Source organism: Camellia sinensis, chromosome 6 (genome assembly GCF_055761805.1).
Source record: "Camellia sinensis isolate YWXY chromosome 6, ASM5576180v1, whole genome shotgun sequence".
NCBI classification, from domain to species: Eukaryota; Viridiplantae; Streptophyta; class Magnoliopsida; order Ericales; family Theaceae; genus Camellia; species Camellia sinensis.
Window position 1 is genome coordinate 42,653,114 of NC_138966.1, and position 144,179 is coordinate 42,797,292.

Here is a 144,179-nt window from a genome sequence, read left to right on the forward strand (position 1 = left end):
GAAAAGAAAGCTCAAACTTTATCTTTTTTACTAAGGATTTTGGGAAAAACACATTCTTGTTTCTATCATTGGGTAATCAAAAGAAAACATTAAAATCTTAGTACTGGTCAAAATAGGGTGTCTATACATGGATTAAGTGATTATTTATTGGTGACATTGGAATTATATGTATATGGTTTATAGCACAAGAGATTTTATTTATTTGTATAAAGTACTATTTTTTGAAAAAAATAAATTATTTAAAGTAGAAAAAAACTAGAGAATTTTATATATTTATTGTTGTGTTTTGTGAGAAGGTAGTGAGTCTTTATGGGGTATAATTAATTGCTTGCTAGTGATTTCAAGGTTAGCTGACATCTTACTAGGATAATTTTATTTGTTTGTAAAAGTTATACCCTCAAAATCCAATTTTTTTACTTTATATTTTTATAATTTCTTTATTATCCTCATCCCTAACCGTCCTCCTTCTCTTTACACTCACAACCTAAAAACCCCTAAATCTAACCCTAACAGATCTGAATTGGCTTGAGCTTCAAAGAAGTGAACACCCTCGTCGTTGCAGTGAATGGAGAGAAGATCGTCTTTGAAATGTTCGGCAAATGGGTAGAACTCAACCAATGTCTCTGCAAGTGATTTTTTTAGCAGATTAAGTCTTTCTACTAATGGGTTCTTCTTGTTGTTGGTTTTTGAATTCGATGACAATGATGAGTAGAAATAGATTGATGAAATAAAAATTGGAGGGTTTATTTGATCGAGAAAAGAGAGTCGAACATGGTGGAGGTGGGAAGAAGTTAGGCAAGATGGTTTGGTTGTCTGTCTTCTCACCACTGCAACTTCCATTGTCTCTCGTCTTCTCTTGTTTTTCTCTCTAATAAACTAATAATGTTGTTCAGGTCTGGAGTGGGTAAAGGGGTGAGGTGGAGAAGGGGCTAGGTAGAGGGAAATGGTGGTGGAGTAGTGGCGGAGTGGCGGCGTTGGTAGTAGGACGGTGGAGGTGGTGGTGATGGGAGAGAATTAGGGTTAAGGGGTTTTAGGTTTTGGGTGCAAGGAGAAGGAGAAGGTTAGGAATGAGGGTAATAAAAAATTTATAAAAATATAAAATTAAAAAATTAAATTTTGAGGGTGTTAGGAGATTAATTGGTGGTGTAAGTAGTATTTCTCAAAAATAAAAGTGTAAGATATGAATAAAATACACTTTGCACCTTGGAGCATGTTTGATTAGTAGGATTATAGTATGAGATTGGGTGCCTTTGTTTGGGAAGTGGGTTAGTTTTTTGACTTTTTTGACTTTTTTGACTTTATGAGAAAAAAATTAAAATAATTATGGTTTGAATGTGACATTTTGTCTTATTATTTTTTTAGTATATTTTATCTTTTTGTGACTAAAATAGCGCCAACCTCACATGCCAAACAGAGCCCGTTCATAAAGTCACAATCCCATGCTGGATTGCAAATTTTATTAACCAGATTATATATACAGGGGACATTCAATCCGACAAAATTAACAAATTTTTAATATTAAGAGGGATTAGAAATCATAATTTCAAGTATGAAATAATAAAAACAAAATGAATACATAATAAATGGTTATCTTACTAATTTAATTGAACAACTAATCATACACTAATTCATTGGATTATTACTTCTTCTGTTAATCAAACAAGGCCTTGAAGTATTACCAAACTATCACTTTGTCCCTTAACTTTAAAATTCCTCAATTTACTCCCTCAACTATTAGAATTTTGTCAAAGTGGTCCAGATAGTAGCCGACTAATTGTTTTCCAATCTCCTAAAACTCCAGATAGTATTGAAAGTTTTTTCAATTTGGTCCTTAAAATATTGCACATCCTACTTTGACCCTTCAAGTATTATAATTTGAGTAATGCTAGAAACCCCAAAAATTTTATCAAAGTTTCTATCAAATCTCTCACATGGGTGTGGGACTCACACAATGTGGGTCCCACACTCATATAAGACAATTGATAAAACTTTTAGTAGAATTTTTGGAGTCTCTAGCATACATAGGTATAAGACCCACACAATGTGGATCCCATCCGTATGAGACATTTAATAGAATTTTTGACAGAATTTTTGAAGTCTCTAATATTTTTGTTACAATTTTCCTACTTTGACTTCATACAATGCCACGCGGCGTCAAAATTTGACGGTACCAACTTACTCGACCACATTAACAAAAATTCAATAGTTTTAAGGATCAAATTGAAAAAATCAACAGCTTAAGGAGTCAAGGAAAGAATTGAGTAATGCTTTAAGGATGCAAAGTGTAAATTTTTTATCATGTCGTGAATCTTTGCCGGGTTTATCTAATTACTTGCCCTAGTAATTTTAGAGGTTAACTTTTTGAGTTAATGAGAACCATGGGGTAGACCATAGTAGAAATAACTAATTGATTAGAGTAGTTCCACTAACAAAGACGACGAACATAAAATTATTTACAAAAGTTGATGTGGTTTCCTTTTACAGGTAGGTGAAAATAAAAAATAAAAAAATCAAAAAGTAACAACACTGTCCGTGCCAGAGTTAAGAAATTAAATTAAGGGACACTTATTAATTATAATATTAAAAATTTTTACAAAAATATTTCACATAAATTTTTACAATTGACTTCAAGAAACATAATATATATATATATATATATATATATTATTTGTAACTAGCATATCATGAACAATAAAAAAAAAAAAAAAGAGTCATGGATATAAGTTTTAAAATAAATTATCTAATGATAAAGTAATTTTTTATACAAAATTTTAGCAAAAATCCAATATAATAGTAATACCACGTCATCATTGACATATGATATCATCAACCAATAGTAAAGAAACATATAGAGGATGAACCCAAATATCAAATGTTACTAACAATTCAATAAATTTCATATTTTTATTGAGATTAATAATAATTGTATATCAATAATGATAGACATCACCATCGTATTGAAATTTTCACAAATAATAATATTAACTTATCGTAATATCTTTATTTTTAATAAAAAAACAACCATTATTATTCTCATAATTTTAAAAATGTCATTGATATTTCACTCTAAATAATATTTTATAATTTTTTTATTTAAAATATTTTCTTTATGTGTGCAAAAAAAAAAAAAAAAAAAAAATTCAAAACCCAGGGGGGCACGTGACCCCCTGGCTCCACTGTGGCTCCGCCACTGAACACAGCAACATGCCTCTGTGAACAATTTTGTGTTCCATATTCCATGTTAATAGAATTACTCAATTGATTAAGAGTCTAACTGGTCATAATCTTTTGTAAATTGTACCTCACTAGGATAACCTACCCTCCGTATGCATGTAGGTCTTAATCCTGCAGTCAAAATGTTCGGAGATTAGTGATTACATTTCACATTTTATATTTAAATTGTTTTCCAACAAGAATAATCAATAGTGCTGTGGAGAATAGTGCAAAATTTTCCTAAATATAATGATGTGCTTTGACACACCCAAACATTGCGGATTACACTTGATTTTAATGTATGCAGACACGTTCTTTTTTTGATTTGTTTTGGTCATGGTACTCCATTAGCTACTTTTTTATATTTCAAGTTTTATTTATTTATTTGCATAAATTACATATTCCATTTTTAATGAAAGTTCTATTTCTTTTCTTTTTTTTAAATATATATGGAAGTTCTATTTCTACACCCCCTTATTTCAGAATAAAAAATGTTTAAGAACACTAAAAGTAGAACTCTAATGAGAGTTCTATATATGTGACAGTGGGCCCCCACTCATGAATGATTTGATGTATTTTTTTTTTTTTTTTGCTTCATGCCACGTCATTAGAGTCATTATTGGAGTTCCAAATTTAGAATTATGAATTATTACTCTTTCACAATTCACGCATTTAGTTATTTCTATTTATTAAAATTTTGTCTTAAAATCAAACTACCAGAATACCCTTATCTTTTCCATCCCAAATCATTATCCTCAAACCATCAGTCTCACCCATCACCCTCAATGCTCTCCAACCCCAGGCCCCCTTCCCTCCTGTCCCTACCCCTCTTATCTTCTCCCTTCCTTATCCACCCCACATCAATGTGACCTCCTCTTTGATGATTGATATCCAAATAAATCCTATTGGTTCAATGATTAATATTTGAACAAATATGCTATTGATCGGTTGTTGATATTTGAATGTCGATGATAGTAGTCAGAATGGTAAGAAATAGAGTGGTTAGGGCTTGAGGAGAGGGGGGGAGGGAGGGGGAGGTGTGCATAATCTAGGGTTTCAAGGTGGGAAGAGAGATTGGAGAGGGAGTTGCCATGTGTTTAGGTTAGGGTTTGGAGGTGGTGGCCCGTGTTAGGATTATGATTTGAACAAGGTTATTAAAATCAGGATTTTAGGTAGAATCACTAGGAAGGACTTGTGAATCAAATTGTAGAATTGGATCGGGGATAATAAAATTTTACTTTCAATGTAAAAGAAAATAAAAAATTATTGATAATGATAATGTATGTTAGATAATTTTAAAATCATTAAGAAAAATGATAAATCTAATACAATACGTTTTTTATGTTAACATAATTTAGATGAGATACATAAGTATAAAAAAAATAATAATAAAAAAAAATAACAAGAAAAAAATTTAGGTAGGATCGAGATCGTAGTAAACTTGGGATTGTAATGTGATTTTATATGATTTTATGACTACGATCGTAATCACTTTAAAATTTAAGATTCTAGTGCAATTTAAATCGTTTGGTCCAACTGAGATCTTAAAATTGTTGGATCCTATGATCCTTAGGCCAAGTTTGGGAAGACTAAATAAGTGCACTTTTTAACTTTTTTTGTATTATGTGTAGAAAAAGTAGAGAGGAGATGTTGATTGATGTGACCCAAAAAAGATAAAAAGATGAAATAAGTGTACTTTTTTAAGTTAGCCAAACTTGGCAAATTTTGATAACCATGGATTTGGAAGGTTAAAGAAGGTGGGAGTATTTTTTGACTTAAAAAAGGCCTAACTACATAGGGGTGACATCTAAGGCTAGAACCACCCTAAGGTGATGCTATACAGTAGAGCCACTTTACTATGTAGCAGTAAGACGCGGACTCGCATGCAGGCGGGGATTCAAACCCACACTCCTAATATTAGGTCCGATTCGCTCAGATTTGAAAAGTTCGTCCTGCTAACTATTTGTATTGTCGCTCAGTTAAGACATCGAGGTGAGTCGAACTTGGGACCTCAAAGTTTATACTCTAAGACCTTACCAAGTCGGCTACACCCCTTGGGTTTTGACTTGATGAGCAAAATATTAAGTTTTAAAATCGTCTAATATGTGCGTTGGGAGAAGATGTAATCTGAGAATAATTGACATGTTAAAAGCTCCCATTCCATTCCCAGTGGTAATTCACATCATAGTTCAAATTTCATGATTGGCTGGTCAGAGTATGCTTGAATAGCTCGAATGTAAAAGAGCTGTGATTCCCAAATTGAGAGAATTGGAATTGTTGATACAGTTTATCCCCGGTGAATGGAGCGAACTGGTCCAAGCTCCTCAAGCCCAAGCCCAAAATGATCGAGCCCACCGAATACCCTACAAACAAGTTCAACGGGGAACGGGATAGTCCCCCAGTGAACCCTCCGACGATCAAGTTAGAAAGAAAAGTAGAGTATATGGGAGAAAATTAGAGATAGAAAGCTTAACTTTTTTCTTGTCTACAACGTTCGCTTATATCCTTTGGCAATCATTTCGCTGTCCCTTCCGACCTGCTCTCCTTGCCGAAAGCCTATGCTGTAGCTTACCTTGCTCAGGGTAAGGGGGTCCTGTTCCGGCGGAGAGGTGTTGTCGTAATAAATGTTGTGATGGACTGCATTAATGGTGATGTGCAGTGGCAATAACTTTGCAGATTTTTGTCTGCTGATGTGGTTCGTCCTTCTCTTGCCGTGTGTCTGAATGTCATTGGCTCTTTATGCCATGTCGGACTCCAGCTGTCTTGGACCTCGTCAGCTGGGTTATGCACTGGGCTGCAAGTGATGGGTCATAGGTGATTTATGGCCTTTATGGGCTTATACATGTCAGGAATAATAGAATCAAGAAAGATTGGCTTGGAAAAGGAGAGAAAATATCAAGAGAGTGTCAGGTTGTTTCTGTTGTTTAAAGAAATTGGAGTGGGGCATTTCAACTCAGTAGGAGTAAGCATCATTCGATTTAGTTCAATTTTGGAGTACATCAAGATCAAATTATCACCTTCGGTTCTAAAAAATTTGAAATTAAATCAAATCAAACTATAAAAATCTTATAATCAAATCGAACCGAACCAATAAAATAGGATTCAGTTCGGATTGAAACCACGATTTTTAAAAATCTTGTCATCATTTATATTATGACCACAAAATATTATTCACAACCTACTCAAATATCAAAATATATAATATTATTTTATAAAATAATAATAATTTAGATAATTGTTTAGAATTAATTCTACTACAAGAACAAGTATGCAAAAATAAAGGATTGACATTTTATGTATAAATATAGGATATTAATTAGTAATTTGAGTGTTTACAAGAAGTATAAATTATATATATATATATACATATTTAAAAAATTCGATTGGATTTTATATGATTTTGTAACTATAAAACCACGGACTAAATGGTGGCACCTATGGATGACTTCCAAGTTGTCATAAGCATGGACTTCTTGGGCAAAGTACCAATACCATTCCTACACCCCATGGCAATCTTGGAGGAAAACACACCTTGTGTGATACAATTAGTGCCAGGAAAAGGGTTCAAGACCCTGCTTCTCTAGCTATGCAAGTAAGTTAGGTTTACCTATTTGAACAACCAAGGCCAAATTATTCTGTTTCAACATTTACCTATTTGAACAACCAAGTAAGTCAGATCGATTTGCGTTTTTTTGTTTTTTTGGCTCAATCCTATAACTCGGGCTTATTTTTCAAAGGCGGCAGGTGCAAATGTTGAAACAGAATACACGACCATGATTTTTTTATTTTTGTTGAGGATTAGAGATGAGAAGTTCTAGCGATGAAACTTTTTTTTATCCGACTTTTGTTGGTATGCTACAATATCTCAGTACAGCCCTATGAAATACAGACAATAATTGTTCCAATTACAGCCCTGTAAAATACAGATAATTGAACCTAGCAAAGTGTTATTAAACTGTATATATTAACACTAGATTGGGATTACTTAGCAATATATATATATATATATATATTTGCTTAGAAGTTCATTTTTTTTAATTTAAAGAACTGATGTGAATTTACACAAGTTATTGCTGATCATACAAAGAAACAGATGAAATGAGTAAATATTAATTAATACAGAGAAAATATGTGCACTTAATTTCTGGCACTCTTTCCTGCTATTGCCCTCCTAGTCTCCCATCTTTAGTCACCATCCTCCTCCAGTCTTCCTCAACTTGCTTGGACATGTTTCTTCTTTTTCTGGTTTTCTGGGCAGCAAATGTAAAACACCCACAACACCGTTAAAAATACATTCTTACTTTGCATTTCAGAAACAAAACATAGCAAATAGCCATATGCTTAGAAAGCAAAGAGAAATTTCTGTAAAATATACTGTATCTATTTATTTGACAAATAATTAAACTTACTGATTTAGTATTTCAAATGTTCATTCATGTGCAGACTTTCTCGACTGTACCTACATCTAGGGGATTGTCGTGTATACAAGAAGGGTAATCAAAACATGATCACTTGGTTGACTAAACATCAAGATTCTCAAATCCCAGCCTTAATGGTTGTTGCCATCTCCTTTATACAGAAAGTAAGTTCATTATCCATTATACAGAAAGTAACACAACAGTATTTGAGAAACTCAAGCACGGCTCGAGTCAACTCAATTACATAAATGAGACAAGCTCAAGCTTGAAAAAAAAAAAAAAAGTTATAAGCAAAATATAAAGAATGTTTATATTAATAACAAATTTCATTAATCAAATATATAAATTTACACAAACCCGAAACATATATACAAAAATTAAATAAATTAATAAAAACATATGTGATATGTTATTGCCAATAATCTAAAACATTCTCATATGCCATAGCCTAGGTAATCCTGATTTGAAGCCAAAAATGGATTTTGAATTGTAAACACAAGACTTGGATTTTTTAATAAATGCCACAAGAACATAAAAAAATATGGGGAAAAAGAGGAAGAAAGCATAATTTTTTTCACAAGTAAATTAATTTTATAAGAAAATAAAAGAAGTTATATCAAATATGTACAAAGACACCAAAACAAAAATCGGTCATGTGTTAACAAAGCAAACAAGACAAAAGAACATTAACACTAAATGCTGCAATGAAAAACTAACTAGTACAAAAACCAGTCAGACCAGTAGACTGAAACAGAACAGAAGCAATCTTAGCACCCACAGCCAATAAATCAAATCATTTTGAAAAGCTTTGGTTACAAAGAATGATAGTAGAGAAATTCCATTCTGAGGTAGGTCTTCCAATTGGTATGTGTCGTAAGCCTTTCACCAAGCAGAGGCTCAACTATCATCAAATTCGTCCTGGATCATAATTGAAGGGGATTCCATCCAAATATAACATACAAAGGCAGCAAGTACAAGTTTGCTGAGGGTATTGTTAAAATTCTGTGTGTTAAGGTTCTGAACAACCAAATTGAGTTCCATTCCCATCCTTGAGGTAATCAATTATATACTATTTCTATTTAAGACGGCTTACCAAATACTAGTAGAGTATTACATAAGGGGTAATTTTGTGATTCTGCAAATCATTACACAGAAGGCATTTTGGCTGAATTCATATCCCACTCTGTTAGATTTCCCCTGTAGACAATTTCATCTGCATAACTACCATAATATCAAAGCAAATTTGGGGATGGTTTGTGTAAACCATTCAATATTGCACCACAATACTTGGAGAGAAGTCTTCCTTGATGGCATTCCAGGCAGATTGAGTAGTCCAGTCATTATTTTATTTTGTAGAAATCCATACTAATGTATCATGTTGTTCAGATTTAAGTTGGAAAGAGAGATGATTAATCTAAAAATCTCCTGTATTACAATAGGTCTGGATCTCAGCTAGCTACATACAGCCCCCCCCCCCCCCCCCCCCCCCCCATTATGGATAATATCATATACTCTTTCTTGTAAATTCCGTCCCAAACTATACTCTATTTCGGTGATCCTAAGTAAGAAATTTGTAAAAAAACTCCCTCTTGTTGAGGAAGAAACCCACTTCCAATTGAGATAGAACCTCTCAAACATATAAAAATAAACAAAAGAAATACAACTCATTTTCATGCTTTTTCTATTTATATAATATTTATTTATACTTAATAAAAACAATTTGTGATTGACATCAATCATTAATATTTATTCATATTTCAACAGATCTATTACAACTAGGCAAAAAAAATACTAATTTTTAGAATATACTTACAACTTAATATATAAAAATATATACACATTCCCATAGGCGCTCCTAACCTTAGAAATCTCTATTTGTCCCCGCTCCCGCTTCCGTCCCCACTCCTGCTTTGTGCAACTAAGCTCTGTTTTGTCCCCATATCTCTAAAGTCTTTATGGAACCCCACAGGTGCTAATTATCAATCCACAAAAAAATAGTCTTCCCATCACCAATGATGTATTTTTGTTTTCGATAAATGCCAATGATACAAACAGGAGGCCACTGGTTCAACGGTTAAAACTTGACCTACTAACCTTGAGGTTTATGGATTTGAACATGAGGACAGCCACTTTGTGTAAATTAGGTCAACAGTCAGATTTGTACCCAATCTAGCTCTCCCAGATCTCCGTCAAATGGGGACTAAACTGGTTAGGTTATAGTTTTTAACATACCAATAACATACTTTATTAATGGTTGACAAGTTCCATGTAGATTCAATAATGTTTTCCTAAAAGTCGAACATTACTTTATTAATGCTAGTACATGTTTCCCTATAAAGAAATCCTTATTTTCCCCTCTCTCTACCCCCTTTGGGAGAGAGCAAGGATCCTCTAGAGTTTTTTTTTTCCTAAAGTTTCCTAGAGTGGTGCATTGTGTGGTTGAGATTTAATGACAAGTCACATCAATTTTTCAACATTAAATCTCAAACACACAATACACCACTTTAGAAAACTTTAGGAAAAAAACACTCTAGAGGATCCTTGGTGTTCGGGAGAAAGGGGTGGACGCGGCTGTTCAGCAATAAATGTTGAATCAAGTCCCAACCACCATTCCACATGCCAACTTGACACTCTGGTTTTGGCTGATTGTAAATCTACAAAATCTGAATCTAAACTTCACAAACCCAAATTCAATAAATCAGAAAAGAATTGGAAATGGGATTCTAACCCTAATAAATAAAATCACCCATATCATAAACTAATCACACAACATGCTTAGCTCAAATCAACACACCTTGAAAGCTCATTCTATCAAAAACCCACAATTAGTTACTCAAAAATAAGCAAAATACTTAAACAAATCAAACAATATATACAACCAAAAGAAGTGATAATGAAGAACAGAGAGGTGAGTGGGACTAACCATTGATTTTTGATTGAAGTGGAGGCGATTGGACAGTGATGGCGGCGGAGCTGAAGCTCATCTTGGCAATCTCAGAAAAGGCGGCGTTTCGGACGGAGGGGACATCAGTGGTCAAGTCCTCGTAGGCAACCTGAAAAGCCTCGAGCCAAAACCTAGGCAATCGAATGCTACTACTGTGCGTATACACATCCCACATGTGTCTCACCAGCTTCTCTCTCTCCTCCAATTCCTAAAACCCCCAAAATCAAAACCATACAACTTTTAGTATATATATATATATATATATGGAGAGAGAGAGAGAGAGAGAACCAGGGTGTCGAGATCGTCGGGGATTGGGGAGTCGAAGTCGTTGGAGAGAGGGTTGAGGTTGCCGGAGGAGGACCATTTGAGAGTGACAGAGCCGGTGAGCATGGACCAGAAAGCAAGCAACAGAATGGCGGCTAAGGCCCACAATTTGTAGCGATGCTTCCCCATTTGAGACTGAACTGTGTACACCTTCTTCCAAGTGGTCTTCGTTGTTGTGGTCTGTGCTTCTTCGTCCTTCATTTTCTCCACTGCTACGCTATTTTCTCTCAAATCTCAATTGTGATGTTAAAAGAGAGAGAGAGATAGAGAAACAGAGAGTAGGGAGTAGAGTAGTAGGGGAGTAGAATTAGAGAGACGACGCTAGACAGAATTTGATCCAATACTTACCTACTTTAATTAATATAATAATTAATATGTTAATTAATGATGTGAAATTATTTAAGAAACTTTTAATATTTATAATTTATTAAATAATTTTTAATATTTATAATTTATATGAACAGAATTAATAATAATATTATAATTAATATTAAGGGGAATTGACTAGTAAATTTCATTTTGTGAACTTGTAATCCATAAGATCCTGAATGTTTTTTTGGTGACTGGATGATCCCTTAATTTGTTTGTTGACAATTTTGCCACTGCTAGTATTATTGATTGACATTTGGTGTGGGTTTGTATAGGAGAAGGTGAATGAGTGTTTGTGTGTCACGTTGATCAAAAAAGCACACTAATACTTTTTTTAATTTAATAAATGTATAACACTCACAACATGAGACGTGGGTTGTGACGTGAACACAAGTAATTTGACACAGTTTTTTTTTTTTTTTTTTTTTTTTTTGTCCCTGGGCATTCCATTCGAGTACTTGTTCGTCAAATGGCTCCCCAGAGCTTCCATCACAGCCCGGTACACAAAATTCTCTGAAGCTATCAATTCAATCCCTTTGAATTGCCTCTGCTTTTCTTTCTCCATAATCCAAAAAGCATCCGGGTCTGCAACGCAGAGCGGCTGATTCCCCCAAGCCCGCACTGCACTCCGTCGCAATTCGAGACCGTGAGGCTCGAACCGCTCGATCGAAACCCGTTTCGAAGACGAAGAACACGATGCAACCGATTCTCCATCCCTCCTCCTCTTCAGAAACATTGAATGCCCCAGAATTCGAAACTCTTCATCATCCCCACTCTCTCCCTCCTCAATCTCGTTCTCATGCTTTTGATGCTGATCCATCAACTGCAGCGGAATCGACGGCACATAATGAGAGGGGTCGCAGACGTGAACCTTACCATTTGTTGGGTTCACGCAGAATCTGATCACCTGTTCCGGTGGATTCACACAGTCCGCCATTGTTGCTTCTAGCGTGAACATCGTCAAGTCGGTGTACCACGTCGGCAAAGTCGATCTGCCGGATTCCTGCCCACCTACCAACATCACAATCGTAATCGTCACCTACATCACCTAAATAAAAAAACACCAAATCTCACAGATTCACACAGTCCGCCATTGTTGTGACAGTCCGCCATTGTTGCTTCTAGCGTGAACATCGTCAAGTCGGTGTACTACGTCAGCGAAGTCGATCTGCCGGATTCCTTCCAAACATTGTTCACGTCGATCTGTTAATTGATTTTGCTTGAATCATCGTGTTGGGAGTGTTAAATGGTGGGTCTTTAACGGTTAGGGGGGTTGATTGTGTGCGTGTGCCATGTGATTGTCATTTGGGATGGTTTGTTTGTTACACTGTGTGTAAAATTGATTATGGTTTGTGTATGGGTATGGTTATTGGGTTGTGTCCTGATGAATGTCCATGTCCATGTCCATGTCCATGTCCATTGTTGTGTGGCTCTTATGTGTGTTGTGTGACTGTGTGTGAACACAACAGTGTGTGTGTTAGTGTAACGGGATGGGATAAGAATGTGATCCTTGAAATTGTGTGACCCATATAAAGGAAAGGGTACAAACGTCCACAACAATATAATTCAAATCAAACCAGGACCTAGCAGTTATCACGTTATCACTGATGGGATCTACCAGTGCAAATGTAAATTGGTGGGACTAAATGGTGTTACTGATTCAATTATGAAATTTTTTGATAATTTTTTCTAATATTAATACATAAATTAATACGTTAATTAATACATTTAACACCACTAAATTTGATAAGGGTCCGCTGCTATGTGGGTTGGGGTAGCGTGCGTTAATGTTAATTTATTTGGCTTAAAATAAGTAAGTGGGGTGGGGTGGGGTGGCGAGCATTAATATTAATTTCTTTGGTTTAAAATAAATAAGTCAACCTAAGTTCGTATGACAATTTTTAGGAATTGTTTGGAATAATCTACATAAGTATATTTTTTGACTTTTTATGTTATATGGATTAGGTTTGAAGTGATGTGATAGAAAAGTGATATGACTTAAATAAGATGATGTAACTTAAATAGGATAGTGACTTTTGACTTTTTAACTTTTTTAGGTTATGTCAAACTTAGCCTTAATTTTAGTTATAAAATTTAAAAGTCATTATAAATTATCATGTTATTTTTTTGTTATGTTATGGAGTGCTTTGGAAAGTTAGTAAAAAATTAATTTTGTGATTTTTTTAATCTATTTTATCTTTTTATGAGTAAGAAATATAAGAGATAATATGATCCAAAATGAGTAAAAAAAACTAAAAGTTGACTTTTTATTTTCTTTTCAAAAGATTTCTATATATTATTTTATAAAAAATTAAAAAAATATTAAGATAATTTATTCCTAAATAAGCCTTAATGGGAGTAGCAATTGGAATTTGGGGAGCATTCAATACATCATAGCTATCTTATTGACTACCGACGTATTATGGTCCATGCAATGCAACTTGCAATTCTTTTTTAACTTCTTTGAGTTTTGAAAAATAATTTTAAGCTTTAATTTCTATTTATCTTTTTGTTGTTGTTTCTTTTTAAGCCACTAGGTTCTATTTCCGAAACTTTTAAACTTAAATATTTTTGTGTCAAAAAAATATTATTTGTCTAAAAAAATATTTATGTGTTTAAAGTTTATTTATTTTTCTATTTATTCAAACGTTACTTATCTGTCTAAACATCTTGTTTTCTCTACATGTGTCATATATATGTATAATTATTTATTCAAACATTTAATTATCTGCTTAAATATTTCACTATTTGTACATTTACTACGTCTTTGTTCAATATCACATAACAAATGAGTTCACCACATTACCTGTAGTGACCCTTTTTCCCCACCTTAGCCTCGGGCATGAGCATTTGTATAATCTTGTTTTGCTAAGTTGCAGTCGTGAATTTTCTTGACTTGTCTTAACTAGAATGAGATTTTTTGTCTTGGTATGTACTTATGTGAAATTTACTTGTTGAGTCTTGTTCTTTCTGGTGAGTCTAGCCGAGGTCACCTTAAAGCCAGAGCCACCTTGAAACCACTTTGGTTGACCTCTACCTTCGTCCTGGCATATTGGCCGAAATGTCATTTTCTAGGCCGAGGTGTATCATCAAGGCCGAGGGGTGTATCATCTAGGTCGAGATGTTATCCTTGAACCCAAATGATCTTGTTCCGGATTGGTGCAACCTAGACCGAGGTGTGGCACAGCTAGGCCAAGTGTTGTCCGTCCTAGCCGGGATCATAGGTACCTCACCTACCGGAGCCGATGTTTTCACCCGACGTCAGTACCTTGTCAGAATGCCATGCCGCCTTACTTGTTAAACACTCTTTCGCCATACTTTGTCTGGTCTGTCAGCCTCCTCTTCGGGGAGAACCAACCAGCCGTTGCCACGTGTCCGAGCTGAATGTTAAATCAGCTGGCAGTAAGTAGAACCTATCATTTTGTATCATATCTTTGCCTTAAGAGAGAGAAGCTCTAGTAGGAAGAATGAGTTTTAGAGTGGAGAAGTGGATCTTCGAGCTTGATTCCTAGATATTTAACCGTTAGATTCGTGTACTAAGGTTAGATTCTTGACCTACTCTTGTAGTCCTTGTTAATCATCTAGCTGCATTGCATGATTGAACCTGATTTGCAAGCCATGCATTGATTGAAAGTTTGGTTTTAGAAAGAGAAAGTAGTATTCATGAGTTCTTGAATAAAAGCCCTGTTTGATCCGAAAGTTTACATTAAGATTCATGCTTTTGTGTTTGTTTTCATAGGATCTTCGAGTATGGGTACCCAGGTCCATGTTTTTGAATTCGTAGCATGAAATCTCAGCTTTTGTAATAGCAAGTTTTGATCTTTGCATTCATCTTCCTTATGTCCATGTTCTTCATATTCGTCATGTTCTTCAAGAGAGGGAAACCCAGATTTTCCCGACCTCATTTCCTTGAATGTGGCCATCAAGGCAACACCTCGGCAAGGAGGCGTGGTACCTCGGCCTAGACCTGGTTATCGCCCAGCATGTGTTTCCCGAGATGAGAAACAGTGTTTTGTTTTGACTTGGCTTAGTTTTGAAGGATGCCGAGATCATCTGTATGCATATGAGCTTGTTTGAAAGTGCATTCAATAGACCTTGCCATGTGTTTGTAGGACTTGGACTCTCCCTTGACCCCGACATTGAAGAACTAGGTGAGTGGTATTTTTGATAAAGCTATGTTATAAAGTTTTGCTTTGTTTTGAAAAGTATTTGCTAAGCATGAATGACTATCCCTATTTGTGTATCAAGTATTAGCTTTGATCTTGGAAATCTTGAAAGTCCGTACGTGCTAGGGGACTATAAGCATTTGTAGCACAATCTTGAAAGTCCGTACGTGCTAGGGGACTATAAGCATTTGTAGCACAATCTTGAAAGTCCGTACGTGCTAGGGGACTATAAGCATTTGTAGCACAATCCTTGAAAGTCCGTACGTGCTAGGGGACTATAAGCATTTGTAGCACAATCTTTGTTAGTGTCACCCATGAAATTTGAAAGACCTTAATTGATGAAGCTCGATAGATTTGTTAGATGAACACGATTTATCCCACGTTTGTCCTAAGCTATGATTATGCATTGTTTTGTTAAAGATCACGGATGTCATACATGCAAACCCTTTATTACTTGTACCATTCACTGAGTATCCAAGCTCACCCTCTCTCTATATATATATGTAGGTGATGAGCAGGAAGGCAGTGACGCCTAGGTGTGACTCGCAAGCTTGTTTTGGGTTTTTGTTATGTCGGCCTAACTTGTATTCATGTCGGCAGTCTTGAAAATTATGCTTCTCGGCTCATAATGCTTGTAATTTACACATGTCAGGTGGAGAAGCCTTTTGATCAAGATGTAATATGTATTTTGTACTTCATTATATTTGTATTCAAGTTGTAATATTATGTAAAGTTGTATGCCATTCCATGTAACTTACGCACTGCTCTTCTGGACCACTTGTATTTTTAAATTATTGTTTCCGTATTTGTGAGCCCCATATATATTTATACTCTGATTGTGGTTGGGTTTTGGAGGTTAGCCTTCGGTAATCCCGGATTACTGGCCATCACGGCACCATTCTACTAGGGGCGGAATGGGGTCGTGACATTACCACTAGTCGTCATTGCTGGCCACCACTAACTTGTCATAGACTTTTTGGGTCAATTTTTTAACGACTTTTTTGACGCATGTTATTATCACAAAAAAATATTAAACCTTGAATTAACAAATCCCCATAGAAGTGAACTTTTCAATAATTAACCGTTCTTTTTAATATTATAATTAATTTTTTATATTTTTTTTATATATACCTAATTTAGATATACTTAACAAGTAAATATTTGTAAAGATTTTTTAAAAATTCAGTAAATATACAAAATATAAAAATGTACTCTCTTTTTTTCAATATTTAATGATTTTTTGAAGAATTTTTTCATAAATATATATATTTTTTAAGTGTATTTGAATCTTAAAAAAATACTAAAATATTTTTAAAAAGTTCACTAAAAAATAAAATGAATTTACTAACAATTAAAAACCAAACAGAGTATTTTTTTTTCCCTTGACTAAGAGCATCAATATTAACCTGGCTATAATGGTTTTTGTGTTATATTAGCAAGACAAGCATCAAAATCACTCCTCTACCAACTTGGTTAAAGAAAAATTAAATTTGGCATTGCTACCGTATATCACTATATGTAGCGATATACTGTTAACAAGTTATGTAGTTTTTTATCATTTATTCTTAAAAGTGACCAAGCATTCTGCAGATCATCTAACCTGACATCCTATCGAACGACTGACTACTATTCCATATATATATAATTTTTAGAATATGAAATGTGGACATTGTTAGCCCCAAGGTTATTCAACTTTAGATTTCTATTGATTTTGATTAGTGACAAATATTTTGAATTTATTTTGTTTCAAAATAATAGCATAAAAATTGTGCTTCATGTTTCTAAAAGTTATGTGGCTCTAGAATGTTGTTTTTCAATGGTTTTTAGCCTCTCAAAACATGAGATTAGCACTTGGTTGCAAAACTCTATCCATGCTTAAAACAGGTCTAAGGGTCGACACCAAAATAGCAAGGGTTGACAACAGAGTGAATCTCAAAATGTCTAAGTGTTCCAGTAGCAAGGGTCGACACCAAGACAATAAGGGTCGATACTAAATTTCAGAATGCAATCCAGCAGTAAGGGTCAATACCAAGATAGTAAAGGTCGACACTAAATTTCATAATACAATCTAGCGGCAAGGGTCGACACCAAGAACCACAAGGATCGACACTAAATTTCATAATGCAATTCAGTAACAAGGGTCGACACCAAGAATGATAAGAGTCGACACCAGGAACATTCGAAACTCAACGCAGAGAAGAGAGAAAAGCAAAGGGTCGACACCTAAGTTACAGGGGTTGACACCTGTAAAATCTGGGTTTAAAAAGTCCAGCTGCCAAATCAGATCTAGACTGACACAACCTCTTTCTCAGTCACTTTTTCAGATTTATGTGCAGAGTATGTCATCTTTTCTGACCCCTGAGCAAATTTTTTAGCACCATATCTTCTCCAAGAAGTTGACCTATGAAAGAAAGCATTAAATGAAAAGCTTGTACATTAAATGATCATTCTCTTCCCCAAGACCTGTATACAGTCTATCCTCTCCATATTCTGATCAAACATAGCTGGAAGATCTCCTCCTTGATTTGCTCCAATGGCTAGGAGATTCAAATTTCCTCTCTTCAACAACTAGAAGCCATTAATGCTATAAAGATGAAGCTCTCATGTTCATTCAATACACTTCTTCAAGATACAACATACCCAAAGCATTCAAGAGCAATCAAGGGCATTTAATATACTTCATTTATACTTCAACTTTCATATCTGAGTGAGTTATTTGTGAGCTTACACTTTCATATTCATCTTTTAAAAGAGAATATTTGTAAAAGAGGACAGTTGTACCTCTTACTCTTATTCCTTATTTTCTGAGTGAAATACTTGTAAAGTGAAGCATTTAGTTGAGAAGTCCTCAACAGATTAAAGTAAGTCCTATGTAAACACAAGCTAGGAGGAGCCTAGTGGTGCATTGATTCTTAGTGAAGAAATTCTCAAGGGGGTCTGTTAAGGAATGGATGTAGGCTGGTGAGCCGAACCACTATAAATCCTTTTGTCAAGCTCTTCTTTCCTTTCCATTATTTTCTGTGTACTTATTATTATCTACTGTATTTAATTTCTTAGGTTTTGAAATCTATTTTCTAGCTAAATTTTTTATTACCCAAGTCACCCCTCCTCTTGGGTTGCTTTCCTGTATAACAGACATCATGCCGGTCATACAAGATGACCGGCAGCTACACCATCATTATTATTTATTTATTTTTTATTTTTGGAATATGAAATTGCATAGATATAATAACAATATAGGAGCTTTGGATGTCTGGTCGGACAACTTGAGCACACTTTTTTTTAGGGAATATGAAGCCACACACATATATATATATATATATATTAACAATATAAAATTAGCAACTTCTTGCTACTTTTTGACAATACAAAATGAATATTTTATAAAATTAAATTTTAGAATAGAGAGGCTGATGAAGTGTGTATATAAAAAAAAAATGCGAGTTAAAATATAAAAGTAATTTTTTTGTTATAATTTAACTCAAAATTTACTGATACTAATACGGATGCTCTAGTAATAGATTATTGGATGTTAGTTAAAAATTAAATAACGTTAAAAGCAATTTAATACGCATTCATATATTTGTTATTTATTTGAACACATTTCTGTCATAAATACGAATATTATCCATTGTTTAATGGACAATAATTAAGATTTTATTTTTTGTAAATTACTATAATAGTACATAGTAGCAGCACAACAACAACCCCCCCAAAAAAAAAACCACCTCTTTTTTTGATTTTTTTTTAGTGATTTTTTTTTTCAAAATTATGTGAAAATATTTTACTTTTCCAGTCTCCTTTGTCAACACAAATCTAAAAAGTATATTTTAAAAAAAAATTCAAAAAAAATTACTAAAGACGAAAATAAGCTAAAACAGAATGCTTAATTTTTTTCAAAATTATGTCAAAATTTAGCTTATTTTTGTCTTTTCTGAAATTTTTTTTAAAAGTTTTTTAAAAAAAATTATAATTTTCTGGTTTGTCTTGGTGAGATGAATTTGGAAATCTAAAACTTTTTGAAAATTTTTAAAAGAAGTTAACTAAAGCTGAAAATAAGCACCCAAAAAAAAAAAAAAAAAAGCCAAAAAATGTCATTTCCGAAACACCCTTATTGTAACGTTCTAAAATAATAACAATGACTCACATCATAATATTCCATAGAAATTATCGTTAGCATTATATTTAACATTTTCCATTTATACTCCTTGATCATACAAAATATGGCATATGCATGTATACATTCATAAATTCTAAATCCTAAATCTATAGTATATGACATATATACATGAATTGAAATAAAATGAGAATCAAGTAATTTTGTGTCCTAATGGTGACGTCTTTCCAAGCTAATGCTTGGGTATAACAAAATGAGTTCAACTTAATACAGTTAAAACTCAAGGCTTGTCTAGAAATAATTACATCAAAAGAAAACAATAGAAGCTCTTGGCTTCAAGTCCTCCCAAGCTATATCATTGATGGAGGCATATCATCAATACCTAAAAATTATTTTTCGCATAGGGTGAGTTAAAACTCAGTAGAGATACTTTAACACAATGTATAAATCTTAATGAAGTCATAAGATGAATGCACATACATGCCATTTATCAAACGTTTTACATTTTCATCTCAAAACAATGCAATGCCCGAATTATATATATCAATTCATAAAAATAAAAAAAAATATAAAAAAAATACTTTTATATCAGAAAACAAGGGACTATATAGAAAGCACTAGGAATCTCTAGGTACGTGTCTGCTAATAAGCTATATAAACACTACCAAAGTCATTTTACCGGTACTAACCAGAATGATCGGTACCCAACTGCACGGGTTTCTGGATTCCACCACGGACACACAAGCCAACATCATAACCACAACCACACCCCCTGACCAGATTCACCAAGGTATTCACAATTTTTTTCTCAAAACTATACATTTTCAATGCATAAGTATGAAACAATGCTCGATACAAGATGTATGAATAATTAGTTTCAATTCACCCAATCTTCATGTAATTTATATAACAATCAAAGCTATTCTCCACCGATAGCCCAAAGTAGATATTTCTATTCAACAGATAATTTTCAACCAAAGATATAATCTCATCATTTTCAAAATAGGAGCGATATTACATATCCAACTCCACCATCATCATCAATAGATATATTCATTTCATCCTTTCAAAACCCAACATCTTTTCCCTTTTCTTTCATAAACTAAATATCAATGATTTTTTAACAAAATTTCATTTACTTTCAAAATCACATTAAGTAAAGTAATTCCAACATTTCAACATATCTCAACCATAAACACATCTCGACAACCTTTGTTAAGAACCCACTTGAAAACCCCTCTTTTACATTTCAAAACAAAACTTTAGATTTAACCCAAAACTCCCAAATCACTAAATCTTTTCAAAGAGCAAATAACTAGGCTAAGAATCATACTAAAGGTTGAATAAATCCCTACATCAAGATTAGAAGAGGAAAAGAGTAAGGGTAAAAATTTGACGAAACTAAAAATAAGATCCTCTCCGATTAGAATGAAACTTTCAATGAGCTTTACCTTTTTCTCCAAAGAGATATGGTGGAGAAATCAAGGGATGAGGGTGTATTTAAGGTTTTAAGGCGAGAACTAGAAAGAGAGAGTAAAGAAATTAGGGTTTGGAATATTTTAAAGAGAGAGAGAGGGGAAGTGAAAAAGTGATAAAATTTTTCTTTTCCCAATTTGATATACGTATAGACCGCTCGAGTCACCAAAACATTGCTTGAGCTTCAGACACAATAACTGACACTGCTTGAGTGACCAAGAACATTGCTCGAGCGCATAATGACCCCCTCCCAGAAGTTTTACAGATTGCAGAAGACCAGACCGCTCGAGCGAATAACATCCTACTTCTAGAAGTTTTGCAGACCTGCAAAAATATTGGGAGATCTCAAAAACCGCTCTAGAGAATAAGCAGAAAACTGGACAATAACTCTTTTAAAAAACTAATTCTCAACATGTTTCAAACACAACAACAACTCTCAAACAACTACACTCACCTAGCAATAAGAGTAAGAGGTTATAAACAACAGTTAAAGATATAGAATTCTAGATCTAAAATCATGAAAAGGGTCGGGTCTAAACCGAAACCATTATACTTATATTACTACTTCATTTCTTAATTTTGACATAATTATGTAATTATATAATTTATTTTATATTTAAAATAATATAGTATTATTTATTTGTTAATAATTTCTGTATTTAATTGAATAAAATTGTAATTTTTTCCATATACTAAATAAATTTTCAAAGGTAAATTACACTCACACTCATCTTCATTGAGATTTGAAAAAAAAAATATAATTAGCCTCATATTTTTAACATAATTATATTAATCTCCTTCAAATTTTTAATTCACATAACACTTAATTTTTTTTATCAGTAATTCATTACTGATATAAATAAAAATAATAATATTATCATCTTTTTTCCTACTAAAATATATATTTATATTTGTTTATTTCAATGTCTACTTACAATTAGTATTAGTTTCGGTAGCTTTAATCATAATAAAAAGGAAGTTAGTGTAATTATGCCAAAAATGTAAAATTGACTCTATTTTCTCTAAATCTTAAAAGATATGAGTGTAATAGTCATAAGACAAAATTGATTATAAGTCATAACTTTGTACTTAGTGTAATGATCATAAGTCATAACTTTGTACTCTGTATGATGATTTTTTTTTTTATTTCATTTAGTGTTTCGAGATTTATCCATTCAAAATTGCTGAAGCGGTTTTGAGCACTTACTTTCTAAAAAAATATTATTTCGATATTTTGATTAGCTGAAAAATCAATCTATTAATTTTTTTTTTTTAAAAAAAAATTCATAATCAATATTGATCTTATCAAAAATAAAAATTCATAGATATCAATTTTGTTAAAAATGAATTTGCAGAACTCAAGTTATGAGATCTTAAATTTTTTTAGCACAAAATACACACAAGGGTAAATTTGTCTCACAAAAACATGTCCTTATGGCCTTAAAGCCATGTTTGTTTGGCTTCATAGATGAGGATCTTGGACTAACAATCCTATGAATTCTACATAACTCATGTTTGGTTGACAAAAATGCAATGGAACTAGTGGGATTATAAATCTCTCCACATGGTGGTATTAGCTTTCCCATGGGAAGGGTGGGATGGCTAAACCAATCCCATGGGATTGAGGATGAAAAGACAAATTTACCTCCACATTACAAAAATAACAAAGTTAAAATGAATACTTTTGTAATTTCATAAATTTAATTCCAAATAACTAATACCACCACACTAGTACACAAACAAACATATTTTATCTTACATCTTTAATCTAAAAGTACCACACTAATAATATCCTCACTCAATCTTACTGTATTTATAATCTCATCCAATCTAATATGCCAAACGAATGAAGCCTAAGAGTTTAACACCTACAGGTTTTGCCAAATAGGTTTGAGAATTGGATTTAGGAGAATGATATGATGTGTGAGTGCACATTATATGCACCTTATGTAAAAAGTGTAACTTTCCTCAGTAAATGTATAACTTTTGTAACAAAAAATATGACCTTTTGCTTCTTACAAAATTTATAACTTCTCTCACAAGAAGTAATACTTTAGTTATACATGACTTTTAAGTGCACATCACAACCTCAAAATTATAGCTTTCATAAACAAAACAAAAAATAAATAATAAAAAAATACACCGCAACATAAATTTCATCTCACAAAATGTATAACTTCTTTCATACAAAATATTTCTTCTACAATGTACACTCTACCTTGGATTATGGCATGTGTCTCCTATTTTTTAATGTGATAAAATAACACCAAGGCGTGGAAATTCTTTTCGAGAGGTTAAATTTTAGGGTTAAATTTATTTTGTCCCTTTGTAGTTTGAGTCTGAGCACTTTACCTTTGATCGTTCAAATATAGTCAAAAAGTCTTTAAGTGATTTTGGACTAAAGCGTTACTGTTAGTTTTTCCATCCAAACAGAATGTGTATTATACACATTACTTTTTAGAGTGAATTTTGTTTTTTTTGAAAAATTAGAATGAAATTAATAGAACAAAAGGAAAATTTTACTCCCATTTTCCTCAAACATAAAATTAGATTAGTATGTTAATTAAAATAAAATAAAATATAATTAAGAATTGATCTAAAATATAAAACATAATCAAGAATTGATTTAAAATATAATTAAATAAAATATAAAATACACAATAATTAAGAATTGATCTAAAATGTTATTAAATTAAAATTAGATTAACATGTTAGAAATTATAATAAATAATTAGGAATTTAGGATTAATTGTGATCTAAATTAGATTAATATCTTAGTAATTACAATAAATAATTAAGAATTTAGGATTAATTGTGATCTAAAATATAATGAAATTAGAATTAGAATAAAATTTTAAGAATTACAATAAATAATTAAGAATTTATAATTAATTGTGATTTAATTGAATTAATACCAGACATTATAAATTATGTGTATGAAAGATGAGAGAGAAAGAAAATAACAAATATATATATATATATAGGGTTTGAAGGTATTATAGTCATTTCACATCTATAGTTAATAGTGTTAACGGTTACATTTTAGTCTAAAATCACATGGGGGACATATGGCTATTTTTCAAAGATAGATGAGATAAAGTGCTATCAAGACATATTACAATGAGGTAAAATAGATTTTGTCCAATATTTTACAAAAATGACAAATATCCTTTTTGGGCATAGCTTGTCTTGGACGAGACCATGCTGTTTGGGCATGTGGGATTTATCATGAATTTTGTCTCAATGATTCAAATTGTTCATTTTTTAGACCACAAGTAGATTATTCATGAAAAAAAATCACGTCAATTCGATAACCGTAAACAGGTTTGCAAAAAAATGAACGACAAATATTATTTGAAAAGTAAACCATCTATTTTTTGAGAAACAAAACTATCGTGATTCCAGTTATCTAATTAACCTAATTTTTTTAATGAATGATTTGTATGCTGTGGTCTAAAAAATAAACGGATCGATTGACCCATTAGTTGTTTAAGTAAAAATATTAAATATCATTATATACAAGTAATCTCATTATATATTCGTTGTTTGTTTTTTTCAAGAACAATTGACTTTTTTGGAGACAAACTGTGGCCTTTTTTTTTTAGGGTATTCAATTTGGATATGGATTTTTTTCCAATCCATAATGTAGATTGGATGGTTTTATTTGGGTCCTTAAGGCTTACTACAGGTGCCATTTCACGATAACCTAAACTGTTCGTTTTATAAAGTCTTTTTTGTGTATATCCTCCATAAAAAAAAAAAATGATAAATTACGCTCACCTCTCTTGATGTTTGAAAAAATACAATTAATCCCAAACTTTTGGTGTAAATACACTAACATCGCTTAATATTTTACATAACTATTAGTCCATTTTTTATTGATAATTTGTTAGTCATATGTAAGGGTAGGCGTCGTGTGTCATTTCATTTTCTTCTTAGAGTTATCTCCATATTAACTTCATATTATTGTGTCGTGCCATTTTTTGTCCGTGTCATGTTAAAAAAGTTTACCATTAACTAAAAATATCAAGGTGTGTGCATTTTTTTTAAAAAAATAAAATCATAAATTAAATTTAATGAAACTAATCTCTATTGAATAAAAGTACTCATAAGAATATTTGATTTTAATTTAATTTATAAAAACTATTATGTATATATCTATGTAATAAGACAGAACAGTTTTTGAAAATGTATCAAAATATATCAGAGATACATTTCATTTGAATGGCTCAGATGATTCCTAATCAATATCTAACGGTTGAGATCAATTTTATTTTTTTCCGTCCAAACACTCTCTCTCTCTTTCTCTCTCTCTCTCACGTCTGCCCGAACATGTCTCTTCAACTCCCTCTCTATACGTTCTCTCTTCAAAACCAAAAGAACTTGATCTTTGCGATCATCCGCGGAGCGAACGACGGTGCTAGCATTAGTAGATACAGTCTTGAGACAAGATGATATAATCCTATTCTTACCTTTCCCCTTCTTCATTCTTCACCACCCACCACCACCGATCTGGCACCAGTGCCCACGACCATCGCCGATCACCTATGATCATCCGATACTTCTCCGATCGTAAAAAAACTGTATAATCCTCTCTCTCTCAACCAATAGAGAAAGAGTAGATGATGCCGCTCACCACCACCGTCGTTGCTCATCATCACCGTCGCCATTGATCCAACTCTGCAACTGTCCTAAACCTCTTTGCTATTGATGCTGCTCTTGAACTCGGCTCCTTTCGAACTCGCACTCGCAAGGTAAGATTAAGAATTGTTTTAGTATTTTTTTATGTTGTGTTTCACTCAATTTCTGCCTCTCTCCTTCTCTCTCTGTTTTTGTTTTTGTGGTTGTGTCTGTTTTTGTGTTTCCTTTGCTGTAATTCAAACCCCAAAACACCTTTGATTCTATCAGGGAATGGGTCGTCGATCACAAGCTTCGCACTTTTGATTTTGATTTGATTGTTTTGGTTTCATTTTTTTTTTTTTGAAGGATGTTTGTGGCTAAGCAGCATAACGAGTTCAATCGCCTACAATTGGTCCCAATCCGACATGAAAACTAGTGTTCAAATCATTCACGCTAGGTACAATTTTGCATAACCTATTTAGAAATCCGAGAAAATATAGGCGAAAAAGGAAAATAAAAGTGAAAAGTTTCTGTTTTTGTTTGGGATTTGTTAAAACATTAATTCGATCGATTTAGGGTTTAATGAAAGGGCCCAACAGATTTTGTGAAATTTCTATTTTTGTGCTTTTCGGGTTGATGATGATCTTCTAAGGCTCCTTCAATAGCAGCACAGAAATGCCCACTTGGTTTTTTTGGGATATTTGAGGTTTATGTTAATTTTTAATTTTAACTTTCTGTTGTTTGGATGTGTCTAACATTAACTTTGAATAAAAAAAAATTGCGTATGGATCAAGAATTAATTGAACTTGAGAACGAAAGTATCATTAGCCAAATTACCATGATTCATGAAAGCTTCATTTGTCTTTTTATACACTCGTATGCAAATCTTAGATCATTCATATTTCATTTTTGTTCCACCAAAATCAGGCATACAATTCCAAAGTTGTATATACTAAAAAGGTATGTCTGTATGTGTGTGTATAGGTACTCTAGAATCAATCTTGCTTGAGGTATTTGCATATTTAAATGCTCCTTTCTTTTCAACCCAAACTCTCCGGTCAATCAGGATATGAACTCCCTGAGCCACTAGGTTAATGCTTGATTTTATTTTCCTTTTTGCTTCCCTTGCTATATCCAAATTGTTGCCCTGGTAGGTTTCTATTCTTGCAGATGAAATCTTGAAAAATGTGGAGTATGATGCATTGAGGATTGTTTTCAACAAATTTGGTCCAGTGTCTCATTTATGCCGACAACAGCAACTATATTATATTCTGAGGTGATTAGAGTGCTTTGAATTTATTAAAATAAAAAAACCACAACTTGATTTGTGTTTTATTTTGTGGATATGAATTTGACGGTGTGTTAATATAGATTGTGGAGAATGAAGCTGAAGCAGGGGGAAAGATTGGTGATCTGGATTCCTACGAAATTGAAGATGGCGAGACGATGTCAGAAATACTTTAGAATCTTACAGAATTCCAGTTTTCTTGTGTAGGTCCTACCATATTTGATGTTTTTAACAATTCTTGAATTTGGGTTGTACTAATGCTTGCTAAAAGGGCATTTGTAGTTCTCTAACTCGAAGAGGGTTTTCCGGAATAAAGTATCCCATTATGTAGATTATCCAAGTCTAAGATTGTTTGATTGGAAACAAATTCTGATGATTTTTGCAGGTGATGTTCAATGCGGTTTTGGAGAATGCTTGCAATGAGCAAGGAGCAAGGATGTCTGCTATGGACAGCTCTAGCAGAAATGCTGGTGACATGCTTGATCGCCTCACACTTATAACAGATCTCTTCAAATTTTTTTTGAAGGATGTTTGTGGCTAAGCGGCATAGCGGGTTCAATCACCTACAGTTGGACCCAACCCAACATGCAAACCAGTGTTCAAATCATTCACGCTAGGTACGATTTTGCATAACCCATTTAGAAATCTGAGAAAATATAGGGGAAAAAGGAAAATAAAAGTGAAAAGTTTCTATTTTTGTTTGGAATTTGTTAAAACATTAATTCAATCAATTTAAGGTTTTATGAAAGGGCCTAGCAGATTTTGTGAAATTTCTGTTTTTGTGCTTTTTGTGTTGATGATGATCTTCTAAGGCTTCTTCAACGGCAGTACAGAAATACCCACTTGGTTTTTTTTTTTTTTTTTTTTTTGGGGGGGGGTATTTGAGGTTTTATTACACATGAAGTGTTTGCTTGAAAAAGAATCCCTTTTTTTGACATGAAATGTTTTTCTTTTTGGTCTATTGATACCATTATTGGTGGGTGACATTAATCTGCTATTAGCTTCAAAGAAGAATTGGCCTAGACAAGCAAATCAAGTTGTACATGAGCTGGGTGCTTGGACTTCTGGGATCAATTTTTCAGGGTCCCTTTCTGGTGCAGAGGCTTCCATTGCGGTCAGAAGGTTGTGAAGTTGAATGTTGCTGATGCAGTCCTCTAGCTTAGTTTGTTTTTGTTTTTATGGTTTCCATTTTGTCTTGCTTTGTTTCTTTTTTGGTGATCTGTTGTTGTCCCCTTGCCCCTTAGCATGTTATTCACTTAGCCAAAAAAAAAAAAAAAAAAACAAAGAAAGAGAACATAAATATTTTTCTTTCTTTTATTATCAAGAAAGATTACATTCAGCACATATCCTATCTAAACTATAGAGCTTCTAAAGCTGAAGACTCTGAATTTCCATGGAGGCTGTTTGGTGGAGATTTTCTCTCAATTTCTGGGAAATTTGTTGAATTCGTGGTCAAGTTCTGAAGACGGGTAGTAGAGATTGAACAGGTATGAAGTAATTTCTTTTTATATTTTATTTTTTGATATTCCTTAATTTTATGTTAATTTTGGGCTTCGGTTTTGGAGTTCTATTGATTTAGTTATTTTCATAGTTTTTTTAGTGTATGACAGTATAATGTTTATTTTTCTTATATAGTTATAATTTGATTGGCAGCAATAACATTAACATGTGTGTATTTTAGTTTTAATTTTTTTTAGATTGCAGAGCACTGGCTTGTGTGCATTATTTGATATTTAATTTTTTATATTTGATTTTTTTTTTTTGGAATCATAGAGTACAGACTGGTATGTTTGATGTTTAATATTGTAGAGCCCTTACTGATGTGCTTTATGTGGTATTTGGTAGTTTTTTTTTTTCTTTTTATTACAGAATGTTAACAAGTATACAATATTTTTGATTTCTGTATTTTGTTCAGTGTTTACAAATTTTTTTACTTGCTCTATATTTTCATTTGCGATATTGGTGAACATTATAAATCTTATATGTTTGTTTTTTAATTTGCATTAAGACTAGGAGGAGTTGTTATTTTATTTGAGTTTTGTAAAACATGTAATACAAGCGAAATTGTTACAAGTTCTCTAAGAAGAAAAATATTTCAATATCTTTTTTTTTTTTTTTCAATATCTTTATCAAAAAATGAAACAAACTTCACAAATTTCAACAACATACGTATAAATTACAATTATATTTTGATCTTAACATTATTTATACCGTGCGTTTAGGCACTGGCATACACTAGTATATATATATATATATATAACTAGATTAACTCAAATAGTAACAAAAAAGACACTATCTTGAAATTAAAAAAAAAAAAAATCTTATATTAGCCTTGAAATTCTATTTTACATACATTTTAAAAACAAAAAGAACCCTAACTAGTGTTAAATAACACATAACTTCTTGTTCAAATAATACGTTTCATTCATATAACACAAACTCACAAAAGAAAAACGCAGTTTATAATCACAACATATACATTCATTTACGTACACAAGTGATTTGGTGTTAACATTACATGTATCTTGAAATGCTGCTCTAAATATTGTCTTCCAAAAATGTACAGAAAAATGTAAGCATTCAACTTCTATTGATGATCTAACATCACAAAAGAGGGCTTTGACAATAAGGCAACTCTACAAGTTCAATTTCTTCATCCATTTCTAACTCTGATTCAACAGTCCCTCCCTTTCATACTTCGATTCAACAATCTAGTTAAAAATAAATAAAAACTTTGATTCAACAATCCATTTGAAAATAAATCCTAAAACAAAGTACACTCTTCAAATGGTGAATGCTGCACCTTACTAAACATACAACATCCCTGAAACCATATTTTTTAGGGTTAATTATACCGACTGCCCCTTGAGTTCTTTTTTTTTTTTATTGGCAAAAATTGATTATTAGTTGTTAAATTAAATTAACATTTATGAAAGTTAGCCTCCCCTTTGCAAAGCATTAAGTGTTTGCTTCCTAATTTAATTTTTCCTTCGAAAGAGTTGAACCGATTAGGGCTGAGCAAGGAATCCGTGAAATCCGTAATCCGATCCAGTCCAGTCCAATCCGATAGGTTTGGATTGGTTTTTTGAATCCGTGGTTCGGTTCCAGATTGAATAATTAAAAATCCGTAGTTCACGGATTGGTTCCGGATTGAATCCCACGGTTCCGGATTGGAACCGATCCGGACCGTATACAAATAGTCTATATTTTTATTATACATCCTCCCCCATAGTATCTTTTCTTATTCTATGTAAAATCTAAACTCAAACCTAAAATCGTATAATATCTTCTTTTATTACTTTTGTTTGTTAGTTTTAAGTTTTAATTTGCAATGGTCTAAATACTTATGGTGAAACCAGTTTTCTTATAGTTGTTTAAATTCTAGAACAGTATGTCGTTATTATAGAAAAACATGTTGCTATTATGGAACTAATATAGCGCTATGTTTATATTTTTATGAAATTCAAGTGTTATATATATATTTTTGTTATTTAATTATGTGAATCCGTGGTCCTAAACCGATCCAATCCGTATTTAAATGGATTGGTTCGGATTGGTTCCATGATTTAAACGGATTGGATTGGTTCCAATTTTTTAGGAACCGTAAATAACGGATTGGTCCTGGTTTTATCCCAATCCGGTCCAATCCGGACCATGCTCACCCCTAGAACCGATAACCTCCCATTGAGACTAAACCTTTAACAAATATCACTTTAACTCATTCATCTATAAACTTGTACATTTTAACCCTTTCAATTTAACTATCAAAATGTATCATTTTTACCTCTCTAGACCGCTCTTAAAAAGGATGTATTTATTTGTACATTTATATACAAGGTTTATAAATGTAAAGGTCAATATGGACAGTACAAGTTTAGTGATAAGGTGAAGTGATAGGGTCTTGGTGTAATTAACCCAATTTTAAAATATATTCATAGTAAATTGCAGGCCCATAATCAAGCATACTCAAAAATCAGAGAGAACACAGCACAAGCATTACCTGAAATCAATGTTCACAAACAAAACACAACACAAACCTACTCAATAATCGGTGTACTCTTTAATGATGACTAAACACCTGAGATCAGACGTGCAATCATATATATATATATATATAACAAAAGAACTTTAAAATAAGATTAGAAGGGCAATATAAAAAGGGTAAATTATATTGACACTCTTTGAGGTTTATGTTTATTATAATTCTTTCCTCACCTTTTGGAAATTACATCTCCCTCCTTGAGCTTTAAAATTTCATTACAAATTGCTCCCTCCAGCAATTTAAATTTTTTAAATACCAATTTTGCCCTCATTGAGTAAATTACATTGACACCTCTCACATTTTAAAAATTACAATTCCCTCTCCAAGGTTTAAAGTAGCATTATCAATTACTCCCTCGGTTAGTATTAGTTGAAAAAAAAAATTAATTGAAAAAATAAAATTAATTGGAAAAAAAATTAATTGAAAAAAATATTTGTTAGTCAAATTTTTAAATTTCTGTTTAAAAACCAACGTGGGTTCTGAATAATATATAATAAAAAAAAATTAAATACAAAAAATTCGAACATAATTAGATATAACTTTTTTAGATGAGATATGAGCTACATGTATAGATTCCATTTCATATAATAAATTGTGTTTAATTCTATAATTAAATTATACAAAAATATTATATGGTAAATTTTAAATATAACAATGTCTTGCCTTGTTTGCAGTCATTAATTGATGGGAATAGAATTGCCAACGTGTAACAACAGGATCACCTTAGTTGCAGCCAGTGATGCATTGGCCATGTAATTAAAAGTTGAATAATACCATAATGATCATAATTTTTTGGGTTAATTGCACTTTAACCCCACCAATTAATTCTGAATATTATCTTATCTGATCAACTTCAAAACATTATATTTTGCCCCCTCAATTATCTAAATTACTTTACTTTCATCCTATATAGGATGAGAATTTGTATAAATTTTAATAGTTGAAGGTCTTTATGTATGATTTTAAAATATAAAAAGTTACAATAATATTTAAATGATACTAAACAAATAAACTCCAAAACTTCTAAATTAAACTAAACATACCATAAAAGAAAACACACCTAATTGGTTTCAAAGGAAACATCCAAAACTAAATGAAGCAACATTTTCTAAAATAGAATTTTTGAATAATTTTTCCAAATAAGAATATATAAAAAATAAAAAATTAATTTAAAAAAAATTAAATTCCACTATTTATTGGAAGTACGACGCATAACCATGTATGCATTCTATCATCGTTCACAGAGACTTTGTCTAATTATTGCGTGTCTTACAAGCCAGTCAAACTTGTTTCAATCCCTAAGCCCACCCCAACTCTCTCTCTCTCAAACGGAAAAACTCCACCACTCCAATATATTCGAATTTGTGAACTTTTTACTTTTTATTTTTTTTCCCCTCCTACCACTCCATGTGTTTGTGAGAATTGTGGTTGCTATTGAACTCATTTATCATTGTTACGATTTGAAAAGAGTAATATTGGTGTGAGTTCGAGGGCAGAAATGATAAATGATCCCCACAACCATAATCCCCACAAACACATGTGGTAGAAGGAAAAAAAAAACAAAAAATAAAAAGTAAAAAGTTGACAAATTCCAATACATTGAGGTGGTGGAATTTTTCCGTTTGAGAAAGAGAGAGTTGGGGTGGGCTTAGGGACTGAAACAAATTTGACTGGCTTGTAAAACACGCAATAATTAAACAGAGTGCTCTGTGAACGAAGATGCATTGTGCTTCCAATAAATAGTGGAATTCAATTTTTTTAAAATTTATTTTTTATTTTTTATATATTCTTTTTTAGAAAAATTATTCAAAAATTCCATTTTAGAAAATGTTGACCAATTAGATATGTTTTCTTTTATGGTATGCTATTTTAGTTTAATTTAGAAATTTTGAAGTTTACTTATTTACAATCATTTGAATATTATTATAACTTCTTATATTTTAAAATCATACATTTAGAACCTCAACTATTAAAATTTGTACAAAAACTCTCATCTTATATAGGATAAAAGTGAAGTAATTTTGATAATTGAGAGGCAAAATATAATGTTTTGAAATTGATCAGATAAGATAATATTCAGAATTAAGTTTTCATTCCTTACTCCATACCCTACTACCACCCACCACGCATCACCGCCATCAGCCACCACTGCTGGCAACTGCCTCAGACAACCACCACAGGCCACCACTTTGATTGGTCGCTTAGACATTGGAGAATAGATTACAGACATAATAAAATCACATATTTAATTTGGCGTGGTTTCTAAAACAGGAAAAACAATTAGCATAGTTATGCATCATCCAAATCATAGAATCAAAATAATTAAGTCCAATTCCAGTTTTGCAATACTTCATTTCCTAATCTAGTTTCTAAACAGGAAACAAATCTATATTACATTTTAAAGCAAGATGAGAAATTCAATTATACATAATAATGATAACACATAAGTCATGATTTTACTTTGGTTTTCGAAGTCATTTTGCTCGGAAGAAAGCATAGTAGTAATCACAGACAACTCATATGTCCAGACATAATTTTAGCAACTTCATCATAGCAGCAAGTATATTAAGAAGCTTCTAAAAAAAAAACTTAAGCTTAAAGTCAAACAATGCACGGATACTATAATAGCAATATGGTATATCACAAAATCAATATCAAACACAAACAAAAAGTGTTCAAAACTGTTAAAATTCCACCTACTACTACCACTACCACCTACTACCACCTACTCCACCTACTACACACCTTGTCTTTTTATTTTCCTGTTTGTTACTCTCTCCAAACTCAAGTTGGTTTCTGTTTATCCTCCTTGAGTTTGAGAGGGGCTGTTAAAACTTCACCTACTCATATTTTATGTACATGATTGATCTCCTTTATATAGGAGATGTGGGTGGAGAGTAGGTGGAGTGGAGTAGGTAAAGTTTTAACACTTTCTGCAACTGTTTATATCTCCTTGTGCATTCTAAATTGCAACACAAGGAGAGTGTAAACAAATGCAAACAATAAAAATATATTGTAGTAGGTAGGTGTGTAGTAGGTGGAGTAGGTGATGGTAGGTGGAGTAAGATGTAGTGATTTTTACATTCAACAAAAACAATGTGGAAGGTTAAACCTACGAACTTGCACCTAAAATACAGCATAGTCCAGGATCTCAGAGGCATTCCAAAAGTGGAAATTTGCGGACATTCAACACGGCATCAGGTTCTGACCGCCCGTCTACTTTTTCTCATCATTAAATAAATTAAAGAAAAAAATTATTTTAAAAATATAATTTTTTTTCATCTTTTAATTAATACGTAATATTTTATTATATTTATAAGAATAACACTACAGATTATTAAAAATATATATATATGTATATATATCATCAAATATTTTATAATTTTTTTTTATCTTTTGATTAGTTTGTAGTGTTTTATTGTATTTGTAATCCAAAGGTGGATAATCTTTCATGATCATTTTCATGATATTTTTTCTCATGATCTTAGCATTACTCTTATAGAAACAATAAATACTAGAGATCATGAAAAAATATCATGAAATATTTCATAAAAAAATTTCATCCATTGATTAGTAGGATGTTTTATTGTATTTGTGATCCAAGAGTAGAGAATCTTTCAAGATTATCTTCATAATATTTTTTCCATGATCCTAACATTACTCTTACAAAAAGAATAATAGGATCATAAAAAAAATATCATAAAATGTTTTATGAAAATTTTAAATTTGATTAATGTGTAGTGTTTTATTGTATTTGTAATTCAAGGGCGGAGAACCTTTTATGATATTTTTCTCATGATCCTAACATTACTCTTACAAGAAAGAATAATATCAGGAATCATGAAAAAAATATCATGAAATGTTTCATACAAATTTTTGATCCTTTGATTAGTGTATGGTGTTTTATTGTACTTGTATCAAATGGTGAAAAATCTTTCATTATCATTTTCTATGATATGTTTTCCATAATTCCTAACATTACTCTTCCAGAAAACTTTGATACATTAAACTCATAAATTTTTACATCAAATTGATATTTATTTTTTTATCCTAACTAATTTGTTATTTTCCCAATAAATAATGTAAAAACTATTCCTCCATTATAATTCTTTAAAATAGAGAAATCAACACCCAAAAAGATTAAGAAAAACAACCCATTCAACCTAAAAAACACATTATATAGGAGAAGGGATGACATCAGATAATAAGCAGAGTTTGTAGTCTACATAGATTACAATAATGATACAGACCCCCACTACTCCTCACCGCTACTACTCCACACACACGTGGGGGTTAGTGATTGGAGAAAAAAAAAAAAAAAAAAATTTAGACAATGACTATCTACTGGGAATCCGGGAGTCTCCTCAATAGCATTATGCATAGGATTATATGCATAATGCTTGGGACCTCCATTGGAGAGACCCCAAGACTCCTAGTGAGCGGTCATTGGCCAAATTTTTTTTTTTTTCTTTCTCTTCAATCACTAAACTCCACGTATATGTGGAGGATAGTGGAGGTGAGGGATAACAGAGTTTTGTATCATGGTTGGGTAAGATTAATTACATCACATGCCTGCCCACCCTACAACTGGCGGTGAGCATGGTTTTGGTTTATTTGGTTTAGGTGTAAACCAAAGACCAAACAACTATTTGAAACACGCTTACAGGTGTAGAATGTGAACAACTTATGTTAACCATTGTTAATAGCATTTAAAAGAATACATCATTCATCAAAAGTTTATAAAATAATGCAAACTTTTCATTTTTCATATTAGAGCATCTCTAACCCCTGACTACCACTTTTATCTAATTTGATTACATATTGGAGTAAACGATTTGATTTGATATGTATTAATCTTTCATCAAATTTTCATAAAAATCATTTTAAAAATTCCCTTCTTAACACAGATTTTTTTGTTCATGAAATTTGATAAATAAATAAAATTCATCTTCAATGCTATATCTTTTTAAATTTTCGTCAAATTTGGATTTAATGCATCTCAAATTCCATGAAAAATTCTCTTAATTTGATAAACATTTGATGAAAAGATTAGAGATGATTTTTTAACACTATATTTCATCAAATTTTAAATTTTATGAAGAAAAAAAATAAGCATGGGTGCCCTTAGAGCATTTCCAAAATATGCTCCAACCATTTTGTCAAATATGGGCAATTTTTCACCAATCAAAGATGAACCAAACTATTCACCAAATTCTCAAAAATTATATTTTTACTAAAATTTGATGAAATTTTAAAAAGAGCAAAGATTGAAGATATTTTCTTTCATAAAAAATGATTAAAACATGATTTTAGGATATATTTAGAAATTTTCAAGAAAAAACAAATTAGAGTATTCCACATCAAATCAAGCTTTTAACCAAATTTTATTCCTACAAATTTGATGAAAAAGAAGGAGCTAAGAACACTACTATTCTTGAGCCCACATGAAAACCAGAAGTAATTAAAAGACAAATAAAAAAAGAAAATAAAAAGCACTCCAACATAAGACCACCCAATTACCCATTTGAACACAAACATCAAACACCCAAAATAGCATCAACCAAAAAAAAAATCAAGATTTAATAAGAGATATACCGTAAACAAAAATCAAAATCAGAAAAATAAAATTTAAGTAAACAATTACTAAATATATATATATATATATATTTAATTCAAGTAGTGGCAAATCAACACGATTAATCAGTGTGTAGGATAAGACAACAATCATCATTTGCCATTTTTCTCAAACAAATTATGACTATATGATTCTACTGAGCAAATAAATGCTTACAAAACAAGCAAATACACAAACAATCATTTAAAAAAAAAAAAAAAAACAGAAGGGAGATTTGAATATCGGTAGGTCCATTTGACGCCAAGGCAATAAAAGAAAGATATGCAATGGGCTGGTAAGCCAACCTTCTCTCTTTCTGCATCTGTTTATATCTCCTTGTGCATTCTAAATTGCAACACAAGGAGAGTGTAAACAAATGCAAACAATCAAAAATATATTGTACATTTAAAAGCTAATTGTGAGTGTCATAATCTAATCGAATCGTCAAAAAAGATCAGATTATGAATATAATCGAACATATTAAGCAGTAGGCGAATATAAAAACTGAAATCAAGAGATCTACAAACCTATGAATCGAGAAGGTGACAGGAAATCATCGCTTTCAGGAAGATCCAGATTGGCAAAGCATTGAGCAGCAAACAACGTTTAAATAAAGGGTTTTAGCGATTAGGGTTTCCCATCCTGATAAGGGCTGATGGAGTCCGGCCCATAGGCCCACATTTTTAGACCTTTTAAGTTCAGCCCATGGATAGGTCTCGCCTGTGTGGCTCAACAATTTAATTTGAAAATTTTTAGGGCTTGGATAATGTAATTTTAAAGGGTAAATTACAAATAATTTTTTTGAGATTTGTTTAAAATATTAGATTGTCTCTCGTAGTTTAAAGAATTACAAATATCCCCTTATTAGAATTTTTTATTTAACAGAATTAACTAAAAAAATGAAATTTATAATTGCATATACAATAATAAAATTAGTTAAATTATTAGTTGAAATATATTTTTAATATTATTAAAAACTGTTAATTGAATTTATGATTTATTAATAAAATGGGCAATTTGTTATGAAATTAAAAACCTCAGTGAATGAAATGTAATTTTCAAAATCATATGGAGCGATTTGTATTTTAATCAAATCTCAAATGTGTATTTGTAATTTATCCAATTTTAAATTTGGTTTAGGCTTGGGTGGAGAAAATTAGCAAATCATTTTCTATATAGTTTGGGTAATAGGAAATGTCCAAGATATTGAATGTAGTATCATTGTTGTGCATGAAGTACAACGGTGATTCTTGTGCGACCCATGTGATTCATTTTGAATTCTATTTGATAATCTGAACAGTTAAATTTTAGAAAATATTGACAGCAATATATCTGTAAAAAAGAAAATTAATCGGATATCAATAACCTATTTATCAAATCACATATTTATATAAAAAAAATTGAATATATATGTATCAAACTGAATACAAATGTTATTTGATGAAAATATTATTGATATCCGATCAATTTGATTTCTTACAACAATATTGTTCTCAATATTTTCTAAATTTGAACAGTTCAGATCATTAAAATAGGACCCGAAATGAGCCCCACGGACTGCACAACAACGACACCAGATCCAAGATAATTTTTCTTCTAATTAAAATCCCCCAGTATTATTATTTTAGTAGCTTAGATTTCTTTATCTCACTTTTTACATTATTTAAGTGATTTTAAAAATTTAAAATTTAATAACTTTTTTTTTATTACATCTCCATTTTTTGTAAAATTTATATTTTAAAAATTTTATAAACAAATCTTTCAAACCAGATCTATAAAAATTTCACTAACCTATCTTAGGTCAATGAAATTTCGTCAACTCAAAAAAAAATAAAATAAAAAAAAATTGTGTTCATCATGGATCTTGTTTTATAGATCTTGATGAAAAGATTTCAAAAATAAAATTTTTATAAATAATAGAAATCTAGATCAAAAGTTATTAAATTTTGAAATTTTTGACTAAAAAAAGTTACAAAATTTTGTCACAATGTGTTTTGGAGAACCTAAATAATATTAAATAATAATAATAATTGTGTTGTCCTTCTAAAAAATTATTACTAGGGCCAAAAACCCTTAAAATGAAAAAATTAGCAAGACATCGGCCATAGAGTTTGGATAGTAAGAGACGTTCAAGATAATTTCATTTTCTAATAAAGATCCATTTCTATTCTCAAGTTGTTTTTAGTTGATGTAATTGATGATTTTCACATTAATTTCACAGTCCACATGAGTGGTAGGAATTTTTTTTTTTTTTTTTTTGTACGAAATTAAATTTCACCATTTAATGGATTTTTTTGTGGTTTAAAAAAAATATGAGTGTCTTTAGGCACGAATAATTCACTAGTGTGTATATATATATATATATTCGCTCATCGCATTCTCATGATACATTGATATTCTTCGCCTATTTATGTGTGGTGATTTTTTACTTAAAATTTTTTTTATCAACGAAAATTAATGATTAATCATTAAATTGACACCTTCACGCACACCCTTTGTAAAGACCTAAGTCTTGCCTCCTATTCCACTATTAAAAATTGAACCGAAATCTCCCCTTGAAAAAATACTGGTAAACCCCCTTGAATTTGCGTGTGGTTATTGTTCGTTAGTGGTCTGTTGTTTTTGTGACTTGGGCTGTTTTATAGTGTTGCTCTACTATCTTGCTTGGCTGGTTGTTTTATTGTTGTGTTAGTGTCGGTGGTTTGGATTTGTTGGGTTTGGGTGTTTTTTATTCTTTTGCTTCTGCTTGGGGTTTTAAGTTGGCACCTTGCTTAATATTTATTTTTGGGGCTGATTTCTTTGCTTATTTTAGTGTTTTCTCACGATTGACTTATTTTATAAAATGGTGTTATATCTCTTTAATTTTGTTTATCTAATTTGCCTTCGATGATGTGGCACACAATTATATGAAACAGTTCCACACTCCTCTCCCTCTCATCTTTATCTTCCCTAGTTTCACATCATTAAAGGTGGAATTAAAAGAATAAATTAGGAGATAAATTATTATTCTATTTTGTATGTGCCAATCTAATTGAGATTAATAGACAATGATGTGTTTTTTCACCTTAACTTTTTCATGTGTAGGTGTTGATTTCCGAACACACAACCAAACAAAGAACTTAGCTAGAGAGCACAAGGCAAAATAGATTAAGCCAACCACCTGCCAATAAGAAAATGAGAATACCGCGGTGGTTCGTCCGCCCAGGGGCACTCTGACGATCAAGTCAGTCAAACAATCTCTCAAAGATCTCACACAAGTACTCAATGCACAAGTTAAAGCATACCTTAGACCCATAAGGATGCCTCATTTTTATAGCCAGCAATGACCTAATTCCCTAGAAGTCTCACTTCGTAAAACTTAAGCTCAATGCTCATCTCGGACTCTCAGCTAGATAGGGATAAACTCCTCAGGAGCCTTATCCTTATCCAGACTAAGAGCCTCCTCTTAGCTAGGACTCTTGTCCCTTATCCAAATATCTCGGGATTCCGGCATTATTGCACCAAACCTCGGCAATATCGTAACCACCTCGGCAACGTGACCTGCCCACCTGGCACCTTGGCTGACATCTCGGAAACACCTGAGCCACGTGGCGTCATTAGCAAAATACCTCTCTATAGCTACCCCATAGGTTCTATTACCTCGACAACTGAGGTGATGGAACCTATAAATGTACTTTTCCGACCGAGATCATTATTCGTCGACTTTGGGTAACGAGGACTCAAATGTCCCTTTTATCAAGAATCAAGAATCAAGAACCAAGTTTTTTAACATCTCAATCGAGATCGCTTCCTGTCAAGGTCATTACCCCACTAGTTCAAGAATTTCAAGAATCTCTATTGCTCATGAGCTGTCACGCTCCATTGCCCCAACTGTTTCTTCCACGTGTTCCCTTCTTATTGGTTCGTACCTGTCACGCGCCATCAAGTCACATTGAAGCTGCTACGCTACCTGACAAGCACCTTGTCCAAGGTAATTTCATCACGCTTGCTGCCTTTTCATTTTTTAACAAAACTTCTTCATTCTCTCTCCGTTTTTTCACTTTTGCAAATACAATCTCTCTCTTGCTCAGATTTTCTCTCTACAATCCTCTTCTCGAACTGCCGTTGTTGTGCCTTGAAGCTTTCTGTAACTAGTCCGTTTATCACCTCTTACTAACCTGGTTTTAGCCATGCTCACCGTCTGACTTCGGTGAACTCCATTCTGGCATCTATTTCTTCAGCTCCATTATGTAAGTTCCTCATTCTCTTTCTATTTCATTTCGAATGATTTACTATTCATGAATGAATTTATCTTTAACCCACTGTACATACTGTAATTGTTCATGTTTATCCCTTGATTTGTCTATTGTTCCTCATGTTGCTTGGCTCTGCTTTCTTATGCTCTGTTTGGTTCACATTTCTTGCACACTATTTTGCACTCAATCACTTAGATGTTAATAACTTCGTTAATGCCTCTAATTATGTTTCTGTGTCTTCAAATCACTTATCCATATTTTGAACATTTTCTTGGTTACTTCACCCATGGTTTCTTCACTCTGATTGTGCTCTTAAATACTTAATGCTGCCTTTGCTACATCTGCGTTGATTTGATTTTGAATCAAAACTGAGGAAATACCGTTAACAGACCGGAGTTGGGGTTGAGATCCATGCAGGCAGTAAGTACAGTCTTCAAGATCCCCATCTATAAAGTCTTGGAGAGAATCAAGAACTAGCCATACTACAGGGCACCACAAAGAGGCCCAGGGAAGTTCATAGGTAGGAATCCTGGGAAGTGTTGTGCCTACCATGAGGAAGACGGACACATAACACAGGGATGCCATGCTCTGAAGTCGTACCCAGAAGATTTGGTCAGGCAGGGACACCTGAGATACCTGATCAATGAAACAAAAACAAGAGAGGAGCAGGCAAAGCTGGCCCAGATGCCGGCAGCAGTAGCACCACTACCACTGCAAGTAAAAAGGCCACAAGTAATCAATGTGATTTACTCCAAGGTCAACGAGAACGAAGTTCGAGGGAAGACTCAGAGGATAAAGCATCTGCAACATGTCTACTAGGTCCAGCAAAAAAAACCCAAGACAAGTGGACATTAGGGGCCAATGATATTTTTCACCGAAGAGGACCTGGATATGGTTCAGGATCCACACAACGATGCACTGGTGGTGACATCGAAGGTTGGAGATTGCCAAGTGAGGCGCATCCTAATTAGTGTAAAATAACACATAACTTATTGTTCAAATAATACTTTTTGTTCATATAACACAAACTCACAAAAGAAAAAATATACATTCATTTACGTACACAAGTGATTTGGTGTTAACATTACATGTATCTTGGAATGCTACTGTAAATATTGTCTTCCAAAAATGTATAGAAAAATGTAAGGACTCAACTTCTATTGATGATTTAACACCACAAAAGTGACAATAAGGCAACTTTACAAGGTCAATTTCTTCATCCATTTCAAACTCTGATTCAACAGTCCCTCCCTTTCATACTTTGATTCAACAATCTAGTTAAAATAAATAAAAACTTTGATTCAATGATCCTTAAAAAAAAAAAAAAAAAAAAAAAAAAAAAAAAAAAAAAAAAAAAACCTAAAACAAAGTACACTCTTCAAATGGTGAATGTTGCACCTTACTAAACATACAACATCCCTGAAACCATATTTTTTAGGGTTCATTATACCGACTATCCCTTAACTTCTTTTTTTTTTTTTTTTTGTTGGCAAAAATCAATTATTAGTTGTTAAATTAAATTAGCATTTATGAAAGTTAGCGTCCCGTTTGCAAAGCATTAAGTGCTTGCTTCCTAATTCAATTTTCCCTTAGAAAGAGTTGAACCAATAACTTCCCATTGAGACTAAACCCTTTTATCACTTTAACCCATTCATCTATAAACTCGTACATTTTAACCCTTTCAATTCAACTATCAAAATGTATCACTCTTAAAAAGGATGTATTTATTTGTACATTTATATACAAGGTTTATAAATGTAAGGGTCAATATGTACAGTACAAGTTTATTGACAAGGAAAAGTGATACGGTCTTGGTGTAATTAAACCAATTTCAAAATATATTTATAATAAATTGCAGGAAGGCCCATAATCAAGCATACTCAAAAATCAGAGAGAGAACACAGCACAAGCATTACCTGAAATCAATGTTCACAAACAAAACACAGCACAAGCCTACTCAATAATCAGTGTACACTTTAATGATGACTAAACACCTAAGATCAGACGTGCAATCATATATATATATATATATATCAAAAGAACTTTAAAATAAGATCAGAAGTGAAATATAAAAAATTCACACTTATCCACATATACAGAATATTAATCGGAAAGTATGACACGTTGTACTGCAAAAATTCACACTTCACCACAAGTTTTCATTCCTTACTCCATACCCTACCACCACCCACCATGCATCACCGCCATCAGCCACCACCGCTGGCGACTGCCTCAGACAACAACCATAGGCCACCACTCTGGTTGGTCTCTTAGACATTGGAGAATAGATAACAGACATAATAAAATCACATATTTAATTTGGCGCAGTTTCTAAAAGAGGGAAAACAATTAGCACAGTTATGCATCATACAAATCATACAATTGAAATAATTAAGTCCAATTCTAGCTTTGTAATACTTCATTTTTTTAATCTAGTTTCTAAATAGGAAACAAATCTATGTTACATTTTAAGGCATGATGAGAAATTCAATTATACATAATAATGACAACACATAAGTCATGATTTTACTTTGGTTTTCAAAGTCATTTTGCTCAGAAGAAGCATAGTAGTAATCACAGACAACTTATATGTCCAGACATAATTTTAACGACTTCATCATAGCAGCAAGCATATTAAGAAGTATACTGAAAAAAAAACTTAAGCTTAAAGTCAGACAATGCAAGGATACTATAATAGTAATAGAGTATATCACAAAATCTATATCAGACACAAACAAAAAGTGTTCAAAACAATGTGGAAGCTTAAACCTATGGACTTGCACGTAAAATACAGCATAGTCCAGGATCTCAGAGGCATTCCAAAAGTGGAAATTTGTAGACATTCAACATGGGATCAGGTTCTGACCGCCCGTCTGCTTTTTCTCATCATTGAATAAATTAAGGAAAAAATATATTTTAGAAATGCTTCTGAAAATTTTTCATCCTTTGATTAAGTTGTGATATTTTATTGTATTTGTAAGAATAATACTAGAGATTATAAAAAATATATATATCATCAAATGTTTTATGAAAATTTTTCATCATTTGATTAGTGTGTGATGTTTTATTGTATATAATAGAGACCCCTTTTTCCTTGACCCCCACAACGCTCCACAGACACATATCAGTAAGTGACAAGAGAGCAAAAAAAAAAAAAAAAGCAAAATGCAAAAAGTTGACCAATCCCAATACATTGGAGGTGGTGAGGTCAAAAGGTTGAGACCCCTTTTTCTTCTTTGCCCCCACCACCCCCAATGTATTGGGATTGGCTAACATTTTGCTTTTTGTTTTGTTTTTTTTATTTTTTTTTTCCTCCTATCACTCACTGACATGTGTCTGTAGGGGTTTTGGGGGTTAAGGAAAACATTGGGGTGGACAATCTTTCATGATCATTTTCATTATATATATATTTTTTGATAGTTCTAGCATTACTCTTACAGAAAGAATAGTATTAGGGATCATGAAGAAATATCATGAAATGTTTCATGAAAAATTTTCATCTATTCATCAATGTGGTGTTTTATTATATTTGTGATCCAATAGTGGAGAACCTTTCAGGATCATCTTCATGATATTTTTTCTATAATCCTAGCATTACTCTTACAAAAAGAATAATAAGATCATAAAAATATATATCATGAAATGTTTCATGAAAATTTACGTTTAATTAATTTGTGGTGTTTTATTATATTTGTAATCTAAGGATGAAGAATCTTTCATGATCATCTTCATGATATTTTTCTTATGATCCTAGCATTACTCTAAAAAGAAAGAATAATAATCATGAAAAAATATCATGAAATATTTGATCAGAATTTTTCATCATTTGATTAGTGTGCGGTGTTTTACTGTATTTGTAATCAAAGGGTAGAGAATCTTTCATGATCATTTTCTGTGATATTTTTTTCATAATTCCTAACATTCCTCTTCCAGTACAGAAAACTTTGATACATTAAACTCATAAATTTTTACATCAAATTGATATTTATTTTTTTATCCTAACTAATTGGTTATTTTCCCAATAAATAATGCAAAAACTATTCCTCCATCATAATTCTTTAAAATAGAGAAATTGACACCCAAAAAGATTAAGAAAAACAACAACCCATTCAACCTAAAAAACACCACATGCCTTCCCATCCGACAACTGGCGGTGAGTCTACATAAAATTAGAAGGGATGACATTAGATAATAAACAAAGTTTGTAGTCTACATAAAATTTAGTGTGTAGGATAAGATTAATTACATCACATGCCTTCTGTAACGCCCTCAAAATAATAACATTAAACCCATCAAATAAGACATGCATTGATATGTAAAAGTTCCTCTTTCTTCCATACATCAGAATTTCATTACATAAGTATTACATGTTAACAACAAAAGTAAATGCCCTATGGGCTTACAGCTTTCCAAGTTAACACTTGGTTACAACAAAAGAGTACTAACTCATTACAGAATAAGCCCTTGGCTTGAATTACATGTAATACATCAAAAAGTAAACGACAAAAGTATGTCCGCCTCTAGCCTCCCAAGCTATGTCCTTGGAGGTGGCATGCTACCTGTACCTGAAAATGATATTCCCATATAGGGTGAGCCACAGCCCAGTAGAAATACACTAAACCAACCATGAACAATGACTAAAAGATTAGCAATTGATAGATGGCCAACACTGATACATTCTCATAAATCACATATTTATGTCATACGACTTATGAGTCCAAGTTACTTTTCATTTTCCCTTTTTAACAGATAGACATATAAGTTCTATCCATATTCTCAACAGATATGTATAAAAACAATACCCACATTCACAGATAAGCATATAAGCTATATCCACGCTTCACTAAGATAAGCATATGAGCTCTATCTTCACTTCTCTAGACAAGCATATGAGCTGTATCTACGGAGTTCATCCCCTATCTTCTCCCAACACTATCCGGTTTAGAGGTACATCCCCTATCTTCCCCTAAACCGCGGAGTACATCCCCCATCTCCTCTACACATAACGTATACAAACATATTGGTTCTATATACAATCACTCAATACATACAATTAATGTATTCTATCAACCGTCAAATTCCATGACACATTCCATTGATTAGTTTCCGTTTGCCTAATCATCATGCATTGTCTACAACAATTACGACTATCCTCCACCGATAGCCCAAAGCAGTTATTTTTAAACAGAAAATAAATGCACAATGGATATTCAATCAACATTTCATTTCTTCATTTCTCACAATTAATTATCCCAATTAATTAAACAATGTAATTAGGTCGTTATCCATAATTACCATTTCAACCCTTAGGTCCCATTTTCATCAATGATTCAACATTTATTCTATTTCTCTATGCCAAATATGCATCTAGGTTTATTATGAATAAAACCCCAACTTTTGTAAAATTGCACAAAAGCCCCAAACTTTTACCAAATTACCAAACCAACCCCAACATCTCAAAATACTAAAATTTAAAGACAAAATCCATAGAGAGGAGTAGGATATCCCTACCTCGAAGTTTGAGCCAAAAAGGAGATGAAGACTCGAAGATCAACGTGTTCCAAATTTCAACTTTTTCAGATTAAAACAAAGCTCTCAATGCCCTCTATCTTTTTAACAAAAGCCTAAGGCTAGATCCACACTCTAGGGAGAATTCTTAGAGAGAATGTAAGTTTAGAGAGAGAGAGTCTCGGATCTAGGGTTTGATCAAAAAAGAAAGTGAAAAAGTGATGTTCAAAATCGCTACTGTCCGCTGATATAAAACACGCTCGCTCGAGCGAAGCCTTCGTCGCTCGAGCGACCAGACACAGAAAACTCTCGCTCGAGCCAAGAAGTTCTCGCTCGAGCCAAAAACTCAAAAGTGCGCTCGAGCGAAAGAATGCTCGCTCGAGCCAACAACTCAAACCCTCAGGTCTGCAACCAGAAGCACGCTCGAGCGACAGACCTCTCGCTCGAGCGAAGAACAAACCAGACCGCTCGAGCCAAGAAAAGCTCGCTCGAGCCAAGAAATACAACTCTCAGGTTCAGAACCAGACGCAATCGCTCGCTTGAGCGAAGCCACTCTGGCTCGATCCACCAGACACAAACTCAACTCTCGCTCGAGTGACCAACTCCTCGCTCGAGCGAAGGTCCAAAAATCTGGGCAGCAACACTAGGCTCCCAAACACAACCAACCTGTAACAAACCTGCCCAACACATCCTATAACTCAATAAACAAAGTAAAGAGGATGCAAACTAGGTAATAAACAACTACCAACATCCACGGACACATGTCCGGATCACTGTACAACAAGGGTAAACTCGGGATCGCTATAACCTCCCCCCCTTAAAGAATTTCGTCCCCGAAATTAAGCACAAGTTTTCAAAAACAAGTTTTCCTCCATTTTAAACGATGTTACACTTTAACATTCAACAATTCGACCCATTACCGGTCACCCCCTCCTTTTAACAAGAGGCATTTCACAATATGTAAACAACATATGTACTTTCAACATGCATCAACATTACGCATTATCTTTCCAATTTCAACAATATATTCAACATATATAATGCTACATTCAACTTCCATATGAGGCAAGTTCCAAAACATACTTCCAATAAACCAAAACATTTTTAATGTTTCACAACTTAAGACATATATAAAAGCTCTTAAGTTCAACAATAGTTCAAAATTTAAATACAAGATTACATATCAACAAACAAGTCCGAATATTTCTCTCGGACTTCCAACTCACGTTCCCAAGTGGCTTCCTCCACTCCGTGATGTTTCCACAAGACTTTCACCAAAGGAATGGTCTTGCCACGCAGGACCTGATCCCGCCTATCCAAGACCCGAACCGGTCTCTCCTCATACGAGGCATCCTCATCTACCTCTAAATCGGTCCAATCCAACACATGTGATGGATCTGGCTCATACTTCCGATTTAATATAATCCACATTTATGATGCCATTATTCATATAAGATCTCACAGTACTGTGTTTTCTTCTGATAGGTCTGGATTTACTGTAATAATAACGGTTATTAACTCGACCAATTGCTGTGGTGCTATCGCAATGAATCAATATAGGTGGAATCGGTTTTTTCCAACAAGAGATTTCATTTAACAAATCTCTTAACCAATTTGCTTCTTCACTGGCAGTAGCTAAAGCAATAAGCTCAGCCTCTATTGTTGAATTAGCAATAATGGTTTGTTTTTTCGATTTTCAACTTATAACACCACCTCCCAATGTAAATAAGTAATCAGTGGTTGATAATGAATCACCTGACAAGGAATTCCAATCGGCATCACTGTAACCTTCAAGTACTGCAGGATACCTATTATAAAACAAGCCATATTTTATGATACCAGATAAATATTTCATAATCCGCTCAATGGCTAGCCAATTATTACTACCAGGCTTGCTAGTAAACCTGCTAAGTACTCCAACTGCATAGGCAATGTCAGGTCTAGTACAATCAGTCGCATAACACAAGCTACCAATCATACTAGCATATTCCTTTTGATTAATTACATCCTCATCATTTTCAATAGGAAATAAACGCACATGAGGATCAAAGGAGTAAGAACATGCTTGCACTTATAAAAATTATATTTTCTCAAAATTTTCTCGACATAATGCGACTGATTAAGAAATATACCATCACAGGTTTTGGTAATTTTCATTCTCAAAATATAATTAGCCTCACCAAGATCTTTCATATCAAAATGGCTACTAAGCATATTTTTAGTTTCCACGATGATATGCAAATTAGAGCCAAATATAAGTAAATCATCCACATAGAGGCTAATAATGACATGTGAATTTTCTTCAAATTTATAGTAGATGCATTTATCACATTCATTCGTTTTATAACCATTCTCAATCATGCAGGAATCAAATTTCTCATGCCCACTGTTTAGGGGCCTGTTTTAAGCCATATAGGGATTTAACTAGCTTGCACACTTTGCTTTCTTGACCGGGTTCCACAAAACCCTTAGGTTGATCCATATAGATTTCTTCACCCAGGTCTCCATCTAAAAAGGTTGTTTTAACATCCATTTGATGAATCTTTAGATCATGAATTATAGCCACTACAATTAATAATCTAATGGATATAACTCTAGTAACCGGAGAAAATGTATCAAAAAAGTCAAGATCTGCTTGTTGTTTAAAACCTTTTGCAACAAGACTTGCTTTATATTTATCAATAGTTCCATCTGGTTTAAATTTTTTTCTCGAAACCCATTTACAGCCAATAGTTTTACAACCTGGTGGTAAATCTACTAATATCCAAGTTTTATTGGATAATAATGATTCCATCTCATCATTTACAGACTCGTTCCAAAAAATAGAGTCAGGAGATGCCAAAGCTTCTTGTAAACTTGATGGAGTTTCCTCCACATTAAAAACATGATAATCAGGGGCCAAAATCTTTTTCTAATCTGGCTATTTTACTCCTTCTTGGTTAAAAAACTACAGTATCTTGGTTTTGTAAAAGAAGAGTAAAGGAACCGGTTTCAGATAAAATATTTTCTTGATAATTTTGACCCCCACCATTTTTTGATTTAAAAGGAAATTTTTCTTCATGAAAAATTGCATCACTTGATTCAAAAATTATTTTGTTTTCAATATCAAAAAATCTATAGGCTGTACTATTTGTTGCATATCCAAGAAAAGCACAAGTGGCAGCTTTCACACCTAATTTAGGTCTTTTAGGGTCCACAAGTCTAACAAAAGCTAGACAACCCCAAACCCTCAAATATCTCAAATTTGGCTTAGGCCCTTTCCACAACTCAAAAGGTATAACTTTTGTTTTTTTTTTTTATGTGGCACTCTATTCATAACATAACATGCAGTTAAAATTGTTTCTCCCCACAAATTTGAAAGAGCACCTGCTTCAATTAGCATAGCATTTGTGAAATCAGTTAAAGTTCTATTTTTCCTTTCTGCTACACCATTAGATGCAGGTGAATATGGTGGAGTAGTTTCATGGATTATTCCCAAAGACTGAGCAAACGAGTTGAATCCAAAAGATTCATACTCCCGGCCTCTATCACTTCTATATTTTTTAATCTTTTTACCAAATTGATTTTCAACTTCAAGAAGGAATTCCTTAAATTTTTCAAAAGCATCACTTTTATTTTTCAACAAGTATACATAAGTGTATTTTGAAAAATCATCAATAAAAGTGATAAAATATCTATTTCCACCACGTGTTAAAATTCCTTCAAATTCACATAAATCAGTGTTAATTAATTCTAATAATTTAGTATTTCTCACCACACTTTTATGAGGCATTTTAGTTATTTTTGCTTGACTGCAAACTTCACATTTCTCAAACTTATTTGTCAATCTGGGAATTAATCCTAAACTACTCATGACTTCCACATATCGGCTATTAATATGACACAGACGAGAATGCCAAAAATTCATAGAAGATAGCATGTAAACAGAAACATGTGCTTTCTTATTCTCAACATTTAATTTAAACATTCCATCACAGGCATACCCTTTCCCCATAAATATGCCTTTTTTAGTGATTATATATTGGTCAGATTCAATAGTCTGCTTGAAACTAGCTTTGTTAAGCAAATAACTCGACATCAAATTTTTTCTCATGGACGGTGTGTACAACACATCTTTTAAAATAAGCACACGTCCAGAGGTAAAATTCAGCTCAACATCCCCACACCCGAGCACCTTGGTTAAACTGGAGTCACCAAGCATAACAGTCCTCTCCTCATTAAAAGGAGTGAAATCTTTGAACCAATCTTTATCATAGCTATGCCTATTGGCACCAGAGTCTGCCCACCACTCTTCCACAGATTAAACCATAAAAATATTTGTGATCATAGCTACAAATGGTTTCTCGGTAACATTAGCCTGTGGTCGAGACTGTTGTTTCCGAAATTTGCAAGTTCGAGCAATATGCCCACTTTTGCCACACACAAAACATGTCACATTTGTCAGACCTTGTGAAGGGAGTTCTTGGCTCCATTTCTTTTGCCTCGGATAATTTTTATTTTGTGGCCTTCCAGTATTTTTCCAGATTTTCTTAATTGACTTCAAGTGACTATTTTATGAAATCGACCTTTAGGTAAAATATTTCTAGAAGTTAAATTTACCTTTGCAGTGGAATGCTCGTGTCATAAGCGCATCTTGTCCTCGTGCTTCCTCCTCCACCCGAATCCGTGTGATTAGAGTCTCCAAGGACGTCTCTTTTTGCTTGTGACACATTGACTTCTGGAACTCCTCCAAGATGATGGTAGTTTGTCAACAATACCTGCTACAACAAGATTGTCTCCAATTTTGATGCCTTCGGATCTAACTTCAGCCCCTAGCATCTAAAAATCTTGAACTTGCTCCACCACTGATTTTCCATCTATCATCTGATAGCGGAAAAAACGGCTTGCAGCAAATTTTTTAGCGCCTGCCTCTTCAGTGTCATACTTATTTTGCAAGGCTTTCCAAATTTTCTTGACAGTGGTGTAAGTAGTATCATAATAATCATAAAATTGATCCGAAAGACAATTCAAAAGATAATACTGACATTTATACTCATCTGTGTTATATTTCTCGATTTTTCCAAGATGAGCGACATACTCCTTGTCGGTCATCTCTTCAGGGGGGACTTTGATCGGATTTTTCTCGGTCAGGATATAGGCCACCTTGAGGAGACTGGGGTAGAAAAGCACCTTGCCTTTCCATCTCTTGAAATGGGCTCCCTTGAATCGGAAGGGCTTGTTGAGATCGCCGGTATTCTCGTTGGGTTTCTCTAGTACTGGCTCCATGAATTTTGCTATTTGAATCTCCTTAAAATTGTTGGTGATAATTACAAAATAAAATACTAGAAAATACAAATAATAAAAATTACAATAACTATTGTAAGAGCTGAGGCGTAGGAAATTCGCTCTATTTAAGGAGATTCAAGCCCTCTGCGGTTAGGCAAAGCCTTAGTCCGGTGTAGCAGAAAAACCTGGACTTGTCCCGCCTAGGATACAACAGCCCGACTAAGTCGTATGGTTCACCAATATTGCACAATTGGTTGAACCTAAAGCTTTATCACATACACCCTTTTTTATTTGCCTAATAATCTCACACAAAACATAATAAAGCAACAAAAACTTCTTCTCTTTTTCAAGATAAGAGGTTAGCTCATTTTATAGGAGATGAAAGCTTGGTGGACAAGTTCCTTGGAGGAGGATTCTTGGAAGTTGCTTGGAGGATAAGTATAAGAGAGGAAATTGGTGGGAAATTTCCTTGGAGGTGAGGAAACTTGGTGGGAAATTTTCTTGGAGGCTTTGTGGATAAGAATGAAGACTTGACTAGGCAAAGACTGGGAAGACTTGGAGAGAAAGAAAACCAAATCAAACCAATAACACATTATAATATTAAAATATCTGCTAACAGGATGTAGTATCATTGTTGTCCATGAAGTGCAGTGATGACTGTTGTGCGACCTGTGTGACTCATTTTTAGTTATATTTTGATAATCTAAACCGTTAAATTTTAAAAAAATATCGACAACAATATATCTATAAAAAATAAAGTTAATCGGATAACAACAACCTATTCATCAAATCACATCTTTATATAAAAAATGAATATGCATGTATCAAACTGAATACAAATGCTATTTGATGAAAATATTATTGATAGCCGATCAATTTGATTTTTTACAACAATATTGTTCTCGATATTTTTTAAATTTGAATAGTTCAGATTATTAAAATAGGACCCAAAATGAGCCCCACGAACTGCACAACAATGACGCCAGATCCAAGATAATTTTTCTTCCTAGTTAAAATCCCTTAGTATTATTATTTTAGTAGCTTAGGTTTCTTTATCTCACCTTTTACATTGTTTAAGTGATTTCAAAATTTTAAAATTTAACAACTTTTTTATTACATCTCCATTTTTTGTAAAATTTATATTTTAAAAATTTTATTGACAAAATCTTTCAAACCCGACCTATAAAAATTTCACTAACCTATCTTAGGTCACTAACCTGGTCTTTTGTGTGTGGTTATTGGTCATTAGTGTTATGTTGTTTTTGTGACTTGGGCTGTTTTATAGTGCTGCTCTGCTACCTTGCTTGGCTGGTTGTTTTATTGTTGTGTTAGTGTCGGTGGTTTGGATTTGTTGGGTTTGGGTGTTTTTTATTCTTTTGCTTCTGCTTGGGGTTTTAAGTTGGCACCTTGCTTAATATTTTTTTTTGGGGCAGATTTCTTTGCTTATTTTAGTTTTTGCTCATGATTTACTTATTTTATAAAATGGTGTTATATCTCTTTAATATTGTTTATATAATTTTACCTTCAATGATATGGCACACTCTTATACGAAGCGGTTCTACACCCCTTTCCCTCTCCTCTTTAACTTCCCTAGTGCCACATCATTAAAGGTGTAATTGAAAGAATAAAATCAGGAGACAAATTATTATTTTGTATGTGCCAATCTAATTGAGATTAATAGACAATGATGTATTTTTTTCACCTTAACTTTTTCATGTGTGGGTATTTATTTCCTACCACACAACCAAACAAAGAACTTAGCTAGAGAGCACACGACAGAATAGATTAAGCCAACCACCTGCCAATAAGAAAATGAGAATACCGTGGTGGTTCGTTTACCCCGGGGGACTCCAACGATCAAGTCAGTTAAAAATCTCTCAAAGATCTCACACAAATACTCAATGCACAAGTTAAAGCATACCTTAGATGCAACGACCCCAATCCATAATTAACTACTAATTTGTAATTAAGAATGCTAACTAAGTGTTTAGAATGGAATTATGTGCTAATTGTGTATTTTGTATGTTATTTGGCTTTCTATTTGTTACTTGTAGAAATATCTGTCTGGAATTCTGCTTTGATCTGAAAATTAAAAGCCTTTTTGGCCTCCAAAATCGAAAATTGATTACGTCAATATGTTATTTGAAATTTTTAGAATCATATGGCATATTTTATTAAAAATTGATTCAGTTCAGTAAAATCGCATGTGATTAAATTGAGGCTTAATTGGAATTATTTCTTTGATTAATTGAATTTTGTGCTAACCTTGATTAATTGAGGCTACTTGTGTTTTATTAAAATGATGCATGATTGGTTACCTAATCTAATCCTATTCATGATCCAAGATGTGATTAAGTGTAGTATGAGTTGGGTATTTTGTGATATTGAATGTAGGGGATTACAACTCTTGTGGGTGTGTTAGAATAATGCATGTTTGTGCATGTGTTCACAAGTTATATAATATTTTATCATTTATTCTTAAAAGTGACCGGACATCTTGCCGATCATCTAACCTGACATCCTACCGAACGACTGACTACTATCGCATATATATATATATATATAATATTTACAATATGAAATATGGACATCATGCCGGTCATACAAGATGACCAACAGCTACACCATCATCATTATTATTATTATAATTATTATTTTTATTTTTGGAATATGAAATTGCATAGATATAATAATAACAATATAGGAGCTTTAGATATCTGGCCGAACAACTTGAGCACATTTTTTTTAGGGGATATGAAGCCGCATATATATATATATATATATTAACAATATAAAAATAGCAACTTGTTACTTTTTGACAATACAAAATGAATTAAATTTTAGAATAGAGAGGCTGATGAAGTGTGTATATAAAAAAATGCAAGCTGAAATATAAAAGTAACTTTTTTATTGTAATTTGACTCAAAATTTACTAATACTAATACAGATGCTCTAATAATAGATTATTGGATGTTAGTTAAAAATTAAATAATGTTGAAAGTATTTTAATACGCATTCATATATTTGTTATTTATTTCAACACATTTCTGTCATAAATGTGAATATTATCCATTGTTTAATAGACAATGCTTAAGATTTTCTTTTTAGTAAATTACTATTATAGTATACAACAGCAGCAACAACAACAACCAAAACAACATCAACAAAAAACAAAAACAAAAATAAAAAAAACCACCTCTTTTTTTCGATTTTTTTTTTAGTGATTTTTTTTTTTCACATTTTTGTGAAAATATTTTACTTTTCTAGTCCGTTTTGTCAACACAAATCTAAAAAGTATATTTTTTATAAAAAAAAATTTAAAAAAATTACTAAAGACGAAAATAACCTAAAACAGAATGCTTATTTTTTTCAAAATTATGTCAAAATTTAGCTTTTTTTGTCTTTTCTAAATTATTTTTTTAATTGTTTTTTTAAAAAATTATAATTTTCTGGTTTTTCTTGGTAAGATGAATTTGGAAATCTAAAACTTTCTGAAAAATTTTGAAAAAAGTTAACTAAATCCGAAAATAAGCCCCTCCGCCTCTACCCCCCCCCCCCAAAAAAAAAAAAAAAAGAAAAAAAAAAGAAGCCAAAAATGTCATTTCCAAAACACCCTTATTGTAACATTCTAAAATAATAACAATAACTCACATCATAATATTCCATAGAAATTATCATTAGCATTATATTTAGCATTTTCCATTTATACTCCTTGATTATACAAAATATAACATATGCGTGCATACATTCATAAATCCTAAATCTTAAATCTATAGCATATGACATATTTACCTGAATTGAAATAAAATGAGAATCAAGTAATTTTGTGCCCTCTTGGCGACATCTTTCCAAGTCAATGCTTGGATATAACAAAATGAGTTCAACTTAATACAGTAAAAAATCAGGGCTTATACAAAAATAATTACATCAAAAGAAAACAAAAGAAGCCCTTGGCTCCAAGTCCTCCCAAGCTATGTCATTGGTGGAGGCATATCATCAGCACCTGAAAATTATTTTTCGCATTGGGTGAGCTAAAGCCCAGTAAAGATACTTTAATACAATGTATAAATCTTAACAAAGTCATAAGATGAATGCATATACATGCCATTTGTCAAACGTTTTACATTTTCATTTTAAAATAATGCAATGCCCGAATTATATATATCAATTCATAAAAAATAAATAAAGAAATCCTTTTATATCAGAAAATAGGGCAGTAGATAGAAAAATACTAGGAATCTCTAGGTACGTGTCCGACAATAAGCTATACAAGTACTACCAAAGCCATTTTGCCGGTACTAGCCAGAATGATCGGCACCTAACCGCACGGGTTTCTGGATTTCACCACGAACACACAAGCCAATATAATAACCACAACCACATCCCCTAACCAAATTCACCAAGGTATTCACAATTTTTTTCTCAAAACTATACACTTTCAACGCATAAGTATGAAACAATGCTCGATGCAAGATGTATGAATAATTAGTTTCAATTTACCTAATCTTCATGCAATTTCTATAATAATCAAAGCTATTCTCCACCGATAGCCCAAAACAGATATTTCTATTTAATAGATAGTTTTCAACCAAAGATATAATCTTATCATTTTCAAAATAGGAGCGATATTATATATCCAACTCCACCATCATCATCAACAAATACATTCATTTCATCATTTCAAAACCCAACATCTTTTCCCTTTTCTTTCATAAACCAAATATCAATGATTTTTGAACAAAAACTCATTTACTTTCAAAATCACATTAAGTAAATTAATTCCAACATTTCAACATGTCTCATCCATAAACACATCCCACAACCTTTCTTAAGAACCCATTTGAAAACCCCTCTTTTACATTTCAAAACAAAACTATAGATTTAACCCAAAACTCCCAAATCACTAAGTCTTTTCAAAGAGCAAATAACTAGGCTAAGAATCATACTAAAGGTTGAATAAATCCCGACCTCAAGATTAAAAGAGGAAAAGAGTAAGGGTAAAATTTTGATGGAATCGAAAATAAGATCCTCTTCGATTATAATGAAACTTTCGATGAGCTCTGCATTTTTCTCCAAGGAGCTATGGTGGAGAAATCAAGGGATGAGGGTATATTTGAGGTTTTAAGGCGAGATTAGAAAGAGAGAGTAAAGAAATTAGGATTTGGAATGTTTTAGAGAGAGAGAGAGAGAGGGGAAGTGAAAAAGTGATAAAATTTCCCTTTAGCCGATTTGATATACGTACAGACCGCTCGAGCCACCAAAACACTACTCGAGCGTCAGACATAATAAGTGACACTGCTTGAGCGACCAAGAACATTTCTCGAGTGCATAATGACCCCCTCCCAAAAGTTTTACAAACTGCAAAAGACCAGACCGCTCGAGCGAATAACACCATACTTCAAGAAGTTTTGCAGACCTGGAAAAATACTGGGAGATCTCAAAGACCGCTCTAAAAAATAAGCAGAAAACTAGACAATAACTCTTTTAAAAAACGAATTCTCAACATGTTTCAAACACAACAATAACTCTCAAACAACTAAACTCACCTAGCAATAAGAGTAAGAGGTTATAAACAACAATTAAAAATATGGACTTCCAAATCTAAAATCATGAAAAGGTCGGATCTAAACCAAAACCGTTATACTTATATTACTACTTCATTTCTTAATCTTGACATAATTATGTAATTATATAATTTATTTTATATTTAAAATAATATAATATTATTTATTTGTTAATAATTTCTCTATTTAATTGAATAAAATTGCAATTTTTCCATATACTAAATAAATTTTCAAAGGTAAATTACACTCACACTCATCTTCATTGAGATTTGAAAATATATATATATATATATATAATTAGCCTCATATTTTTAACATAATTATATTAATCTCCTTCAAAATTTTAATTCACATAACACTTAATTTTTTTTATCAGTAATTCATTAGTCATATAAATAAATAAAAAATATTATCATCATTTTTCCTACTAAAATATATATTTATATATATTTTTTTTCAATGTCTAGTATTAGTTTCGGTAGCTTTAATCATAATAAAAAGGAAGTTAGTGTAATTATGCCAAAAATGTGAAATTGACTATATTTTCTCTAAATCTTAAAAGATATGAGTGTAATTTATGATCATAAGTCATGACTTTGTACTCTGTATGATGATTTTTTTTTATTCCATTTAGTATTTTGAGATTTATCCATTCAAAATTGTTGAAGGCGGTTTCGAGCACTTACTTTTTAAAAAATATTATTTCGATATTTTGATTAGCTGAAAAATCAATCTATTAATTTTTTTAAAAAAAATTCATAATCAATATTGATCTTATTTGAAAGATCTCAAAAATAAAAATTCATAGATATCAATTTTGTTAAAAATAAATTTGTAGAACTCAAGTTATGAGATCTTAAATTTTTTTTAGCACAAAATGCACACAAGGGTAAATTTGTCTAACAAAAACTACATGTCCTTATGGCCTTAAAGTCATGTTTGTTTGGCTTCATAGATGAGGATCTTGGACTAACAATCCTGTGAATTCTACATTACTCATGTTTGGTTGACAAAAATGCAATGGAATTAGTGGGATTATAGATCTCCCCACATGGTGGGGTTAGCTTTCCCATGGGAAGGGTGGGATGGCTAAACCAATCCCATGGGATTGAGGATGAAAAGACAAATTTACCTCCACATTACAAAAATAACAAAGTCACAATGAATACTTTTGTAATTTCATAAATTTAATCCTAAATAACTAATACCACTGCACTAGTACACAAACAAACATATTTTATCTTACGTCTTTAATCTAAAATTGCCACACTAATAATTTCCCCACTTAATCTTACTGTATTTATAATCTCATCCAACCTAACATGCCAAACGAACGAAGCCTAAGAGTTTAACACCTACAGGTTTAGTTTTGAGAATTGGATTTAGGAGAATGATATGATGTGTAAGTGCACATTATATGCACCTTATGTAAAAAGTATAACTTTCCTCAATAAATGTATAACTTTTGTAACAAAAAATATGACCTTTTGCTTCTTACAAAATTTATAACTTCTCTCACAAGAAGTATTACTTTAGTTATACATGACTTTAGGTGCACCTCACAACCTCAAAATTATAACTTTCATAAGCAAAACAAAAAATAAATAATAAAAAAAAAAACCGGAATGTAACTTTCATCTCACAAAATGTATGACTTCTTTCATATAAAATATAACTTCTTCTACAATGTACACTCTACCTTGGATTATGGCTTGTGTCTCCAATTTTTAATGTGATAAAATAACACCAAGGCGTGGAAATTCTTTTTGAGAGGTTACATTTTAGGGTTAAATTATAGCGACCCCGGTCTTTTCCCATTTGATTATTGTATCCGGACTTAGGTTCCGTAGATTCTGTCATTGTATAATTGTTGTTGTTGTCCCTTATTTTCTCATTTGGAATTAGAGGATGTGTTGGGCAGGTTTGTTTCAGGTTGGTTGGGTTTAGAAACCAAGTGTTGCTGTCCAGGTTTTTGGTTCTTCGCTCGAGCGAGGAGTTGTTCGCTCGAGCGAGAGGTTGCGTCTGATTTGGACCTGTAGCTGTGCATTCTTGGCTCGAGCGAGATTTTCTTCGCTCGAGCGAGTTGGTTTGTTCTTCGCTCGAGCAATAGTTCCTTCGCTCGAGCGTGTGTCTGGTTACAGACCTGTGGGTTTGAGTTCTTCGCTCGATCGAGTTTTCTTTCGCTCGAGCGAGCTTTTGGGTTGTTGGCTCGAGCAAGGCTTTCTTGGCTCGAACGTTGCTTTTCTGTGTCTGGTCGCTCGAGCGACCATGTCTTCGCTCGAGCGAGCCTGTCCAGTTTATATACACAGCAGCGGGATTTGATCAGTCTTTTTCATTTTCTTTTGATTCCAAACCCTAGGTCCGACTTCTCTCTCTCCCTACTCACCTTCTTTCTTAGATTTGATCCACTTAGGGTGTGTTTCTACCCTAGATCCTTCATTAAAAAAATAGAGGGAGTCGAGGACTTTCATTTAATCTGAACATTTGGCGATTTGGAGCACTTTGGTATTTGGGCACTCATCTTTGTCTTCACCATTTGTGTTGTTTTCTTCGAGGTAGGGATTTCCTACTCCATTTATAGGTTTTGTTCTAAGTTTTGGTAATTTGATATGTTGGGGATACTTTGGTAAATTTTGGGAAAAACCCTAGTTATACTATTGAATTAATTTGTATAAGTAATTCATGGAATTGGGAAAAGATGGTTAAATTCATGGAATTGAGGAATTTATTGATTAAATAGCATAATTGGGTATTTGGAATCACTTGTCTATTGAATTGTTGACATAGTTATTTTCAGTTTAGAAATAACTGTTTTGGGCTATCGGTGGAGGATAGTCGTGATTGTTGTAGACATTGCATGTGGATTAGGAATAACTGAAACTAATCACATTGGTTAAGTCATTAATTTTGACTATGGTATTGATACAGAAAATACGTGTATTGATTGAGCATTGCATTTGCATACATTGTTTTGTGTGTGGGAGGAGATAGGGGATGTACTCCACGGTTTAGGGGAAGATAGGGGATGGACCTCTAAACCGGATCTTGTTTGGGAGGAGATAGGAGATGGACTCCATTAGCATCACTTTTGTGTGTGCTTATTTATATAGAAGTGTTTTATTGATACAGCACTAAAATGTGTATCAATCTGGAAGTATGAAGTGTTTGATTTGAGCTTGAGTCTCATTTGTTTGTTGATATTGGAAAGATGTGAATATGACATATGTGATTCACTATTGTAAGTTTGGCCAGGTTCTGAGCCATGTTGATAAAATTGGAAAGTAAAACGTATCTTTGGCAATAGTGTCATGAGACTGTAAAATGAAGTAATTGATTATATTGGTTAACCATCTGTTGAATGCTATTGCTTTATTCATTGCTTATATGTGGTTTAGTATATTTCTATTGGGCTGTGGCTCACCCTTTATGGGAACATCATTTTCAGGTTCAGGTGATAAACTACCTCCAAGGACTTAGCTTGGGAGGGTTTGGCTTCTGGATTGAAGAAGACTACCTTTAGTTAATAGTTTTTATTTATTAGTACATGTAAACATTCAAGCCTAGGGCTTTTCTTGTATTGAGATTAGAACTCATATTTTTGAATCCAAGTGTTGGCTTGGAAAGATGTAAGCCTGTAGGGCATTTTATTCGATGTTACATGTAATGCTTTATTTCGTAATACTCTGATGAATGAATTAATAAATTGTCTTCTTTAAATAATGCATGTCAATGATATATAATGGGTAAATTTTGAGGGCGTTACAACTTGGTATCAGAGCGTACCGGGTTTGAATACTTTGGGTACGTGGGAAGTGATTAGTATCACATTGGGTTCGTCTCGTTTGATAGAGACTTAGTGTAATGTTATATGCTTATGTGATAACATGTTTATGTGATTATGTGGGTATGGAATGTAGTTTCTAGGATGTTGATTGGACCCTTGAGTTTCTAGTAGTCTTGTTGGAAAGGCACTTGGTCATTGCTGCTTCCAACCGGAACTATAGTAACGCATTGGGACTATCATTATCCGGGAATGAAATTCGTAGGTGCTTATGTGCTTACGTGGAATGAATTATTGTTGTCCATTGCATTAGGACGCGAGTGTTTAGCTTCGGCACATTTATTAATGTGCTAATGTCTTTGTTTCCCTTTATTAGGATGTCAGGACGAGGACGAGGACGCGGTAGGCGTGGTAGGCCGGGTAGGTAGGAGGTGCCTGTGCCAGAAGAGATTCCAGCAGTTCAAGAGGGAATTGGCCAGGCCAATATGGCCGAGCCAGTAGGCCAGCAGGCTATGGGCGCTCTAGCCCGAGAGATAGCAGGGGCATTCAGGGAGTCAGTAGGCATTCTCAGAGCTGAGAATCAAGCTCAGGCTGTTATTGCGGATGCATGACCTTCCTTTCTGAAGAGGGAGTTCTTCCGGTCTAATCCGGATGAATTTGTGGGTGATCCAAAAGAGCCGCTTAAGGCAGATGAATGGCTCGAACAGACAACGAAGACGTTTGAGATGCTTGGCATCGAAGACGAGGGGTTGAAAGTGACCTTGGCATCTTTCCAGTTGAAAGGGGATGCGGGTCAGTGGTGGAAGTTTACTAAGGGGCGTATAGGAGGTACGTGGGAGGCTTTTGTGAATGCTTTCCAGGAGAAGTTCTTATCTCCAGCTGTTAGGGAGAAGCTGCGAGACCAGTTTTGTCAGCTTAAGCAGTCGAGTTCTTCAGTGGCCGAGTTTGAGGCTGCATTTACTAGTTTGTCCAGGTTTGCACCTGAGTTGGTGGCGTCTGAGGAACGCCGTTGTATTGAATTTGAGAAGAAGTTGAGACGTGGCCTCAAGCTGAGAGTTGGGGGAACTATGATTCGGGATTATGGGCGTATGGTTGATGCTGCAGCCCACATGGAAATTATGATGCAGGAGGAGGAGGAGGGACAGAAGGGCTCCAAGAGGAGTCAGGATGGTCAGAGTGATGGTAGGAGACAGAAGGGTTTTAATCCTCAGCAGTCTCAGGGTAGCTTTTCTAGATCGACTTTTCCTGTGCCGAGTGCTAGTTCGAGGAAAGGCAATCAGGGAGACATTACCTGTTTCAAGTATGGCCAGCTGGGCCACAAGTCTCCAGTTTGTCCTCAGAGGGGAGGAGTGCAGAGAGCAGCATCATCTTTAGCTCGATCTCAGAGCCAGAGTCAGGGTAGAGGCCAGCCACTCTCGTGTTATCAGTGTGGTCAGCCGGGGCATATGAAGAGGTATTGCCCGCAGTTGGGTGGCACACCTGGTGCATCGGGTTTGAGGTCGATTCAGGGTCAGCAGCCAGCTCAGTCAGGTCAGGCCTCGAGGGCCAATCAGGGGGCTTCATCGTCCCAGTCAGTGCAGCAATCTTATGCTCCTAGGGGTGAGCAGGTTGATCAGAGGTCGTCTGGGCGCGTGTATGCTATTACCGCGCAGGATCTTGTGCCGGCACCATCAGTTGTGAGAGGTACCTTTTTGTTTTGCAACTCGGTTGCTAATGTTTTGATTGATACGGATGCATCTCATTCCTTTGTGTCTGCTGCATTTGCATCTGTTTTGGAGTTGGAGTTAGCACAGTTAGCATCTCCTATTTGTGTAGTGTCACCTCTTGGGGGTGAATTGATCTTGAAACAAGGTGTTAGGGGTTGCGATATAGAGGTTGATTATCATAGAATCCCATTTTCCTTTGTAGTTATGCTTATGAGGGGTTTCGATGTTATTTTGGGTATGGACTGGTTATCGTCATACCGGGCAGTTATTGATTGCTACCGCCAGAGGGTCACTTGTTGTACCGTGAGCAAAGAGTATTTTCATTTTCTGGGGGACCGGGTTGGTGATGTGTTGCCACCGGGGTATGTTCCGCGAGGACGGAGTGAGCTTAGTGGTCTACTTGCTAACCTTTCGATTAGTGAGGATGTTGAGACTCAGATTGTGTTGCCAAGGGTGGTTTGTGAGTACTCGGACGTCTTTCCCGAGGATCTTGTTGGTTTGCCACCGCATCGAGAGATTGAGTTCTCTATTGACCTGGTGCCCGGCACGGCGCCGATTTCTATGGCACCTTATCGTTTTGCCCCAGCCGAGTTAGTTGAGTTGAAGATTCAACTCCAGGAGTTGCTAAACAAGGGTTTTATACGTCCTAGTGTTTCGCCGTGGGGAGCACCAGCCCTCTTTGTTAAAAAGAAAGGTGGTGCTTTGAGACTGTGTATAGATTACCGAAAATTGAATCGGGCTACGGTTAAGAATAAGTACCCTATGCCTCGTATAGATGATCTGTTTGACCAGTTGAAGGGTTCCCGTTGTTTCTCTAAGATAGACTTGAGATCAGGTTACCACCAGTTGAGGGTCAGAGAGGAGGATATTCCGAAGACGACATTCCGTACGCGGTATGGCCATTATGAGTTTCTGGTGATGCCATTTGGACTCACCAATGCACCGGCAGTCTTTATGGACTTGATGAACCGGATCTTTCGGGAATTCTTGGATCGGTTTGTAGTCGTTTTTTTGGACGACATCCTTATCTATTCGCCTTCTGAGGAGGAGCATGAGTCACACTTGAGGGTGGTGCTTGAGTTACTTAGAGTCCATAGGCTGTATGCCAAGTTTGGAAAGTGTGAGTTCTGGCTGAAGGAAGTCAAATTCTTAGGCCACGTGGTGTCCGGGGAAGGAGTGTCTGTTGATACATCTAAGGTGGAGGCAGTGCAGGATTGGGCACAGCCTAAGAGTGTATTTGAGATTCGCAGTTTTCTGGGATTAGCTGGGTATTACCGTCGGTTTGTGAAAGATTTCTCCAGACTAGCTTCGCCTTTGACTAGATTGACTCGGAAGGGAGTCAAATTTGTATGGAGTGAGACTTGTGAAAAGTCATTTCAGGAGTTGAAAGTTAGACTGACCACCGCTCCAGTATTGATTATTCCAGAGAGAGGGTTGGGTTATACAGTCTATTGTGACGCCTCACGAGAGGGTCTGGGTTGTGTGTTAATGCAAGAGGGGAATGTAGTTGCCTATGGCTCACGTCAGTTGAAAATTCACGAGCAGAATTACCCTACGCATGATCTAGAGTTAGCAGCTGTGATATTTGCCTTGAAGATTTGGAGGCATTATCTTTATGGGGAGAAATTTGAGGTATTCTCGGATCATAAGAGTCTGAAATATTTGTTTACACAGAAAGATTTGAACTTGAGGCAGAGGAGGTGGATGAAATTCATAGAGGATTATGACTTTGAGTTGCATTATCATCCGGGAAAGGCCAATGTGGTGGCCGATGCCCTTAGCAGAAAACCTGTTGGTGTCATAGCCAGTATAGCCATCCGAGAATGGGAGATGTTGGGTGCACTTGGGGAGTTTGATTTACTTCTGGGCGAATCCGTTGAGGCTGCGGCCTTGTTTTCTGTTATTGCATGGCCTACACTGGTGACTCGAGTGTTAGAGGCTCAGAGAGGTGACTTTGAGGTAGAATCTCTCCGTGAGAAGATTTCCGGTGGGAAGGTTGAGAAGGGTTTGACGGTATATTCCGACCTGAGTGTGAGATACCGAGACCGTCTGTTTCTGCCGGAGTCTTGCCGAGAGGAGGTACTCCGAGAGTTTCATCATTCACGTCTTGCGGTGCATCCGAGGGGCACTAAGATGTATCGGGATTTGGGTCGCCAGTTCTGGTGGCGGGGTATGAAGAGAGATGTGGCAGCTTTCGTATCTAAGTGCCTTACTTGTCAGCAAGTGAAGGCTGAACATCAGAGGCCAGCGGGTTTGTTGCAACCCTTGCCTATTGCTGAGTGGAAGTGGGAACACGTCACTATGGACTTCGTTGTGGGTCTTCCGAGGACTCAGCGGGGTAGTGATGCTATTTGGGTGGTTGTAGACCGGTTGACTAAGTCGGCGCACTTCATTCCTATGCGCGTGAGAGATTCGGTAGATCATCTTGCCAACTTGTACATTCGGGACATAGTGAGGTTACACGGGGTTCCAGTGACGATTGTCTCGGATAGAGATCCTCGTTTTACTGCCAGGTTGTGGCAGAGTTTGCAGAGTGCCTTAGGCACTAAGTTGACCTTTAGCACGGCTTATCATCCTCAGACTGACGGACAGTCCGAGCGTACTATTCAGATACTTGAGGATATGCTTCGGGGTTGTGTTCTAGACTTTAGTGGGTCGTGGGAGAGGCACTTGCCGTTGGTAGAGTTTGCCTACAACAACAGTTTCCAGTCTAGTATCGGTATGGCACCATTTGAGGCCTTGTATGGCCGACCGTGTAGATCTCCTGTTTGTTGGGCTGAGGTGGGTGATGCACCTCTGTTGGGTCCGGAGTTGGTGAGGGAAACGACGGAGAAAGTTGAGCTTATCCGTAAGAGGCTTGTTACAGCACAGAGTCGTCAGAAATCTTATGCCGACCGTAGGAGGAGACCCTTGGTGTTTGCGGTGGGTGATCATGTCTTTCTGAAGATATCACCTAGACGGGGTTTGATGAGGTTTGGGAAGAGTGGGAAGTTGTCCCCTCGGTTCATTGGTCCGTTTGAGATCCTTGAGAGGATTGGCGAGGCTGCTTATCGTTTAGCTTTGCCGCCGCAGTTGTCCGGAGTACATGACGTGTTTCATGTGAGTATGCTTCGGAAGTATGAGTCGGATCCATCACATGTGTTGGATTGGACCGATTTAGTGGTTGATGAGGATGTCTCGTATGAGGAGAGACCGGTTCGGGTATTGGATAGGCGGGATCAAGTTTTGCGAGGCAAGACCATCCCTTTGGTAAAAGTTTTGTGGAAACATCATGGAGTGGAGGAAGCCACTTGGGAGCGTGAATTGGAAGTCCGTGAAAAATACCCGGACATGTTTATTCATTTGTAATCTTGTATTTAGATTTTCTAATATTGTTGAACTTAAGAGCTTTACATATGTCTTAAGTTGTAAAACGTTTAGTATGTTTTGGTAAATGGGTGTATCTTGAAACTTGCTTCATTATAGAAGTTTAGTATAGCATTGCATATGTTGATTACATTGCTGAGTGTGTTATATATATCATACAATTGACTATGATATGGGGATTGTTAACATTGAAAGGAATAATGCATAATAATGATACAGGTTGAGATATATGTTGTGTTATATATTTAATATGAGATGCCTCTTGATAAAGAGATGAAATGACCAGTTTTGGGTCAAGATGTTTACTAATGAATTGTAAAAAAAAAAAATCTGTTTTCAAAAACTTATACTTAATTTCGGGGACGAAATTCTTTGAAGGGGGGGAGGTTATAGCGACCCCGGTCTTTTCCCATTTGATTATTGTATCCGGACTTAGGTTCCGTAGATTCTGTCATTGTATAATTGTTGTTGTTGTCCCTTATTTTCTCATTTGGAATTAGAGGATGTGTTGGGCAGGTTTGTTTCAGGTTGGTTGGGTTTAGAAACCAAGTGTTGCTGTCCAGGTTTTTGGTTCTTCGCTCGAGCGAGGAGTTGTTCGCTCGAGCGAGAGGTTGCGTCTGATTTGGACCTGTAGCTGTGCATTCTTGGCTCGAGCGAGATTTTCTTTGCTCGAGCGAGTTGGTTTGTTCTTCGCTCGAGCAATAGTTCCTTCGCTCGAGCGTGTGTCTGGTTACAGACCTGTGGGTTTGAGTTCTTCGCTCGATCGAGTTTTCTTTCGCTCGAGCGAGCTTTTGGGTTGTTGGCTCGAGCAAGGCTTCCTTGGCTCGAGCGTTGCTTTTCTGTGTCTGGTCGCTCGAGCGACCATGTCTTCGCTCGAGCGAGCCTGTCCAATTTATATACACAGCAGCGGGATTTGATCAGTCTTTTTCATTTTCTTTTGATTCCAAACCCTAGGTCCGACTTCTCTCTCTCCCTACTCACCTTCTTTCTTAGATTTGATCCACTTAGGGTGTGTTTCTACCCTAGATCCTTCATTAAAAAGATAGAGGGAGTCGAGGGCTTTCATTTAATCTGAACATTTGGCGATTTGGAGCACTTTGGTATTTGGGCACTCATCTTTGTCTTCACCATTTGTGTTGTTTTCTTCGAGGTAGGGATTTCCTACTCCATTTATAGGTTTTGTTCTAAGTTTTGGTAATTTGATATGTTGGGGATACTTTGGTAAATTTTGGGAAAAACCCTAGTTATACTATTGAATTAATTTGTATAAGTAATTCATGGAATTGGGAAAAGATGGTTAAATTCATGGAATTGAGGAATTTATTGATTAAATAGCATAATTGGGTATTTGGAATCACTTGTCTATTGAATTGTTGACATAGTTATTTTCAGTTTAGAAATAACTGTTTTGGGCTATCGGTGGAGGATAGTCGTGATTGTTGTAGACATTGCATGTGGATTAGGAATAACTGAAACTAATCACATTGGTTAAGTCATTAATTTTGACTATGGTATTGATACAGAAAATACGTGTATTGATTGAGCATTGCATTTGCATACATTTTTTTGTGTGTGGGAGGAGATAGGGGATGTACTCCACGGTTTAGGGGAAGATAGGGGATGGACCTCTAAACCGGATTTTGTTTGGGAGGAGATAGGGGATGGACTCCATTAGCATCACTTTTGTGTGTGCTTATTTATATAGAAGTGTTTTATTGATACAGCACTAAAATGTGTATCAATCTGGAAGTATGAAGTGTTTGATTTGAGCTTGAGTCTCATTTGTTTGTTGATATTGGAAAGATGTGAATATGACATATGTGATTCACTATTGTAAGTTTGGCCAGGTTCTGAGCCATGTTGATAAAATTGGAAAGTAAAACGTATCTTTGGCAATAGTGTCATGAGACTGTAAAATGAAGTAATTGATTATATTGGTTAACCATCTGTTGAATGCTATTGCTTTATTCATTGCTTATATGTGGTTTAGTATATTTCTATTGGGCTGTGGCTCACCCTTTATGGGAACATCATTTTCAGGTTCAGGTGATAAACTACCTCCAAGGACTTAGCTTGGGAGGGTTTGGCTTCTGGATTGAAGAAGACTACCTTTAGTTAATAGTTTTTATTTATTAGTACATGTAAACATTCAAGCCTAGGGCTTTTCTTGTATTGAGATTAGAACTCATATTTTTGAATCCAAGTGTTGGCTTGGAAAGATGTAAGCCCGTAGGGCATTTTATTCGATGTTACATGTAATGCTTTATTTCGTAATACTCTGATGAATGAATTAATATATTGTCTTCTTTAAATAATGCATGTCAATGATATATAATGGGTAAATTTTGAGGGCGTTACATAAATTCATTTTGTCCTCTTGTAGTTTGGGTCTAAAGCACTTTACCTCTTATCATTCAAATATAGTCAAAAAGTCTTCAAGCGATTTTGGACTAAAGTGCTTCCGTTAGTTTTTCCATCCGAACGGAAGGTGTATTATACACACCATTTTTTAGAGTGAATTTTGTTTTTTTGAAAAATTAGAATGAAATTAATAGAACAAAATGATAATTTTACCCCCATTTTCCCCAAACATAAAATTAGATTCGTATGTTAATTAAAATAAAATATAATATAATTAAGAATTGATCTAAAATATAAAATATAATCAAGAATTGATTTCAAATATAATTAAATAAAATATAAAATATGCAATAATTAAGAATTGATCTAAAATGTTATTAAATTAAAATTAGATTAAAATGTTAGAAATTGTAATAAATAATTAAGAATTTAGGATTAATTGTGATCTAAATTATAATTAAATTAAAATTAGATTAATATGTTAGAAATTACAATAAATAATTAAGAATTTAGGATTAATTGTGATCTAAAATATAATTAAATTAAAATTAGAATAAAATTTTAAGAATTACAATAAATAATTAAGAATTTATAATTAATTGTGATTTAATTGAATTAATACTAGACATTATAAATTATGTGTATGAAAGATGAGAGAGAAAGAAAATAACAAATATATATATATATATATAGGGTTTGAATGTATTATAGTCATTTCACATCTATAGTTAACAGTGTTAACAGTTATATTTTAGTCCAAAATCACATGGGGGACAGATGGCTATTTTTAAAAGATAGATAGGATAAAGTGCTATCAAGCCATATTACAATGAGATAAAATAGATTTTGTCCAATATTTTACAAAAATGGCAAATATCCTTTTTGGGCATAGCTTGTCCTGGACGGGACCATGCTGTTTGGGCATGTGGGACTTATCACGAATTTCGTCTCAATGATTCAAACTTTTCATTTTTTAGACCACAAGTAGATTATTCATGAAAAAAATCACGTCAATTCAATAACCATAACCAGGTTTGCAAAAAATTGAAGGACAAATATTATTTGAAAAGTAAACCATCAATTTTTTGAGAAACAAAACTAACGTGATTACAGTTATCTGATTAACCTAATTTGTTTAATGAATAATTTATATGTTGTGATCTAAAAAATAAACGGATCAATTGACCCATTAGTTGTTTAAGTAAAAATATTAAATATCATTATATATAAGTGATCTCATTATATATTCATTGTTTGTTTTTCTTTTGAAGCAACATTGACTTTGCAGCCCCTGTGTTTTGGAAACAAACTGTGGCCTTTTTTTTTTTTTAGGGTATTCAATTTGGAAATGGATTTTTTTCCAATCCATAATGTAGATTGGATGGTTTTATTTAGGTCCTTAAGGCGTACCACAGGTGCCATTTCACGATAACCTAAACTGTTCATTTTATAAAGTCCTTTTTGTATATATACTCCATAAAAAGTAAAAAATAAAAAAATGATAAATTACAATCACCTCTCTTGATGTTTGAAAAAAAACAATTAATCCCAAACTTTTGGTGTAAATACACTAACATCGCTTAATATTTTACAAAACTATTAGTCCTTTTTTTTTATCGATAATTCATTAGTCATATGTAAGGGTAGGCGTCGTGTGTCATTTCATTTTCTTCTTAGAGTAATCTCAATACTAACTTCATATTATTGTGTCGTGCCATTTTTTGTCCGTGTCATGTTATAAAATTTACCATTAACTAACAATATCAAGGTGTATGCATTTTTTTTTAAAAAAGAAAATCATAAATTAAATTTAATGAAACTAATCTCTATTGAATAAAATTACTGATAAGAATATTTGATTTTAATTTAACTTATAAAAACTATCATATATATATATATATATATAACTAGATTAACTCAAATAGTAACAAAAAAGACACTATCTTGAATTTTTTTTTTAAAAAAAAACTTATATTAGTCATGAAATTCGATTTTACATGCATTTTAAAAACAAAGAGAACCCTAATTAGTGTAAAATAACACATAACTTCTTGTTCACATAATACTTTTCATTCACATAACACAAACTTACAAAATAAAAACACAAATTAATCACAACATAAACATTCATTTACATCCATACACAAGTGATTTGGGGTTAACATTACATGTATCTTGAAATGCAGCTGTAAATATTGCCTTCCAAAAATGTACAGAAAAATGTAAGCACTCAACTTCTATTGATGATCTAACACCACAAAAGTGGACTTTGACAATAAGGCAACTCTACAAGTTCAATTTCTTCATCCATTTCAAACTCCGATTCAACAGCCACTCCCTTTCATACTTCGATTCAACAATCTAGTTAAAAATAAATAAAAACGTTGATTCAACAATCCTTTTGAAAATAAATCCTAAAACAAAGTACACTCTTCAAATGGTGAATGCAGCACCTTACTAAACATACAACATCCTTGAAACCATATTTTTAGGGTTAATTATACCGACTGTCCCTTAAGTTCTTTTTTTTTTTTATTGGCAAAAATCAATTATTAGTTGTTAAATTAAATTAGCATTTATGAAAGTTAGCCTCCCCCTTGCAAAGCATTAAGTGCTTGCTTCGTAATTCAATTTTCCCTTAGAAAGAGTTGAACCGATAACCTTCCATTGAGACTAAACCCTTAACAAATATCACTTTAACCCATTCATCTATAAACTCATACATCCCTTTCAATTCAACTATCAAAATGTACTATTTTTATCCCTCTAAACCACTCTTAAAAGGGATGTATTTATTTGTATGTATTTGTACATTTATATACAAGGTTTATAGATGTAGGGTCAATATGTACAGTACAGGTTTATTGATAAGGTAAAGTGATAGGGTCTTGGTGTAATTAACCCAATTTTAAAATATATTCATAGTAAATTGTAGGAAGGCCCATAATCAAGCATACGCAAAAATCAGAGACAAAACAAAATACAAGCATTACCTAAAATCAATGTTCACAAACAAAACACAGCACAAGCCTACTCAATAATCAGTGTACTCTTTAATGATGACTAAACACCTGAGATCAGATGTGCAATCATATATATATATATATATATAACAAAAGAACTTTAAAATAAGATCAGAAGTGCAATATAAAAAGGGTAAATTATATTGACACCCCCTGAGGTTTATATTTATTACAATTCCCTCCCTCACCTTTTGGAAATTACATCTCCTTCCTTGAGGTTTAAAGTTTCATTATAGAATGCTCCCTCCAGCAATTTAATTTTTTTAAATACCAATTTTTCCCTCTTTACACGTTCTCTCTCCAAAATCAAAAGAACCTGATCTCTACGATCATCGGTGAAGCGAACAATGGTGCTAGCATTAGTAGATACAGTCTTGAGACAAGACGATATAACCCTATTCTTACCTTTCCCCTTCTTCACTCTTCACCACCCACCACCACTGATCTGCCGCCAGTGCCCATGACCATCGCCAATTACCTATGATTATCCGATACTTCTCCGATCGTAAAAAAACTATATAATCCTCTCTCTCTCGACCAATATAGAAAGAGTAGATGCCGCCGCTCACCACCACCGTCGTTGCTTATCATCACCGTCGCCATTGATCCAACTCCGCGGCTGTCCTAAACCTCTTTGCTATTGATGCTACTCTTGAACTCAGCTCCCTTCGAACTCGCACTCGCACTCGCAAGGTAAGATTGAGAATTTTTTTAGTGTTTTTTTATGTTGTGTTTCACTCAATTTCTACCTCTCTCCTTCTCTCTCTATTTTTGTTTTTATGGTGGTGTCTGTTTTTGTGTTTCCTTTGCTGTAATTCAAACCCCAAAACACCTTTGATTCTATTAGGGAATGGGTCGTCGATCACAAGCTTCGCACTTTTGATTTTGATTTGATTGTTTTGGTTTCAATTTTTTTTTGAAGGATGTTTGTGGCTAAGCAACATAGCGGGTTCAATCGCCTACAATTGGTCCCAATCCGACATGAAAACCAGTGTTCAAATCATTCACGCTAGGTACAATTTTGCATAACCTATTTAGAAATCCGAGAAAATATAGAGGAAAAAGGAAAATAAAAGTGCAAAGTTTCTGTTTTTGTTTGGGATTTGTTAAAATATCATTTTGATCAATTTAGGGTTTTATGCAAGGGCCCAGCAGATTTTGTGAAATTTTTGTGTTTGTACTTTTCGGGTTGATGATGATCTTCTAAGGCCCCTTCAATAGCATCACAGAAATACCCACTTGGTTTTTTTGGGGTATTTGAGGTTTATGTTAATTTTTAATTTTAACTTTCTGTTGTTTGGATGTGTCTAACATTAACTTTGAATAAAAAAATTTGTGTATGGATCAAGAATTAATTGAATTTGAGAACAAACTCAAGTATCATTAGCCAAATTACCATGATTCATGAAAGCTTCATTTGTCTTTTTATACACTCGTATGCAAATCTTAGATCATTCATATTTCATTTTTGTTCCACCAAAATCAGGCATACAATTCCAAAGTTGTATATACTAAAAAGGTGTGTCTGTATGTGTGTGTATGGGTACTCTAGAATCAATCTTGCTTGAGGTATTTGCATATTTAAATGCTCCTTTCTTTTCAAACCAAACTCTCTGGTCAATCAGGATACAAACTCCCTGAGCCACTAGGTTAATGCTTGCTTTTATTTTCCTTTTTTTCTTCCCTTGCTATATCCAAATTGTTGCCCTGGCAGGTTTCTATTCTTGCAGATGAAATCTTGAAAAATGTGGAGTATGATGCATTGAGGATTGTTTTAAACAAATTTGGTTCAGTTGTCTCATTTATGCCGACAACAACAACTATATCATATCCTGAGGTGATTATTGTAACGCCCCACTACTTGCTGGCCCAAATAACTTGTGGGTTGACCAACAATACCCAAAAGCTTAAGTCCAAGTTATTTAGTAGCAAAGTAGTGGTGCTATATATGCCCAAGATCACCCATGCAAACTTTCGATGTGGGACAGGGTGTTACAAACTCCCCCACTTATAAATCCTCGCGTCCTCGCGAGGGTCTATAATCAATCAGAATACCACGACAAGCTCGTGGCCAGCCCAGAATAAGTGGCCCACATGGTTGTGTGCATGGGTTGGCTCTGATACCATTTGTAAGTGGCCAGCCCAGAATAAGTGGCCCACATGGTTGTGTGCATGGGTTGGCTCTGATACCATTTGTAACGCCCCACTACTTGCTGGCCCAAATAACTTGTGGGTTGACCAACAATACCCAAAAGCTTAAGTCCAAGTTATTTAGTAGCAAAGTAGTGGTGCTATATATGCCCAAGATCACCCATGCAAACTTTCGATGTGGGACAGGGTGTTACAATTAGAGTGCTTTGAATTTATTAAAATAAAAAAACCACAAATTTTATTTGTGTTTTATTTTGTGGATATGAATTTGACAGTGTGTTAATATAGATTGTGGAGAATGAAGCTGAAGCAGGGGGAAAGATTGGTGATATGGATTCTTACGAAATTGAAGATGGCGAGACGAAGTCAGAAATACTTTAGAATCTTACAGAATTCCAGTTTTCTTGTGTAGGTCCTACCATATTTGATGTTTTTAACAATTCTTGAATTTGGGTTGTACTAATGCTGCTAAAAGGGCATTTGTAGTTCTCTAACTTAAAGACGGTTTTCTGGAATAAAGTATCCATTTATGTAGATTATCCAAGTCTAAGATTGTTTGATATGAAACAAATTTTGATGATTTTTGCAGGTGATGTTCAATGCGGTTTTGGAGAATGCTTACAATGAGCAAGGAGCAAGGATGTCTGCCATGGATAGCTCTAGCAGAAATGCTGGTGACATGCTTGATCGCCTCACACTTACTTATAACAGGTCTCTTCGAATTTTTTTTGAAGGACGTTTGTGGTTAAGCGGCATAGCGGGTTCAATCGCCTACAATTGGTCCCAACCCAACATGCAAACCAGTGTTCAAATCATTCACGCTAGGTACGATTTCGCATAACCCATTTAGAAATCCGAGAAAATATAGGGGGAAAAGGAAAATAAAAGTGAAAAGATTATGTTTTTGTTTGGGATTTGTTAAAACATTATTTCAATCAATTTAGGGTTTTATGAAAGGGCCTAGCAGATTTCGTGAAATTTCTGTTTTTGTGCTTTTTGTGTTGATGATGATCTTCTAAGGCTTCTTCAATGGCGGCACAGAAATACCCACTGGGCTTTTTTTTTGGGGGGGGGGTATTTGAGGTTTTATTATACATGAAGTGTTTGCTTGAAAAAGAATCCCTTTTTTTGACATGAAATATTTTTCTTTTTGGTCTATTGATACCATGATTGGTGGGTGACATTAATCTGCTATTAGCTTCAAAAGAATTGGCCTAGAAAAGCAAATCAAGCTGTGCATGAGTTGAGTGCTTGGACTTTTGGGATCAATTTTTTAGGGTCCCTTTCAGGTGCAGAGGCTTCCATTGCGGTCAGAAGGTTGTGAAGTTGAATGTTGCTGATGCAGTCCTCTAGCTTTGTTTGCTTTTGTTTTTATGGTTTCCATTTTGTCTTGCTTTGCTTCTTTTTTGGTGCTCCGTTGTTGTCCCCTTGCCCCTTAGCATGTTATTCACTCACCCAAAAAAAAAAAAAAAAAAAAAAGAGAAAAGAACATAAATATTTTTCTTTCTTTCTTTCTTTCTTTTATTATCAAGAAAGATTACATTCAGTAGATATCCTATCTAAACTATAGAGCTTCTAGAGCTGAAGACTCTGAATTTCCATGGAGGTTGTTTGGTGGAGATTTTCTCTCAATTTCTGGGAAATTTGTTGAATTTGTGGTCAAGTTCTGAAGACGGGTAGTAGAGATTGAATGGGTATGAAGTAATTTCTTTTTATATTTTATTTTGTGATATTCCTTAATTTTATGTTAATTTTGGGCTTTGGTTTTGGAGTTCTATAGTTTTTTTTTTTTTTTTGGGGGGGGGGGGTTATTTTCATAGTTTTTTTAGTGTATGACAATATAATGTTTATTTTTCTCATGTAGTTATAATTTGATTGACAGCAATAGCATTAACATGTGTGTATTTTAGTTTTAATTTTTTTAGATTGCAGAGCACTGGCTGGTGTACATTATTTGATATTTAATTTTTTTTTTTTTTTTTGGAATCATAGAGTACAGGTTGGTATGCATTGTTTGATGTTTAATATTGTAGAGCACTTACTGATGTGCTTTATGTGGTATTTGGTAGTTTTTTTTTCTTTTTATTACAGAATGTTAATAAATATACAATATTTTTTATTTCTGTATTTTGTTCAGTGTTTACAAATTTTTTTACTTGCTCTATATTTTCATTTGCAATATTGGTGAACATTATAAATCTTATATGTTTGTTTTTTAATTTGCATTAAGGCTAGGAGGAGTTGTTATTTTATTTGAGTTTTGTAAAACGTGTAATACAAGCAAAATTGTTACAAGTTCTCTAAGAAGAAAAATATTTCAATATCTTTTTTTTTTCTAGTATCTTTATCAAAAAATGAAACAAACTACACAAATTTCAACAACATACGTATAAATTACAATTATATTTTGATCCTAACATTATTTACACCGTGCCTTTAGGCACGGGCCTACATTAGTATATATATAACTAGATTAATTCAAATTTGACATTTTTTTTTTTAAAAAAAAAAAAACCTTATATTAGTCTTGAAATTCTATTTTACATACATTTGAAAAACAAAAAGAACCCTAACTAGTGTAAAATAACACATAACTTCTTGTTCAAATAATACTTTTCGTTCATATAACACAAACTCACAAAAGAAAAACACAGTTTATAATCACAACATATGCATTCATTTACGTACACAAGTGATTTGGTGTTAACATTACATGTATCTTGAAATGCTGTTGTAAATATTGTCTTCCAAAAATGTATAGAAAAATGTAAGCATTCAACTTCTATTGATGATCTAACATCACAAAAGTGAGCTTTGACGCAACTCTACAAGTTCAATTTCTTCATCCATTTCAAACTCTGATTCAACCGTCCCTCCCTTTCATACTTCGATTCAACAATCTAGTTAAAAATAAATAAAAACTTTGATTCAACAATCCTTTTGAAAATAAATCCTAAAACAAAGTACACTCTTCAAATGGTGAATGCTGCACCTTACTAAACATACAACACCCATGAAACCATTTTTTTTAGAGTTAATTATACCGACTATCCCTTAACTTCTTCTTTTTTTATTAGCAAAAATTGATTATTAGTTGTTAAATTAAATTAGCATTTATGAAAGTTAGCCTCCCCCTTGCAAAGCATTAAGTTCTTCCTTCCTAATTTAATTTTTCCTTAGAAAGAGTTGAATCGATAACGTCCCATTGAGACTAAACCTTTAACAAATATCACTTTAACCCATTCATCTATAAACTCATACATTTTAACCCTTTCAATTTAACTATCAAAATGTATCATTTTTACCTCTCTAGACCGCTTTTAAAAAGGATGTATTTATTTGTACATTTATATACAAGGTTTATAAATGTAAGGGTCAATATGTACGGTACAAGTTTAGTAATAAGGTAAAGTGATAGGGTCTTGGTGTAATTAACCCAATTTTAAAATATATTCATAGTAAATTGTAGGAAGACCCATAATCAAGCATACTCAAAAATCAAAGAGAGAACACAGCACAAGCATTACATGAAATCAATGTTCACAAAAATTGGGTTACCTCTCTAGACGGCTCTTAAAAAGGATGTATTTATTTGTACATTTATATACAAGGTATATAAATGTAAGGGTCAATATATACAGTACAAGTTTAGTGGTAAGGTAAAGTGATAGGGTCTTGGTGTAATTAACCCAATTTTAAAATATATTCATAGTAAATTGCAGGAAGACCCATAATCAAGCATAATCAAAAATCAAAGAGAAAACACAGCACAAGCATTACCTGAAATCAATGTTCACAAACAAAACACAGCACAAGCCTACTCAATAATTAGTGTACTCTTTAAGGATGACTAAATACCTGAGATCAGATGTGCAATCATATATATATATATATATATTAAGGGAGAAGAGTTTTTGAAAATGTCTAATTTGTCTTGGAGATATATTTTGATCCAATGGTTTAAATTACCTCATCTAAATTTCAATGGTTAGGATGTCTTTATTTCCCGCCCAAATGCTCTTTGAGCATCAATGGTTGGAAATCTCTCTCTCCAAAATGTAATGGTCCAAAATGGTCCAATGTAAATTAAAGGAGAGAGACTCTGTCACAGGTACTCATTTCTCTCTCTGATTTCAATTTTTAAACTCTCTCTTTCTCTCTCTCTCTCTCTACCGTGCGACGACCACAGACCATCACGATGCCGACAACCACCAACCACCTCTCCTCTTTGTGTCATCCTCTCTCGGCGACACCACCGACCGCCTCCTCTCCTCTCACCCTCCTCTTTCGGCTCTCTCCTCTTGCAAGGTAAACTAGAACTTCCAACTTTTGTGGGTTATGTTGTTTCTGATTTCTGACATGTGGGTGTTTGGTTGGGTTGATCTTGAAATGAGAAATGAGTTTTGAAAGTTTAAATTTAAGTTTCTTAGTTAAATGGTTGTTTCTGATTTCTGACATGTGGGTTGATCTTCTAACTTAAATGAGTTTCTGATTTTGAGTTTTGTTTCTTAAATGGATTTAAATTTAAATTTTTTGAAAGTTTTGGGTCTGAAATGGGTTTCATTTGTATTAAGGCTAGGAGGATCTGGTGAATATTGAATCGGATATGGAGACATTGTTCTCTGCTGAAAACATGTATGTATGGGTTTCACTTGATTTAGACCCGAAACCTTAAAAGGGTTTCACTTGATTTTGTATAGTCCAGTGTATAAATGGGTTTCACTTGATTTTGTGGGTTTGAAGAACATGTGGGTTTGAACAGTGAATGAAAGGAAACCTGATTTCACCTGATAAAACAGTGATTGATCATGTGTATGAAACAGTGATTGAAAAACAGTGAAGAAATACCAAGTGAAACCCATTTATTCCATATACAAAAAGGAACCCATTTATTCTATATACAAAAAGGAACCCATTTATTCCATTTGTAGCTCTGTTTTTGTATAAATTTAAGTTTCTTATTTAAATGGAATAATAGGAAAATCCAATGAATGAAAGGAAAACAGTGAAGCACATTAAATTTAATGAAACCCATTTATTCCATTTGTAGCTCTGTTTTTGTATATATTCTAATGATCAATCACTGTTTTTTAATCGTTGAATCATAGTTTGAAGAACACAAAAACAAAACTGAAGCAACAACAACAGAGCTACAAATTAATGTTGCAATGATGGAGATTGGCCCACTGATTCACCTAAAATGCCATTCTAATTTTAATAAATTCCATAATTTTGTAGGTGCGGTATTAATAATCAAAGGTATTTTAAATGTCGTTCTAGTATATGCCCATACCTAAAGGTTTAATTACATATATATTAAAGTAAGGCTAGCACCGATTTGGACCCACCGATCGGTGCTAGCCTTGCTATTAACATAACAAAGGAGTTATTAATATATATGATTTGGACCAAATTATGGTACCCTTCTCCCTTAATATATACCATAACCAAATTATTAATCATATTTGATCATTAAAAATACCAAATTATGGTATTCTTAAAAATACCATAATCGGTGCTAGCCTTGCTATTAATATAACAAAGGGATGGTATGCTTGAAGAATCATATATATTAATAAAAATGCTTAAAGTAGAACGACATCGCGGAAACAAATCGATGAGGTTCTCCAAAATCTTAACTATATTTGTTCATTCCTCATGAGGTTCTCCAAAAAATTTTGTAAGGTTTTTTGTAAGGTTTTCTTTGTGTGTATATATATTGATTACAAATTTTTTTTGTTTTTTTTGTTTGAAGCCACAAAGATCATCAATTGAAGAGTTGGTTGCACTTTTCTGGGTAATGTTTTCTTTGTGTGTATATATATTGATTACAAATTTTTACAGATTTTTTTTTCTGTTACAGATAATATATACACACATATATGAAGAGTTGGTTGGGTTTCACGAAACCCATTTACTTTGATTTTGGTAACAACCATTCAAAAAAATAACAGAACACAGACCCAGAAGAATAATAATGGTAGTTGGATGATTCCCATTATCCAAAAGCAAGTTAAAAAATTATTGGGATGATTCCCATTTCTCCACAAAATCAAACCGAAAACAAAAATATAAGAGAAGATACCATCAACTGGATTTGTTATGTGTAAATTCCATTGAAACATTTTATCAAACACTTAATAAGTATGGAATATTTTTTCGCGATTTTTCTATGTGGGTTTTATAGCGATCCCGGTTTTCCCTTTCTTTATTTATTGTATTCCGGACTCGGTTCTGTGGATGTGTTGTTGTCGTATTCTCATTTCCAGCCTTTACTCTTTGTATTTGCGTCTTGGGTTGTACTGGGCAGGTTTGAAACAGATTGGTTGTATTTAGAAACCTAGAGTTGATGCCCAGATTTTGGCCTTCACGCTCAAACGGGGCTTTTGACGCTCGAGCGGGCCCTTTGTTGTTGTTTCTCCGCTCGAGCGGGCGTTTTGACGCTCGAGCATGATTTTTCATCTCCTAGTATATTTTCTTTGCAGGTCATCGGACACTCAAGTAGAGCTTTTGACACTCGAGCGGGCCCTTTTGACTTCGTTCCTTCGCTCGAGCGGGGATTTTGACGCTCGAGCGGGGACCATGGTCTGCAAAACTTCTAGAAGTGTGCATCCGGCGCTCGAGCGGCGCTTTTGACGCTCGAGCGTAAGTCTGTGTCTGACGCTCGAGCGAGGCGTTCCACGCTCGAGCGTACCTATTTGTATATCAGTCTGAATCTCAACTTTTTGGATCATTTTCTCGACCCATTCTCTCTCTCTACCTTTTCAAAACACAAATTTGAGAGCCTCTCACTCTAAACTTCAACTTCTTTCTAAGGTTTGATCTAGTTTGAGTGATCTTCTTCCTTTAGGCCTTTGTAAAAAGTGTGGAGCTTGGTGAGAGTTACATTTTGATCGGAAAATTTCTTGGTTTGGAGCACTTCGAGTTTTCTCCATCTTCTCCATCTGGTCTCTTCTCTTGAGGTAGAGATAACTACTCATATTTATGGTCTTTGACATAAACTTATAGTCATTTTGATGAAATGTTGAAGTTGGGTAATGTTGGGGGTTAGGTTTTCAAAATATATAAAGAGGGGTTTTGTTCTTTTAACTCAAACATGTATATTTTGGATCTTAAAATGAGGTTATTGATGTTTAATGAAAATATTTGAGCCTTTGGGTCAATGTTGACAAAAGGGGAGGAAAGCCCTAATTTATTGTTATGAATTAATTTGTACAATTAATTTGGAAAGATATGAAAATATGAAATTGAGTTGGAAATGATGAAATTGGCTTAAGATGAGATTGAATGGTGAAGTTGGATTTATTAATCGCTCACTTTTGAAAATGTTGATAATTTATCTGTTGATGCATTTATTATCTGTTTAGAAATAATTGCTTTGGGCTATCGGTGGAGGATAGTCTTGATTGTTGTAGACACTGCATGTTGATTAGGTGAATTAAAACTAATCGATTGAATATGTCATTGAATATGACGGTTGGAATAATACATCAAATATGTGTATTGATTGATCATGTATATGATAATTGTTTATATACATTGTATTGTGTGGGAGGAGATAGGGGATGTACTCCATGGTTTGGGAGGAGATAGGGGATGGACTCCTAAACCGGATATTATTTGGGAGGAGATAGGGGATGGACTCCATTGATACAGCAAATATGTGTATCTATTGTGAAGTATGGAAGTGTTTTAATGTGACATTGATACATCAAATATGTGTATCTATTGTGAAGTATGGAAGTGTTTTGATATGAGTTGTTATCTCATTTAAAAGGGAAGTACTTTAATATGAGTCGTAGTGTCATTAAATTGTTGGCCAGGTTCTGAGCCACGTTATGAACTGAATGTTTGATAAGTAAAGGAAAATGAAATGAAACATGGACATATTTGTCATGGAATTAGAATGTGTTATAAGTTGGTTTATATGAGTTAAACATTTATCAAATGCTAATGTTTTAGTTATTGCTCATATTATGTTTAGCATATCTCTACTGGGTGTTGGCTCACCCTATATGGGACAGCATTTTCAGATTCAGCTGATATGCCACCTCCAAGGACGTAGCTTGGGAGGTTTAGAGGCTGAAGTTCTTTGGTTGATATCTTTTTGTGTATTACAAGTAATTTAAGCCAAGGGCTTACTTTGTGTAAAGGGTTAGAACTCTATTTTTGTTGAACCCAAGTGTTGACTTGGAAAGTTGTAAGCCTAAAGGGCATTTATATAGCGACCCCGGTCTTTTCCCATTTGACTATTGTGTCCGGACATAGGTTCTGTAGATTCGGTCATTGTAAATTGTTGTTGTTGTCCCTTATTTTCTCATTTGGAATTATAGGATGTGTTGGGCAGGTTTGTTTCAGGTTGGTTGGGTTTAGAAACCAAGTGTTGCTGTCCAGGTTTTTGGTTCTTCGCTCGAGCGAGGAGTTGTTCGCTCGAGCGAATGGTTGTGTTTGATTTGGACCTGTAGCTGTTCATTCTTGGCTCGAGCGAGATTTTCTTCGCTCGAGCGAGTTAGTTCGTCCTTCGCTCGAGCAATAGTTCCTTCGCTCGAGCGTGTGTCTTGGTGCAGACCTGAGGGTTTGAGTTCTTCGCTCGATCGAGCTTTCTTTCGCTCGAGCGAGCTTTTGAGTTGTTGGCTCGAGCAAGGCTTCCTTGGCTCGAGCGTGGTTTCTCTGTGTCTGGTCGCTCGAGCGACCAAGTCTTCGCTCGAGCGAGCCTGTCCAGTTTATATACACAGCAGCGGGTTTTGATCAGTCTTTTCTTATTCTTTTTGGTTCTAAACCCTAGGTCCGACTTCTTTCCCTCAAAACTCATCTTCTCTTTAGGTGTTCATCTACTTCTAGGGTGAATCCATCTTAAGTTCTTTGTAAGAAAGATAGAGGGCGGCTTGGGCTTCATTCTAATCTGAACATTTGGTGATTTGGAGCACATTGGAATTTGGGCATTCATCTCTATCTTCTCCATTCGGGTTATTTTCTTTAAGGTAGGGATTTCCTACTCCATTTTATAGGTTTTGTTCTAAGCTTTGGTAATTTGATGTGTTGGGGATACTTTGGTAAATTTTGGAAAAAAACTTTAGTTGTATCATTGAATTATTGAATTAATTTGTATAAGTAATTCATGGAATTGGGGAATTCATTGGTTAAATAGCATAATTGGGTAATTGGAATTATTTGTCTATTGAATTGGTAACATAGTTATTTTCAGTTTAGAAATAACTGTTTTGGGCTATCGGTGGAGGATAGTTGTGATTGTTGTAGACATTGCATGTGGATTAGGAATAACTGAAACTAATCACATTGGTTAAGTCATTAATTTTGACTATGGCATTGATACAGAAAATATGTGTATTGATTGAGCATTGCATTTGCATACATTGTTTTGTGTGTGGGAGGAGATAGGGGATGTACTCCACAGTTTAGGGGAAGATAGGGGATGGACCTCTAAACCGGATTTTGTTTGGGAGGAGATAGGGGATGGACTCCATTAGCATCACTTTTATGTGTGCTTATTTATAGAAGTGTTTTATTGATACAGCACTAAAATGTGTATCAATCTGGAAGTATGAAGTGTTTTGATTTGAGCTTGAGTCTCATTTGTTTGTTGATAATGGAAGGATGTGAATATGATATATGTAATTCATTGTTGTAAGTTTGGCCAGGTTCTGAGCCATGTTGATAAAATTGGAAGGTAAAATGAAGTAATGGACTATCTTGGTTAACCATCTGTTGAATGCCATTGCTTTATTCATTACTTATATGTGGTTTAGTATATTTCTACTGGGCTGTGGCTCACCCTTTATGGGAACATCATTTTCAGGTTCAGGTGATAAGCTACCTCCAAGGACTTAGCTTGGAAGGACTTGGATTTTGGAAGACTACTTTTAGTTATTTGTTTTTCATTGTTAATACATGTAAACACACAAGCCTAGGGCTTTATTTTTATTTGAGTTAGAACTCATACTTTGTGTCCAAGTGTTGGCTTGGAAAGATGTAAGCCGGTAGGGCATTTACTTTGATGTTGCATGTAATGCTTTTATTATTTGTAAGACTCTGATGGACATTATAAGGAATTATTAAAGTGTTCTCTTTAAACAATGCATGTCAATGATATATAATGGGTATATTTTTGAGGGCGTTACAATTTACCTTTGTTGTCAACATGTAATACTGTTTGTAAGAATACTCTGATTTATGGAATATGATATCTCCTTCTTGTATCATGAATGTATATTTTATGGGTTTATTTTGAGGGATTTACAGGTTTTCTAAGTTTAGGCTTAAGTTACAATGATGTGTATATTTTTTCTTTGTTAGGAATAGACATCATTTCAAGCCAAGTAAATAACTAAACATCTTTTCTTACATAGAGTTTGATTAACCATGCTTGAATGCACTTAGTGCTGGTAATGTGAATGTCCTAATTGATCAAAGTTATCTTATAATTTATTCTACATTCCCCCCCCCTACACACACACACATACGTGCGCGCGCACACACAAAAATAGTGAGTGAATCCATCATAGTTTATTCTACATTCCCCCCAAATAGTGAATGATACATGCCTTGGATATTTGGTAAGGTTAACAAAAATATAGGTATATTCAAATTGGTGAATCAATCAATGGGAGTTGGATCTTATTTTTAATAAAAAACTGTGGGCAATTTTTAGGGAGTTGATTTTAGATAATGGATAATGGAGTTTGCTTGCTTGTATTTTTTATTCTTCCTTTTGCTTCAGGTACATATGCCTTGGCTTGAAGGTGTGTTTGATTAGCTCATAAAAAGTTGTTATGGTTTTGTTTGCTACAATGGTTGATTAGGTAATTTGCCTTCCTTTGTCAATAATTTGTTGCTTATCTATTGTTTAACTTGGCTTCATTTTACATGTGAAAATTAAGAATCTTAAATTTTTACTAGCTAGGCTTCATTTTATTTGTTGCAATTTATGTTTTTTGTTTAGAGACGGTAGAGAAGCCAGAACCAAGAAGAGCGAGTACTTGATTTTTTTTGAATTTCATACTATTTTGATGATAATCATTGTGATAATTTTTATTGTAATTTTAAAAATTAGCATTGTTTAGAATGCCTTTATGTTTGACTTTCTTGTTTTCCAAAAACAAGATGTTTTAGTTTGTTTTGATTTGACTTGAAAGATTCAAGTTAGACAATGAATGGAAGTTTTGTGTGGGTCTATTAGTGAATGTTTCAAGAAATGGAGAGCAATGGCACAACGGCCCATTTAACAAGTGAGCCTTTTTTTTTCTTCACAATGTGGGTGTTTGGGAAGTGGGTTTTTATGTAGGTTTTTTTAGTTGTAGAATATTATTGGAGAAAATTTTTTTGTGTTTGGGAAGATAGTTGGGTTTTTTGTGGTTGGATGTGATGTTTGTGAGAGAAAAATTGAAATGATTATGGGGTTGGATGTGATATTTTGTTTGGATGTGCTTTTTTTGGTTTTACAAAAAATTTGTCTTTTTGTGAAAAAAATCAAAAAAAACCCCAAGTCCCAAACTTCTCAAACACCACCAATTTTAGAAGTTTATTTATTGAATTTCTTTTTATTGGAATTTTTCTTCTTGATAGGTGATTTTGGGGGTGGAAGAGAAATTTAGATTATATTGATTCAATAGAATAACTTTGCCTATTACTTTTTTCACACCCTATAACTCTACCAGTGCTTAGACACTGTAGGCACAATTGTATATTCATTTTAAAATATATGTGACAAAAAAATGTGGTTATAATAAATTAAATTTTTGATTGGATGGGTTAGAGTCAATTTTTTTTCTTCTTCTTCCCTTTACTCCTGTGACTCTTAACTCAATATATTTTTGTTTCATTGGGTGAAAACTGTCTGTTATTTTTTACAAGAGCTGAGCCTATTCTTTCCTTTCTTTTTTCCTTCTTTTTTCTTTCTTCTTTTTCTCTCATTTTTTATTTTACTTTCAGAGTGAGGATTGTAAGTTCTGATAAAAAATAAAACAAATTATGCTTTCAGCTTTGCCAGTTAAACAATGTTGAGATTGGCTCAATGAGGTTTAGAAAGAATTTGTAAAAAAAAAAAAAAAACATTAAAGAGGTCTATAGTAACAAAAGTCAGTTTTAAGCCAATTGGCCGTTTGATTTTTCTTCAAATATTTAGTTTTGGAACTACATTAATTCAGTAGACTATCTATGTTATTAGTTAGTCATCTTGGAGTAATGAGTGATGACATAAACTTACTTTATGCTTGAAGCAGTTTAAACCTGCATTATACTTTTAATTAGATGATTATGCATAATGGTACCTCATAAGTGAAGAAGAAGGTGGTTTCACTTTCAACTCTTAATGTTTGTTTCAGCTATTCACTTATGGATTTATTTATTTTATTTTATGTGTTAAAAAAATAAAGTTATCTGAAAATGATCCTGTAGAAATTGATCCTGTACAAACATTATGGTACTTTGATTAATTGTTTTATTTCTTTTGTTTTGATTGCTATATTTCTATAAATCAATTTCTAATATCTGATTTCCTCTTGCTGCAGTTCATCAATTTTTGGCGCAGTTCATCAGTTTCTATAATGAATGGTATTCAATTTTATTTTTTTTATTTCTTTCATAATATTTTTCATTAAAGTTTTGATAAATATGTCATTTTTTTTCTCCCTCTAATCATTAGTTTTCTCCCAAATTTTAGTTTGTTATTTTCTACTATTTTCATATTGTGCTGTGTTTTTTGTGCTGGTGGTCATCAATTTCTAGGTTCTCAATATAATCAAAGGTATAACTCTCTCACACAATTTTTCTTTATTACATCTGTTTCATTACTTATATAATTTTGATAAAAGTTAAATTGTTTGGTTTGTTACTTTTTTAGTTATGTTTTAAACAAAGCTCCCTTTCCATTTGCATTAAAGATAGGCAAAATGGGACTAATGAGCAGTAAACCATGATAAAAAAAAAAAAAAATAGTATTGCTCAAACTTTTTGCTTTCATTTGCTTTTTCCACTTGATTCTTTTTCTTAATCTTTCTTTCTTTCTTATGGAGCTTAGTAAAGGGTGTTGTAGTAGTCTTTGTAGCTTTTCTGTTAGTGGTTTTGGTGAATGTTAAAGTAGTGGAATGAAATTGAATGGATTAGTATGACCTATGCACTGTACACTAGATTTCTTTTCCCCCCATAAGAAAGTGTTGGCTTGGCCATTACATATTTTGGTTATTGTTGGGAGTATGTGTTGAAAATTTAAACCAAAAAGAAAATGTGCATAATGAGGATTGAAAAAATTGAAAAAAGAAAAGAAAAAGGAAGATAAACATAGACCAATCTCTTCTTTTTTTTTTTTTTTTTTTTTTTTGGTGAACACAGACTAATCTTAGTAACAAAATGCCTTTCTTAAGACTATACATTGGTAAATTTTGAGTTGCTTTGGAAATAACTTTGTGCTAAGTTTTGGAATCCCCTATTGTCAAAATAAAAATTGATGTCTAATTGTCTTTTAAATTGGCTTTTCAGGATTTATATATTTACATTTTATTTAAGACAACTAAAGTTGTAGGTTCTTTTTTCCTCTCTATTTCTGCCTTCTCTTTTTTAACCTATTGGAATATGAGGACAACAAAATCGTGGTGTAGAGTTTTTGTTGCCCCATTGTTCTTTTTGCCTAGTTTAGTTAGTAAAGGAAAACAAGTGTTTTCATTTTTTGTCAAGTACATAATAAAGGTTGAAAAACCTAGAAAACCCCTAGATGTTGATTTGTGATTATGTATCAATTTTAAGCAGAATATAACAATCCCAATCAAACAATCAAACAATCAAGACAAAGAGACACAACAATTGCCCGTGGTTTTTTTATCACAGTTGGAGGTGTCCAATTGTGGTTTTTTCCACGTTAAATTGTTGTGTCTCTTTGTCTTGATTGTTTGATTGTTTGATTGGGATTGTTATATTCTGCTTAAAATTGATACATAATCACAAATCAACATCTAGGGATGCATTATGTGAAAAGCATAGATCCCATGATAAAAAGTGTGTGTGTGACTCTTGGAGTTCGACAAACACTAGATTCAATCCTAGTAGTGATATGAAAGCCGGACCTCCGACAAGAGAATCTTAAGCACGACAAAGGAAACTCAAACCACTAGGAATCAAGGGGTATTTGGTGAGTAAAGGCGGAGGCTCCCCCTCAATCAATGAATCTTTTTCCTTTTATTTCACACATTTTTTTTTCTTTTCTTTCTTTTTCACATTTTTTCTTTTCTTTCTTGTGCGTATTTTTCCTTTTTCTTTTCCTTTTTTTTTTTTTTTTTTTTCTTTTTCTTTTGCACAATCATTGGTGGCTGACACGCTCAAGAGTATGGAAACCGAACCAGAGAAGCATGGATATAATAAGGATGGCCTGGTTGGTGACTCTGAGGTAGCCTTTTCCTCATGGCTAGACTGCAAAGAATTAAGGGGAAAGCCATGGAGGTGCAAAAAAATGGTAGGTGGTTAAGAGACTCAACATCACCCAAGATATGCTAGTATAGGTCAAGTCCTCTAGAAACGCAAAAGATCAATGACAGAAGTCCATAGAGAAAAAATAATCACTAAGGCGGAAGACTCCAAAATTTGCTTATCCAAGAGTGTGTACAGAATGAGACATACTAATCAAAAAACACACACTCCAAAATGAGTAATGACCACAGAAAGTACACATATATTAACAAGTAATGGATATTCTCATCAATTCCAATATGCACCAAGGACCACTCAAAAATTTCAAGCTTGCAAAACCATACTAAGAAAATCTTTTTGGAATTTTTTTTTTTTTTTTTTTTTTTCTCCACCAAAGCAAGACAAAAAAAAAAAAAAACAAACATGCACTCACTTTTTTTTTTTTTTATTAAAAAAACACACAGAGACCCAAAAAAAAAAAAAACTAAAAAGAGTAAACACATTAACACAAGTCAAATTTTCTTACCCAAATCTTTTTGGTCTTAACAAACTCAGGTCTAGCGGTCTTGGTAAGTGTCGTGGTGTAGTGAACACCTTCATGAATCTTGGTATTCCGCCTAGACATGTAAGTCGAATTTCTACCCTTTTGAGGCACTCTCCCATGCAACTTATAACAATAAGGGCGAATATGACCATGCATACCACAATGATGACAAATAAAAGTAGGGTGTACCTTCTTTTCTTTTACCTTACCAACTCTAGGAAGTTTGAGAAGTCGATCCTTATGTTGAGTTTTTTGTTCTGCCTTTCCTTGAGTTCTTGTATCATGAGATGTTAAGGCACTCTGTTTTTGCTTTTTGTTACCACCAAAGCCAATGCCACTCTTGTCACAACTCATTTGTTGAGACCCAATGATATCCTCCAAAGTCTTTGATCCTTTGTTCCAAAGACCAATGGTAGCCATGGCACACTTGAGCTCTTCCTCTTTCTTGATCATTAGTTCTTCCAAAGCAACTTGTGACATCTCGAGAGATGCAATCTTTTCTTCATACATGGCATGTGTTTGCAGCAACTCATTCCTCTCTGTCTCACAAGTCAACAGTTTTGCACAAAGAACTTGTCGATCATCAGCTACCTTAATGGCATTAATCCTGGCCTCGGAAATCTCCTCCTTAAGTTTGACATTCTCACTTTCACATGCTTTGAGTTTCTTTGTGAGTTTGTCATTCAATTTGAACAAGTTGAGAGACTCCTTATACAACTTTTCATATGCTTGCTCAAGCTCTTCATGATCACTCTCCGAGGATTCATCATCAGTGATATTCTCAACTGACATCTTCGGAGAATTTGTTTGTCCTTCAGCTTCAGAAGCCGCCATGAAAGCAAGAAATTGTTTATAACCCTCTTCGCCTTGACCTTCATTGTCACTTTCATCTTCATCAGATTCAGATTCATCATCCCAAGTGATGGCAAGGGCTTTCTTCTTCTTCAAACGAGTGGGGCATTCTTGAGCAAAGTGGCCAAATCCTTGGCATTCATAGCATTGGAGTCTTTCAGAGTTTCCTTGTATCTTTCCTTTCTCCTTCTTGGCTATAGGATTAATTTTGAGTTTATCTTTGCCTTTAGATTTATGAGAATGAGTAGATTCCAAAAGATCAGGATTCTTTTTCAAAAAAGATTTTTTAAATTGTTTAACAAAAGCAGCCATAATCTTGGAATCTATCTCGCAATCCTCATCAGAATTCTCTACCACTTTATGAGCACTACTATAAGCAATATCTTTTTGTTTCTTTTTGAAATTCCTATGTGCCTCATAAGTTTGGAGATTTCCAACCAACTGATCCAGCTTGAGGTTGTCAACATCTTGAGCCTCCTCAATAGCCGTAACTTTTGGTTGGAACCGATCGGGCAAGGATCTCAAAATTTTTCCCACAATTTTGGATTCTGGAATTTTTTCACCTAAATTGAAGCTGGAATTTACAATGTCACTCAACTTCGCATAAAATTCATCAAAGGTCTCACTATCTTTCATTGAAAGGTTTTCGAAACTAGATGTGAGCCTTTGAAGTTTTGAACGTTTCACAGAAGGAGTGCCCTCATGAATAGTTTGTAAGATATCCCAAGCCTCTTTTGCGACTTCACAATTACAAATACGACTAAATTCTTCAGGTGTGACAGCGCAAAAGAGAGAATTGATAGCTTTACTATTCCAGCTACTATTTTGGTAATCAGTTGTGTCCCACTGATCAATTGGTTTGGGGATTGTAACTCCATCAACAGTAATTGTTGGTTCAGTCCACCCATTCATGACGGATTGCCAAACTTTTTCATCAATAGATTTTAAAAAAGATCTCATCCGAGCTTTCCAAAAAGGATAATTGGATCCGTCAAGTAGGGGTGGTCGAACCATAGAATTTCCTTCACGAATTGTATCCATTATCACAAATCAAACAAGATCTCGTTCTAAAAGAAAATATTTTTTTAAAAAAATAGAACGACCCGCTCTGATACCAATTGAAAAATCTAGAAATCCCCTAGATGTTGATTTGTGATTATGTAACAATTTTAAGCAGAATATAACAATCCCAATCAAACAATCAAACAATCAAGACAACGAGACACAACGATTTTAACGTGGAAAAAACCACAATTGGACACCTCCAACTGTGATCAAAAAACCACGGGCAACAGCCACAAGAACAATCCACTAAGAAGAATTAAAGGAATTACACAGGTATACTCTCAATTACCTAGCGAATCCACAACGCCTAATTGAACCAACCTTTATGTGCCTCTTCCAACCCCATCTTCACCACGGAATTGTCTTTCTGATGAGCCACTCCGGATTCCACCAAAGCTTCAGGCTCGAATTCTTCAGAATCCACAACTGAAGAATAACTCTCTCTTTTGTAAAACAAAACAAACCTTTGATGTACTCTCTTTAGATCATGAGTAGAATACTCAATAAAAACATCAAAGAAAACTAGCAAAATCTCTCCAGATATAAACCTTAGAAACCAAAAAGAAGATCTGGAGAAGTTATCCTAAAAATCTGACCCCATACGCGAATTTATAGAATCTGTCCCGCGATCTCCGCTCGAGCTCAACACAGCCCGCTCGAGCGGACTGACCAAAAACTGCGTGCGAACAAACTGAGATGCGCTCGAGCGTAGGAGAATCCGCTCGAGCGGAAAATCACACATTCCAGTATTTTTACAGGCGACTGCAGAGATGCTGAGAGCTTCCAATCCACGCTCGAGCGTCCCTTTCCCCGCTCGAGCGGACAGGCCAAAACTGGAAAAACTGGAAAAATATAACATGATCGAACAGGCAACTTTGAATGCATTTTTGCATTTTGCTTCGGGGGCGCTGCCCCTCAACCCCGCCGTGGCGCTGCCCCGGACCCGCCAAGGGGCGCTGCCCCCTGGACCCCCGCGAGCTGACCGGGCAGCTCGATCCCCGTCATAATCAGCGAAGTGGCAGTCTTGAAAGCATTATCAACACAAACTTCTCTGAAAGGCTTGATTCGGGTTGGATTCGCATCTAAACACTCAAAGTCTCACTGAAATAAAAATGCAAATAAAATTACAACTCAAAGGAGTTTTGTCAAACGGGATTGCCAAGAAATAAAACCTAACAAAGGTAGTAAAACTAGACAAGGAAATATGTGAAGAAAGTGAGTTGGACTGTGTGTGATGGCAAGTGGTGTTTGATAAATGATGGTTTTTTTTTTTTTTTTTGCAGTTAGAAAGTTTATTACATACTATGTGACGTTGATTTGAAAATACTGAACATTAGACATTTTTGCTTTAATCCATCTAATCTAACTTTATTATTATTTTTCAAATTTAATTTTTAATTTTTAATTTCAAGCATCGATACTGGAATGGCTATTGAATGACTTTCAAATCCTTTTAACTTTGGCCAATTTTTAGGGCAACAATTTCATTTTTAAAATTGTCGTAGTTAATGTAATTGATGGCTTCTTACAAAAGTACAAAACAAAGGAGAAATAATCTTGGGATTAATCTTCTCCTGTCCAATTTTATTACGAGTATACACTGTCATCTTAACATCAATTTTATAGCAACTGTCATCTCAACATTAATCTCAAAATGTTGTCATTGGGGTTTGAAGGAATATTTTCATGTCATAGAGGAGATATTATATAAATTTTTCTTTCCTCTTCACAATGTTTTATTGATTTTGCAATGTTTGTTTTAATGATAGAAGAGTTTTCTTTTTCAATGATCTATTGTTTGATTGTTTTACCTTTTTTAATAATAGAGGTTTATTTATTTTCTATTTTTTTAATTAAGGTGTGAATTGTTTTATGTGTTTTAAGATATTATATAAATTTTTCTTTCCTCTCATTGCAATATACAATTGTTAATTTCTGAAATTCCTCGCTCTTTCATTTTGATTTCATTGTTTTTACCAGTTACCAAACAAAAATTTCCGACTCTAGAGCAAGAACTGAACTGATTCTCACCAAGGTAATCTCTTTGTCCTTCTCTTTCTACTCTGTTTTGTTACCCAAAAAAGGTAACATGGGTTTTTAATTCTTGGAACTCTAGAAAATGAAAACCTCGACATCATTTTGATAGGTAAGAAAACCCACCATTTTGATAGCAATTTGTTAGAAACCTTTTTTTATTCTTCAAGTCACTGCCTCACTTCTTAGGGGTTTGTTTGGTTACTCACTTCTAATTCTGTATAATCTGAACTGCTAAGCCCAAATCTTGGCCAAACTTTACCTTTATGAAACATTCATATATGTGGATGTATGCTTAAGTATTTGGTTGTAATCTTTGTTTAAAAAAATAGTATAGTTAATTTTATTTAATGAACCTTGGGTTTAATTTTAGTTAGATTTTCCCATTAACATTGATTTCAAAGAAACAATTAGAACCTGTTCTTGAGTTTTGAGATCCTTGGGTTTCATTACTTTGGTTCTTCTATGTTGTGTGCTTTTGGATGATTCATGTAACATTTTTTTAATTAAGATAATATTGTGTTACGTATAGTTCACAAGTTGAGGCTCAATTTTACCATCAATTGGTCAACCGACCTGACGATCAGATGAAAAAAAACTCACCCGCTTCTAGTCGAATTATGATTTGCAACCCGTTTGGGATTTATGGTTTGAATGAGAGTGAAAAAAAATTGAGTTGACTCGTCCCTTCAGCTCTTTGGGGTGGGTGTGTGAATGAACTCTTTGGGGTGGGTGCGTAAAAAAAAATAAATTTAAAGACTGTTTCGAAATTATAATTTTTAATTAAAAATTTAAAAATCACTATAAAATATTTTATCATTTTTTTTAAAAAATTTTTTTGGTCAAAAATTAGAAAATTAACTAAGGTAGCAATTTTCAAATAGAGCCTAAATATAGTTGAGAAGAGTTTTATTGGGACATTTCAATAGTTGAGATCAATTTTATTCAGTTGGGTTAGGTTAGTTTTTTTTTTAGAAGAGGGTGTAAGAATCGAGTTTTATTTGGGTTTTCTGTTTGTGTAAAATGTGATATGATTTGTGTAAATGTGAGGGGGTAAGAATCTAGCATTTTTATTTGGGTTTTGATACAATAATCTATTTGTGTAAATGTGATATAGTCAGGATTTGAAACTCCAAACGAAGCCCCTCCTCTGCAACAAAGCACATAGCCTTTTACAAAGAAACCTAGGTAATATTTTATTTTTTTCTTATCAGCCTAGAAACTTTTCTTGCTGCAGAAACTTTTCATCCCATAAACTTTTCTTGCTGGTCTTCTCTCTCTATTATAGATGGGCTACATTTTAGTGTTCATGAATGCATAGGACACATTCCAAGCTCATCATTGGTTAGTTGTATACATATGTGTCAAAACCCTTTAATAGTAATTCTGCTAACTGTGTCTCTGTATCTAATTTTTTTGGCTTGCTAATCAAACATGCACATACTTACCTTTTTTTCTCTCTTTCATTTGCAATATTTTTTTTGGTTCGGTAACCCCATGCTTTGCCATGCAGAAATCTGCAACTGACTAATCATCCTCTAATTTATAGCAATTTTAGTATAATAGAAAAGAATTAATTTCAACCAAACTATTAACATATAAGATAACAAAATTCATCCACTTTTCATCCGCTAATCATCCTCTAATCTTCAATAACAAAATTCCAAGAAATTGTTAAGTAATTGAAGCACACAAAAAAAAGGAACTCATATCCTATCGCGCTTCCATTATAGAAATGGTCAAATTATTCAGTGAACAATCTTTCGATGTGCCCTCATTTGAAGTCATCGTGAATAATCAAGCAATGTATTCACTGTGTGTACATATAGATACTAGGATTCTATGCACACAAAAAATGTATAATAATCTTGCATGGGTGATTTAAGGATAGTTCAAACCCCAAAAGACAATCAATTACATGTTTAAATCACAAGATTATTATGCTAAAAATTATTACAGAGAATGATAAGATTGGTGGTTGGCATTTGAAGGGGTAAGATGAAAATAGCAAAGATACACAGAAAAGGAGATTGAGAGATTACAAATATGACAGTTGAAATGTTTGCATAGAAGAAGGCAAAGGGTGAGGTGAGAGATGGACACATAGATGGACATGAGTGATGACCCATCACTACTGATTGTCCTATATATAATGCAAAGGACTCCCAGATTGGGGACACACTAATAGACCTTCTTGAGGCTCCTTTAGCTTTATCATTCTATGTCAATAACTCAAATTTTTTTTAATGTTTTTTTTAATTTCCCAACAGTGGCTTTAAGACCCATCGTTCAATATCAAAATAGAGGTATTTTATATTGTCTCTTGAATTTCCCTTTCTCTGCTCTTGATCACTGAGAGGGAGATTTATGATCTGAGATTGGGCCGTGACGCTAGCCGGGCAGATTTGGGCCGAGGTATTGGGCTCCAAGATCAGGCCGTGATATTGCTCGGTAATGGCAAAGCCCACGTGGAACCGAGTTATCTGATCTCGGTTCTGCGAAGGCCGGACAGGTGGAGGAACAGCCTAGATGAGGCTCCCCGGCTCACGCGTTGCAAGGTTGTAATGCACGCACCTTGACTCGGTAGGAAGGCCCGTGCTTGGAGCTTGGCCGAGAAGGGCTTTGGCTGACCGGCGTCACCAATCTCCAGCTCAGCTTCGCCGGAATACAGTTGAGCACGGCTGGAATTAAGCCCAGTAGTAGGAAACTAGGACATCAACTGCACTTGGGCATGTTCAGTATGGCCGTTGACAGCCGAGACAATGTTGCCCGGCTGCCGTGCTCCCAGCAGAGTGGGCTGGCAGTTGGGTTAGGTGATGTATAGCAGGATTTGTGCTGACAGATGGGATAACAGAGCCACGTGTCGAGAGACCAATGGGAGTAGATTTGGGGCGCAGAAGGGTATATAAGCATGTCTGCGCCCCCCATACGCAAAAAGAGAAACACTTTGTAAGGAAATTCTTACACTCAAACACTCCTCCCTTTCTCTCTCTCTCTATCCTAAGGTGTGCGCTAACTTGATCGTCGGAGGGTTTTTCCGGCCACACACTGCCGGGTAGCTCACCGTTATTTGCTCCCAGGTGATCGGACAGAAACGGAGCTCGGAAGAAAGGAGTACAGGCTTGCCAGAATATTTGCTCCCCGTACAATTGGCGCCGTCTGTGGGAAGCTTGACAGACAAAACCTTGTCTTCCAGGCTCATCTGACCGCCGTCCATGGTGAACAACGATGAGTTTCCGTTGTCTGCCATAGACGGAGCCACCCCGGAGTTCACCCGAAGGAGAAAAGGACCTCCCATCATCCATCCAATGGCAGACTTGGAGACACCCACCGGAGGACCGTCAGGAGACGCGCGGGATAAGCGCGGAAGAAGTTATGGTCATTCACGAAGTCCAGACGGTCGTCGGCGGCGGAGAGAATCACATGCCCGACGTCTGGAACACAAGTTGAGGGACCAAGATGCTGTCACCCGGCGAATGGCGGCGGAGATGGAGGAGCTCAAGCGGCATGTCAAAGGGAAGGGTGTAGCTGGAGTGGGTGACCACAGTGAGCGCACCCTGTCCCGCCGTTCAGGCGGTCAGAGTCAGCAACGCACTCTGTCTATTTCTATTACCAGAAGTTACCAGGTTGGTGATTCTGACGTGCATGCAGAGAAGTCTAGCGCGCAAGATAGCACTTACCGGCCCTCACGTCCGGTGACGACGTCGAGGTACTCTTACTCCGCTCATTCAGAGGATTTGCGGGCGGTCTTAAAGGAGCGGGCTCGCCGGCGGGAAGCTCAGAGGATACCGGCGTTCCAGCGGTTATCCTACGGGGTTCACGCCAGCGAGGAGGTCGGAATGCCTCCACCCCGCCAAGCAGCGCCACTCCTAGTGGATTCAGATTTGGCAAGGTTAAGTGCCACCCCTTTCTCCCTGGAAATAGAAACAACACCGCTTCCGGCAGGCTTTCACCAGCCAAAGTTCACGCTTTACGACGGGAAAACCGATCCCTACATGCATGTAAGTCATTTCCGACAGGTTATGGCCGGACATAGGCAGAATGATGCTCTTATGTGCCTCATCTTTCCGTCAAGTTTGGGCGAACTGGGCTTGAAGTGGTTTGAAAGGCTGCCGGAGGGGAGTATTGAGAGGTGGCATCAGCTGGCCGAAGCCTTTGTCACGCGCTTCAAAACCAACACAAAAACACCAAAGGAAGTTGATCACCTACTGAGTGTCAAAATGGAACCGAGCGACACATTGAAGGCGTACAACTCCAGATATTGGGAGACATTCAACGAGATCTTGGATTGCCTGGTCAACCTTGCAATCACTCAATACAAGCGTGGTCTCCCGGTCGGACATAGACTGCGGGACTCGCTTACCATGCACCAACCGACGTCCATGGGCCAGCTCATGCAGCGCATCAATGAGCACATCTGAGTCGAGGATGATGCGTCAGTATCTACCGTGAAGGCAACTCCGGTAGCAACAGACAAGAAGACAGTAGGCAAAGTGCACGCAGTTGGGCAACAGTCCAGCCGCTCAACTGACCGAGCAGAGGAATCAGACTGTGGCTCGAATCGCAAAAACCGGGGTAGAGGACGTCGGAATGACCGAGATGACGTAGCGGAGGCAAACAGAAGGTTGAAGGCAAGGACTGGCATAATCACGGTCTTCAAGATTCCGATCTATCGCATACTTAGTGAAATTCGAGATGAGGAGTATGTCTGGTTTCCTGCTAAGTTGGGCGATGGACAAAAGGGCTACAATCCGCGGTATCATTGCACGTTTCATCGGGAGCGAGGCCACCGGACTGAGGATTGTTTGCCTTTGAGACAACACTTGGAAGAGCTAGTCGCAGCCGGGCACCTGGATCTTTACATCAATGGGGGCGTTAAGGCAAATCAGGTTCCGGTTGATCCGCGGGGACCGGATGATCGAGATGCACCTCCTCAAGGGGTTGTGAATGTCATCCACGGCATAGTGGAACCGGCGCGTGTTTGCGAGCTCCGTGGTATGATCAAAAAGGCAGAGCACATGAGAGAAGTTTTATCAGTTCAGCCTGCGCTCAAGAGGGGAAAGACGGAAGCGAAGGATGTAATCAATTTCTCCTTAAGGGACTTGGAGCGCATTCAGACACCGCACAATGACGCCTTAGTAGTTACACTCCGCGTCAAAGATTTTGAAGTCAAACGGATCTTGATCGATTAGGGAAGCTCGGTCGAAATCATGTACTACGACGCTTTCAAACAGCTCAAGCTCCGAGATACGGATTTGGCCCCGGCGACATCGCCATTGGTTGGTTTCAACTCACAACCGAAGTGGCCTTTGGGAAAGATTATCCTGCCGGTCAAAGCAGGATCCGTGGTCAAACAGGTGGAGTTCTAGGTGTTACAGGTGCCATCTACTGACAATTTGATCCTTGGAAGGGGGTGGCTTCACGCTATGCAAGCCGTGGTATCGACTTTTCACCAAGTAATGAGATTTCCCTCGACTATGGGGGCAATCGAGGAGATTTGGGGTGATCAGGTCATGTCAAAGCAGTGCTTCGTGGCAGTCAACGCGAGCCGGGCTGCCAAAGGATTTGTTCAAATGATTGAGGGACCGGAGGACCAGGGTGTCTTGGATGATGTGGGCACCAAGGCCGAGGACAAAGCTGTCGAGGAATTGGTGGAGGTGCGAATTGATACAGAGCAGCCGGACAAGTTCTTCTTGCTCGGCTCAAGCCTTACAGCCACAGAACGAACCGAGATGGTTGAGTTTTTGATGGCCAACATCGAAGTTTTTGCATGGTCGCCTTACGACATGCCCGGCCTCAATCCAAGTTTTATTTGCCATCATCTCAATGTCTTCCCTGGAGCCAAGCCAGTCATCCAGCAAACAAGGAGATCGGCACTGCATCACGCCAAGGTAGTTACGGAGGAAGTCAAGAATTTGCTGGAGGCATGAGCAATTCAAGAAGTGCACTATCCTCGGTGGATCTCAAATACCGTGGTGGTACCGAAGAAGAATGGGAAGTGGCGGGTTTGCGTTGATTACAAGACCGTCAACCGAGCTTGTCCGAAAGATAGCTTTCCTTTGCCTATAATTGACCAGCTTGTGGATTTGACGGCTGGACATAACAGGTTAAGTTTCTTAGATGCCTACTGCGGCTATCATCAGATTTCCATGCATGGCCCCGACCGAGAAATCACCTCATTTATTACACCAAGGGGACTCTTCTGCTATCGAGTCATGCCTTTTGGTTTGAAGAACGCCATGGCAACTTTTCAGAGGATGGTGACCAAGATGTTTGCTCCTTTGCTGGGCCGGACAATGGAAGCTTACATTGATGATATGGTGGTTAAAAGCCGGCATTAGGCAGATCATTTGTCCGACTTGGCCAAGATGTTCGCCATTCTCAAAAAGCACAAGCTACGCCTGAATGCGTCTAAGTGTGCCTTCGACGTGGGATCCGGGAAATTTTTGGGATTCCTAGTCACGAACCGAGGTATCGAAGCAGACCCTACACAAATCCAAGCCGTGCAAGATTTAAAACAGCCTAGTCGGCGAAAGACGTGCAGCATCTGGCTAGAATGGCCGCCGCGCTTAATCGATTTATAAGCCGGTCATCAGATCGCTGCCGCCCTTTCTTTCAGTCCTTAAAATCAAAGTTCTCCTGGGATAAAGAGTGTGACCGAGCTTTGGCCCAGCTCAAGGAGTATCTGTCTTCAGCGCCACTGTTGGTCATACCGGAGCCTGGAGAAGAACTCTATCTTTATTTGGCCGTATCGCAGCATGCAGTCGGTGCGGTGCTTGTCCGGGCTGAAGGAATCAAGCACCTCCCTATCTTTTATGTCAGCAAAACTTTGCTACCGGCAGAGTCGAGATACTTGCCATTGGAGGAGCTTGCTTTGCCATTAATGATGGCTTCAAGAAAGTTGGTGCACTATTTCCATGCACATACCGTCATCGTCTTGACCGAGTTCCCCCTCAAAGCTTTATTTGAGCGGGCAGACTTCTCTGGTCGGATTCTTAAGTGGGCGATCAAGTTAGGACAGTTTGATGTGAAGTTCCAGCCGCGCACTGCCATCAAAGCCCAGACTTTGGCCGACTTCGTCGCCGAATTCTCACCTGGAACTCATCCGATATGCCCGGTCGATATTACCGCGGCAGGATATGAGGTGCACGCAAGACCATCCGAGATACAACCAGTTGGTGGAGGTAGCAACGCGGAGTTTGCGCGCACCACTGAAGCACCCTCAGTTTGTACGATTTTATCACCCGGTAATGCGATGACGGAGTTGAGTATCACCAACCAACCTGCTCTGTCCGGTCCCGCATGACCATGGGGGGAAGAAATGGAACCACACAGCTCAGAACTTGCGGCCGACATAATACCGCAACCTGGTGATTCGCCTACGGACTTGAGCATTGCAGATCAACTTGCCGAGTCCGGTACCGAATCATCAAGGGTGACTGAATTGGAACCAATCAACACAGAACTTGAAACTGAACAGCCGAGCAGTAGTGACCCCATCAACCTTCAAGCCTCTCAGGACCCCTCAGAATGCTGGAAGCTCTTCGTGGGGGAGATGTGGAAACTTTTTGTTGATGGAGCCTCGAACCGTCACGACGCCGGGCTAGGTATAGTTTTGATATCACCAGACGGGTTGACAATTGAACACTCTATCACCCTTGGCTTCCCAGCATCCAACAATGAGGCTGAGTACAAGGCGCTTTTGGCAGGTCTCAAGAGCGCGCTTCAGATGCAGGCATCAGAGTTAATGGTTTACAGTGATTCCTAGCTTGTGGTTAACCAAGTTTCTGGGGTCTACCAAGCAAAGGATGATAGAATGATAAAGTACCAAGCTTTGGTCAGGAACCACATCAAGCGATTCCAGGCAATCAGGGTCCAACAGATCGGCCGAGAAGAAAATGACCGGGCAGATGAGCTGGCCGGCCTGGCCTCTATGGTCGACCGCTCATTTCCCAACCCTCTTTTGATTGAATTCCTACCGAGACCCAGTATCGAAGAAACCGGGCAGACGAAAGTATTCTGCGCTGCGCTAGGTCCTTCCTGGATGGACCCTATAGCCCTGTTTCTCAAAGATCGGATTCTGCCAGCCGACAAGAAAGAAGCGCACAAAGTCTAGGTGAAGTCAGAACGGTTTTGGCTCTCTCTATCTGGAGCGTTGTATAAAAAGTCCTTCACCGGTCCTTATCTGAAGTGCGTGCACCCGAGTAGCGTGGAGGCCTTCTTGTACGAAATTCACGAAGGCATCTGTGGCAGTCACATAGAGGGCAGGTCCTTGGCCTACCGCGCTATTTCGCAAGGCTATTGGTGGTCGTGCATGCAAGCCGACGCACAGAAATATGTTCGCAAGTGCGAGAAGTGCCAGAAGTTCGCACACCAAATCCATCAGCCGGCCAGAGAACTTCCCCTAACCAGTCCTTGGCCTTTTGCAATGTGGGGATTAGACATAGTAGGGCCGCTCCCAACAGCACCAGGCAACCGGAAGTTCTTCATCGCGGCAACAGACTACTTCACCAAGTGGGTTGAAGTCGAACCTTTGGCAACAATCAAGGAGAAAGACGTGAAGCGGTTTGTCTGGCAGAATGTGGTAACACGGTTCGGCGTCCCTAGAACTTTGATCTCTGATAACGGCACCCAGTTTGACGGTCGCCTATTCAGAGGATTTTGTGAAGATTTGAAGATTGAATTCTACAACTCCACTCCGGCTTACCCACAGTCCAACGGTCAAGCCGAGGCGTCAAACAAGACTATTCTTGACGGACTGAAAAAGAGGCTTGAGAAGGCCAAGGGAAAGTGGGCCGAGGAACTTCCTAGCGTCCTCTGGGCATACCGTACAACCCCTCGGAGGTCGACCGGGGAAACTCCATTTGCTTTGGCTTATGGCATGGAGGCGGTCATTCCATTGGAAGTTGGTATGCCCACTCTCAAAAGTGAAATTTTTGAGCCCGAGCTGAACATCGAGGCCATTGCTCTGGAATTGGATCTGGTGGAAGAGCGCCAGGAAAAGGCTCTTATCCATGTGGCCACCTACCAGCAAGAGCTCTCCAGGAAGTACAACAAGACAGTGCACCTCAGACCGTTTAGGGTGGGTGATTGGGTCTTGAGGAAAGTTATGGGCAACACCCTGGTGCTAGGTGAAGGCAAACTAGGGGCAAATTGGGAAGGACCTTACAAGATAACCGATCTGGCGGGAAAGGGGGCATACCACTTGGAGGATCTCGATGGTAGAGGAATACCCCAGCCATGGAATGCGACCAACCTCAAACTGTACTATTTCTAGCTTTTGTTTTCTTTTTTGTGCAAAGGAATTTTTTGCCTTACACTTCAAAATGTAATTCTTTTTGTCAATATATAGAAGTGTCTTCTTTGCCTTAGCATTTTGATTGATTGCTTTGAATACTTGAGATTCCCAACCAAGATGATTTACTTCGGTTGAAAGAGTTGATGTTTTGTTCAACTTAAGTATTCAAAACCGAGATGATTTACTTCGGTTGAAAGAGTTGATGTTTGTTCAACTTCAGTATTCTCAACCGAGATAAGTTACTCCGGTTGAAGGAGTTGGTGGTTTGTTCAACTCAGAGATTCCAACCGAGATGAGTTACTCCGGTTGAAGGAGTTGGTGGTTTGCTCAACTCAGAGATTCCAACCGAGATGAGTTAGTCCGTTTGAAGGAGTTGGTGATTTGTTTGACTCAGGGATTCCAACCGAGATGAGTTACTCCGGTTGAAGGAGTTGGTGGTTTGTTCAACTCAAAGATTCCAACCGAGATGAGTTAGTCCGGTTGAAGGAGTTGGTGGTTTGTTCGACTCAAAGATTCCAACCGAGATGAGTTAGTCCGGTTGAAGGAGTTGGTGGTTTGTTCGACTCAGGGATTCCAACCGAGATGAGTTACTCCGGTTGAAGGAGTTGGTGGTTTGTTCGACTCAAAGATTCCAACCGAGATGAGTTACTCCGGTTGAAGGAGTTGGTGGTTTGTTCGACTCAGAGATTCCAACCGAGATGCCCTACTCCGGTTGAGAGAGAGGATGCTTTGTTCAGTTCTATCAGAATTAATGCCGAGATGGTGTATTCCGGTTATACAAGATGTTTTGTTCAGTTCAGGCATGCTCAACAATGATGGTTTAGTCCGGTTGAAAGAATTAGTGATTTGTTCAACTTTGTTGTTCCCACCGAGATGTTTATTCCGGTTGAAGAAGTTAATCAATTTTACTAAATTTACCGAGATGTTAACTCCGGTCAAGCTAGTTGGTGATTTGTGCAACTTCGTGATTTAAACTGAGATGTTTTGCTGAAGATAGAGTTCGAGAAAACCGTGCAAACACTTATGCAATTAAAGCTTTTCATTGATAGAAAGTTAATACAAAAGGAGGGGCAGAAAGCCCGGTTACATGTGCAAAGCAATAGAAAAAAGGAAAAACTAAGCTAAGGGGGAGAAATTGGTGAATTCATCATCCGGAGTTGTCTCCAAGTTCACTGCTGGAGATCGGTCTTCTACACCGGGCTCAGTTCGGCCGGGTTGCTCCTGTCCTGGTTGCTCATCTCCGTCAGTGTCTTCCCCGGCTTCTTCCTCTTCAAGCCCTTCCTCGGCCTCAGCCTGCAATGCATTGAAGACGTCATTGGCATATGGCACAAGGTAGGCCGGCAGGGAAGCAAGCGGCGGGGTGGCAAAGACGTCAGTATCAGGACCCTGACTGAGATGCTCGCAGGCAGACTTCCAACCCGCTTTGAAGTAGATGTCTTGGGTAGCAAAGGCCTGCTTCTTGTAGCTTCCCTCGGCTTCTAGGAAGCCGGCGTTGTTTTCATCTCGGCAGTCCTTTTTCCTTGACTTTTTCAGAGCGTCCAGCTCGGCCTGGAGCTCATCGCGCTTCTTCTCGGCCTCATCAAGCTGACCGTGCAACCTGTTGTTGTCAGCATTGGCGATTTGGAGAGATGCTTTTGCCCGGCCAAGCTCGGCTTGGAGGCTTTGGACTTAGCTGTCAGTGTCGACTGCCTTTTGCCGAAGTCGGTGGATGCGCTCCATGACTAAGTGTTGTTTTTGGATGGCCTGCAAAAAGGAAACCTGATCAGAGAAGAAAAAGAAACCGTGCAAACACTAGTGAAAATTGGAGTAGAAGGTTGAGACTTTTACCCTGGTTATAGACTTCACGGCTGATTTCACCAGCCGGGTGTCAGGAACGTGGTCGCTGCCAACCACGTCGCTCGGCAGAAGAAGGGCTTTGGAGAGATCAAAGGCAAGAAGGTGTTCTTTGTCTCCCTTGACAGAGGCCGTTGCCGGGATCTCCTTTCCCCGGTGCTTGAGCTGCGGTCTCCATGCTGGCGTTGGGTCAGCTGTGACAGTAGGTTGCTCGGTGGACAGTTCGGTAATCAGCTCGGCAGACGGGTCCGCGCGAGCTCTTTTGCCAGCCCAGCGTGTTGTTTGGCTTGACTCCACGGCAGCTTGAGAAGCTAGGGCGACCACGGCACCCCTTGACTGACCGGCGGCTGGAGAGTGGGTGACGACGCTCGGTATCTCGGCAGACGTTGCGGTGAGCAGGTTTTTGATTCGGCTTCGTTTGGCCATGTCTTGCTCTTCTGTCAACCGGATTAGTGGAACGTCTGGCAAAGTTGGATCTGGAGGAGGTGATGGAGCACGGAGAAAGTCTGTAACTTTACTCCAGCAGGGAGCAGAGTATCTGTAGGTTGGAGTGTAACCGAGCAGCTCGTTGTAATCTCAGTGGCGATGGCGGAGCACGGTCCGAATTGCCTCTACGTTGGGAAATTGGTAGTTAGCTTGCAAGGCTTGGATTGCTGCAAAAGAAACAAGAAAACTGGTTAATTACAGAATAAAGAAGGTAGGCTGATCGAGCAAGTTTGAGCAGCTTACATGAGGAACCGAAGTTCTTGCTTATAAACCAGCCCGGTACCTCGGCTGTTTCGTAATTGCCCGACACCCAGAAAAAATCGTCATCGTGCAAGTCTTTATCCGGGGTGCCGGTTACAATTTTCTCCTTGCCCGGTCTGATTTTCAAATAATAGGCTATGTCGTCACCGGTGTAACCCATCGTGTATTGCCTTAATATCTCGGCTAGACCTAAGTTGGTGCCTAGCCGGTTGTTCAATTCATGGACGCCGTTGATAATTCGGTAAGTGTTGGTGGACACTTGTGTGGGTGCCAGCCCGGTGCGGTGGAGGAACTCGGTGATAAGTGGGTTGAGTGGGAAGCGAAGGCCTCCTTCGACGATGGACAGCACGGTGAAGGGGCATTGTTCTGTTCTGCCCCAAGGCGTGGTCTCTTCTTCTGCGAGCTCAAGGTGGACGTCGGCCGGGATGCCGTACTCCTCCCTGAACGCAGCTAGCGCAGCTGGAGTATCCACGAGGAAGCGGAATTTCCCCATTTACGACCGGCTAAATTAGCTCAGCTGTGGTTTGGCACTATCAGGTGATTTGTGGCTGCTCGGTCTTTGGGAGCCTCAGGAATGGTCAGTGGTCCCCTTGGACTCTGCAGGAAAAGGAGGGCAAGTGTAAGAGGGAGCGCGGTCGCGCAAAGCGAGCTTGACTTTAGCTCGGTCGTCTAGAGTGCCAAACCACCTCGGTTGTAGAGGCTAACCAAGGAGCTCGGCCGCCCAAGCAGACCAGATTTTAGCCCGGTTGAGCGGCCAAGACCTTTGTTATCCCGATTCTTGCTATGGTTAAGTCTAACAGGTTATTTGCTCGGTCGGGATGGTTTTTTGGATCAAACGAAGACCTGGAGCCCGGTCCGCCCCAATTCTTCGAAGTTCATCAGCGAAAATGAAGAACACCATGAACAGTGGGAGGTTTGGGACGATTTCTATAGCCTATGTGTAGACACCCCATTTTTGACCGCCCTTAAGACTTGGGCACCACTGATGGTTTGCTTGGCGGAGAAAGGTGTGCAGGGCAAATTTTCAGTTTCTTCGGCAAGGAGAGAGGCAAATCCTTCAAAACACTTTGTTTAGGGGTTCGGAGTTGAAGAGAGGAAAGGAGAGGAGAAAACTAGTTTGGGAAAAGTTCGGCATGAATCCGGGTAGAAGCGAGTTGAGCAGCCCTCGCTGAATCGGGCTTATCTATCTGTACACTTGGAGTTTAGCTATGAGGCCACCACCGTCGGAAAGCTTACTTCCGGGGCTTCATTTTGCACTCAAGAATCTCTTAAAGCCAAGTCCGGGTGGGGGAGATATGATTGGTTGAAGTTGGGTATCATCCCGGTTGGATCGAATCTGCGCGGCTTCACCAAAATGGGCATAACTTTTTCCACAGGAGGAATTTTAATGCAAGGTTTGCGCCATTGGAAAGCTAACTTCCGGGGCTTCAATTTGGACACCAACCGGCCGTTTTTTGACCTTACCGGCCATCCACCGGCACTATATTTATCCGGCCGGCAATTTATTGTGCCGACCGGCACTTTATTTTGCTGACCGGCAATTTTTGCTAGCCGACGACCTTCCGGAGCATTCTGCAGATTGAGTGGATTCCAGCTGGCACAGCTGGAATGTACAGAATCGATCCCCCACGCACATGTGTGTTTGTTTTGCACCTTGTGAGTCTTTGAACCCCTTAACCTTCTAGAAGCTTGAACCCTTTGGCCAAGCTTCTTGGAGAAGCTTGGCCAGCTGTTTTAGCTTCCTCTAGAAGCCTTGCACCCCCCTTGAACCCCTTTGACCCTTTCCCTTTACTTAGCTTGTAAGTTAAGTGCTTCCCTTGCCTTATATAAGCACCATTCCTCTCCCTTTGTCTAGGTTGGGATTTTTGGAACAAAAAACCAGAGATATATAGATATATCTGATATATACATACATATATCCCTTCATCTCTCACTATATCTCTCCCATTCAACCATCAAACACCCTTGTTCTTGGGGCATTTCTTCATCAACTCATAGCACAAGGCATCCAACGCCCATTCCAGCAGCTTGAGGCTGTTCTCCAGAGCTTAGGAGCACCTAAACTTGGTCCAAGAGGTGCTGGTTCATTGGTCTACAAAGGTGAGTCCTCTTCTTCCCTTTTCTAGCCTATTCTTGCATCATATCTAAGCCATAGTTGCTTGCATCTTTGGGCTCCGACCCAAACTGTAACTCATCATATTTTGAGGTCCTCTTCATGTTTGATTGAGGACCTCTTGCTGTTTGAGGACAGTAGCTTGCACTTGCTTCAATATCCTCCTTGAATGCCATAATCTTGCATAGAATTTTTGGCTTGCGCGTGATCTGTTTTAGAGCCTGATGTAAACTGAAAATAGGCTTATTTTGAGCCCCTCTTCAACATTGGAGAAGGGCTCAACACTGTTTGGGACCTCCATGTTATACTTGCCTTTATATCCTCTCTTTGGTCCCCATTTTTGCATGCTTTGGCAGCCTATCATGCTTCTGTTTTTGGCCTTTTTACAGTTCTATAAATATGCTTATTTTTGGTCCCTCTTCAATGTTGTAGAAGGGAATTTTTCAGTTTGGGCTTTGTATCTACCACTTGCCTCTTTGGCCACCTTTTGGCCCTTTTTCTTGCACAAAAGCTTAGCCATACCTATGTTTGCTTTTAGGATTTTTACAGTTCTGTAAAGTGGCTTATTTTTTGCCCTTCTTCAATGTTGTTGAAGGGCCCTAACATGTTTGGGGTCAGCAGCTGTGAGTTGCTTCATAATCTCATGTTTAGGGCCGTTTTTGTATGCCATTTTAGCCCTATCTTTGCTTGCTGTTTGGCCATGTCATAAACTGTAAAAATGCTTGTCTCAGAGCTGTCTTGCTTCTGCCTTCATGCTCCATGTCCATATTGTGCATGCTTTGTATAGCTGTAAGCCATTTCGGGTGCCAAAAGTCCATGTTTCGGGACTATTCCATGCATCGGGTGTGTTTTCGCCTCATTTCGGGGCTGTTTTCCCCCACATTTCAGTGCTGAAATCCCATTGGCATGTTTGCATATCATTTTCCGTGCCATTGCATTGCATATGCCATTACCTCGGTTTGCGTGCCTGTGTGCACGCATTTCGAGGCACTTCATTTTCATCCATCGGCCTCTTATGTGAGTGTGGCTGAGGCTCTCTCATGTTAGTATAAGTCCATGTTGCATTCTATATGCCATTTTAACCATTGCATTGCATATGTCATTGCCTCGGTTTGCGTGCCCGTGTGCACGCATTTCGAGGCACTTCATTTTCATCTTATGGCCACTGATGTGGGTGCGGCCGAGGTCCACTCACATTGGTGTAAGTCCATCTCGCATTGTGTATGCCATGTTTCAATGCGTTGTGCATGTTATGTTGTTAGCATTGTGTGTGCCATGTAGTTATATTGCATGTTTGTATGTTTGCTTGCATGCTTAGGTCGCATGTGCATTGTTGTGCATTGCCTCGCCTCTTGACCAACCATGATTAAGGTTGGGTCTCTTGTATGTTTTGTGTGCATTGCATTTGACATTGAAATGCATACTTGACTTTTTGGCCATCACGCATCGAAATGCGCAATTGGTGGTCCGAGAATCAAGGAACATCCCCCTTTGAGTCAAAAGCATGATAAGGGATGTGTTGGTGCACACATTTGCTTGGAATTTCATGCCATACACTGTCTGTCCTTTGTTGCTGTCAAAACTGTCTTCTGCAGGAAGTTTCTGCCGACCGGCAACATTCAGTGCCGACCGGCCATTTATTCAGTGCCGATAGCTTTATCTCCGGCCGATGGATATTGTACACGGCCGGTGGCCATTCCTCCCAGCCGATGATGTTCTGCAATGCTCATAGAAAGTTCTCTGGGACTTTGACAAGTTTTCAGAGAAGAAAAGGTAGTGAAAACAGAGGCAGTAGTGCTATGGCAACGAGTTTCCGGGCAAGTTGGATCGAACGTGCATTATTCACGCATCCCGAGGCGGGGGCTGCGGCCATCTTCCCTTGGCACCTTTTTTTTTTTATTAGACTGGAAGTTTTGTAATAATTATTCGGGCTGTATTATTATTTTGGTCCCTCCGAGTGAGGGCGTGTCTGTAATAAGTGTATGTGCGTGGTGTGCATGTCTTCCAACCTCCACTTCTTTCTTCCCTTTTATTTACCTGCTTATGATGGTAGATTAGGGCACATTTATTTTAGCATACCTTATGTTATGCATGCGTGCATTCATGCATTTGTTGACATGCACCGGGCTCGGTACATCATACAAACTACATTGTACTTTTCAATTCCAAATTGAATACATGTTACTTGTAGCATTTCATATGCCATTTTAGGGTTAGCCGAGCCTGTTTAGATTGCATCTTTGCATGTGTTGCATTAGCCATTTCTAACATGAACTAGGATCATGCATATGATTACTGACTAGTTTCTGTTTTGGCTCGGAGTACTAGGTAAGCTTTTATGCTTTAGCATATCGCATGCGTGTGAGTGTTGCCATGACAGTATGATTACCATGAGGCTAGCTGCTTATGTGATATAACTGCTTGAATGCCTGTGGATGGAGATCGAATTGCTTAAATTGGGATAACACATTAAAACTGTGAATTTTAAAGCCCACTAGATAGTGGCAAAACCATCTTTTCTAAAAGCCCACTTGAGGGTGGCAAAACCTGCATTTTAGCCTACTTGCGAGTAGCAAACCATTTTCAAAACAAACATGAAATGTTTTGTTCCAATTTAAGCGATTTGGTCTATACTTGTTTGCTGTGCGCATAACATAGTAATTCTAGGCTAATAACCGGAATAAGAACACAAAGTTTTCAAAATCAGATATCATGGTTAGTAGAGGCCGGTCTTCGGACCGGGCGAAATGGGGTGCTCATAGCTGACCTTCCCCGATCGTACCCAAGCTCCCGAGCCGAGACAACTCCGGTGATGACAGACATGTGGCCTTCGGCACCGAGTCAGGGTTTCCTAAATTCCCCCATTTTAAAATATTTAGGTGGCGACTCTGTATCTGGCAAAGCAGTCCATGTTTGGCACTACTTTTTCAAAAATCTGTTTCTCAAAACGATTTGCCAGATTTAGACTCTTTGGTTCAGATTAAGAACCGCGACAACAAAAATCGCGAGTCCGAACTGTAGCAGCGGGGTCCCCCTCCGCGGGCTTGCTACACTATGTCCTAAAAACTACGTTTTATTGCCCTATTGTGTGAAATATCAAGGAAAATAACAATAACAAGGGTTGGAGGGCTTACCAATATGGAGCAGTGGTCACTTCCTCTTCGAGCGCGAGTTCAGGAATGGCAGAGGAGAGGCAAGAGCTCTGGGTTGCTTGGAATGGCAGTAAATCAGTAAGAGCTCAAGGAAGATGAAGGGGGGGATGTTTATAGAGGATACGAGACCGCCCAAATTCAAATTCTGGCAAGACAGCGGGTTGGCTGCTCGAGAACCAACAGCAGCCCGCCACGTGTCCCCATTTATGACGACGTCAGAACTGAAGAGACAGGTTGAAGAGTTGAGTCAACCGGGCTACTTTTGAAGAAGAGGACGTCAACCGAGGAGTATAACTGGGCAAGTTTGCAGACAGGAACGTCAACTAGCCTGGCCGCCATTTCACATTCTGAGGACCGAGGAAGTTTTATCCCGGTCGAAATAAGTAATCCCAGTCACGCTTTTGCGGACGAAATTAAGAGGCAATTGAGAGGGAGATTTATGATCTGAGATTGGGCCGTGACGTTAGCCGGGCAGATTTGGGCCGAGGTATTGGGCTCCAAGATCAGGCCGTGATATTGCTCGGTAATGGCAAAGCCCACGTGGAACCGAGTTATCTAATCTCGGTTCAGCGAAGGCCGGACAAGTGGAGGAACAGCCTAGATGAGGCTCCCCGGCTCACGCGTTGCAAGGTTGTAATGCACGCACCTTGACCCGGTAGGAAGGCCCGTGCTTGGAGCTTTGGCCGAGAAGGTCTTTGGCTGACCGGCGTCACTAATCTCCAGCTCAGCTTCGCCGGAATACAGTTGAGCACGACTGGAATTAAGCCCTGTAGCAAGCCTCACCTTACTCTTGTCATACTTGCATACATTCATGCATGATCTTGTCTTGTTATGTAGTTTTGCAAGTTTTGCCTTGTCTTGTTTTGTTTAAGTATTGCTTGCATGATTTTGTTCCTTGCTTGGTGTGTAGCCGAGGTCATCTGGAGCTTAGTTCGCCTCTGAACCTTTGTACTTAGAACTGTTTTGGAACCACTTGGTTGACCCCCATCTTCACCTCGGGCATGTTTGCCGAGATGTTTTGCACTTAGTGATCCTTGTCCTTGGGCAGGTGTGGCACACCCCGGCCAAGGTGTGGCACAGCTTAGTCAAGTGTCGTCCTCCCTTGCCAATGTCCTTGTTACCCTGTTGCCGAAGCTTTGACTTCAGCCGATGTCATTACTTGCCGATGTGTCTTGCCTTAGCTTGCTGCATACGCTTTGTCATAGACTTGTCTAATCAATCAATCACCTTTTGAGTTGAACCAACTCGATAGTGCCACGTGTCTGAGCTGATTGTTAAGACAGTCGGCAGACCTAGAAACAAATCATTTTTGTCTCAAATCTTTGCCTTTAGAGAGAGAAACTCTAGAGAAGGAAGGAGAAGTTCTTGAGTGAGAATAGATCTTCCAAGCTTGATCTTCGAGGGTTGAACCGTTGGATTCGAGTTTTGAGGTTAGAATCTTAACCTACTCTTGTTGTTCTTTTGAATCATCTAGCTGCATTGCATGATCGAATTTGTTTTGCATGTCATGCATCGATTTGAAGTTGGTTTCGGAAAAGAAAGAAATTATTCGCTTGTTCTTGAAGAAAGTCTCGTTTTGATCCGAAAGTTTGGAGCAAAAACCATGTTTTTGCGTTTGTTCTTGCATGACCTTCTTGTATGGGTACCCAGGTCCATGTTTTGAACTTATGGCATGAAATCTCTGGTTTTTGTAACAAGTTATGATCTGCATTCATCTTCCTCATGATCTTGTTCTTCATGTTCTTCAAAGGGAAACCCAGGTTTTCCCGACTTTGTTTTTGAATAAGGCCATCAGGACCACACCTCGGCAAGGAGGCGTAGGACCTCGACAAAGACTTGGTTGGTACCCAGTGTGTTTTCATGAGACGGGAGCAGTGTTTAAACTCCCAGCATGTTTTGCTTTGTTATTGACTTGGATCTGGTGAGAATGCCGGGATCATTTGCATGTATATAAACCTTGTCTTGAGAATGTGATTGCCATGTGATTGTAGGTCCTTGATCTTTGCTTTGAGCCCACACCCGAGGAGATCTAGGTGAGTGGTATTTTTAATAAAGCTATGTTATACTACTTTGATAAAACTTGTTTTGCTTTGTTTTGACGAAAGTATTTGTTAAGCATGAATGAATAGCTCTGTTTTGATGTATCAAGTAAAAGCTTTGTTTTGATGCCATTCTTGAAAAGTCCCTTGTACTTGAGGACTCTAAACTTTTGCAGTACCAAGTATAAAAGTCCCTTGTGCTGGAGGACTATAAACTTTCGCAGCACTAAGTATAAAAGGATACGGTCCTTTCTTGGAAAGACTATCGTGTTAAAGCGGGCTACGGGCCTAAGTAACACAGGACTATCGTGTTAAAACGGGCTACGGGCCTAAGTAACACAAGACCATCGTGTTAAAAAGAGCTACGGGCTTAAGTAACACAAGTCTCTTGTGCTGGAGGACTATAAACTTTCGCAGTACCTTTGGCTAACCGATTACGGATCGTGCAGTCCTTGTTTTGCCACTGACGGTTTACCGCGTGGACTTGTTTGTTCGGAAAGCTTGATTTGAGTTTTGCCGATGCCAGTGAGCATCCCTTGAGACTTGTAAGACTTGATAGATGAATACGGTTCATCCCTTGTTTTGATAAAGCTTTGGTGTGTTTTGCTTTGAAAAGATCTCGGCTAATATTCGCATGGTTTTGGCATGTTTTGTTTTTGAAAGACTTCGGCTATATTCATGCAAAACCTTTATTACTAGTACCATTCACTGAGTATCCAAGCTTACCCTCTCTATATATATGTAGGTGATGAGCAGGACGTCGGCGACGCCTAGATGTGTTTTTGAAAGCTTGTTTGGATCCATGGTTTTTGTTGGCTTGTTTTGTATTAACGTCGGCGATGTCATTTCTATGTCGGCAATTCTTGAAAATTATGCTTCTTGGCTTGTATTCATTGTCATTTTGTATATGTCGGCTCGAGAAGCCTTTTGATCAAAATGTAATACGTATTTTGCTTTGTTGTATTCAAGTTGTAAAAATGTATGTCATTTCATTGGACTTATGCACTGCTCTTATGGACCACTTGCATTTTGATTTATTGCTTCCGCATTTGTGAGCCCCGTTTATTATACTCTGATTGTGTTAAACCTTTGATAGTTGGCCTTCGGTAATCTCGGATTACTGGCCATCACGGCACCAGACTACTAGGGGCGGTTTGGGGTCGTGACAAGCCCGGTAGTAGGAAACTACGACATCAACTACACTTGGGCATGTTCAGTATGGCCGTTGACAGCCGAGACAATGTTGCCCGACTGCCGTGCTCCCAGCAGAGTGGGCTGGCAGTTGGGTTAGGTGATGTATAGCAGGATTTGTGCTGACAGATGGGATAACAGAGCCACGTGTCGAGAGACCAATGGGAGTAGATTTGGGGCGCAGAAGGGTATATAAGCATGTCTGCGCCCCCCATACGCAAAAAGAAAAACACTTTGTAAGGAAATTCTTACACTCAAACACTCCTCTCTCTCTCTCTCTCTCTCTCTCTCTCTCTCTCTCTCTCTATCTCTATCCTAAGGTGTGCGCTAACTTGATCGTCGGAGGATTTTTCCGGCCACACACCGCCAGGTAGCTTACCGTTATTTGCTCCAGGTGATCGGACAGAAACGGAGCTCGGAATAAAGGAGTACGGGCTTGCCAGAATATTTGCTCCCCGTACAATCACTGTTGTTGGTTGATTATGTTTGGATATGTTGTTTGGATTTGTTGGTTGATAATATTTTGTATTACTTTTAAGATTTCATGTACAGCAGACAGTGCTTCCTTTTTGCAATAGTCAGCCTTCTATTTAACATGTAACTTTATAGAGATGTGTCCAATTTTGAAGTTAATAATAATGTATTTTGGAGTTGAGCCCATCTCAATCTCAATTAAACCGTGAACGTTTTATTTAAGTCTGTAGAAAATTTGCCAAAAATTTACCAAATAGATTTTTGTTTTCAAGCTTCTTTTTTTCTCCTTCCTTGAAAGTTCAAACATTGAGTTCAAACATTTGAGGATGTGCTTTGATTGTGCTTTTATTTACACCGTGCCTTCAGGTACGGATATACACTAGTATATATATATATAACAAAAGAACTTTAAAATAAGATCAGAAGTGCAATATAAAAATGGTAAATTATGTTGACACCCCCTGAAATTTATGTTTATTACAATTCCCTCCCCTCACCTTTTCAAAATTACATCTCAGGACTGTTGTTGGTTGATTATGTTTGGATATGTTGTTTGGATTTGTTGGTTGATAATATTTTGTATTACTTTTAAGATTTCATGTACAGCAGACAGTGCTTCCTTTTTGCAATAGTCAGCCTTCTATTTAATATGTAACTTTATAGAGATGTGTCCAATTTTGAAGTTAATAATAATGTATTTTGGAGTTGAGCCCATCTCAATCTCAATTAAACCGTGAACGTTTTATTTAAGTCTGTAGAAAATTTGCCAAAAATTTACCAAATAGATTTTTGTTTTCAAGCTTCTTTTTTTCTCCTTCCTTGAAAGTTCAAACATTGAGTTCAAACATTTGAGGATGTGCTTTGATTGTGCTTTTATTTACACCGTGCCTTCAGGTACGGATATACACTAGTATATATATATAACAAAAGAACTTTAAAATAAGATCAGAAGTGCAATATAAAAATGGTAAATTATGTTGACACCCCCTGAAATTTATGTTTATTACAATTCCCTCCCCTCACCTTTTGAAAATTACATCTCAGGACTGTTGTTGGTTGATTATGTTTGGATATGTTGTTTGGATTTGTTGGTTGATAATATTTTGTATTACTTTTAAGATTTCATGTACAGCAGACAGTGCTTCCTTTTTGCAATAGTCAGCCTTCTATTTAATATGTAACTTTATAGAGATGTGTCCAATTTTGAAGTTAATAATAATGTATTTTGGAGTTGAGCCCATCTCAATCTCAATTAAACCGTGAACGTTTTATTTAAGTCTGTAGAAAATTTGCCAAAAATTTACCAAACAGATTTTTGTTTTCAAGCTTCTTTTTTTCTCCTTCCTTGAAAGTTCAAACATTGAGTTCAAACATTTGAGGATGTGCTTTGATTGTGCTTTTATTTACACCGTGCCTTCAGGTACGGATATACACTAGTATATATATATATAACAAAAGAACTTTAAAATAAGATCAGAAGTGCAATATAAAAATGGTAAATTATGTTGACACCCCCTGAAATTTATGTTTATTACAATTCCCTCCCCTCACCTTTTCAAAATTACATCTCCCTCCCTGAGATTTAAAATTTCATTACAGATTGCTCCCTCCAGCAAATTAATTTTTTTAAATACTAATTTTGCCCTCATTGGGTAAATTAGATTGACACCCCTCACATTTTAAAAATTACAATTCCCTCCCCCCAAGGTTTAAAATAGCATTACCAATTGCTCTCTCGATTAGTATTAGTTAAAAAAAAATTTGTTAGTCAAATTTTTAAATTTCTGTTTAAAAACCAATGTGAGTTCTGAATAATATCTGATAAAAAACAAATTTAAATACATAAAATTCGATCATAATTAGATATAACTTTTTTACATGAGATATGAGCTACATGTATATATTCCATTTTATATAATAAATTGTGTTTAATTCTATAATTAAATTATACAAAAATATTATATGGTAAATTTTGAATATAATAATGCCTAGCCTTGTTTGCAGTCATTAATTGATGGGAATAGAATTGTCAATGTGTAACAGCAGGATCACCTTAGTTACAGCCAGCAATGCATTGGCCATGTAATTAAAAGCTGAATAATACCATAATGATCATAATTTTTTGGGTTAATTGCACTTTAACCCCACCAATTAATTCTGAATATTATCTTATCTGATTAACTTCAAAACATTATATTTTGCCCCCTCAATTATCAAAATTACTTCACTTTCATCCTATATAGGGTGAGAGCTTTTGTACAAATTTTAATAGTTGAGGGTCTTTATGTATGATTTTAAAATATAAGAAGTTACAATAATATTCAAATGATAGTAAATAAGTAAACTTCAAAACTTCTAAATTAAACAAAAACAACATACAATAAAAGAAAACATACCTAATTGGTTTAGAAGAAAACATCCAAAACTAAATGAAGCAACATTTTCTAAAATGAAATTTTTGAATAATTTTTCCAAATAAGAATATCTAAAAAATAAAAAATTAATTTTTAGAAAATTGAATTCCACTATTTATTGAAAGCATGACGCATAACCATGTATGCATTCTCTCTTCGTTCACAAAGCACTATGTCTAATTATTGCGTGTCCTATAAGCTAGTCAAACTCGTTTCAGTATCTAAGCCCACCCCAACTCTCTCTCTCTCAAACGAAAAAACCCCACCACCCCAATGTATTATAATTTGTCAACATTTTACTTTTTATTTTTTGTTTTTTTTTCCCTCCTACCACTCGACATGTGTTTGTGGAGATTGTGATTGTTAGGGTCGTTTGTGGAGATTGTGGTTGTTAGGGTCATTTATCATTTCTGTTGTCGAAGTCATTTATCATGGTTACGGTTTGAAAAGAGTAATATTGGTGTGAATTCAAGAGCAGAAATGATAAATGAACCCCACAACCACAATCTCCACAAACACATGTCGAGTGGTAGAAGAGAAACAAAACAAAAAATAAAAAGTAAAATATTGACAAATTCCAATACATTCAGATGGTGGGGTTTTTTCATTTGAGAGAGTTTGGATGAGCTTAGAAACTGAAACGAGTTTTACGGACTCGTAAGACACACAATAATTAGACAAAGTGCTCTGTGAACGAGGAAAGAATGCATACATAGTTATGCGTCGTACTTCCAATAAATAGTGAAATTCAATTTTTTAAAAATTATTTTTTATTTTTCATATATTCTTATTTGGAAAATTTATTCAAAAATTCTATTTTAAAAAATATTGCTTCATTTAGTTTTGAATGTTTCCTTCTAAACCAATTAAGTATATTTTCTTTTATGATATGTTATTTTAGTTTAATTTAGAAATTTTGAAATTTACTTATATACTATCATTTGAATAGTATTGTAACTTTTTATATTTTAAAATCACACATTATGACCCTCAACTATTAAAATTTATACAAAAACTCTCATCCTATATAGGATGAAAGTGAAGTAATTTTGAAAATTGAGGGGGCAAACTATAATGTTTTGAAGTTGATTAGATAAGATAATATTCAGAATTAAGTTTTCATTCCTTACTCCATACCCTACTCCCACCCACCGCCCATCACCGCCATCAGCCACCACCGCTGGCGACTGCCTCAGACAACAACCACAGGCCACCACTCTGGTTGGTCGCTTAGACATTGGAGAATAGATAACAGACATAATAAAATCACAAATTTAATTTGGCACAGTTTCTAAAAGAGGGAAAACAATTAGCACAATTATGCATCATCCAAATCATACAATTAAAATAATTAAGTCCAATTCTACCTTTGCAATACTTCATTTTTTTAATCTAGTTTCTAAACAGGAACCAAATCTATATTACATTTTAAGGCATGATGAGAAATTCAATTATACATAACAATGACAACACATAAGACATGATTTTACTTTGGTTTTCAAAGTCATTTTGCTCAGAAGAAGCATAGTAGTGATCACAGACAACTCATATGTCCAGACATAATTTTAGCAACTTCATCATAGCAGCAACCATATTAAGAAGTATACTAAAAAAAAACTTAAGCTTAAAGTCAAACGATGCAAGGATACTATAATAGCAATATGGTATATCACAAAATCAATATGAAACACAAACAAAAAGTGTTCAAAACAATGTGGAAGGTTAAACCTACGAACTTGCACCTAAAATACAGCATAGTCCAGGATCTCAGAAGCATTCCAAAAGTGGAAATTTGCAGACATTCAACACGGCATCAGGTTCTGACCGCCCGTCTACTTTTTCTCATCATTGAATAAATTAAAGAAAAAAATTATTTTAGAAATATAAAAAATTTTCATCTTTTGATTAGTGCGTGATATTTTATTATATTTATAAGAATAATACTACCACTACTAAAAAAAATACTTTTTACGACTGCTACAAGCCGTCACAAATAATAAAAAGACAGCTGCAAAAGACCTTTTGCGACAGCTCATGCAACGGCAAATGGGAGTCGCGAATGTGAGGGTGGCAAATACTTTTTGCGACCGCAAAATAACAGTCACAAACTATTTGCAACCACCTAATCTACTTATAACGACTAATGTTTTGCCGTCGCAAAAAAAATCAAAAAAAAATACCTATAATGTATTAGCAACCACCTTGTTACCGTCGAAAAAAAAAATGCCTAAAATGTTTTAACAACCTATATTCTCATATATATATATATATATATTCAAATATTATATAAAATAAATGTAAAGTGATATTTGTAAAATTCTAATACTCACGTATTATTTTCCATCACGTCCCTCAACAAAAATATGTTTCTTCAAAAAAAAAAAAAAAAAGTGAGCATACAAAATATAAACTTTTATATATGCAAAACAAATATCCATCAACCATCCTTTATACTGTTTGGTTGGGAGATTTGAGAACAGATTTGAAAAGAAAAATGGAAAAGGTAAGTGAAATGTGAATAAAACATATCTATATTTCACTTAGTTTTACGTACCTTTTCTCTTTCCTTTTCCAAATCCCTCCTCAAACCCCCCAACCAAACACACTGTAAAAATATTTATACAAAATACTAATATATTCAAGTACTCAAAAAAATAAATAAATAAATAAATAAATAATTCTCAGTTTAGCTCTCAATATCACCCATTCAATCATATCAACTACTCGCTCAACACTACCGGCAAAAATATACATCAATATATTAGTTAACTAACTTGGATGCCAAAATAAAGGTGGATACAAAGAGCACATTAATTGACAAAATAATCAGCTCTAAGAATATTGAAAAATTACTTGAACTTGATTATTTTCTAATTCAGCTGGACAAGTCAGTGATGCTAATTGCGTAAAGAACACCCTGCAACAGAAATTTTAAGAATTTGAGTCAGGAATTTTTCTAAGAGTAAGCAAATGTGCTACAACACCAGTTTAACTACAATTGAATTCATAACACAACTCATAAATTAAATGCACAACAGATAAATGATCATATAGACACATAAAATATTGTTAATTTATGTTTTGTCAGATAACTACCTCTTTGTAAAGATTCTCTATCTAATACTTGTTATGAGCTGTGTGACTAAGGAGGAACCTCATGCAATCACAATAAGAGTTAGCAGGGCAAAAGTCCCACTGCTCTGAAGACTTGTGTTTGAGATATTAGGGAGATTTTCAATGGAGGGTGTGTTTTGGAGAGTTTTCTCATAGAGATAACTGCAACAGTGTGTTTCATCCCATCTCACTAGGGAGCATTCTTCCTTAATTGGGCTGCCAAAGGAGTCCTGTATTTGGACATATTAGGAATAAAATTGGCCATGTAATTTACAATACCAAGAAACTGTTGGACCTGCTTGTATGCAAGATGTTCATTAAGGAAATTTTGTGAGTCTAACCATCACATCATACCATATAGAAGCAAAAACTAGATGGTAACACAAAAGTACCTTTGACTGCTTCATAAACTCATTCATGACCCTTTTGTAACAACCCTCACAAACAACTGGTGGAACTTCTACACTCAATCTAATCTGAATAAAAAAAAAAAAGACATACTCAATTACAAATACATATAAAGCAGTACTTATACAAATATACTCAGATTAACAAGGGTACGCTGGCCAATAAATGTAGAAGGAAAAAAAATAGTTGAGAAATGCAGTATAGGATACTCAGAATCTCATGAACATGACAATAAAATAGTACACTTTGAAATTGGGCAATAAAGTAAAAACACAATAAAATTAGCTCCTAACAGCTTATTGTGTTCTGGATGATGATATCTGCTCTTCTTCATATCACTTGTATTGTGTTAAAAATTTCACGAGTTTAAAGTAAAGAACAAAGGAAATGCCAGATTATCTACGTAAACTCATCCAGATAAGAAATAGGAGAGCAGATATCATCATTGAGTGCTTCAGAGTTCGCTGGTTTTAAAAAAACAGAAATTCATACAAATAGTGAATTGTCTACATACCTTCCGGAGACAAATGCGAAAGAACCCTCAATGGAGCCTGAAGAAGATGGCAAAGGTGTGCAACTTTCGTAGACAAATTCTTTCTCGTCCGGAAGTAAGAGAGGAGACTGCAAAGAAGCCAAAAGGGAAAGCATTATTACCAAAATGAACGAAAAGAGGACCAAGCCATCCATCCAATAAGTTGTAATATTAATGAAAGAAAATTAGAAAGCCCTTCTAACGTCTGAGAAAAAAAGGAAGCTTCTGATTTTGAGCACTTTGAGAAACCAATCTAGAGTGGTCAAAGAGGTAATTTTCTTCACTATAGTCACCAGATTTCCCTACTACGAGGTTATCAAGGTTAGCTTCTTTCCCACAATTTCCAATGGGTGTATGGCTACTGGTCTGTGGTGTAGAGTATACTACCCCATTTTGTGCTCTATTTTGGAGTACTTCCAAAATTTCTAGGGTGTACAAGTAGCCCTGTTAGGAGTACTGCCCCATTTTGGTTATGAGCAAAATAGAGAATAAATAGATTTCATTTTCATTTTGAAACATTGTTCAAACCTATTGCTGAGTCCACTAATCCTATTAGCTATATGGTATAGCATTATCTAAAAATCTAAAGACCACAACAAATTTCAATATTTGAACCTGCACCGTCGGTTCACTATATAGCCAAACAAGTGAGCTATTTTCTTTTAGTCTTAGGGGGACATAAGTGTAATTAACTCTATTATTTTCAAAAACATAAATTGGTGAAAAATTAATTCTAGCAATTGTCTAAGCTATATTGTGTACGAAATAATGCTTACTTAAAATTTGCAAAGCTATATTGTGTCTGGTGAAGGTTTTACCCAAACAATAATACTACCGAAACCATTCAAATGTACATTGTTTTACTCAAACAAATATACATTTGAAGGTTTTCAAAATGTATTCTTTAATGTTAGTTTGGCCATTGGAGTGGTTCATATCATCAAATGAAAGCATCATACAAAACCTATTACTTTGAAGTGGTACAATAATGAAGTTGAAAACAAAACCTAAAGAGAAAATAGGAGAAAACAGAAAATGAAAAAATGAAAAGCATCTCAGAGTCAACATTCCCCATAGTTTTCTTCACTAGCAATCAAAGTGCAAGGATAACAAAAGGTTACTCATCACTGATGCTCACATAAATCCATAGCTTCCATAAAAAGAACACATAAAAACTAATGAACCAAAAACAAGTGGTTAACGGATCTCAGAATAATATGAATATCTTCAATCCCTTTAAAGGGAATTACAGATAGATAACGCAGTTTTTATCAATCATCATTGATCCTAACCAAAAAACCCAATTGAGCAAAACAAAAAAATTTAGTACTACAAAAAAAAAAAAAACAGAGCAGTCAAGCCAGACAGAGAGAGTTATATCCATAGATTTCTGAAGCACAAATCGAAGCAAAACAACTAACAAAGTAACAAACAGATCAAGCATAAAATAAGCTGCTAAAGCACAAAGATGGAAATTTTTCACACAATACGAGTGATAGAATTTTCTAAAAATCAAGAATCAAACACTTTAAACACGTTATATGGACTTCATATTCCCCAATATGAACCTATGTTAACAAGACATTAATTGGGTATAGGTACGGGATGTATGGGACATGAATTTTGCAGTAGTTTTTTTGTTTTTTGTCTCGACGGAACAACAGAGCCATTTTCGATTGGATTTTTTTTTCTTTTCTGAATTTGCAATTCAAGGTTATGTTTTGTCTAGATTCAGTACAGCTTCCTAATCTCAGAGAGAGAGAGAGATGCAAGTTCATTGTATTGTGGATAGTGTGCTAAGTTTACAAAGCTTCCTAATCTCTGTGAGAAAGAAAGAGTAATGCAAGTTCATAGTAGTCTGGATTGTGGTTGTGGATGTTGTCATAAATTTAAATACAGTTAAAAAACTGAGGAATTAAACTGGTCCGTGAATGTTTTCAAAAACTGAGGAATCTAACTTAGCCTAATCAGATTTTTTTTCTTTTCTAGTAGTGAAGCCCAAAGATAGCAACAACCAGCACAAGTTTTCCTAAAGAATCATTCCAATAATGGTAGCCTTGACAACACAAAGTAATATGATACAATGATGGAACAAAAAGTTCTTCTAGTAACGTCTTTTTTGACCTTCCTCACACTAGCACCTTCTACTTGCACAAAATTATAGCTCCAATGCGTTGTTTATTTATCTGCTTTAATAAATGTAAACATCTAAAACTTGACTCCGCATTTTGTACATTATTTAACGATTATGTCATCTACAATGTCTGACTATGAAATTTTAGTCCTTATGTTCAATAAAGTAAAATAAAAATATTTACTTCAGTATTTCATTAACACTTCAAAGAGATAACAAGTTCAAAGGTCATTACAATCACAAATCATAACTGTTCAGTTAGAAACTAAATTACTCAAAACACTTTAAAATGATCAATTTTTACGTGAACAACTTAAAACTAAGATTTTCTTGCCAAATAGAGTACAAGTTTCTCGGGTATCACTATCCCTGTGATTATCCAGCTTCATCATTTGGATAATCAGCTTGTAGTCACCACTTATGAAGCACGGACACGGACACGGACACGCGACACGACACGGACACGACACGGACACGCAAAAACGCAAATTTTTAAAAAATAGGGGACACGACACGCTAGGGACACGTTCAATATATATAATTTTTTTTATATATTATATGTAAAATTAAAAAATATATACTATTTTTATTTATTTTTATTTATTTATTTTATTTATTATATGTAAAATTAAAAAATATATACTAATTTTATTTATTTATTTATTTTATTTATTATATGTAAAATTAAAAAATAAATATATTATTTGTATTTATTTATTATATTTATTTACAAAAGAAAGGCATAAAAAAGAATAAAGAATAAAGAGGGAGAGCCAGACACGGCAATAAGGAAGAGGGAAGAGAGAGTGAGAAACAAAAAAACAGGGAGAGACAGAGAGCGAGAGCGAGAGGCAACGGTGAGAACACAGAGCGAGAGGCGACGGCGACGATCAAAGAGCGAGAGGCGAGACCAGAGAGAGATGGACAGAGAGCGGAGACGAAGACGATGAGAGACGAACACAAAGAGAGAGGAGACGAACAGCGACGCGAAAGAAATACCTCGATCATAGACGAAGAGGACTCGATCTAGCCTCGATCTAGGCTACAACAGGTTCTTCCTCTCTCACTCTTTTCTCTTTCTGTCTCTCTCTATCTTCAATAGGTTAGGTCTGGTTAGGGTTTCTTTCTGTTTGCGTGTCCGACAGAGTGTCCTCTTGCAAAAATTCAAAAAAAAAGGGGACACCTTAGGTCGAGTGTCGGACACGTGTCTACCGCGTGTCCGTGTCCGACACGTGTCCGACACCCATACGCTGCCTCCAGAGACGTGTCCGTGCTTCATAGGTCACCACATTCCGACACTGCTTTCATCTTAATCCAGACACAATCCATTCATCATCCATATCTTCACTAGTTCCATAGTAATCAATCCAAATCTCGAAAAGGCCTAAGCTTTCGCACATTCAAATTATTCAGCAGGTCATGAATAGCTACTGAATTCATCAATAAAATTCAACATGCAAACATATAAATTGATTTAACCTATAATATTTTAAATGAAACATGTCATGATTCGTAGCAACATGAAAATAAAAATTACAAATAAAATAGTTCATACTTTAGGTAGCTGCAGAGGAGCTTTAACCATGGTTCATCCTTCAAATAATCCCCCCACACTAAGACTACACCAACTACTATACCATCAAAAGATGTAAATTATTGATTTCACCTGTGGTTTGGAACTATTACTGTTCATTGTGTCAAACTGGACAAACGACAGTCAACAGGCTTGTTAAACATGTAAGCTAACTGTACTGTCAAGCTGTCATAGATGGCCATATATTCAATGAAAAAACAAAACAAAAAAAAAAAAACATATGTTTACATATACTTGTACAGACATATCAGCAGGAAAATTGGAAAAATCATGGATCAATCAATCAAAACAACGAGATAAAGAAGAAATTGAAAAATTAAATCAACAACACAGATTAAAGAACGATCGAAATCAACACAGAAATTCAGAATAAATCAACACAGAAATTTAGCAACTAGGCATGAAACAAACACGCTAGATTATCAAGAGAGACAGAGAGTTGGATTTATACATAGAAAGTAACTTACCAATTATGAATCTCGATTTCGAATCGATCGAAATCTTCATCACGTGAGAGTGAGATTCAAGCGAGATTCAAATCTTCATCACGTTTGATCGAAATCTTCATCAAGTGAGAGTGAGATTTAAGCGAGATTCAAATCTTCATCACGTGAGAGTGAGATTCAATCGAGATTCAAATTCAGTCGAGCAAGAGAGATTTGGACAGTGAGATTCAAGCGAGAGAGAGTCGAGCGAGAGAGAGATTTTGAGAGGGAGAGATTAGGCAACAACAGGAAATGAGCTACACCACCATTGGAGACAAATTTGGGAAATAAGAGTGAAAGGGAGAGATAGGTCTAGATGATTTTTTTTTTAAAAAAAATTTAAAGTTAAGAACACAATTGATTTAAATAATTTTGTGATTTTTTTAATGTAAAAAGTAATTTTTTGCAACGGTTACATAATCAATCGCAAAAAAATAAATCATTAAATATATATATATATATATATATTTTTTATGATGGACAATCTTTCATGATCATTTTCATGATATTTTTTTTTCATTATCCTAGCAGTAATCTTACAGAAACAATAAATATTAGGGATCATGAAAAAATATCATGAAATGCTTCATAAAAATTTTCATCCTTTGATCAGTATGATGTTTTATTGTATTTGTGATCCAAGAGTGAAGAATCTTTCAGGATATCTTCATGATATTTTTTCCATGATCCTAACATTACTCTTTCAAAAAGAATAATAGGATCATAAAAAAAATATCATATTTGATTAATGTGTAGTGTTTTATTCTATTTGTAATTCAAAGACGAAAAATCTTTTATGATCATCTTCATGATATTTTTCTCATAATCCTAGCATTACTCTTACAAGAAATAATAATACTAGGAATCATGAAAAAAAATATCATGAAATGTTTCATAAAAAATTTTCATCCTTTGATTAGTGTATGGTGTTTTATTGTACTTGTAATCAAAGGGTGAAAAATCTTTCATTATCATTTTCTATGATTTTTTTTTCATAATTCCTAACATTCCCCTCTTACAGAAAACTTTGATACATTAAACTCATAAATTTTTACATCAAATTGATATTTATTTTTTTATCCTAACCAATTGGTTATTTTCCCAATAAATAATGCAAAAATTATTCCTCCATCATAATTGTTTAAAATAGAGAAATTAACACCCAAAAAGATTAAGAAAAACAACAACCCATTCAACCTAGAAAACACATTTTATAGGAGAAGGGATGGCATCAGATAATAAGCGGAGTTTGTAGTCTACATAAAATTCAGAGTGTAGGATAAGATTAATTACATCACATGCCTTCCCATCCTACAATTGGTGATGAGCATGGTTTTGGTTTCATTTGGTTTAGGTGTAAACCAAAGACCAAACAACTATTTGAAACACGCTTACAGGTGTAGACTGTTAAACAACTTATGTTAACAATTGTTAATAGCATTTAAAAGAATACATCATTCATCAAAGTTCATAAAATAATTCAAACTTTTTATTTTTCATATTAGAGCATCTCTAACCCTGACTACCATTTTAATCTAATTTGATTAGATATTGGAGTAAAAGATTTGATTTGACATGTAATATTCTTTCATCAAATTTTCATAAAAATCATTTAAAAAATTCCATCCTTACACAGATTTTCCCGTTCATCAAATTTGATAGATAAAATGCATCTTCAATGTTATATCTTTTTAAATTTTCATCAAATTTGGATTTAATAAAATCTCAATTCAATGAAAAACTCTCTTAATTTGATATAAACAGTTGATGAAAAGATTAGAGATGATTTTTTAACACTATTTCATCAAAATTTAAAATTTTATGAAGAAAAAAAATAAGCAGGGGAGATGCTTTAGAGCATTTCCAAAAACTGTTCCAACCATTTTGTCAAATATGGGCAATTTTCACCAAATCAAAGATGAACCAAACTATTCACCAAATTCTCAACAATTATATTTTGACTAACATTTGATGAAATTTTAAAAAGGGCAAAGATTGAAGATATTTTCTTTCATAAAAAAATGATTAAAACATGATTTTAGGATATATTTAGAAATTTTCAAGAAAAAAACAAATTGGAGTATTCCAAATCAAATCAAGCTTTTAACCAAATTTTGTTCCTACAAATTTGCTGAAAAAAGTAGCTAAGAACACTACACTATTCTTGAGCCCACATGAAAACCAGAAGTAATTAAAAAACAAATAAAACAAGAAAATAAAAAGCACTCCAACATAAGACCACCCAATTACCCATTTGAACACAAACTTCAAACACCAAAATATAGCATCAACCAAAAATATAAAGATTTAATAACAGAAATACCATAAACAAAAATCAAAATCAGAAAAATAAAATTTAAGTAAACAATTACTATATATATATATATTGAATTCAAGTAGTGGCATCAGACAATAAGCGGAGTTGTAATCAACACGATTAATCAGTGTGTAGGATAAGACAACAATCATCAATTGCCATTTTTTTCAAACAAATTATGACTATATGATTCTACTGAGTAAATAAATGCTTAGAAAACAAGCAAATACACAAACAATCATTTAAAAAAAGAAGAAGAAGGGAGATTTGAATATCGGTAGGTCCATTTGACGCCAAGGCAATAAAAGAAAGATATGCAATGGGCTGGTAAGCCAACCTTCTCACTTTCTGCATCTGTTTATATCTCCTTGTGCATTCTAAATTGCAACACAATGAGAGTGTACACAAATGCAAACAATCAAAAATATATTGTACATTTAAGAGCTAATTGTGAGTATCATAATCTAATCGAATCGTCAAAAAAGAACAGATTATGAATATAATCGAACATATTAAGCAGTAGGCGAATATAAAAACTGAAATCAAGAGATCTACAAACCTATGAATCGAGAAGGTGAAAGGAAATCATCGCTTTCAATAAGATCGAGATTGGCAAAGCATTGCACAGCAAACAACGTTTAAATAAAGGGTTTTGGCGATTAGGGTTTCTCATCCTGAAAAAGGCTGATGGAGTTCGGCCCACAGGCCCACATTTTTAGACTTTTTAAGTTCAGCCCATGGATAGGTCTCGCCTTCTTATAGATATCTGTGGAATTTGGGCGGGCTCAACTATTTAATTTGAAAATTTTTGGGGCTTGAATAATATAATTTGAAATTGGATTCAGGCCTGGATGGAGAAAATTAGCAATACATTCTCTATATAGTTTGGGTAATAGAAAATGTCCAAGATAATTGGATATAGTATCACTCTTGTGCGACCTGTATGACTCAATTTAAATTCTATTTTGATAATTTGAATCGTTAAATTTTAAAAAATATAGACAACAATATATCTGTAAAAAATAAAATTAATTGAATCTCAATAACCGATTCATCAAATCACATCTTTATATATAAAATGAATATGTATGTATCAAACAGAATACAAATGCTATTTGATAAAAATATTATTGATATCCGATCAATTTGATTTTTTATAACAATATTGTTTTCGATATTTTCTAAATTTAAACAGTTCAGATCATTAAAATAGGACCTGAAATGAGTCCCACGGACTGCACCACAATGACATCGGATCCAAGATAATTTTTCTTCCTAGTTAAAATCCCTCAGTATTATTATTTTAGTAGCTTAGGTTTCTTTATCTCACCTTTTACATTGTTTAAGTAATTTCAAAATATTAAAATTTAGTAATTTTTTTTTATTACATCTCCATTTTTTGTAAAATTTATATTTAAAAAATTTTATTGACAAAATCTTTCAAACCAGATCTATAAAAATTTCACTAACCTATCTTAGGTCAATGAAATTTCGTCAACTTAAAAAAACATTAAAAAAAAAAAAATTGTATTCATCATGGATATTGTTTTATAGATCTTGATGAAAATATTTCAAAAATATAAATTTTATAAATAATAGAAATCTAGATCAAAAGTTATAGAATTTTGAAATTTTTTAGTCAAAAAAAGTTACAGAATTTTGTCACCATGTGTTTTAGAGGACCTAAATAATATTTTAAAAAAATAATAATTGGGTTGTCCTTCTAAAAAATTATTACTAGGGATCTTAAACCAAAAACCTTTAAAATGAAAAAATTAGCAAACATCTTCCATAGAATTTGGATAGTACGAGACATTCAAGATAATTTCATTTTCTAGTAAAGATCCCTTTCTAATCTCAAGTTATTTTTAGTTGATGTAATTGATGATTTTCACATTAATTTCACAACTCATATGCGGTAGGATTTTTTTTTTTTTTTTTTTTGGTACGAAATTAAATTTCACCATTTAATCAGTATAGGATTGTTTTTGTGGTTTAAAAAAAATATGAATATCTTTAGGCACGAATAATTCACTAGTGTATATATATATTCGCTTATCGCATTCCATGATACATTGATATTCTTCGCCACTTTATGTGTGGTGATTTTTTATTTTAATTTTTTTTATCAACAAAAATTAATAATTAATTATTAAATTAACACCTTCACTTCACGCACACCCTTTGTAAAGACGTATTAAAAATTGAACCAAAATCTCCCCTTGAAAAAATACTGGTAAACCCCCTTGAATTTTGCGTGTGGTTATTATTCGTTAGTGTTCTGTTGTTTTTGTGACTTGGGCTGTTTTATAGTGCTGCTCTGCTACCTTGCTTGGCTGGTTGTTTTATTGTTGTGTTAGTGTCGGTGGTTTGGATTTGTTGGGTTTGGGTGTTTTTTATTCTTTTGCTTCTGCTTGAGGTTTTAAGTTGGCACCTTGCTTAATATTTTTTTTGGGGCAGATTTCTTTGCTTATTTTAGTTTTTGCTCATGATTTACTTATTTTATAAAATGGTGTTATATCTCTTTAATTTTGTTTATCTAATTTTACCTTCAGCCTCTGTTTGGCAAGATGGTTTTCAGGCTTTTTTGGCTATTTTAGCCACAAAAAACAAAATAGGCTATTTTAGCCATAACAAACAAAACATCACATCCAACCTATAATCATTACATTCTTCTCTCACAAAAAAAGTCAAAAAAGCCAAAAAGCCAAAAAGTCCTTCCCAAACCAAGCTTTTTAGCCCAGGCTAAAATAGCCAAAAAAACCAAAAAGCCAAAAAGCCAACCTACTTCCCAAACCAAGCCTCAATGATATGGCACACTCTTATACGAAGCTGTTCCACACCCCTCCCCCTCTCATCTTTAACTTCCCTAGTGCCACATCATTAAAGGTGAAATTAAAAGAATAAAATTAGGAGATAAATTATTATTTTGTATGTGCCAAACTAATTGAGGTTAATAGACAATGATGTATTTTTTCACCTTAACTTTTTCATGTGTGGGTATTGATTTCCAGCAATACAACCAAACAAGGTACTTAGCTAGAGAGCACACGACAGAATAGATTAAGCCAACCACCTGCCAATAAGAAAATGAGAATACTGCAGTGGTTCGTCTACCCGGGAGGACTCCAACGATCAAGTCAGTTGAATAATCTCTCAAAAATCTCACACAAATACTCAATGCACAAGTTAAAACGTACCTTAGATGTAACAACCCCAATCCATAATTAACTACTAATCCGTAATTAAGAATGCTAACTAAGTGTTTAGAATGGAATTATGTGCTAATTGTGTATGTTGTATGTTATTTGGCTTTCTATCTGTTACTTGTAGAAATATCTGTCTGGAATTCTGCTTTGATCTGAAAATTAAAAGCCTTTTTGGCCTCCGAAATTGAAATTGGTTACGTCAATATGTTATTCAGAATTTTTAGAATCATATGGCATATTTTATTAAAAATTGATTCAGTTCAGTAAAATCGCATGTGATTAAATTGAGGCTTAATTGGAATTATTTCTTTGATTAATTGAATTTTGTGCTAACATTGATTAATTAAGGCTACTTGTGTTTGATTAAAATGATGCATGATTGGTTACCTAATCTAATCCTATTCATGATCCAAGATGTGATTAAGTGGAGTATGAGTTGGGTATTTTGTGATATTGAATGTGGGGGATTACAACTCTTGTGGGTGTGTTAGAATAATGCATGTGTGTGCACGTGTTCACAAGTTATATAATATTTTATCATTTATTCTTAAAAGTGACCGGACATCTTGCCGATCATGTAACCTGACATCCTACCAAACGACTGATGTAACAAGCCCGCGGGGGGGACCTCGCTGCTACAGTTCGGACTCGATTTGTGTCACGGTTCTTAATCTGAACCAAAGAGTCCAAATCTGGCAAATCGTTTTGAGAAACAAATTTTTGAAAAAAGTAGTGCCAAACATGGACTGCTTTGCCAGATACAGAGTCGCCACCTAAATATTTTAAAATGGGAGAATTTAGGAAACCCTGACTCGGTGCCGAAGGCCACGTGTCCGTCATCACCGGAGTTGTCTCGGCTCGGGAGCTTGGGTACGATCGGGGAAGGTCAGCTATGAGCACCCCCTTTCGCCCGGTCCGAAGACCGGCCTCTACTAACCATGATATCCGATTTTAAAAACGTTATGTGTTCTTATTCCATTTATTAGCCTAGAATTACTATGTTATGCGCGCAGCAAACAAGTATAGACCAAATCGCCTAATTTGGAAATAAACATTGCATATCCGTTCGGTTTGAAAATGCTTTGGAATTTGCTACTCGCAAGTAGGCTAAAATGCGGATTTCAACGAGTTTTTCCAACTCAAACAATCCAACCTTTACCCACAGGCATTCAAAACAATTTAACACATAAGCATCTAGCTACATGTTAAGCATGCTGTCATGGCAATATTCACACTCATGTGATATGCTAAAGCGGAAATACTTACATAGTACTCCGTGCCAAAACAAAGAACTTGTTAGCAAATATGCATGATCCAAGTCCATGTTAAGTGCCTAATGCGTCGCATACAAAATGTCGCTAAGATAGGCTCGGCTAATCCTAGACATGTCATGTGAAAATGCACAATTATCACATATTCAGTTTTTGATTTGAAAAACATATGCGGTTAGCATGATGTACCGAGCCTAATGCATGTAATACAAATGCATGGATGCACACATGCATAGCATAAGGTATGCTAAATTAAACGTGCCCTAATCTACCATCGTAAGCAGGTAAATAAAAGGGAAGAAAGACGTGAGGTTGGAAGACATACACACACTCACGCACACTTATTACAGGTTTGCCCTCGCTCGGAGGGACTGAATAAATATTACAAATTAATTAACTACGCAAGCTAATTAATATTACAAATTAACTAATTTAATTAATAAATTAAATAAATTAATTAAAGCAGGAAAACGCCTCGAGAAGCGTGCCGCCATGCGCAAGTTGCCTCTGTTTTCCTTCCTTTCCTCCTCTGGAGACTGTCAAAGCCTCAAGACTGATCCCTTGGACAGAGAGGATCACCACCGGCTGATTGAGATTTCCACCGGCAGTGTGGTATGGCCATCGGCACAAAATTGAAGCTGTCGGTAGAGAAAATGGTGCCGGTCGGCACATTACACTGCCGGTCGGCAAAGAAAGTCTGATGGACCTGCAACTCACAGCAACAGAGGGCAAAACAAGGCATGGCAGCACAATTCAAAGCATGTATGCACCAACCATGTCTCTTATCATTGTAATGACTCAAAGGGACATGTGTCTCGGTTCCCGGACCACCAATCACGCATTTCCATGCATGATGGCCCAAGGAACCAAGTATGCAACTTTGATTTCAAATGCATGCAAACCAATCAAACAACTTAGGCCCTATTCCTATCACCAATTCAAGGGACAAGGCATGCATGCAAGATGCAATGCAACCTAGGCGTACAAGCTAAGGATGCAACATGGCATGGCAAAACACTTATGCAATCATGCAAGCATACATATGGCAATGCAAATGGATGGCAAGATGGACTTATACATGAATTAGGCAGCTCTAATAAGGCCTAAAACAGTAGCCATAAGTGCTAAAGAGTGAGGGCTAAATGGCATACACACACACATGCACATAAGGGCCAACACTTAAGCACAAAACGAGCAATATTCAAGCACACTTGAAAGGAGGAATCATGGACTAATTAGCATGCAACATAAGTATTGAAATCATGTTAGGATGGTGCCAAACCAAGCAACAAAATCAAGCCAAAACATGCAACGAATAGTCCAAGTGTTCAAAGCAAATCATTAAGGCATTGAACTACACTTAACATGACCAAACATGGCATGCATTAAACAACTAAAAACAGATTTTTAGCATGTTAAAACAAGGCCAAAGGACTCCTTAGATGGCATCTAAGTGGCCCAAATACAAAGGCATACACCATGGCCAAAACATGGAGCATTGCAACACATGCTTTCAAAGCATTAAAGAGACATGCAAGGCAATCCAACAAGCATGGAAATGGGACTGAAATGGCATGTAGGATGATTCCAAATCATCAAAACAATGCAAAGATGGCATGCTACACATGCACATACTCAAGGCCAACAAGCCCAAATACAAAGGAGCTATATAATGCATGCAAAGATCAACCCAAACGATTATGGACAGAGCTAAAACATGGCAAAATAAGCACATAATCTTCACAAATGCAAGCCTAAAACATGCTCCAACAAAGACTAACAACCTAGAACATGTTAAGGCACAAATAAGGCATTACATGGCAACTATGCTAAACATGCATGAAGTTCCAAAACCAACTTGAAATCATGTTATATCATGGATATATAAGCATGAAAAACAAACCAAATATGCTCAACACACACTCAAGCATAGGCTTCCTTAAGAGGCCAAAATAGGTCCTTTTCAAGGACAACAAGGAGAGGGGGTGGCCCTCTCCTTCTTGGGACTTCAAAGCATCATCTTCACCACTGAAATCCCTCTAGATTTCAGTAGTGAAGAGACCTCAACACCAAAATCCCGGAGCTAGCACAAAATGGCTCAAAATGAGGCCTTTTGAGGCCTAAGGGTGGTCAACACCCCTCAAACAACAAAACACTCTTAATAAACAATAAAGAGGGCTTAAAAACAGAACTTTTTTATGTTATACAATAATCACAAAAACAGCTCTAAGACAGGTGAAAAATCAATGCAAAAATGGGGGAAAAAGGGACTAGTTTCTTACCCTTGTAGTCCTCTTCAACAATGGTGCTCCAATGGCCTCCTTTGGCTTGAATCCAACACCAAAACTTCAAAACACACTCTTTAGAACCTCAGCTCCAAGAGGAAGGTGAAACACTAGGTGTTTGTGTGCAATAGTGAGACACAAAACACCTAGTGTACAAAATGAGAGGAAAAGAGAGATAGGTGAGTGTATCTAACCCTAACCCTAGGAAAAACCAGAGCTCTCCTCTGTCTTCTCTTCTCAAAAATGTCTAAAGCCTCCTCTTTTTGCCTTAGAGAGAGCTCCTCTCTATATGCCTCTTGTAAAGCTTACAAGACAAGCTTTGCAAGAGGGAGATCCCTCCATACACGTGTATGGAGGGGAGCAAAAGCAATACAGCTGTCTAAAAATATCTGCAAAAGCAGATGAACAGCAATCGGCCGGCCAAAAATGTCATCTTGGCCAAAAAGAGTGCCGACCGGCACAAAAAAGTGCTGACCGGCAACAAATAGTGCCGGCCGGCAAACTATATTGCCGGTGGCAGCAAAAACCAGCCGGTGGCATCTAGCCACTGCCGGTGATGGATGGGGATGGTCTACAAGCCCCACTCTGCCTCTCCAAGGCAGGATGCAAGTGTTTGGTGCAAAACCAGACACTAAACGGTCGAGTTCGGGGATCCTGAGGCAAGGCGCGTGAGCCGAGACCTCCGGGAACTCCAAACGAACACAAACATGGATAATCACCGAGTGTTCAAACGGTGACGTCCAAGTCTTGAGGACGGTCAAAAATGGGGTGTCTACAACTGACTACTATCGCATATATATATATATATATATAATTTTTAGAATATGAAATATGGACATCATGCCGGTCATACAAGATGACCGGCAGCTACACCATCATCATCATTATTATTATTATTATTATTATTATTATTATTGTTGGAATATGAAATTGCATAGATATAATAACAATATATGAGCTTTAGATGTCTGGCCGAACAACTTGAGCAAATTTTTTTTTAGGGAATATGAAGCCGCATATATATATTAACAACATAAAATTAGCAACTTGCTACTTTTTGACAATACAAAATGAATTAAATTTTAGAATAGAGAGGTTGATGAAGTGTGTATATAAAAAAATGCAAGTTGAAATATAAAAGTAACTTTTTTATTATAATTTGACTCAAAATTTACTGATATACCACCAAGGGGCCATCCTAGTTGGTAAGGGAGTATGCTCCTCTCCTTACTGACCAGGGTTCGAATCCCCTATTACTCAAGTGGAAGTCCGACGATTTAGGTGGATCGGCTAGCTTCCCCTAGTTTGGCTTCACTACAACAAACTGCACATTTGGCGACTAAAATTGGCGACCAAAGCAATTTTAGTCGCCAAAAACAATATATTGGGCGACCAAAATCAAATTTTTAGTCGGCATTCATTTAATCTTTTTAGCTACAAAATTCTTTTAGTCACCATATAGTCTTATTGGCGACCAAAGTTGTTTTTAGTCACTGTTTGCAACCATTTTACGCTACTAAAATTTCATTTAGTCACCGTATAATAACATTTTGCGACAAAAAAATTTTGTCACCAAAAATTGGGAGTATTTTGATGAATTTTTGGCGACCACAACTAAATTAGTCGTTGTATATTAAACATTGCCGACAACAATTTCAATTTAGTAGCCAAAATATGGTTCTTTTGGCGACCAATTTTTAGTCGCCGTTAATGATATTTGGCGACAAAAAATGATTTAGTCGCTAAAGCTTTGAAATTTTTTTAGAGGGAAACTCATTAATATTGGCGCCTATATTTAACAAAGAATTATTTTACTTCTGTTTCACACACACCAACATACAGAGCACTCGATGCCAAACCTCAGCGCCCCTGACCACCGCCAATCATCACCATCGCTGGCCACCAGCACTCGCCACCACGACCATGACAAATCGGCCCCACCACTGATTACAGGTATTTCTCTCTCATCTCTCTCCCTCTCTGTCGATCTGTGTCTGTCTGTTTGTATCTCTTTCTTGCTGTCTCTCCCATCCCCGTGTCTCACGATTTCTGTAGGGTTTTTAAATGTTTGTTTTCTTTCATTTTTTGTCGATTTCGTAATCAATTTTTTAGGGCTTTTTCTTCGTGAATGGTTGGTTAAAATTTCGGATTGTGGATTTCTGATTCTCGATTTTGGATTGCTGAGCTATATGACCAAATATGCCTCTGTTTCAGGAATATTCCAAACTAACCCTATATATATATATATATATATGCATTGTTGGGAAATTGAATGCTGTGATGATTCTTGATTTTGGATTTCTGATTCTCGATTTCTGATTTTTTTTTTTTTTTTGGGAATTGAATGCTGTGATGATCAGTGTTGTGTTTACTGTTTCCTTATACTTTGTAATATGTTTGTTTGATGGGAAATTGAGTTCCAGATTGATAGTCCGATTCTGATATAGTTCATATATTGATTCCTAGTGACTGTGGACTAACATGTAAAAGGATTTAAAAGACCCCATCTATGTTTTACACCATGTAGTAAATGTCTAGTAATTTCAAACAAACATGTGATAGAATAATATAGGATTGTACTATCCCCTCCTAATCCAAAAGCATTTCAAACATGGGATATGATACAAAATCCTAAAGAATTGGTATCTTCAATTCAAGCAATGTATATAGACCTCATCATGTAAATTCCACAATTATGTGAATGTTCTTATTTTTATTTTTTATTTTTATTTTTGGTTCAATGAAGAAAGCTGCTTTTATGGAATTCGGATAATTGAGAAATTTTTGTAATCAATGGAACAATATTTCCTAGGTTGGAGCTCTCTATTTATGTGATTGGTAATCTATAATACTAGAAATCTAATTAATGTTTTAGCTTGTTTTGTGTGTTAGTGGGAGGAGAAAGCCTTCTGTTGTGCTTAAAGTGACAGCCTAAGTAAGCTAAGGTGCTTAAAGTGACAATCTAGTTCCTTCTGCTGTGCTTTTTGGAGATTTAAGGTAACTTTTCTTTGGAAAAAAATTCATTCTAATTTCCTAATAAATTTTTTTTTTTTGCTCTGATGATTCAAATCCTATTTATGTTGTTCCCACCATTTACAACAACATATGTTTTTAATGTAATCAAAACACTCAAATTTAGAGTAATAGAACAAATAATTTTATTTCTTGGTTAAATTTGATGTCTTCGTTCAGAATGAAAATCAAACAAGGAAGTATAAGATCCATTGCAGGTGTTTGTAAGGCACTTACTGGGGAAATTAAGTTCCTTAATTTGTTTGGTTCTATATATCTCTATAAATATATGAAAATGGTTACATCTTAAATTATCAAACAAGACACTTTATCATTAATCCTAAACTCTTGACAAATGTGAAACAGGGCAAACATGCTTTCAGTGGATACAAAAATAGTCCCATCCTACATTACACCTCTTCACTTCTCTCAATCAAGACAAAAAGAGTTTGCCTCTTCAGTATAATTATTTTGATTGTGAACGTTAGATATCTTAAAATTTTAAATTAAAAATTATATCATCAAAAAATGGAATACTACATTATAAAAAATGTTTAAGAGCCCCAATCATTTTTACATCTACCATTTTTTTCATACAGTAGCAGCACTTGGACGGGGTACTGGTGGCCATCCTACTGTAACATGCTGCTCATTCAATGGCCCTATTTGGTAGGGCTTATTTCCAGCTTATTTCGGCTTTTAGCTTAATTTAAGCTATTTTGATGTGTTTGGTTTAGCTTAACAATACAGCTTATAGCTTTTTGTAAGTCAAAAATCAACTTATTCTTTGAGTGGGGGAGGAGAAGCTTAATTTATAAGTCAAAAATCAGCTTATATTCACAGTTATAAGCTATAACCTATTAAACTATAAGCTATAATCACTTTCCCACAGCCCTGCCAAACGGGGCCAATACCCCATCTCATCCACTATGGATTTAGTAGTAGTATATGGAAAAATAACAGTAAAATAACAAGAAAACTAAACAGAGGATATAACTAAGGTTTACATTCAAAGTAATGGCAACCATTAAAAAAAACTAGGAGTCTAGTCGTTCAGATTTGACAGGGGCACCTGATGATGATAACTTCCATTCTGAAGGCAGAGGTTGTTGGCCACCAAAGAGTCACTAACCAACCCAACATCAACTTCATCAAAATTCAGATTAAGTGAATGGCCCAAATTAGGAAGGAATGGCCCAGATTTGTGTATTATATATTGTTAGGTTTTATTCTTGGCAACCCCGTTTGACAAAACTCCTTTTAGTTGTATTCATATGGCTATGGTTTAAGTCCTTGGGCTTGGTGGCATGCCTAGCTTGCATTGTAGATTGGTTTGGCACCTTCTCTAACATGATTTTCAAAGCTTATAATGCATGCCATTTGTCCATGTTTGCATCCTCTTAAGTGTGCTTGAGAGTTGTTTCTATATGCCTAAGTGTTGGTCCTTGTGTGCACGCATGTTTGCATGTCATTTTGCCTTCATTTTTGAGCATGTTGGCTACTGTTTTGGGCTTGGTATAGAGCTGCCCAAATTAGTTTAAGTCCATAGTTCGCATGTTGCTGCATGCTCATCTTGTGTGTTGTTGCATACTTGTGTGTTGTCATATGTTTAGGTTGTTTAACATGTTTGCTCCATGTGTTGTGGCATGATTGAATGAAGTCACATGCTTTCTTGCATGCTTGAACATCCCTATTGTATCGGGCATACTTATTGGTTAGCATAATTGTCACATGCCTTGAATGCTTGTTCGCGTTGTTCATGTTGCATACTAGCTTATATGTCTAGGTTGCATTGCATTGACATGCATGCTTAGCCTCTTGAATTGAGTATGATAGAGGTTGAGCTCCTTGCTTATTTATGTGCATTTCATTTGAAATCAAAGTGCATAACTTGGTTTCTTGGGCCATTACGCATCGAGATGCGTGATTGGTGGCCCGAGAACCGAGAACCATATCCTTTCGAGTCATAAACATGATAAGGGATGTGTTGGTGCACACATTTGCTTGGAATGCATTGCCATGCCTTGTTTTGCCCTCTGTTGCTGTCAAAACAGGATTCTGTAGGAAGATTTGGCCGGCCGACCATCTTTAGTGCCAACCGACCAACAATTGGTGGCCGATAACTTAACCAGTGGCCGATGATCATTTACTTTGGCCGGTGACCATTTCCCTTGGCCGGTGGTATCCCAGAAGGTTCATAGAGTGCACCTTGGGAATTTTACAATGATCAGGGAAGGAAAACAGTGTGGACAGAGGCAACCTGTGCATGGCAGTGGACTTCTGAGCGGAGCCGAGCACGCATTGCATTGGGCCTTCTTCCCGAGGTTGTTTATTGTTTTATTAGATTAGTTAATTTGCTTAACTAGTTTAATTGGTCTGTAATATTTAATTAGCTTGTAGGTTAGTTAAATCTGTATTATTCTTTAGGTCCCTCCAAGCGAGGGCAAATTTGTAATAAGTGTGGGTGTGTGTGTGCATGTCTTCCAACCCCCACTTCTTTCTCCCTTTTACTTACCTGCTTTGATGGTTAGTACTAGGACATATTTAATTTAGCATCCTTATGCTATGCATGCGTGCATCATTCATCAGTATTGCATGCATCGGGCTCGGCTGTAACAACCCTCATACTGTTTACTGATTAGGGACTGATTGATTACCGATAATCACCGATTACTGTTAAACGAAACGGATAATGACTGATAACTGACTGATAATTGAACTGATTAAAAGTACTGAACTGACTGACCGAAACTGGAAACCGAATTGATTGAGTATATGTTAGTTAAATTGCATTATATCTATTTGACTGTATGATTATCTGTTCATGTTTATATGTTTAAACTGCTAATTGAAGGCCTTATCGGCGGCCGAATTAGAAACCGATTGATGTTCCGTGACCCTCATAATTAATGTGATTTTATGGTATATTTATCTGAAAACTAATTAGGTATGATTAAATTAGATTAAAATAAGCCAATTAAAGAGTTTGCCATAATTACCATTTTGCCAGTTAAGTGGCCCACTACTTGGATCATCTTTGATTCTCATTATGCTCACACATACACATTTCATCAGCTCTTGTTGAGCACACCACCGACTAGAGAGAGAGAGGTAGGGAGTTAGAGTGAATTCACCTTGAATTCCTTGGAAACTTGAAGAATTGCTTGGTAATTGAAGTGTATTTGCATATTTGAGCTCCCTCACTCCTAATTCTACAAGACTAAGGTAGGACATCCATCTTCTTGTTGCTGTTCTTGAGTTCATTCTTGCATGATTCATGTTAATTTGTAGAGCTAAGTCAGATTTGGTTCATTAATGATGGATTGAAGATCATTTCTTGCATGCATGTTGGTATTGTTGCAATTTGAGGTTGATTACATGGACATTAGTGCATGCATGCTCATATTGTTGTTATAGACCATGTTTCCACCTGATTTGAAAAGAAATGAGCTCATTTGATCAAGCTTTGGAGCTTTAATTTGGTTTAAAACTCATGCATGACATGTTTGAATGTTGTTCTTGAAAATGGGTTTGAATGTGGTTTTAATTGACTCACCTTTGGGGCTTGAATTCATAAATTGAGCTTTGAAACTTGTTATACATTGAATTTAATGATGTTTTCCAGAATTTGGGCCCAAGAGGTCGAGTTTGGAGTGGTTGAATGCTTGGTTTGAGCTTGGGAGGCAGATCTGGAAATTCCAGATTTGGCTTCCTCGCTCGAGCGAAGGATTCCCCGCTCGAGCGAGCACCTTTGTCCAGGGCTCCGCTCGAGCGACCATCGAGCGACGATCGCGCGTAAAATTTCAACATCCAGTACTTTTACTGTTTTGCAGACCGCTCGAGCGAAGGATTCCTCGCTCGAGCGAAGCCTTTGATTTTGGACTTACGCTCGAGCGTAGAAAGTCTCGCTCGAGCGAAGCCCCTATTTTCAGCAAAGTTTGCAAAATGTTTTCTAAGTGTATTTTTGCATCCTCATTCCATCCTAGGCATTCTTAGGCCTAGTTTAAGACATTTAGATGAGGATATCGTTGTAGAACACACCAAGGCAAATTAGGGATTAAGTTATGAGATTTCCCAACTGTGTAGCTTAGTGTGTGTTCAATCTGTTAACTGTGTAGGGTTGGCGACTGGGGAGACACGCTCTAGCCTACTGTAGCCCAAACTCTGTGAGTAACAATTGTGTAAAGATATGTTCAACTGATTATCTTTTGAATACTGAACTGAACTGTTTACTGAACTGGTATTATTTACTGAATGAATGTATGTCCTTTATTTCTGAACTGTATTGTGGCATCCTTAGTACCTACGGTTTACTGTTACTGTTGCAGAGATCTCTGTCGGTTCCCTCGTGGAACCACTACTGTTTACTGACTGATGGCCATCATTACTGTTCGGTCTTTTAAGACCTACTGTTACTGTTATGCTAATGGATGTACCACATATGACTGTTTACTGTACTGAACAACTGAATGACTGATTGAAATGAACTGTTTTCATACTGTAAGGACATTCATTCTTAACCTCTTTACATATTGTGTTATTCACTGGGCTTTAGCTCACTGCTCATATATATATGTAGGTGTACAGGCACCAGAACGGAGCTAGGAGCGTCAGGGTAACTCCAGTTTTGTCAAGCCAGCCTTTGTGCCTCACTGCGAGGTTCCGAGTTGCCATGCTATGGCTTGGGGGTGTTTTGTTGGTTTTCCCCCGCCTGTCTTCTGTACTGTCTAACTGTTCTGTATAGCCTGACTGTTTACTGTACTGTTATACAGGGATTAGGTCCCTGTACTGTGTGACTGTAAATTTTGTATAGACCGTACTGTTTTGTACAGACGGAATGTTTTCTGTACTGTTCTATAGGGTTGAGTCCCTAGTTTGAATGGATGTAAATATTGTACTTACTGTTCTGTACTGTTTATGTGTGAATGTATGAAAAGCCTTTTTGCATACAGACTGTCACAGCTCAATGGACACTATTTAATTACTGTATTGGCTTCCGCCAGGCCCTGTACTCTGTTTTACTGTATTACTGTTCTGCAGGCCTTCGGTAATCTCGGATTACTGGCCGGTTACGGTGCTAAACCCATGGGGCCGGGTTTGGGTCGTGACATCGGCGCATCATACTAACTGCATAGTATTTCAAATCTAAACTTGAATATGTGCATCAAATGGTTGCATTCCACATGCCATCCTAGGATTAGCCGAGCCTACCCTAATTATGTTCTGTATGCGTTGCATTAGGCACTTAACATGGACTTGGATCATACATTGTATAGTGATCCCGATTGTCCCTTTATTGTTCTGTTGTATTTCGGACTCAGTTCCGTGGAGTTGAGTGTTGTATCTATCTTGTTGTCATCCTTTAATTCCGTTTGTTTGAGTTATAGGATGTGTTGGGCTTGTTTCGAACAGGTAGGTTGAACCTTGGTCTGAAATCTTATTGCCAGGTTTTTTGTCGTTTCGCTTGAGCGGGTCTTTTTGCGCTCAAGCGGATATTGCACACTCCCAGTTTTTCGTGTCCCTGCAAAACTTCTACAGGTGTGATTTTTACGCTCGAGCGGGTACTCTGGCGCTCGAGCGGGTAGTACCTTTTGGGTGTAAGTTCTGGGAGGGGGAAATCTACGCTCGAGCGGACTGGTTTTCGCGCTCGAGCGGTTGTGTTTTATTCTTGTGTCTTGGCGCTCGAGCGGGTCTTCTTGCGCTCGAGCGTACCTAGTTTTTTGTTCTTGACGCTCGAGCGTTGTGTTCTCCGCTTAAGCGAGAATGTCGTATATCAGTTGGCAGCTGGGCGTTTTAAATTCACTTTTTACATTCTCTCTCTCTCTCTCTTACTTTTCCAAAAAGCCATTTGAGAGCTCCTCTCTCTAAAACCATAATTTCTCTCTAAGTATTGATCTAGCTAGGGTGTTTTCCTCACCTTTGGTCTTTATGAAAGTTGGGTTGATCGTCGAGGGCTCTACCTTGATCTGAAAATTTTGAGTTTTGGAGCACGTTGAGTTTCGACACCTTCTTTCCTTGAGCTCCGAATTTGAGGTAGGGATTCATACTCACTCTTATGGTCTTTGACATAGATTTTTGGTTGTTTTGATAAAGTGTTGAAGTTGGGTAAATTTTGGGACTTAGGGTTTCAAAATGTTAAAAGATGATTTGTTATTTGAGTTTAAAATGTGTATTGTGGGTTCAATATTGGGAAATGGGGTAGAAAACCCTAATTTGTTGAATAAATTAATTGGTATAATTAATTTGGGAGAATTGTAGCTATATGGAATTGAGTTGGAAATAATGAAATTGGTTCATTATATGGTTGAATTGTGGAGTTAGATTTGTTAATCGCTCACTTTTGAAAACATTGATATTCTATCTGTTGGAGCTTTTATTATCTGTTTAGAAATAATTGCTTGGGCTACCCGTGGATGGTAGTTTTGATTGTTGTAGACAATGCATGATGATTAGGCAAACTAAAACTAATCAATTGGATAGGTCATAGAGTATAACGGTTGATAGAATACATTAACGTTATGTATTGATTGATTGTGTATATGACCTTTGTGTATATACGTTGTGTGTGGGGGATGAGATAGGGGATGTACTCCATGGTTTAGGGGAAGATAGGGGATGGACCTCTAAACCGGATGTTGTTTGGAAGGAGATAGGGGATGGACTCCACTGATACAGCTCATATGCTTGTCAGATAATGTGTTGATACAGCTCATATGCTTATCTCTAGAAGTGTTGATACAGCTCATATGCTTATCTTTGAAAGTGTTGATATAGCTAATATACATATCTATTGAAATGTGGATACAGTTTGTATGCTTATCTGTTGAGATGTTGATACAACTAGTATGTTTATCTATTGTAAAATGGGAAATGTTTTATATGAGTCATTGTCTCATGTAAGTGGTTGGCCAGGTTCTGAGCCGTTGATATAAATTGTGAAATTGATGAGAAATGGAAAGTAAAATGAAATGAAAATGGGTTATGAATTGGTTTATGGAAATTGAACATTTATTAATTGCTAATGTCTTAGTCATTGCTCATACTGTGTTTAGTATATCTCTACTGGGCTGTGGCTCACCCTTTATGGGACATCATTTTCAGGTACAGGTAGCATGCCACCTCCAAGGACATAGCTTGGGAGGCTAGAGGTAGGCGGATTGTTTTGTTTATTTTCTTTTGGTGTATTACATGTAAATTCAAGCCAAGGGCTTTTATGTATTGAGTTAGTACTCTTCTTTTTGTAACCAAGTGTTAACTTGGAAAGCTGTAAGCCCGTAAGGCATTTGCTTTTGTTGATTAACATGTAATACTTTTGTAAGGAACTACTCTGATGAATAAAAGAATATTTATCTTTTATACCAATGCATGTCTACGTTGATGGGTTTTAATGTTATTATTTTGAGAGCGTTACACATTGATTGCGAACGAGTTCTTTGTTTTGTCTTGGAGTACACTGTAAGTATTTTGTGCTTTAGCATCTCGCACGAGTGTGAATGTTAACATGACAGCATGCTTACCATGTGGCTAGATGCTTATGTGATATGAACTGCCTGTGGGTGAAGGTTGGATTGCTTGAGTTGGAACAACTCATCAAAATCTGTGTTTTAACCTACTAGCGAGTAGTAAATTTCAAAACATTTTCCAAACAAACGGATATGCGATGCTTTGTTCCAAATTAGGCGATCTAGTCTATACTTGTTTTGCTGTGCGTATCACATAGTAATTCTAGCTAATTAAACCAAAATAAGAACACATAGCATTTCCAAAATAAGATATCATGATTAGTAGAGGCCGATCTTCGGATCGGGCGAGAGGGGGTGCTCATAGCTGACCTTCCCCAATCGTACCCAAGTTCCCGAGCCGAGGCAACTTTGGTAATAACGAACACGTGGCCTTAGGCAAACGAGTCAGGGTTTCCTAAATTCACCCAAAATAAAATATTTAGGTGGCGACTCTGTATCTGGCAAAACAGTCCATGTTTGGCACTTCTTTACAAAATCTATTTTTCAAAACGATTTGCCAGATTTGGACTCTTTGGTTCAGATTAAAAACCGTGACACAAAAGGGAGTCCGAACTGTGGTGGCATAAAGCCCGA

At 35.9% G+C, this 144,179-nt stretch overlaps 1 protein-coding gene, 4 long non-coding RNA genes, 5 other non-coding genes and 2 pseudogenes across 18 annotated transcripts; 3 read left to right on the forward strand and 9 right to left on the reverse strand.

Moving 5' to 3' along the window:
* Positions 1-7,225: 7,225 nt before the first annotated feature.
* LOC114307822 (uncharacterized) lies at positions 7,226-11,288 on the reverse strand. Its single transcript, XM_028253240.2, has 3 exons — positions 10,864-11,288; positions 10,555-10,783; positions 7,226-7,463 (listed from the first exon to the last, which is right to left on the reverse strand). The coding sequence occupies exons 1-3, from the start codon at positions 11,098-11,100 to the stop codon at positions 7,426-7,428; spliced, it is 504 nt and encodes a 167-aa protein (XP_028109041.1). The 5' UTR covers positions 11,101-11,288; the 3' UTR covers positions 7,226-7,425.
* Positions 11,289-26,609: 15,321 nt separating this feature from the next.
* Positions 26,610-28,695, forward strand: LOC114307778 (ATP synthase subunit gamma, mitochondrial-like; annotated as a pseudogene). The gene is made up of 5 exons (XR_014333843.1): positions 26,610-26,615; positions 26,802-26,923; positions 27,019-27,138; positions 27,321-27,552; positions 27,937-28,695. The product of XR_014333843.1 is annotated as an ATP synthase subunit gamma, mitochondrial-like (transcript).
* Positions 28,696-29,365: 670 nt separating this feature from the next.
* On the reverse strand, positions 29,366-37,251 carry LOC114307821 (uncharacterized). The gene is made up of 2 exons (XR_014332298.1): positions 37,119-37,251; positions 29,366-29,646 (listed from the first exon to the last, which is right to left on the reverse strand). It is a non-coding gene; the product is annotated as an uncharacterized LOC114307821 (long non-coding RNA).
* Positions 37,252-41,687: 4,436 nt separating this feature from the next.
* LOC114307777 (ATP synthase subunit gamma, mitochondrial-like) lies at positions 41,688-74,904 on the forward strand (annotated as a pseudogene).
* Positions 45,004-45,085, reverse strand: LOC114307892 (small nucleolar RNA R16). Its single transcript, XR_003645275.2, has one exon. It is a non-coding gene; the product is annotated as a small nucleolar RNA R16 (small nucleolar RNA).
* Positions 74,905-102,780: 27,876 nt separating the features above from the next.
* LOC145792635 (uncharacterized) lies at positions 102,781-104,245 on the reverse strand. The gene is made up of 2 exons (XR_014332299.1): positions 103,587-104,245; positions 102,781-103,502 (listed from the first exon to the last, which is right to left on the reverse strand). It is a non-coding gene; the product is annotated as an uncharacterized LOC145792635 (long non-coding RNA).
* Positions 104,246-118,338: 14,093 nt separating this feature from the next.
* Positions 118,339-127,032, reverse strand: LOC114307819 (uncharacterized). 8 transcript variants are annotated; one of them, XR_014332306.1, is made up of 6 exons: positions 126,866-126,969; positions 123,972-124,066; positions 119,759-119,865; positions 119,229-119,312; positions 118,819-119,066; positions 118,339-118,639 (listed from the first exon to the last, which is right to left on the reverse strand). It is a non-coding gene; the product is annotated as an uncharacterized LOC114307819 (long non-coding RNA). The 8 variants fall into 8 exon arrangements; XR_014332304.1 differs by having other exon boundaries at positions 123,972-124,105; positions 126,866-126,963; XR_014332301.1 differs by lacking the exon at positions 123,972-124,066 and having other exon boundaries at positions 126,866-127,032.
* Positions 119,863-123,248, forward strand: LOC145792636 (uncharacterized). Its single transcript, XR_014332309.1, has 2 exons — positions 119,863-122,320; positions 123,192-123,248. It is a non-coding gene; the product is annotated as an uncharacterized LOC145792636 (long non-coding RNA).
* LOC114307888 (small nucleolar RNA snoR26) lies at positions 120,825-120,913 on the reverse strand. Its single transcript, XR_003645271.2, has one exon. It is a non-coding gene; the product is annotated as a small nucleolar RNA snoR26 (small nucleolar RNA).
* LOC114307889 (small nucleolar RNA snoR27) lies at positions 120,976-121,066 on the reverse strand. Its single transcript, XR_003645272.2, has one exon. It is a non-coding gene; the product is annotated as a small nucleolar RNA snoR27 (small nucleolar RNA).
* On the reverse strand, positions 125,214-125,295 carry LOC114304693 (small nucleolar RNA R16). The gene has a single exon (XR_003644108.2). It is a non-coding gene; the product is annotated as a small nucleolar RNA R16 (small nucleolar RNA).
* On the reverse strand, positions 126,388-126,469 carry LOC114307890 (small nucleolar RNA R16). The gene has a single exon (XR_003645273.1). It is a non-coding gene; the product is annotated as a small nucleolar RNA R16 (small nucleolar RNA).
* Positions 127,033-144,179: the final 17,147 nt, after the last annotated feature.

Excerpts from the sequence above, each read along its gene's own strand:
- LOC114307822 (XM_028253240.2), bottom strand. The coding sequence starts at position 11,100 with ATGAAGGACGAAGAAGCACAGACCACAACAACGAAGACCACTTGGAAG. Across the intron at positions 10,784-10,863 it reads CCGACGATCTCGACACCCTG|GAATTGGAGGAGAGAGAGAA; the intron begins GTTCTCTCTCTC and ends TGGGGGTTTTAG. Across the intron at positions 7,464-10,554 it reads ACTTCAATCAAAAATCAATG|AAAACCAGAAAAAGAAGAAA; the intron begins GTTAGTCCCACT and ends TTTGCTGCCCAG.